This window comes from Bradysia coprophila, unplaced genomic scaffold, assembly GCF_014529535.1.
Source record: "Bradysia coprophila strain Holo2 unplaced genomic scaffold, BU_Bcop_v1 contig_348, whole genome shotgun sequence".
In the NCBI taxonomy this organism is placed as follows: Eukaryota; Metazoa; Arthropoda; class Insecta; order Diptera; family Sciaridae; genus Bradysia; species Bradysia coprophila.
Window position 1 is genome coordinate 144661 of NW_023503606.1, and position 142465 is coordinate 287125.

General features: G+C 36.8%; 9 protein-coding genes and 1 long non-coding RNA gene across 18 annotated transcripts; 5 read left to right on the forward strand and 5 right to left on the reverse strand.

Annotated features, from left to right (window-relative positions):
- Positions 1–10708: 10708 nt before the first annotated feature.
- Positions 10709–18573, reverse strand: LOC119079857 (chitin deacetylase 1). 2 transcript variants are annotated; one of them, XM_037187931.1, is made up of 5 exons: positions 18290–18573; positions 15856–15991; positions 13798–13910; positions 12047–12196; positions 10709–11980 (listed from the first exon to the last, which is right to left on the reverse strand). In XM_037187931.1, exons 1-5 carry the CDS (start codon positions 18339–18341, stop codon positions 10827–10829), a joined length of 1605 nt encoding a protein of 534 aa, XP_037043826.1. In that variant the 5' UTR covers positions 18342–18573; the 3' UTR covers positions 10709–10826. The 2 variants fall into 2 exon arrangements, with proteins under 2 accessions (XP_037043826.1, XP_037043825.1); XM_037187930.1 differs by lacking the exon at positions 13798–13910 and adding an exon at positions 15298–15428 and having other exon boundaries at positions 18290–18572.
- Positions 18574–24962: 6389 nt separating this feature from the next.
- On the forward strand, positions 24963–26109 carry LOC119079858. Its single transcript, XM_037187932.1, has 3 exons — positions 24963–25257; positions 25358–25742; positions 25815–26109. Exons 1-3 carry the CDS (start codon positions 25090–25092, stop codon positions 25916–25918), a joined length of 657 nt encoding a protein of 218 aa, XP_037043827.1. The 5' UTR covers positions 24963–25089; the 3' UTR covers positions 25919–26109.
- Positions 26110–35557: 9448 nt separating this feature from the next.
- On the reverse strand, positions 35558–51264 carry LOC119079859 (chitin deacetylase 1). Of its 2 annotated transcripts, XM_037187933.1 has the most exons (6): positions 51036–51257; positions 47564–47730; positions 46928–47177; positions 38710–39031; positions 38459–38497; positions 35558–36480 (listed from the first exon to the last, which is right to left on the reverse strand). In XM_037187933.1, exons 1-6 carry the CDS (start codon positions 51082–51084, stop codon positions 35652–35654), a joined length of 1656 nt encoding a protein of 551 aa, XP_037043828.1. In that variant the 5' UTR covers positions 51085–51257; the 3' UTR covers positions 35558–35651. The 2 variants fall into 2 exon arrangements, with proteins under 2 accessions (XP_037043828.1, XP_037043829.1); XM_037187934.1 differs by lacking the exon at positions 38459–38497 and having other exon boundaries at positions 51036–51264.
- Positions 51265–64277: 13013 nt separating this feature from the next.
- Positions 64278–75107, reverse strand: LOC119079860. Of its 2 annotated transcripts, XM_037187936.1 has the most exons (8): positions 74824–75101; positions 74315–74426; positions 71723–71887; positions 71487–71652; positions 71223–71421; positions 69412–69556; positions 69203–69333; positions 64278–65248 (listed from the first exon to the last, which is right to left on the reverse strand). In XM_037187936.1, exons 1-8 carry the CDS (start codon positions 74932–74934, stop codon positions 65135–65137), a joined length of 1143 nt encoding a protein of 380 aa, XP_037043831.1. In that variant the 5' UTR covers positions 74935–75101; the 3' UTR covers positions 64278–65134. The 2 variants fall into 2 exon arrangements, with proteins under 2 accessions (XP_037043831.1, XP_037043832.1); XM_037187937.1 differs by lacking the exon at positions 74315–74426 and having other exon boundaries at positions 74824–75107.
- A 2249-nt stretch (positions 75108–77356) lies between these two features.
- On the forward strand, positions 77357–88220 carry LOC119079869. Of its 5 annotated transcripts, none has more exons than XM_037187947.1 (4): positions 77357–80402; positions 80464–80914; positions 80976–81108; positions 85151–88220. In XM_037187947.1, the coding sequence occupies exons 1-4, from the start codon at positions 77715–77717 to the stop codon at positions 85284–85286; spliced, it is 3408 nt and encodes a 1135-aa protein (XP_037043842.1). In that variant the 5' UTR covers positions 77357–77714; the 3' UTR covers positions 85287–88220. The 5 variants fall into 5 exon arrangements, with proteins under 5 accessions (XP_037043842.1, XP_037043846.1, XP_037043843.1 ...); XM_037187951.1 differs by having other exon boundaries at positions 80976–81089; positions 85151–85293; XM_037187948.1 differs by lacking the exon at positions 85151–88220 and adding an exon at positions 81175–81387.
- Positions 88221–106791: 18571 nt separating this feature from the next.
- LOC119079861 (nucleoporin Ndc1) lies at positions 106792–108805 on the forward strand. The gene is made up of 2 exons (XM_037187938.1): positions 106792–106939; positions 107010–108805. The coding sequence occupies exon 2, from the start codon at positions 107028–107030 to the stop codon at positions 108729–108731; it is 1704 nt and encodes a 567-aa protein (XP_037043833.1). The 5' UTR covers positions 106792–106939; positions 107010–107027; the 3' UTR covers positions 108732–108805.
- A 1104-nt stretch (positions 108806–109909) lies between these two features.
- Positions 109910–114325, reverse strand: LOC119079862 (beta-1,3-glucan-binding protein). The gene is made up of 7 exons (XM_037187939.1): positions 114023–114325; positions 111567–111797; positions 111060–111510; positions 110822–110991; positions 110572–110759; positions 110304–110504; positions 109910–110243 (listed from the first exon to the last, which is right to left on the reverse strand). The coding sequence occupies exons 1-7, from the start codon at positions 114144–114146 to the stop codon at positions 110034–110036; spliced, it is 1575 nt and encodes a 524-aa protein (XP_037043834.1). The 5' UTR covers positions 114147–114325; the 3' UTR covers positions 109910–110033.
- Positions 114326–114867: 542 nt separating this feature from the next.
- Positions 114868–116476, forward strand: LOC119079864 (endonuclease III-like protein 1). Its single transcript, XM_037187942.1, has 5 exons — positions 114868–115084; positions 115152–115490; positions 115546–115782; positions 115859–115987; positions 116044–116476. Exons 1-5 carry the CDS (start codon positions 114980–114982, stop codon positions 116302–116304), a joined length of 1071 nt encoding a protein of 356 aa, XP_037043837.1. The 5' UTR covers positions 114868–114979; the 3' UTR covers positions 116305–116476.
- A 7122-nt stretch (positions 116477–123598) lies between these two features.
- Positions 123599–128686, reverse strand: LOC119079863 (26S proteasome non-ATPase regulatory subunit 11). The gene is made up of 4 exons (XM_037187941.1): positions 128023–128686; positions 124740–125009; positions 124463–124675; positions 123599–124396 (listed from the first exon to the last, which is right to left on the reverse strand). The coding sequence occupies exons 1-4, from the start codon at positions 128569–128571 to the stop codon at positions 124166–124168; spliced, it is 1263 nt and encodes a 420-aa protein (XP_037043836.1). The 5' UTR covers positions 128572–128686; the 3' UTR covers positions 123599–124165.
- A 1899-nt stretch (positions 128687–130585) lies between these two features.
- On the forward strand, positions 130586–133054 carry LOC119079865. Of its 2 annotated transcripts, XR_005088243.1 has the most exons (5): positions 130586–130783; positions 130858–131167; positions 131231–131407; positions 131465–131781; positions 131851–133054. It is a non-coding gene; the product is annotated as an uncharacterized LOC119079865 (long non-coding RNA). The 2 variants fall into 2 exon arrangements; XR_005088242.1 differs by having other exon boundaries at positions 130587–130783; positions 130858–131407; positions 131851–133053.
- The last annotated feature ends 9411 nt before the right edge of the window (positions 133055–142465 follow it).

The window sequence follows — 142465 nt, forward strand, 5'->3', positions numbered from 1 at the left end:
AGAAAAGTGGAATTCTACAGAATTTTTGTGTTAGTACACTTCAATCAAAATGGAAGCTCAACGAAAGTCGTGTCGCGGTAGGTTCATGGTGTCATGGATAGTAGAGGTCACTACCTACCCAACGACACCCATATCTTCCAGGTCTATCATTGTATTTTTTTAAAAACGCTCTCCAAAAGTTGGAAATTTTCCCCCCAAAAATAGCTACTGCATTACATACACGAAAAATTTCGAAATGTTTTAAAGGCCAGCATGTGCGGCGTCAACACCAATGACCATAATTTCAGATAAATGCGTTACGTATTGTCGGTGGTATGCAAAAAGACCATTTTTTCATAATTTCTGGCGTGAAAATATAATTACTTCGAGGATTTTTTTGTTTCAAATGACTCAGGAGGACCCCCTGATTCAATTGCTGTATACCCAACCCACCAAAAATCGCCGATGGCTTGTTTTCCTGTTTCATAAAACTTGTCCGAATTTTTTACTTTTACGTTGCAAACTCTACTGATTTCTTATTCATTTTTCATGGTACATATTCTATTCAGCTGTATAAGATAGAAAACATGATAGACATGTAAGTCCTAAGTCATGTGGTTTACCCACTTCGAGAAAATTTTATTACAAACAATCGAAAAGTACATCATTTTACATGGGAATTATAAGTTATAAATTTCGTTAAGCATTTCTTTTTTCGGTTGTGTTCCAAGAATGCTACGCACATTCCCTAGTTGAATGGCCAAAGAAATTCTTTCGTATAGAAACTTTTTGGCACGTATATCACCCGATTCTTTGATTACCAATTTCCCAACTTCATCAATAAAATATTTCGTTTCATCACACCATGGACCCAAAGTTTCGAAAGCTAATCCAACAAATAAGAAGTTTGACGCCTTGATTCTGGTATAATGATCGTGTTTTCGTTTACAAGCGAGCGCAGCAGCAGCACCGGCTTTTTTCGATGTAAGGTTTAGATAAGAAGGTGCCAAAGTGTCAACACATGTTACGTCCCACACTAAACGTTTTCCTTTAGACCAAGGGGCTAGAGGAACTCCATCTGGACGTTTGCCATCATCACGAGATAGAACAATTGGTTCGAGATCGCAATTACGTCTGGCTGATGTTAAAGCTCTTTTGAGTGTATGATTCATGTTCACATGTCTTGGGTAGGTACCCTTTGCGTTGGGGCAACTAAGTCCATGTGTACCGCTTCCATCCACAAACGAACCACAATCATTGCATTTGTAATTTTCGAAGCATTTTATTCCTACGCATGTTTGAAAGTCTTGATCGTCCATTACAGTACCGATGTTATTCGATGGAATTAAACAGCCCCGCTTCATCGAGGCTGTTTAGATGGAATGACTTGAAGCCAACCCCGTGACTCTGCCTGCTGCAATGCCTTGAAACGGGCTTCGTCCTTTGGAGAATGTAATTGTATTTCAGAAACAATTCGATCCAAATTGATGTAATCCCATGATTTTTGAATTGAAGGACAGTCTGGCATGATGTTGTTAATTGAATTCCAGTAATCATGAGATTCTTCGAGAAACCTTTGCAACCGATTTTTAGCCCCGTACGAAGTACTGGGGGCTTATAAGATTAATATGCCGTTTGTAACACGTCGAATTGGAAGCAGACAGTAAGGGCAAAGCATTTGGTTATGTTCATAGATGACGAATCCGCAATAAAAAAAATGTCCGTCCGTCCGTCCGTCTGTGACCCCTCTAGCTTGAGCAAATCACAACCTTTTTTCAAAATTCTTTTTTTCCCCGATTGGTATCGACAAAAGTAAGGTCAAGTTCGAAAATGGGCATGGTAGGGTCGGCCCTTCCAGAGCTAGGGCCCTATAAGTGTTTTTCAGTCTTTCGACGATATCTACCGAAATACGCACGCAATAGCTGCTTGTGATATATCAAATGAAAGGTATTGACGAGTAGAACAAAGTTGCTGAACATTGTTTTTGTGTAGGATGCAACGCGAGCTTGTTGGGAGGGCTCAAAGGTCGTTACTCGGCCCTAAGTGTTTTTTCCACATAAATCGAATAAATCTCATCCGATTTTGCTAGATTTTGTTTTATTTGAGAGATAATTGAATGCCGAATAGAATGATGGCAAAAAAGTTTCAAATTTGGGCCCTTGGACTAAGGCCGCTACTCGGCCCTAAGTGTTTTTTCCACATAAATCGAGTAAATCTCATCCGATTTTGCTAGATTTTGTTTTATTTGAGAGATAATTGAATGCCGAATAGAATGATGGCAAAAAAAGTTTCAAATTTGGGCCCTTGGACTAAGGCCGCTACTCGGCCCTAAGTGTTTTTTCCACATAAATCGAGTAAATCTCATCCGATTTTGCCAGATTTAGTTTTTTATGGAAGGTAATTGAATACCGAAAAGAACGTGACGAAAAAAGTTTCAAATTTGGGCCCTTGGACTAAGGCCGCTACTCGGCCCTAAGTGTTTTTTGCACATAAATCGAGTAAATCTCATCCGATTTTGCTAGATTTTGTTTTATTTGAGAGATAATTGAATGCCGAATAGAATGATGGCAAAAAAAGTTTCAAATTTGGGCTCTTGGACTAAGGCCGCTACTCGGCCCTAAGTGTTTTTTGCACATAAATCGAGTAAATCTCAACCGATTTTGCTAGTTTTTGTTTCATTTGAGAGATAATTGAATGCCGAATAGAATGATGGCAAAAAAAGTTTCAAATTTAGGCCCTTGGACTAAGGCCGCTACTCGGCCCTAAGTGTTTTTTCCACATCAATCGAGTAAATCTCATCCGATTTTGCTAGATTTTGTTTTATTTGAGAGATAATTGAATGCCGAATAGAATGATGGCAAAAAAAGTTTCAAATTTGGGCCCTTGGACTAAGGCCGCTACTCGGCCCTAAGTGTTTTTTCCACATAAATCGAGTAAATCTCATCCGATTTTGCCAGATTTAGTTTTTTATGGAAGGTAATTGAATACCGAAAAGAACGTGACGAAAAAAGTTTCAAATTTGGGCCCTTGGACTAAGGCCGCTACTCGGCCCTAAGTGTTTTTTGCACATAAATCGAGTAAATCTCATCCGATTTTGCTAGATTTTGTTTTATTTGAGAGATAATTGAATGCCGAATAGAATGATGGCAAAAAAGGTTTCAAATTTGGGCCCTTGGACTAAGGCCGCTACTCGGCCCTAAGTGTTCCACATAAATCGAGTAAATCTCATCCGATTTTGCCAGATTTAGTTTTTTATGGAAGGTAATTGAATACCGAAAAGAACGTGACGAAAAAAGTTTCAAATTTGGGCCCTTGGACTAAGGCCGCTACTCGGCCCTAAGTGTTTTTTGCACATAAATCGAGTAAATCTCATCCGATTTTGCTAGATTTTGTTTTATTTGAGACATAATTGAATGCCGAATAGAATGATGGCAAAAAAAGTTTCAAATTTGGGCCCTTCGACTAAGGCCGCTACTCGGCCCTAAGTGTTTTTTCCACATGAATCGAGTAAATCTCATCCGATTTTGCTAGATTTTGTTTTATTTAAGAGATAATTGAATACCGAAAAGAACGTGACGAAAAAAGTTTCAAATTTGGGCCCTTGGACTAAGGCCGCTACTCGGCCCTAAGTGTTTTTTGCACATAAATCGAGTAAATCTCATCCGATTTTGCTAGATTTAGTTTTTTATGGAAGGTAATTGAATACCGAAAAGAATGTGGAGAAAAAAGTTTCAAATTAGGTCCCTTGGACTAAGGCCGCTACTCGGCCCTAAGTGTTTTTTGCACATAAATCGAGTAAATCTCATTCGATTTTGCTAGTTTTTGTTTTATTTGAGAGATAATTGAATGCCGAATAGAATGATGGCGAAAAAAGTTTCAAATTTGGGCCCTTGGACTAGAGGTGTGCGCCGATCTTAAAATAGTCGGCGGCGGTGCGCCGACTGGTAAGGGATCGGCGGCGGCGCGCCGGGAGAAATTTATAGTCGGCGGCGGTGCGCCGATCGGCGCGCCGATAAATTTACAAAAAAATCTAAACTTTCGAAAATAATGCAAAAACATTTGAAAAAGCGTGCGCAATCCTTTTTCCGAACACTGAATTCTTACTATCTTGCGAATCTTGAAACCGGAAAGATTTTCCACTTTATAAATTCCTGAAGCATGTGATTTGCGCCATTTTCCACCGAAATTCCACATAAGGTCTTGAGTTTGCTACTTTACAATTACAGTAGTATTCACCCATTTTTGACTGATTCACTGAATTTTGTTCTCTTTCTTCTTCCTCTTATCTGCATCAACAGGCAATAAGAGAAACGTCGTCTGCCGTCTGCTGCGCTCCATTCCATTGCACAGGAAATAGAGTAACGTACCCAAGGGTTCACGTTAAGTGAGGATACAGAAAAGACAAATCCTGTTTCGACCTCGGGTATCGATGGCGGTCCCAGGCCAGCGTGATCTGACCATCCTCAGTTGTATCCATCGATACCCTTCCCAAGACAGCAGCAAACTTTTTCTTTGGACTAGTATTTAAAAATTTGCATAAAACACTTGCTATCTACTGATGGAAATAGCATACGTTATAGAAAGCTATTTCGAAGATAACTCTATTGTAGCATCAGAAACAAAATCACCGTCGTACAGTGCAAGTAAGAAGAGAAAAACCCAAAGTTCCAACAAATTTTTTTAAACAAAAAACTCCTTTCTACGCATATAGAAACATAGCAACATATAGAAACCTGACTTATAAATTAAGAAAGATAAACATTTGCTAAAACCTTGTACTCAGGCGCACACTTTTGTATAGATTTTGCAATTTAAGTTTATATTGCCGCCCATTAAAATGGCTGAAAGCACTAAACGTATAAAATTTCGGCGCGACGAAAATACAATCGGCGGTGGCGGCGGCGTGAGCTATTATTTTTCGGCGGCGGCGCGCTGAAAATTTAGCAAAAAATCGGCGGCGCGCCGGCGTAAAATCGGCGGTGCACACCTCTACCTTGGACTAAGGCCGCTACTCGGCCCTAAGTGTTTTTTGCACATAAATCGAGTAAATCTCATCCGATTTTGCTAGATTTAGTTTTTTATGGAAGGTAATTGAATACCGAAAAGAACGTGGCGAAAAAAGTTTCAAATTTGGGCCCTTGGACTAAGGCCGCTACTCGGCCCTAAGTGTTTTTTGCACATAAATCGAGTAAATCTCAACCGATTTTGCTAGTTTTTGTTTCATTTGAGAAATAATTGAATACCCAATAGAAAGTTGGCAAAAAATTTTGGGTTTCTAAAATAATATTGTAAATTGTTGGTTTTATTTGAGAGGTAATTCGTACGGGCTTTCGTAATTGCGCTATGCGCAATTTTAAAAATGAACACTTTCAGTAAATTTGACCATGCCCAACTTGACTTGCATTTTGGTAACAGACGCATTAGAGGGTTGTAGACGTATTAGGGTTCCGGGTGTATTACGGCTACGGACGTATTATGGTTACGGACGAAATAGGATTACGGGTCGTACGGGGCTAAGTCGCAGCAAACGCTCCGACTGTTCTGATGCCTTGTTTTTTGTAAAATTTCTTCGGTAAAATTCTCGTCGACATGTTAAAATTTTCTTGGTTAAATTTGATTACGTTTAGGTCACCAAAACCGTTATCAAGTTTTGGAAGTTTTATTTACACGACTAGCGTCACCGCTTCCTCTTTTCAGGTTTTTGTGGTATAAGACAAATGATTAAACAAGGCATCAGAACAGTCGGAGCGTTTGCTGCGACTTAGCCCCGTACGACCCGTAATCCTATTTCGTCCGTAACCATAATACGTCCGTAGCCGTAATACGCCCGGAACCCTAATACGTCTACAACCCTCTAATGCGTCTGTTACCAAAATGCAAGTCAAGTTGGGCATGATCAAATTTACTGAAAATGGTTCAACAATTGATTCAATTTACTTTCCTGAAACGAATTTCCTCTAAATAAGTCCTTTTTTCACTACTGTCGGAGATATACAACAAAAACTGTTTGGGCCATCCTAGCGCATACCATTATTTCGCGATTGTCTGCCTTGAAAATGGGGTTACTTCGTTATTTTTGTTGTTGCAGGAAGGTCTTCTGTGCAGGGATTACGGCATCATTTTTAGCCCCGTACGAAGTACTGGGGGCTTATAAGATTAATATGCCGTTTGTAACACGTCGAATTGGAAGCAGACAGTAAGGGCAAAGCATTTGGTTATGTTCATAGATGACGAATCCGCAATAAAACAAGGCATCAGAACAGTCGGAGCGTTTGCTGCGACTTAGCCCTGTACGACCTGTAATCCTATTTCGTCCGTAACCATAATACGAAGCCGTAATACGCCCGGACCCCTAATACGTCTACAACCCTCTAATGCGTCTGTTACCAAAATGCAAGTCAAGTTGGGCATGCTCAAATTTACTGAAAGTGTTCATTTTTAAAATTGCGCATAGCGCAATTACGAAAGCCCGTACGAAGTACCTTTCAAATAAAACCAACAATTTACGACATTATTTTAGAAACCCAAAATTTTTTGCCAACTTTCCATTGGGTATTCAATTACCTCTCAAATGAAACAAAAACTAGCAAAATCGGATGAGATTTACTCGATTTATGTGCAAAGAACATTTGGGGCCGAGTAGCGGCCTTAGTCCAAGGGCCCAAATTTGAAACTTTTTTCGCCATCATTCTATTCGGCATTCAATTATCTCTCAAATGAAACAAAAACTAGAAAAATCGGATGAGATTTACTCGATTTATGTGCAAAAAACACTTAGGGCCGAGTAGCGGCCTTAGTCCAAGAGAGCAAATTTGAAACTTTTTTCGCCACGTTCTTTTCAGTATTCAATTACCTTCCATAAAAAACTAAATCTAGCAAAATCGGATGAGATTTACTCGATTTATGTTCAAACAAGGCATCAGAACAGTCGGAGCGTTTGCTGCGACTTAGCCCCGTACAACCCGTAATCCTATTTCGTCCGCAACCATAATACGTCCGTAGCCCTAATAAGCCCGGAACCCTAATACGTCTACAACCCTCTAATCCGTCTGTTACCAAAATGCAAGTCAAGTTGGGCATTGTCAAATTTACTGAAAGTGTTCATTTTTAAAATTGCGCATAGCGCAATTACGAAAGCCCGTACGAAGTACCTTTTAAATAAAACCAACAATTTACGACATTATTTTAGAAACCCAAAATTTTTTGCCAACTTTCCATTGGGTATTCAATTACCTCTCAAATGAAACAAAAACTAGCAAAATCGGATGAGATTTACTCGATTTATGTGCAAAAAACACTTAGGGCCGAGTAGCGGCCTTAGTCCAAGGGCCCAAATTTGAAACTTTTTTCGCCATCATTCTATTCGGCATTCAATTATCTCTCAAATGAAACAAAAACTAGCAAAATCGGATGAGATTTATTCGATTTATGTGCAAAAACGACTTAGGGCCGAGTAGCGACCTTAGTCCAAGGGCCCGAATTTGAAACTTTTTTCCCCACGTTCTTTTCGGTATTCAATTACCTTTCATAAAAAACTAAATCTAGCAAAATCGGATGAGATTTACTCGATTTATGTGCAAAAAACACTTAGGGCCGAGTAACGACCTTTGAGCCATCCCAACAAGTCCACATTGCATCTTACCCAAAAACAGTGTTCAGCAACTTTGTTCTACTCGTCAATACCTTTCATTTGATATATCACAAGCAGGTATTGCGAGCGTATTTCGGTAGATATAGGCGAAAGACTGAAAAACACCTATAGGGCCCTAGCTCTGGAAGGGCCGGCCCTACCATGCCCATTTTCGAACTTGACCTTACTTTTGTCGATACCAATCGGGGAAAAAAAGAATTTTGAAAAAAGGTTGTGATTTACTCTAGCTAGAGGGGTCACGGACGGACGGACGGACGGACGGACGGACGGACGGACGGACGGACGGACATTTTTTTTATTGCGGATTTGTCATCTATGAACATAACCAAATGCTTTGCCCTTACTGGCTGCTTCCAATTCGACATGTTACAAACGGCATATTAATCTTATAAGCCCCCAGTACTTTGTACGGGGCTAAAAACACTTAGGGCCGATTAGCGGCCTTAGTCCAAGGGCCCAAATTTGAAACTTTTTTCGTCACGTTCTTTTCGGTATTCAATTACCTTCCATAAAAAAATAAATCTTGCAAAATCGGATGAGATTTACTCGATTTATGTGCAAAAAACACTTAGGGCCGAGTAACGACCTTTGGGCCCTCCCAACAAGCCCGCGTTGCATCTTACCCAAAAAAAATGTTCTACAACTTTGTTCTACTCGTCAATACCTTTCATTTGATATATCACAAGCAGCTATTGCGTGCGTATTTCGGTAGATATCGTCGAAAGACTGAGAAACACCTATAGGGCCCTAGCTCTGGAAGGGCCGACCCTACCATGTCCATTTTCGAACTTGACCTTACTTCTGTCGATACCAATCGGGGAAAAAAAGAATTTTGAAAAAAGGTTGTGATTTACTCAAGCTAGAGGGGTCACGGACAGACGGACAGACAGACATTTTTAGCCCCGTACGAAGTACTGGGGGCTTATAAGATTAATATGCCGTTTGTAACACGTCGAATTGGAAGCAGACAGTAAGGGCAAAGCATTTGGCTATGTTCATAGATGACGAATCCGCAATAAAAAAAATGTCCGTCCGTCCGTCCGTCCATCCGTCCGTCCGTCCGTCCGTCCGTCCGTCCGTCCGTCCGTGACCCCTCTAGCTTGAGTAAATCACAACCTTTTTTCAAAATTCTTTTTTTTCCCGATTGGTATCGACAAAAGTAAGGTCAAGTTCGAAAATGGGCATGGTAGGGTCGGCCCCTCCAGAGCTAGGGCCCTATAGGTGTTTTTCAGTCTTTCGACGATATCTACCGAAATACGCACGCAATAGCTGCTTGTGATATATCAAATGAAAGGTATTGACGAGTAGAACAAAGTTGCTGAACATTGTTTTTGGGTGAGATGCAACGTGGGCTTGTTGGGAGGGCTCAAAGGTCGTTACTCGGCCCTAAGTGTTTTTTGCACATAAATCGAGTAAATCTCATCCGATTTTGCTAGTTTTAGTTTTTTATGGAAGGTAATTGAATACCGAAAAGAACGTGACGAAAAAAGTTTCAAATTAGGTCCCTTGGACTAAGGCCGCTACTCGGCCCTAAGTGTTTTTTGCACATAAATCGAGTAAATCTCATTCGATTTTGCTAGTTTTTGTTTTATTTGAGAGATAATTGAATGCCGAATAGAATGATGGCGAAAAAAGTTTCAAATTTGGGCCCTTGGACTAAGGCCGCTACTCGGCCCTAAGTGTTTTTTGCACATAAATCGAGTAAATCTCATCCGATTTTGCTAGATTTAGTTTTTTATGGAAGGTAATTGAATACCGAAAAGAACGTGGCGAAAAAAGTTTCAAATTTGGGCCCTTGGACTAAGGCCGCTACTCGGCCCTAAGTGTTTTTTGCACATAAAACGAGTAAATCTCAACCGATTTTGCTAGTTTTTGTTTCATTTGAGAGATAATTGAATGCCGAATAGAATGATGGCGAAAAAAGTTTCAAATTTGGGCCCTTGGACTAAGGCCGCTACTCGGCCCTAAGTGTTTTTTGCACATAAATCGAGTAAATCTCATCCGATTTTGCTAGATTTAGTTTTTTATGGAAGGTAATTGAATACCGAAAAGAACGTGGCGAGAAAAGTTTCAAATTTGGGCTCTTGGACTATAAGGCCGCTACTCGGCCCTAAGTGTTTTTTGCACATAAATCGAGTAAATCTCATCCGATTTTGCTAGTTTTTGTTTCATTTGAGAGATAATTGAATGCCGAATAGAATGATGGCAAAAAAAGTTTCAAATTTGGGCCCTTGCACTAAGGCCGCTACTCGGCCCTAAGTGCTTTTTGCACATAAATCGAGTAAATCTCAACCGATTTTGCTAGTTTTTGTTTCATTTGAGAGGTAATTGAATACCCGATGGAAAGTTGGCAAAAAATTTTGGGTTTCTAAAACAATGTCGTAAATTGTTGGTTTTATTTGAAAGGTACTTCGTACGGGCTTTCGTAATTGCGCTATGCGCATTAGAGGGTTGTAGACGTATTACGGTTCCGGGCTTATTAGGGCTACGGACGTATTATGGTTGCGGACGAAATAGGATTACGGGTTGTACGGGGCTAAGTCGCAGCAAACGCTCCGACTGTTCTGATGCCTTGTTTTCCTCTATTCTATGTCAAATCTACAGATAAAGTACGATTTACTGAACCCCAGGACTCCGCCGATGTGGGCCGATTTAAAAACTAATTACGGTTGCAGAGTCCTGGGTTCATGTGCTTTTCGATGGAATTTTATTTGACTAAAATCCTTCTAGTCAAAAAAAAATTATTTTTCTGTTGACAGAGGCAATGACATCTTTTGAAAAATGGCGAACTGTTCTCTTTCCGGTAGAATTGAAATTGCTGCTTACCTTCAAAAAATCGCTGATGGCTTTATTTTAAGGCCGATGCTAGTGTCACGCGTGTGCGAATAGTCTATTATACACTAATCGCACGCGCGTGCCAGTAGTCACTTTGGGATTTTTATTTGCTCAAAGTTCTCTTATTTTACATTTTTTCGAACAATTTTTAATAGCTGTAGCGAATACTTACTGTCAGAGACAACTCCTTCACCAAGCTAAACTACGAGCGAATTCAATAGACAACAAAATAAAAGAAATCCATTTTTTTCATCCATCAATAAAATCTTCCATTCAATTTTATTGAGTCAATCGAGAACACGCTACACGCTGCTTAAAATTATTATCAACATAACAAAAAATTCAGACTCTTTGTGATAAATTATTTAACCGAAAATCCATCACCAGTTGGGTCGAGGATCCATGGATAGTTATTCGGGCATTCCATGCAAGTGAACAAACGCAAAGTTTCACCAGGCAATTCTCGAGTGGTCAACGGACACGCATTCGGTAACGAGCAATAGGCTTGTCCCTTAACATCACACTTTTCCTTCCATTCCTGGAAGTCTCTCAGCGAATTCAATTCGGTTGGATTTTGCATCCATTGGATGACTTGAAGCATTGTCACAAAGAAAACATCGTTGCGGCCCAACATCTCTTCGATGAATTTGATCAATTCTTCGCGGAATTCCTTCTTCGATTTCAACCAAGATGCATGGAAATGTAGACCCAATGGGGCACGGTTGGTATTGTAGTGACGGTTGAAATTGTGACGCAAAAGACGTCCGAATTGTTCTCCGGTTTGAATGTTCGAACATGAGTCAACCATGTGACAACCAGGTAGCGATTCATCGAAAGTTGGGTCATCACGACGATCCAATTCATTCATAACCATTTCCCAAACTGGATGACTTCTTGATGGACAGTTGTGAGCGTTGCCGTTGCACTTATGCGGCATTCGGAAGTAAAGTGTGTATGGCCAAATTGGAACTCGTCCCAACGAAGCTGTGATGGAGGCGTCATATACGAAAAATTGGTCAGCCATCATTTCGAATTGCTTGTTGCCACCGACTCTCAAGTAAGGAGCTCGTGTTCCGATAATTGAACCATCTGTGATATTAGCAAACCGTTCGATAATTAATCGTGCGCCGGCCATTTCAGCCAACCAATCGTCATATGTTCCATGAGTCCAGTAGTTCGGATCGTCTTTGTGTGTCAGGGAGAACGTAGAAATTTCGTGACCTTTGCGATTCAAGTCTTGAACGGCAGAGTAGTTGGTATATTTGTGCGAAACGAAGAATGTTCCTTTGATGGAGCAACCATTGGGATTTTGACGATTTCCGTTGAAAATATCTTCGTACAAGTCGATATTGTCGACGTTAACGGCTCCGTTGAAAGTGATCGTTATCATTTGCGGTACTTGAACCGGTTCAATGTTGCCGGGAATTCGGGTTCCATCGGCTGAACAGAAGCAATCGGGTAGAACACATTGAGTTTGATCGCATTCTGGTGCTCTGTTCGGATCCAAATCAACCGCTATTTGAAGGGAATGATAAAGATTAGTGAAGTCAACTGAAAATTCAATCGTTTGCTTTCACTTACTGCAAGCATTTTCATCTGATTCGTCTTTACAATCTGGTTTTCCATTGCAGAACAATTCCTTGTCAACACATTCGCCATTACCGCAGGATAGTTTTCCTTCCGGACATACTGGTTCATCTGTCTTCAATATGGGAAGTACCTTTCGGGGTTCTTTTGAGTTAGAAATAAGAGAGAAATTAATGACGAGCTTGGTTTTGGAAATTTGTTGTGTTGCGCAAAAGGTTTATGTGTTTTCTTGGTTAATAGTCTTCGGTGGTATTGTGTGTCAGTAATTTTTTTTATGTGCAAGGGTTGTGGTAATCAGATCAGTCGTGATAATGTACAGAATATGTGGGAGGGGATGAATGAAACTTCTTACAGTAACTACCAAATAATGCCATTCAACCAAATCATTTTATCATCAATCAGGGCATATCTTTGGGAATTTTAATTCGGAAAGCTCCGAAAAATTCGAAAACTCCGAAAAATTTGGTAAAATCGAAAAAGTCGGAAAGCTTAGAGAAATTCGGAAAACACCGAATAATTCGAAAAAAGTTTAAAAAAAAATCGCTAAAATTTTGAATTCTTTTTTCGAATTTTAGGAATTTTTCGTAACTTTTTCCGAATTTTTCGGAATTGTCCGAACTTTTCCGAATTAAAATTCCCAAAAAAACGCTGTCATCAACACTACATAGTCCATAACCAAATAATTTTCTTTGTGTTTAGTCTGAGTGATTAAAAGTAAATTTTTTTAATTTATTTCAACAACAAAACGAAGCGAAAAAATTTCTTTCTCATCCATATTGTGCAACGAAATATTTGGTGAATAAATTTGGTGATTTACAATTTTAACATCATTCAACGCTCGTTGACCATCACATCATCAATTGAGTGCTTAATATATAACATTCACCAGATATTTATGTGCATCATATGCAAATTAAAAAGCCAAAACAAATACGAATAAAAAAATGTGTTAAATTTCCAAATCATATTTTTACGTTAAAAATGGAATTTGGTTGAGTTGTTTGCTTTGTAAAAACGAAAATCGTGTGTTTCTGGTGGATATTAACAATATTTACAAAAGACTTCCAGCAACCAAAGATTTTAAAATTATTTTTTAATCGAAAAGACTTGAACTTAAAGCAAATATACATTTTAACATCATATCACTGATTGTGTATACACCTTTCCTTTCTTATTGTGCCTTATTGGTTAGCAGAGCTCTTTTTTTGTAAGAGAAAATTTTTAATGAGCGACAACGAAAGAGAATTAAGGGATCGTCATCTGCTAGCGACAGCGATAGCAAAAATAATCGATGAACTCTGAGTAATACCGTCATATATACAGTAAAATGTATGGAACAACAAATGAAGTAATAAATTTTGTATCGACATGTTTGAAAAATTTTAGATCAAAAGAAGTAAAAGATTCAATCGGCTTGCCGTCTTTCAACGAGTAAAATTATGGTCCATTTTTGGATTAATGAATGGTAAGCTTTGTATGAAAACAAATCGATTCTTTTACGTAAACCGCGAATAAGAAATCGATGAAACCCAGCTTCATTGATGGACATAAATAACAATTGAAAAAAGAGCTCTGCAATTCCCGTTTAACCAACAATTTAACTTAAATTTCGTATAATCCCAAACCAACTTAGCGACGGCCAATAATTTACATCACTTAAATTTCTTGATAGAATTTTTGTGTTTAAAAAAAAATTTAATCTCAAAATTTAATTTAATTTTGTTCTGTTGTGGTTTGAGACTTACTTTCCTTCTTATCGCAATTTGTTACTTTAGCCTTCCAATCACAAGTTTGTTTTTCAACGTCGAATGATAAACCGGAAGGGCAAGTAATTTGTTTAAGTCCAGCTCTGGTACACCTACAATGGGGGCAACAGGAGAAAAAGACTTAGAAATTTTAGGTTTTCATAGATCGGACACCAATAAGATAATTCCATTTTCGTATTATATGCTTCCGTTGATGTCAGAATAACGCTATAAATCGGCAACAACAACAACCATCAACAACAACCAACAACAACAAAAAACTGGAAGTTCCAAAGCACCTAGCATAGCCATAGAATATTTGAAGTGTCAAAATACCCCTCTATTAGGGGTAAACCATTATGGTTCGTAAAGTTCGAAAGTATGGTAATTTCGTAAACTTTTGACATTCCTCCCATATATTTCATGTCAAACGTCTACGAAACCGCCATGCTCGCGAACTTTACGAACCATAATGGCTTACACCTATTGTGATTAATACCATTAATGGTACCAATGATACCAGTGGTATTAATAAGACTAGCATTTTGACACACCAACTATTCAATTACTATGCTAGGTGCGTTGGTAGTTCGTTATTAAATACATCGTCGCAATTCGGAAATTATTTCGTTTTCATTTTCATCCCAGATGGTACCAATTTACCAAACTCAATTTAATATTATCACAAACGACCTGTTCATGGGGGTATTTTCGTTTTAGTTAATTCTTGTACCAAAGTCCTCGGTATATTAAAATTGTAAGTCACTACCAATTGCGTTCGTCGTTATTTTAATATTATATTAACATGGCTACAGCAACAATCATGAAAATTTGGCTTTGTTTTGATCAAAATTTTCTGTTGATGATATAACTCGGATAGTACGGTTTTGACCTCATTATTCATCGAGTAAAACTTAAAAGAACAAAAACAAAACAATTTTCATAAGGCTATCGCCATGTACATCTGTTAGTTTTCAACTCATGAATTACAAGACTTTGAAAGAATACAAAAAAATATGTTTAGCATACACATTAAGTTGCATGCAAGACAAATAAATTAAAAAATTAAATGTTCGAGGTCACTATACTTAATTAACAAACACGTAATGAAGAGATGGATATAGTTGAATGAAATCATAAAAGTTAATTGAGTGCTTTGGCATATTAATTGAAAAAGAATAGATTTTTATTGATAAATGAAAAGGTGTTCCGAGAGCGATGACCACTCCGGAACCACACATTAAATAAGAGAGAACAAAAAAAAATGGAAAATCGAAAACTCTGATGATCGTAAAAATTTTGAATCGAATAGAGCGAAAGTTTGCGAAAGAGTGACGGACGTAAGACAGTCGAATTGATGGATGAATAAAAAAATTAGGAAAGAAAAAAAAATTGCTAATGAAAGACGAAGAACGATAGAAAATCACACATAAAAGTTATGCCCCCAAACTAAAAAGAAATGGAAGGCGGAATATCTCATTGAGTGTCCATTAAACTTACTCTCTAATTGTTTACAATTTTTAACGTTTGTTCTCCAATCGCATGTCTGACGTTCAACATCAAACGCAAGACCGGTAGGGCAGCGCACCGATGCAAGTCTAGTTATACCATTTTCTCCAGCATTATCACACCTATATTTACAATCGAAAATATTTTAAATCTCTCAACGTTTAAAGATCGATCGTTACCAACAATTTAAAGAGCATTTTTACATAGAAAGTTACATTTTATAGTAGATTATGGAACTAGGGAGCGAAGATGAGTGTTCCTCTGAAAGCCGAACGCAATGGATTGCAATCGAACGTGTTAGAAAAACATTTACTCCCTAGTTACATACACTATTTTGTCAGCTAACAGGAATTAAACATTCCGCTAACACAGCGGTAGATACGGAGCACTTTACTTCCTGTCAGATAACAAATCAGGAGAGAGAGCGAGAGAAAGAAAAAAAAAACTAGAAGAAAATGGTTAAATGACTTGGAAAAGTAGTTGAGCATCGATCTAGCATCATCATTTTGCCAAATCTCACACGTGCGTTTCCATGCACCGTCAATTTACCTGACTACATCACGACAGTCGCCATCGGTCGTTAATCGGAAATACTCGTCACCAGGTCGGTCCTGGCACAATTCTTCGGTACTTTGGGCATCACCATCTTCATCATCTTGTCGTTTTACTCGTGTCGCAGCGTTTGCTAAAAAAATGAATGGAAAAATTATTGCCCAACGGTTTAAACATTTCACTGGTTAATAGTAGGGTTACATTGGATGCTGTGGAAGTAATTCATTACGCGAGGTACCAATTTGGTGATGATAAAAGCAAACTCCCAAGCGTGTTTTTGAGCAATAAGGTTCGGTAACTGCCTTTTCGACAAGTGTAGATTATATCCGAGTAGAAGCCGACTGTGAGGTATACAACTCCACTTGTCAAAAACAGTTACCGAAGCGAGATGCTCGAAAATAAACGAGAGAGATTGCGAGTATCACAAACACATCGTCAACGTGCTTTTCGCCTAACTGACTTAATAACAATACAAACGATGCAAAAAAGACATATAGAACACTCAGTGCAACGGGAGAACGGGAGATGTCGTTAGTAGATACTGTCACAGCGGCAAACCAATGATTGTGGACAAATCTGATTGACAGAATCATAGTCTTGCGGCTGATATTCGAACCATCGAACCGGCAACTCAATAATTGAATGCAAGTCCTCGATCAACACAGTGTGCACAATGCACATGGGAAAATGAAAAAAATGAATAGAAGATAGTCCGCATGTAATGGATCATTTTTGCAGGAGGCAAATTGCTGTGTAATGGCCAACTTTCGAATTGTGCAGGTGGTAAAATATTATATCAAAAAAGCAAACAAAAATTTTCTCCAATTTAATGAGACTCTTAATGTCTTATTGTTTTCCGAATTCGAAACTCAACGAAACAAAAACAACTTGAACGGTTCGTGTGCAGTTTGTGTGCTTGTTGATACTTTTTCTTCTGTGACACTCCACGTCTTCGGGTCGATAAACTTCTTGAAACATTTCGTACGGTTAATCGAACATAAAAATCGTGCTCACAATACGAAAGCACTTTAAATGCCATTTCCTAAATTTGTAAAAATAAACAACCAACGAACACGTTGTTTTCAATATAATATGCAAATATGTTCGTTTTGCATCATTAGCAATCGACTGTTATAACGCCACAGGTATACAATGAGATTAAATCCCTACAGAGACACATTTTGCCTTCTTTCGCCATATCATAATAAATACAGTCGGACTAAGAGGTTCGAGACGCATTAAAATATTCCACAACATTACAAAACTTGAACATATATGTCTCGATATATAATGTTGCATGCGTTACATGTTCACAAACATATATAATATTACAGTATAACACAGTATGTTATGCGAAATGATGTCCGAAATCCTGGTTTATCAGTTCGCATTCGTAATATCTGTATATAAGTAGTAAAAATGATGGTTTGACTTTAAGGTAATTTAATTGACTCGGTATAATGTTATGTAAAAAGCCATTCGGTATGAAGCAAGAAAACAAGTTTCGTTTTCCTCGCGGTCAGACTGAAGTAATAATTTTCTCTTTTACAAAAAGGTGACAACTTTTTCTTTCATTTTTGTGGTAATAATAAAACCGAAACCAGTTTGCATCCAATAACGCGAATTATTAAAAGGTAGCGCCGAGTAAGATATACAAATGAAGACGAGAAAAAAATACCCGCACACTCTGTGTGTGGACATGAGTTGGATGAGGTTGAGGTATGTTTCGTTCACATAAGCTTACACATATCCATTTATTTCAAATTATTCATCATCATTATTCAATACAAAAATTAATATTTAATTCGGTAAACATGACTGGTTACTGGTTTATCTAAATAGAAGAAAGAAAAATCTGTATGTAAGCCTTACGAACAGAAAAAAAATCAGTTTGGATCAATCAAGTCTCGTGTGTGCTGCTGGTGTATGAGTATCTTAAGATACGAAATCTGTTATATGTTAATAGGACAATCATAAATTAATATTTCTGTTAGAAGGTCTCCCTCCTCATTATAACCATAACATGATATTCGATACACCGTTCGATGGTTTTTTTTAATATATGCAAGAGAGATACATGTGTGAAGACATTTAGTGTGTGGTATATCCATATCCACATTGTCTCGACTCTATAACATTGTTCAGAAACCAGACGAGCTTTGGACGAGAAAGACGTGCGAGGAATTTGATGTTCGTTCGATTGAATTTTTCTTTTGAAGATAGGGAGAAAAAGAACCTAATTGCGCTTGACCTTTACCCATAGTCACTGTTTAACCGAATTTTTTTCTTTTTTGTTAAATTGTCACTCAAAAAATCAATTATTTTTTTTGGAATCACATCACTGCTTTGAGTCAATCAATTCTGATAAAATTTTCCATGGAAAAATTTATTTGAAAAACGATTTTTTTGTGGGGGGTTGATGAACACTTACCGATAATCACACATAGCGCAACAATTCCAATAATTTGGAATGAACGCGCCATTATTATTTTAATGGCTATTCACAGAATTTATAGTTTAACCTCTAAAATTAACTCTAATAAATTAAAACAAAAAAAAAATAAATAATTTTTTCGACAATTCTTTAGATTTGTAACATTTAAATGAGAATTTGTTTTTTTTTTATTTCTTTCGTTCTTCGTTTCTATACACACACAGTACCCAGCACACCTGGTATATGTGTTTAATGAGGCAGCTTCGCGACTACTAGGTGTTGTTTGGCGATCTTAGGGTCTATTTATCAAGACTTTCACTTCAGTGGGGGCCGTTGGATTTGTGTGATTAAATTTTTTTAAGTGGGATATTAAAGGAGCTCCGAATGGGAGTCTTACAACGACATAATTATTATCGAGAAAATGCTTTACGTTGTATTATATACAGCAGATATATGTGTAGACGAAATGCTGATGATATTATCGCCTTGCCCGATACATCGATACAATTTGTTCGGTTTCGATGGAGATTTTTTTTCATTCGTTCGTTTAATGCTAAATTTTAAATGAAATTTTTTTCGGAATCGTGCAGTAAAAATCCGATATTTCCAGCACAGCTTTGTTGTGTTTGATCGATAAAAATTGCAAATCATATTTTCTCTACCGACGTGTAATTGTTATTAATGATTATTTGCAATTAGCCGAAATGATGAACTCTATCAGTTTCAATGGATCTGATTTTGAATTTTATTTTTACAAAAAAAAAAAAAATTCTCTCGAAAGATCAATGGGTGCATTGATTGATCGATTCGTTGATCGATATCCGGAATCTCATTTAACTGTTGATTAATCGCAATTGCTCAATTTTATCATTACAAGGTGTTGTGTACATAACTTATGTATATTGCGAAAGATAGCCTTAAAAGTGTTACATTAGATAGACCCATTCAAGTAATATTATTTATATTCCAAATGCATGTTAAGAGTAATGAAGCAACTCGTAGCAAATACTTTATAATATCTCAAACAATTGAAGTAATAGATTTCTAAGTTGAAGCTACATTGTTTGTATATATGAGGTTAAGTACTTATAGGGATTGGGATTAAATTACGTTCACTTGGCATCTCGTTATTCTCTGGAAGCATCTGAATTCTCAAGTAGAGTCGGCAACTTTGAAATTAGTGACGCATTTCGTTTCAGCTGTTTTTTAGGTGATCCACTCATGCAAACAAATGTGTTTTTACGTCTTTAAACGGTTTTACCATTACCACGCACGCGAATGCATGTACATTGTTCTCTCGTAAGTATTAGCACATTTGTTTGTATGAACAGCTGAAACAAAATGCGTCACTCATTTGAGGCTTTGAAAATCGCAGACCTAATGAACATCTGAAGGAGTCGGATTCGGAAACGAATAATCATCTGTTATCGACAAAAACGACTAAAAGTAAACGATAACCTACGGGTGATGTGCTATTATAAAGTAAAATAAATGTTAACCAAATGAAGTACAAGATGTCGATCAAAATGGAATGATAATTTGAAGAACAGATTTAATGATTAAACTGCAATGCGCTTGTCGTTAGTAAAAGGTTAAAACTCCTAAGCAGAGAATATCGATAATCTCATTTGAATTACAGAAAAACCTAAAACAGCAATCAACATTCTTTGATTAGTAGTTCTAACCTTTAACAAACGACAAGCGGATCGCATTTTAACGATCAAATCTGTTCTTCAAATTATCCATTTTGTTCGACATCTTGTACTTCATTTTTTTAACATTTATTTTACTTTGCTCATCATCAGTTGGTTATCGTTTACTTTTGTCGTTGTGATGATTATCCGTTTCAGAATCCTAATGTACAAGGTCTCGGAATCCTAAGGTACCAAGTTATCAGTCCTAACGAGCCATAGAAATCATATAAATTTGATAAAGTCAATGTAAGGCTGTAAATTAAAGAAAATATAAAATAGAAAATCGTGATGTTAACCATGATAGTGTGATTCCGCAGATCATTTAAAATGAGGGTGTGCGAGGTGCCCTAATTGTCGGTATCAGCAACGCATAATTGATCGTGTCAATACCCTCTCTAGCAAACAAACTACATTTATTAAGGTCCTGAAACTCTGCTACTTGTTTGCGATTCGAGGGTCTGTTCACTTTAAACCTTATGAAGAAGGAGAGTTTCTCAAAATAAATTTACACCCTAATTCGATTTTTTAAGAGAGTTTGTTTGCTAGAGAGAGTGTATTTTCGGCTCTGGGATAAGGATAAAGTAGGTGAGACACAGGGTCTAAGCACCTTCGCCTCTAGTTGTGCATTCTACGGGTTTTTCTAAGATCTAAGTCACTAGAGAGATAAAAGTGGAGATCTCATACCCTACGAGTCGGAATTCGTCTGCGTCAACCCGAAATATTCATTTTTCGTACGAGTATCACACTACCTTTGAAGATGCAAATGAGCTCGTAATTGGAACCCCAAACTTTGACAAGCTTTGATCTATTTTAGAGGAAAGCTTTCGAATGGTATGTAATGAGGTTTCTAGTCAATGTGTGCCGTTTCAATTTAAAAAAAACTTTTTTTTTCTACAAAATTTCATTGATTATCCCCATTCCGTAAAGGAAAAGATTGCAAAATATTAATTTTGTTATACATACACATCGGCGTGTCTACAATACCTCTGAAACAGAAAAAAAATGAAATAAAATTTTTAACATTTAAAATCCACATATTTACATAAACATCACAACATATAAATATAGATTTCAAGTTGTATGCGCTGGTTGAACTTCACTGAAAGTGAATAAAAACGAACAACAGCAGCAATAACAACAACAATGAAACAACGACTAATCACTTGTTTTCGGTAGGGAGGGGTAATTTTGTTTGAGGAGAAAATGTGTGTCATTTCAATTTAAAGGTACGACCTGCACGTACGTCGGCACTTCATTCGCTTTTATTAAATGAAAAATATCCGGATAACTTTTAATTTCATAGTTTTATAAGCCGGTATGGGTATGATGATGGGATGATACAGATAATCAAATCAGAATTTGTCGACGTTGAGACTTTTTGTTTCTTTAAATATCAAGGCCACTGCCTTTAATTATTCAGAAGAAGAAGAAGAAGAATCATATTCCAAGAAAGGAAGACGAAAAAAAAAACGCGACGGCTCGTTGAGTAGTGCTAATCAATTAAATTTGTCTAATTTGCATTTTTTCGGTAAACAGATTTATTTATGGTATTACCCTGTCGAATCTTTCCGATTTGAATCTGATTCCTATTCAATCTGAGCAATATATACCAATACCAGCCATTTTACTGTTGCAAAAAAAAGATTACCGAACAGGTATCACTATTCCATTCGTACCTAAAAATTACGCTACACTCATGGCGCCACCACCACATAATATTGTTTCAAAAATTCGTCTGAATGCAAGAAATCAATGTCAGTCCATTGAGTATTTAAACATTTTATTACCTAAAAAACAAGTGATCATATAATAATGGCCGAGCACATAATAGTTAATAATAAATGAAATTTTTAGAAATTGCGAAAGAAATGCGAATCACAATATTGTTGTTGAAGATAAGAATAACTTTTCCTTGACATTTTATTTCATGTGAGATCATTGCAACATTTTTGGTCGGACAATTGAAATGTGTGGCTCTTTTCTAATGGAAAATTTAATTATAAACTTCAATGTTGCGATGAATTCATATTCGATTGATCAGACGATAATAATGAATGCACAACTTTTATGTGCAAAAAAAAAGTTCTGATATCATAGCCGAAGAACTAAACCTTGTACAAAAGCCTCATCATTATGTTGCTTGGACCAAGACCAAAGTTTACAGCCTGGACAAGGACTACAAAATCTGTTATTGATAATGACGACCAAAATTTGATTTGATTGGTTTAGCAAAGCACCTAGCAAGGTAATAGAGGTTTTTGGTGTCAAATAGAGTAGTCTTTAGTATTACTTGCCATTAACTACATATTAAACAGGAGTCGCCGAGTAGTGCCGTATCAGACCATCCGTACTACAAATTGATGCCTGAAAAGGCAATTTGTCAACCCGCCAGTGTGCGAGTCCGTTTCTTTCCAAAATTGCAACCACTCCACAAATCGTTTGAGAAATGAGTTTTGGAAGCTCTCTTGACGATTTCTGTGATCTGTAAAATCTTGACGACTTATTCCTTTTTCTGGAGTACGGTTGTTCACAATGCTGAACCATGTTTGGATGACTTGTAAAAATTCCTCAATGTCGGTGTAACCTTGAATCTCCAAAGCCGCGACAGTTGTAGGGTGGATCAAATTTACCACTAATGGAAGCGCTTGACGATCGAAACGGGATGGATTCAGAGATCTGCTATTTAATTTCGGCAAAACGGTTATTTTTAAATGTTCGAATAATAAACATCTCGCAAATCTTTGAAAGTGGCTTGCTGGATTAAAGAGAAGTTGTCGACTAATTTAGTCGGGAAACAGACAAAATTTTTATAATTTATTTACATTCTTTACACAAAATAGAACAATTCCCCGTTTACAGAATTTCTTTTACGATAATTCAAATACATTTAAAAAGCATTTTAATAATTTGGCACGACTTTCTTCTGAATATTTTTCAATATTTGAAAAGACTGTCAGGAGACTGTCATGAGGCTGTAATTTTTTTAGAACAGTGTAGAACTTTCGTTTACAATAACAAAGGCACATCGAAGCCATGTTATAACATTGCCGATTGTTGTATAAATTTGATGTGAGTTTTGTGGATTTTCATTTCAACTTTAAAAATATAAAATTGTGTTTCGTTCATATGTTGTAGAAGATTTTTTTTTTTTTTCAAAATAAATTATAAAAAGTCGCTCTTTCCCGACTAATTTGTATAGAAAAAACTTTTGTTTTCATCTTTCTTGTTTATTAAATTGTTACGAAAGTTTTTTTTAGGATGTTAGATTACTTATTAATATAAATTCCAGTGATTAGATTTTCATTAGAGGAACATTCGTGCCTATTTTTCAAAAATATCTTGTCTCTCATCCCATTTTTTAGAGTCTAAAAATCTTAAAAAACAAAAATGACATTTGAAACTGTCAAAATTACTTTATTTTCTTCTATTACCTTGTTAGGTTCTTTGGTCTAGCCTTTTTACGGCCAATAACAAGTACAGTCTGGACCATCGGCTTGAGAGCGCTGAATTGTTGGGTAAATTTGTGCGCAAAAACAAGGTCTACTGAAAAGATGGCATATTTCTTGTCTACCTCTTGAATAAATTAAACTCGTGTGAATTACGGCCCTCCCTTCGCTCTGGCCGCAAAGTTCCCCCTCGCTTAAATATTCGCTTTTACCATTTATCATCTAGTAAAACTAGGTAACGTCAGATTTTTCGTCCATAAATGCCGAACCATAACGCTAACCCTAAATCCTGACAATTAAGGCAAATGTCAAACGATAAAGGCAAATGCAAAAATAATTAAATTTCGACTAGACGGGTTCTGATCAAACAAAATGCCAGTGTGTAGCGCGTGATCTCAGGACTCCGGAAAACTAATTAGTTTTTGAATCGGACTTCTATATGCCGAGCGATAAGACTTTAAAATCATGTCGTGATCAATGTGTAAAATTTTAACTTTTTCAAAGTCTTATCTCTCAGGAGATGTTGGTCCGATTGGAAAACTAATGGCTTTGTCGGAATCCTGAGATCATGCACTACACATTTTGTTTGATCAGAATCCATCGAGTCGAAATTTAATTATTTTTGCATTTGCCTTTATTGTTTGACATTTGCCTTTATGGTCAGGATTTAGGGTTAGCGTTATGGTTCGGCATTTATGGACGAAAAATCTGACGTTACATAACTATAAAGAATACAATTTTTATGAAGTCGCTCGAGAAAACGTTATTTGGAGAACGTCAGGGCAGCAGCTTCGAACATTTTTCGGAATTTGATGGGTCGTGTGATCGTTTGGGGTGTCAATAGATAGTACGTGAAGTAAGCTCCAGGTTAGAGCTTCCTGCTACTTGCTTCCCCAGGCAAAATTTCAGTTTTTCCGAGGAAAATCACTTGTTGCGGTGGCTGGGTGGGCCGGACATCGGCGTTTGTTGGTCAACAATATTCCCCTAATCGACCTTCATAAACATACACAATTTACATCTCGCATGTTAGAGCTATTGATAAAAAACGATTTTTGCGACAACTCCGGAGAAAATTTTTCTAAGGGCCATGTCAGCCCAACAAAAATTTCTCGAGAAAAAAGTTGTTCCACGAAATTCTCATAATGTAATGATGTAACGATGATTCGTTGAAGCTATTCGTTTGAATCGCCGTCGGCTTGAATCCAGACTGTTCGAAGCTTTTGCGAATTGACTCTTAATATATTAATGTACTAAATTTGATAAGTTTTTATGAATACAGCTGAAATAATTAACTGGAATCAGTTATGCTTCTGAAGTTTAAAATAGAAAATGAAAAATAATAAATTGACCACAAATTTAGAAAAGTGTCAGTACAGGTACCTGACCCGCCCATAAGGTGGGACCAAGTGTGCATGATGTGGGCGCAATCCTTGTTGGCGCCACAAGAAAATTTTGATCAACTCGAAAGTTAACACAGTTTCAGAAGCTTGGACAGCCCTTTCCCTTTTATTACTTATTGTCATTCGTTGACATTTTGACTGGCTGACACAAAGAGCACATTTTGTCTTTCGTTAGAACTTAAGTTATTCCAAAAGTGAGACGAAATATTTCGAAAATCGGAGAAAAGGTGACCTGTGACATAATTGGATGTACAAAAATGAATCCAAAGCAAGACGTTGTGACAATCCAAGAGCGCAAAATGCGATCGATCAGCCCGCAAACATCACCATTACATCTTTCGTTGAATACTTCGAACACTTCGAATACGTCAAATAAGTCGAATAATGCTTTGAAGGAGTTGATAGAACGGAAGGCTAAAATTACCGTAAGTCGTACAATTTCAATTACGCTGTTAAAGTCGTACTGCCTTTCTATGCACCCGATAAAACTATGAGCTGTGAGACCCATGACATGATATTTTTTAGGAACAATTGAATGTTTTGGAACAACGGATTTATAAATATGAAGAAAATTGCTTGGTGAGTGCACCATTTACTAACATAATTCATGGCTGGGATCGAGATATAGAAAGAAATTTCCAAACCGGTCAGTTGACAGTCAATGAAGCTGACCGGTTGTTTTCAAAGTCATCGGTGACATCACCCGCAGCTGTTAACAATCGATTTGCCGATATGCTGGAATCATACGTCGAACCTGAAGTTATCGTTGACGACGATGTAAGAGTTGGTCGTTATGATGTGCCGCGGATTGCTTCGAATGAAAATTTCAAAGTTGACCACAACGTTTGTAAGTCGACGAATCGAAAATTCATTGAAATCGAAGATTCAAAAGCAATTATTGACGTAGTCGGTGGGTGTTCACAATAAAAATGAAGACGAAGCGAATTGAATTCTAAAAAAAATTGTTCTCATTTTTATGCAGATGGACCGAAAACTCCACAGACAGAACTGTTAAAACGCGCGACGGTGGTTCTGGAAACGAACTTTAGTCTGCCGGAAAATTTCCATTTCAAAGCGATTCGTTGAGACGTGCACAATTGTGCACATAATCTAACGAATGACAAGTATAAGACTCTTGCTCAATTCCATAATGACGACATAAATGAACTAAATTTTTGACCTAAAGCCTGACGCATGTCCAATCAGACTAAATACTTAAAATTACTGCGATGTATTGCAGCTTGAAAGATCTAAGACAAATAAAATGAAATCAATTTGATCATTGTTTGAATCAATTAAGTTCCATCCCCACAGGAATTTAAACCATTTGTATCTGTCGGTTATCGGCTCTCTGTCGTAGTGCGTGTAAATATAAGTAAACATTGAAGATCGAACCTTCTCTTGAAATTTGCAATTATGGGCAAAGACTCTGTGTTCACAGTGTGTACTTAACACCGTTCACGTCCTAACAACCATTTTTCTGTGCGATCCGTATAGTGCTTCGAATTGCGATTACAGTTCAAAAATGTAAATTTATGCATCTAGTGGCGTCCAACGGGGTACTCACTTGAAAATAGTCCCAAGAGAATCACTTGAAGTCGGTGACCTCTCGGTATTGTCTCTATTTGCTTTCTACTTTCCGGAAGGGTAGGTCCGAGGCTGGAACGAAGAAAATAATTTGTTTCTTGTTGGGGAATAGTTTTTAAGAGGACAGTAATTTGTAAATCAAAGGGAAGAAAATATGAAATTTCAGCAAGAGCGAAAGTTTCCTCGCTTCGCTCTGGCCGCAATTCGCTCAAGGTGGAATTTTCTATTTGATTTACCTCATTTTCTCCGCTCAATAGGCCATGAGAAAATTGCGTTTTGTTGACGATTGGTCGAATGATATTTCTAATGGGAAGATTTTTGGTACAATTCCACCTTCCAAGAACTTGGCAGAATTATTTTATTTATAGATAATGTAAAATACTGTTAAATAAAAAAATACCCCTCACGACAAAAGATACAATAGAACTTTACATGCTACATGCGTCAAAAACCGTACTTTTCATGTATTTATAGCCCTACTTTCGACGCTCTGAGCATGTAAAATACATCACATAACTCGGGATAAAAATGAAAAGTCTCGTTTTCGTGTGTTTATTGACCTCGACTTTGACTCGGATCAAAAAAATTCACACGAAAACTCTACTTTTCATCTTTTTATCACTAGTCATGTAAATAACTATTACATGCCTTTGGTTTCCCTAGGGTCGGTAGTGGGGTAGCGCCTCAAAACTTCAGAAGATCCTGAAGTTAGTTAGAAACATAAAGAAAAATAAAAAGCGCCTGTAGGTAGATACCAACTCACCTAACATGAATTTGAGCTACACATTTTTAACGTACTTTAATTACTATGCCCTAAAACTTAGGTGGGTCAGGTCCTTTGACTGCTTCTTTATATTCATAAAATAATACTATTTATAACAGGTTAAAAACGCTGCATTGAGTTGAAAATGACTGTAAAAATAAACAATGAAATTTAAGGCATCGGTTGGTAACACTACAGGAAGTAAACAAACTTCTAAAAATAATATGAATTTTTGACTCTTCGTAAAACTCGAACGAACTTGATCTGAGAAATCTTATTCCTCACCGATTAAAACTACAATTTCCAAAATCGGCTCAGATTCACTCAAAGCCAAAATTTCTTGACACAAAACGATGGTCTCGCTTTTTCCAGAAAGGACGCCGATACGATGTTATCATCGAAAATAAAATACGAAATGGCACAAATGTAGACTATAAATTCAGCCAAGTAGTGACTCTTAACTCGACTACCGAATCACGCTTCGTAGTATGCAAATACTCTATGAGAAGAGTTAGATGCTGATTGATATCTCGCCTAAATGCAGGCTAGATATATGCACATAAACTTGTCGTATTTAGGTTACGTCATACGAGTAATTCAGTGTGTACATTGTTACAGTCACCAAATTATCAAGCTTGAGTTAACTTAAGGAAGTTACCAATGCAATATAATCGCAACAAATAAAACAGGTTTTCTGTTGTTTTCTTCTAGTAATTATGTGTGTAAAAACAAATGAAGTAAAAGATTTTGCTAAAATTTGAAAACAGTAGAAGTAGCAGATTTAATGATTCTATCTTGCAACGATTGCGGTTTGTAAAAGCTCATCGTAATAAAACGTTGTTAAAAATTTAACTTTCTCTCGGGTGGAGGATAAAGTGTACGAAATAAAGGAAAGACGTGCTCTTCCTCATTAAAATAGATTATGTTGCAAATCTACACTAACAAAAAAGAGTTGAAAATTTACATGTAGCGGGTAGCTGCGCCTCCAGGTAATCCCCAGGTGAAATTTCAAACTCATTTTTGGCAGTATAAATTTTAGCATTGTGAATTTCTACAGCTTGGGAAATATTTCAAATATCAAAGTAGTTTCAAACACAAACCAAGAATTTTTCGACCCAGGTCTGTTCGAATTATAGAGTTACACTCATAATTGGGAAGTGGACAAATGTATAGTATACATTTGTCCACTTCCCAATTATGAGTGTAAATCTATTGTATACTATATGGTTCGAATAATATTCAACTTCGAACGGGTTTTCGCAGAAACACCAAACACTAAACCCTTGATTGCTATCACTTAAGACCTTAAATAATGAATGACTTCGCCAAAAAGTCTAGACAAATCCAAAATCTCCAAAATATTCACATCTGAAAATACAAATTCCGGAAAGTAATGAAGTCATGCAACAGGTAATACCATTAAGCGCTGCAAATTAACCATTTTCGATCAACGTCGTTGATATTCATCTCGAATATTCGTAATGATTGTACTTAAAAGTCATCTGCAATGTTGCGAACATATAAATTGCTCGTTGATATCAACTTAAAGTGTGTATTGATTCATGGAAAGCTCTCTTTAAGGCGCAGCATGGCCAAATGAAATTAACCGCATGCGGTCAAAAACACAACATTCCAACTCGCACATTTAATTTAATTATTTTTTCTCTTTTATTTCTACGAAGAAATACAAAAACAAACTCGCGCCAACATTCATTGCATCGAAAACCGAGAGTGCATCAAGGATTATATAAATAATGAAGAAGAAGAAGAAGAAAAAAGTGGCGCAATAATGACCTTTGCCATTCTTCTTCAAAAATAAAAATAGGTGAGGTGCTGGTGAGTGTACCACACAGACGATGAAGGTGTTTTCGGTTTAGGAAGAGGAGTGAATGTGTGGTGCGATTGGTGTGTGCCTTTTTTTTAAAGTGTGTCTCTTTATTTTTCTCTTTACCAAATATTTCACTCATGTAATATTCAAATTGAATAAATAAATTTATTTGTAAAGCAAAATATTTGAATAAAACATTCGATCGATTGAAGAAAAAAAGTTTATTTTTTGTGGAAAATAATATAGAAATAGAGGCGAATCATATTTTAATAAGTTCTATTCGAAGGTTAACAGCATATCATGTTGTAAATCACTGACTGGTGTGTACTCGTTAGTACACAAAACCATAAAATATGCACCGTTCCCCTCAGAGCATATTATCCGAGATATAATGTACACAAAATGCGGTGTGTGTGCATTTATTATTGTATTTATTGTTGGACTGATGAATATTGTGCTTCCTGCATAATATGTGTCCAACTTGAAACCAGAGGCATGTTAATAGGTTGTTCAGTCGCAGCCAACGTAAATTAAATAAATTTTAAAAAGAAATGTTTTTTTTTTATTTCTCTTCATTCCATTCAATTTTACTTGTTTATAAATAAGTATAAGTAATATGCGCCTTTGAATATTAATCATTTCACAAAAAGCTGAGATATAGATAAATATATATGATCGTCGTCGTCGTCCATATATAATAATAATATGGATACATGCGCATGTATATATTCTCTGTCTCCAATAAACCTTGGTTAAGTTAGATGATTGACTTTCTAAAAGGTGTGAGTATAAAGTAAAAATATCAGATTCACAAATCTGAAAAACACCTATGCATATAATGTACATAGAGTCTAAAAAATCAATAATTTTTTTTTGATAAATTTATTTCAAATGAAGAGACGAAAGAGAAGAAGAAGAAAAAACCACGCCGTTTACATTTCGGTTAGATATATCTTTTTGTTAACCGTCATTTTTATGCATGATTTGACATTTGACATTGTGTCATGATGGCATTATGACACTATAAAAATGATTTCGATACGGACGTCTGTCTATATTATAAGGAGAAGGCTCTCCAGCACACGCTTACATATAAATATTGCAATATATTTGATTTGATTTAACATCCAATAAGGTTATCGTTATCATTTCAATCAAACCAAATTTTTTTTACAGATTTACATACATCACACGTCAGGGCCTATTATTGGTAAAATCATCTACAAAATTCACTGAAATTCCATACTGAAATTCCATTTACCGAATTCACTGAAATTTACTCAAATTTACCAAATTTACGCTCAGTAAATTCAGTAACCGTTCGGTAAATTTGACGGTAACTTTTGGTAGATTTTAGTAAATTCGATGACATATGTTCGTTTATACATGGGACAGTGCCTTTTTATTGGTAAATTTACCAAAAATTACCGAAATCTACTGAAATTTACCAAAAGTTACTGAATTTACTCAAATTTACCGAGAATTTACCGAACGGTTACTGAATTTACTGAACGTAAATTTGAGTAAATTTCTGTAACTTTTGTTAAATTTCACCAAATTCGGTAATGGAATTTACCAATAATTACCGACAGTTACTCAAATTCATCAAGAATTTATTGAAAGTTTCCTGAATTTACTAGATTTACCGAATTTATGTTCAGTTAATTCACTAAATGTTCGGTAAATTCTTGGTAAATTTGGGTAATTTTAAGTATATTTCAGTAACTTTTGGTAAATTTACCAATGAATAGGCCCTGTCATGAACGTATGCCAAATCGTCATTTACAATTTTCCTCCACTTTTTATACGTTGCCAAAAAAAATGGCAAATTTTTATTTAAACTCAACCAATTAATGTGTGACACGATTAAAATATGCTACAAAGCGATGAAGATAAAAATTAATCTTATTCGTTCGTATTGTTAAAACGTTTGACGCGTATAAATTTGAATTGGTTTTCCATCGATTTAATTACGCTTGCATTGTTGAATGTAGAAATGAATTTCATTGAAAGCCTACACGTATAATGGATGGAATTATAACGAGGGGAAAATAACTGGAGTAAATTGAGGGACATGCCCAATTTCCACGTTGATCGAATCCGATTGTTTGTGGACCAGGTTGATTAAATTGAGAAGGATTGAACATGGAAATGGGAAATAAACAAGGCAATGTCAAGATAATTGATTTATGATCCTAATTTAATTGAAAATTGAATGTGAGGTATATTGAAGGTGTAGATGCGTGTCCTTTCGAACTACCAACTACCTGTTCTACCCGGACTCTGTAAATGAATTTTAACTTCATAGGATTAACGATGCGAATATTGTAATTATTCTCAAGGATGGGCGGTTCACTTTCAATTCTAATTGGAGATTGTCTGTTTCGCATTTTATACTTTCGTCATTAATAAATAGCGGAAGCAAGAAGTTATAAATAAACATATCAGTTGAGTGGTTATGTACGCATATGGTTTCAGTTGCATAGGGCAAAAACTTTGTTGTTGATAATGTGTCGTCAATCGGGAAGTGACAAAATCAACTCACATTCCAATTATACTTGACGAAAACAAAAGTTCTAAAATTAGCATGAACGGTTCGTTTATTGATTCATTTACAACACAACCATATAATTGCCAAACATTTGTCGAATTTCTTTTTTTTCCTGATTTTCATGATTTTTACCATGAATTCGAATTAGTACATTTTGGTGTGACACAATGAAATATATAATTTTATCGTTTTTATTTTGCAAAGACCGGTTAGACGAATGCAACGCAACCAGTTCCAAGTGTGCGGATATTTTTACGAATAGGATATTAGATCACTACTGTATTTTTAGTGGATTTTAGCAAACTAGGCGATTTAAATATTTCCGATCGTAAGCAGAATGACGTGCGCTTTCAAAAATTGGGCTATTGAACTTTGGGCACCTAGCTATGGGTTGGGGTCTGGAACAATGGTTGATATTGTATCGAGTCTGCAAGCATATGATTAGAAAAGCCATTACGAATCTATTACTTGATTTAATCGAAGCATTTTCGACAGATTGAAATTGAATCTTTTACTTCAAATGTTTTCGACACACAGATTTCTATATATAAGAAGACCCGGCTGAAAATGAAAGTTCAATAGTTTGAAAACATAGTACTAAAAGAGAATAGAGACCGCGGGACCACCTTGTTTTTACCGGGAGAAGTTAGATTTAGCTTAATATTTATGTTTGCATTCGCACTCGATAACAGATGTACTTAAAAAGGTTTCCTTTTATAATCGATGGTACATTTTTTGGTAAATGAATCGACTGAAAGTTTCACTAACAGAACTGAAATCAAATCATTACAGGAAAATATTGGCATGTTCGATAATTCATTCAATTGATAAAATATCGATTATTTCGTAGAATCGATTATTGATATTTTCAAAAAATTTATAGCGATAATTCGATAAATATTTACTGAAAATTCGATTGTTAGGCGATATTTACCGATTATCGATAAAACAGTCGATTGATATTGTATCGATCATTTCAAGATATTTCGCTGTGAACAAAGTGATTATAGATAATTATACGACAAAACTAGAACTCATTCAAGCAGTTAACTTGCAGGTACAAGTAATAGTTATTTACATGCTACATGCGTCGAAAACCATACTTTTCATGTTTCAAGCACTTCTTTCGAAGCCCAGTTGCTGACTAAAATCCATTACATAACTCTGGATAAAAATGAAAAGTATCGGTTTAGTGTGTTTGTTGATCTCGGATTCGCCTGGGATCCACAAAATTCACACGAAAACTCTACTTTTCATCTTTTTATCTCTAGTTATGTAAAATACTATTGTACCTAGGCAACTTAAGCTTTTTCCTGATGCATTTAATAACTGATAAATTTTTGAACAATTCAAAAATATTGCAAGAAATAAGTATGAGGCTGAGGCCATTGATGAGGTCGTTTTGAAATCGTGCTAAATTAATATCCAACATTTTGTGTCTTGACTCGATTTGATTTGAAATGGCATTGAAGTCAAATATCCATTGTTTGATACATCTACCGTTAACAGCTGGCGTCGTGATAACATACATTTGAGTCAGGTTTCAAGTGGATTCCATACGTTGACTAAAGAAAAGTGAAAAGGAAAATATTTCTAAGCTATTTTCATCCGGATTAAGACCAACGTATGAGTTTTTACCGTCAGTCTAAAGTTCATCTATACTCATTAACAACGACGGGAATCAGCCATGAGTTCTGTCAAATATTGCGAAATGTATGTCGATACAGTGAAGTATAACATCACTGCAGAGTAAAATAAACCAGGCAGGAGCGGTTCATTGTTTAAACGTCAAATAAGTGACTTATACCTTGTATGAAAATGAACTCAAATGGACACTGATATAAATTGAAAAATTTTATTCGCAAAATATATAGGGCTACTAGATTATTCAGGTACCTAGTCAAATCAGCGCTCAGCGGTCCCTTATACAGTAAATTGCGTGTTAAAAAAATTGAAGTACAAGATTTGAAATCAACAGATTAAAAATACTTTGATCGATGGAAGTAATAGACCTACACAAAATATCTTGTTGTGAGAGTAAAACCATTTGCAACTCTTTTTCCCTTGCAACTGCTTCTTCGCGTGCATCCATTTTTTCGCGTGCAACTTTTTTTCAAGAAATACATGCACTGCATACTATTCTCTGCTTTACTATAAATCTATATTCGTAGCAAGCAATTGAGTTTCTGTTCATTTTGTGAAGTCAAAGAAATGAGGTTTTCCACCTACTACGAAGTAGGAGGAAAGCAACATTTTCAAGACCAATGATCGCTCGGTTTAGGACAATTTCGAACTGAACATGTAATTTTGATTTAGTTTAATTCATTTCCATCGCTTCAGCCTGTTTGAAGACCAAAAACAAGTTGAAACCCTATAGTCAGTTCCGCGGATAAATTCTGTTGCAAGCCAGTAGGACTGTCCAAACATTGACCATATTTTGAGTCATAAGTCCAAAACGGGTGGCGGCTCATACCGATGATTATACTCTTTATGAAGGTCTGTCAAAGGCCTATATTCCTACAAATTTTCAACTTTTAGAAACATGTCTATCTTGTGCTATCACAAAAAAACTGTTTTCACCACCCCTTGACATGCTATCACTTTTCACGTGTTCACCCCGAAAATGGGAAACTAACCGAAAAAGTAAAAGATCCCTTTAGAATTGAAAGACGATTCAAACGAGCTATAGCTTGCCTGGATCGCCGAACCATTATTTTCAAATTGGTTCAAGTTTTGGCGATATCACTCTTAAACGTTACTGCGGCCATTTCCTTTGTTAAATTCTCATTTTCCGGAAAGTTACCAGCCTTAGCCTTATACCTCGTTAAAATTGATTTCTTGTCCATCAAAGCTAAATAAATTTCTGCAACATTTTCCGATGTGTAACCATACACTAATCGACTGTGTACTTGATATTCAAATCATTTCTCCACTGTTTGTCCATTCATGCTACTTACCACCTCAACATATTAATTGAAAAATAATACTTCCGGTTTTGGGTCTGTCTGATATAAGAGTTGAGTTCATTATTATGATTACAAACTAAATAAACAAAAACAAAGTCGTGAAAAGGTTGATGTTGAATTATTTTTTGTAAAAAGTTTTTTTTTATTTATTTTAATTCAATTTTATAATACGTACACAATAGCTACAAGTTTTCTATATATCTCAGACTTATCGTCAATCATTCAATAATAATAATAATAATATCTGAGTCAGTAGTTGTATATAACGTGTCAAATAGCTGGATCGATTAAAATATCAGACACACTCACAAAAAAGTGTTTGTTTGTTTGTGGATCATAATTCGTATTCATTTAATATTTTGGGAGTTTTAAATGTTTGATATTTTTATTTAATTTGATTTATTTATTTACGAATTATATTCTCGTACACAATGAAATAATAAAAATGAAGAAGAAGAAGAAGAAGAAGAAGAAGAAGGAAAAGAAACAACAAACGCCAAACTAAATAGAAATGTAAAAAATTATAAATGTAAATTAGAAAGTCATTGAAATAATAATTTTTCAAATTTAATGATTTATTCGGAATGTATGTTATGAGTGTACTCAAAATAATAATTTAATAAAAAATGGTTTTGATGGATCTAGAGTACCCGAATTTTTACTATTAAACAAAAATCATTTATAACAACACAATTCACCAATTACGTGATCGGATTTCAATTTGATTTTTTTTTTGTTTTATTGTTTTATAAATCCGATCAACTCGTTGTTGGAAAAATGTTTCGACTAAAACTACCACAGCGCTACATCCGTTCGTTTCGTGAAAAAAGATTAACAAAGAAGAGAAAATTATATTTATTTAATTCGATCAGAAAAAGTGAGTTTTTACTAGGTTAACGTTTTAAATAAATACAGAAAATTAATTGCCTTTTTGTTTAAAATAAAGAACGAAATTAAAAACACGGCTGTCGTCATATCCCACGATCATTTTTATTTTTATTGTTACTCCATCGACTCCTTCAAAATTTTCATAATTTTTGATATTTTCTCTCTCTCTCTTTCTTTAAAAATTGTTTTTTTTTTCCTTTTTTTGTTAACAAAATAATTTACTAAAAACGTATGACTTAGAAGAAACCATCACCAGTAGGATCGTTCAACCATGGATAATTGTTTGGACATCTGACGCATGTCTGCAAATTGATTGTTTCGCCGGGAACCTCTTTCGATGTCAGCTTGCATGAGTGTGGTACCCAACAGGCCTGAACACCTTCGACCGAACACTTCTCTCTCCATGGTTCGAAGTTCTTCACTTCGGCGACCGTTCGTGGATTCTGGATCCACTGGATCACCTGGGTCATCGTCACGAAATACACGTCATTGTGGTTGGCCAGAACCTCGTCGATCCAGTACAGGAAGGCGTCCAAGAATTCGGGATTGTTTTTCAACCAGGCCGCATGGAAGTACAGTCCCAATGGGGCACGATTCTGGTCGTAATGGCGATCGAAATTGTGGTTCAGGAAATTGTAGAATTGATCGCCGGACAGAATGTTTGAGCATGAGTCGACCATAGCGCATCCCGGTAGATATTCATCGTTGGTGGGATCTTCTCTGCGATCTAATTCGTTCATTACCATTTCCCAGACGGCATGCGATCGGGTTGGACAACTTTGGAGATTGCCGTGGCAACGGTGTGGCATCTTGAAGTACATGGTGTATGGCCATAGTGGAGGATTGGACAGTGGTGCCGTTATGGTTGAATCGTACAAGAATGCCTGTTCTTCCATCATTGTGAATTGGTTGTTACCGCCCACACGCAAATATGGAGCACGAACGCCGACAACGGAATTGTCGGTAATGTTGGCATACTTTTCGGCAATGATTCTCATACCAGCCATTTCCTTGGCCCAATCGTCAACGGTAGCGTTCGACCAGAAACGTTCTTCGTCGTTGTGGCTAAATGACGGGAAAAAAGAAATTTTTGTTCAACATTTTGTGTGCGGTTCGGGGTATTCTTTTCATTTCAAAAATATAATTTAACACTTGGAAGATGCTGAAATGAAACATTATCATTGAATCAATTGACATTTGAATCGCTGCTGTGTATCCAGAAAATTATTTACAAAAAGTGAGTTCATAGATACAGTCAGCAATCTAAGATTACGTTAAAGTAAATTCGATTGTTAGTAACTACCTCCAGCTTACTAATGAAATTTTAAAAGTTCTTAAAATACAGTGGCTACAAACAAAGTTAATTTTATTTTCATTCTCAATTCAATTCCTCATGTGCTGACACCGTTTACCCCATTGTTATGTATAAGCATAGTCATTGCCAAAAAATGGTGCAGGAAGGTATCGCTAATTCCTTCACGACTTTCATCGACTAAGTGTCAAAATACGTGGAATGCTCAATCACCTATAGAGTTCTTAACTATCGAGAAGGCGTAATTTGTGGAACTTACTCTCTACAAAACATCTTTCTGGTAAATTAACTACAACAGGACGGGCAGATAAATTATTTTAGAGCCGGCTAGTCATCTGTTATTAAGAACAACAACGAAGACAAGTTCGGAATTTGTTCTTCTTAGATAGGAACATTGATGTGAAAAGCAATGAATAAAAAGAGTTTGTGCCAAACGAAAGGCGCCACTAGAACAGACAAAGTAATAGATTTACTGTTACGATCTCGTTGTTTGTAAACAGACTCATAAAACAATCCAGTTAATTATCTCCGGTTTTACCATTTTTAACTACATGGAATGAAAGATAAGTCTGGTGGAACACTAAGTCCTAGTTTGATCAAACGAAGTAATAGATTACTCATCTCTTGTTTCTTCATCTTACGGTAGACTGAATGGAAGAAAAGACTGTGATAACATGAAGCCATAGTTTAAACAAACGACGTAATAGATTTGCTGTTGAGATCTTGTCGTTTGTAAACGAACTCATCCAAAAATCCTGTTAATTATCTCCGGTTTTTCATCTTTTACTAGGTACTTGGTTTAAACAGACTAAGTAATAGATTTACTGTTACAATCTTGTCATTTGTAGACAGACTCAATCAAAAATCCAGTTAATTATCTTCGATTTTTCATCTTTCATTAGACGGAATCGAATGTAGAGCTGGGTGGAGTAAAAGTACTTCGGGCTGAAGCCCTCGGATACTTTTACATCGACTTTTACTCATCTGGATACGAGATATCAAATTACTTCACTGGTATAGTAATGTACTATAATCATATCCGCTTTTTCATCTTACAGATGGGATTAAAGAATGGACTGTGATAACATTAAGTCCTACTTTGAACAAACGAAGTAGTAGATTTACTGTTACGATCTTGTCGTTTGTAAACGTTCTCATCCAAAAATCCAATTAATTATCTCCGGTTTTTCATCTTTCAGGAGAAGGAATAAGACTGGGATAATACTAAGCTCTAGTTTAAACAGACGAAGTAATAGATTTACTGTTACGATCTTGTCGTTTGTAAAGAGACTCATCCAAAAATCCAGTTAATTATATCCGATTTTTCAGCTATCAGTAGACGTGATAGAAGAATAGGACTGGCGGAGAGCGAATCTAATTTAAAGAAAGCGAATAGTCGACATAGAAAAGGAAACAGTAACAACAGAAGCATACGAATATGAAACATGAAACCTTGTATCGAAACATTCGAAAGTATGAAATCATAATTTCAAGCACTGCAGTTAATAAAAAGGAAAAAAAAGACTGGTCGCATCCTACATTCAAAGAAACGGAATAGAATAGCAAACAGATTCTTTGAAACTCGAAAATAATGTTAGTGAAAATTGCAACGATATGTACACAACTCAAAATTGAGTGGTAAAAACAACAACAAAAAAACTTATGCTTCAGCATCGAAACCAAGTTTTAAACAATAAATTTTCTCTTTTAAGAATTTCTCGTTCAACATACGCATGGTTTCTATTTTCCCTCCAGCTTTGTTGTCCTTTACTTGTCGACAGGAAAAATAAACAAAATAAACAAAATGTAAGTTTCATTGAAACAAACGAACGTATAAGAATAATACTAAACTACGAGAAAACTTCATTCAAAGCACGTCGGGCTGTTCGCTCAATTTTGTTAACAATATAATCCAAAAAAAATAGGAAAACTAAATTAGGCATGCAGCTTCCACAACAATATCAAAAATTTTCGTTACTCACGTGATTGAATGTACAGCGATTTCATGTCCCTTGCGATGGGTCTCCTGCACCGCCGAATAGTTGGTATATTTGTGCGACACAAAGTATGTTGCTTTGATATCACAACCGTTTGGATTCTTACGTTTTCCATTGAAGATTTCCTTGTACAATTCAATGTTGTTGTTGTTGATGGCATCGTCGAAGGTGATTGTGATCATCATTGGCACATCCTTCGGTGGCAAGTCACCGGGAATGGTTGTACCATCTTCCGAACAGAAACAATCCGGTAGTACACAGACAGCTGGATCACATGGTGGGGCTCGGTTGGGATCATTGTCGATGTCTGTGGGGAAAAGACGAGATAAACGTTAGTTAACTAGTCAGGATCGATACATCATATAAATGGGATAGGAGAATGCACCGGCGACACGAGATTTTTGAAATGTTGCGATAAGTCGAATTAACGTATATGTGGAACAGCTTGACTATGACAAGGCCCGTTACTCCACAACTCTCAATAATAAACAAAAAATGGTGAGCATGGTAGTACTTGCTACTTTCGAGGAATCGCTTTTTGCGGAACATTTGTTGCTGAGGATTTATAGTTTCAGGTTCGATTATCAGCAATTTTATTTACTAGACATAAATCTACCGATAATTAACTGAAAATACACCGACAATTAACCGAAAATGTAGTGACAATTTACGGAAAATGTACCGACAATTAACCGAAAATGTATCGACATTTTACCGAAAATGTACCGACAATTTACCAAAAATTCACGGTAAAACATCTTCGGTAAATTCAGTAAGTTTTCGGTAAATTTCGGTAATTGCAGTAAATAAAACTCCCAATAGTATGACCTGTACACTGTACAGCACTCTCTGTTACTCCCAGCTCACGAGTTGTGCCTATCGATGATCTGAGGGTTGTCTTCCTTTTATATAGACAAATTTAGGTCAAAACTATTGAAGTAATGAGATGCTTGCACTTTTACAATGGTTTATTAATGCCATTCAAAATTATCAACAGACCAGATAATGATTAATTGTCCATCTCTTCGAACAAAAGAAATTCGATGTTAACACCTACTGTTCGAAAATACATTGACTAACGGAAGTACAGGAATAACATGTCGAAAGTTTAAATTAAAGAAATTTCACAGACCAATTTTACACCTATTGTCGTTTCAATGTAAATTATTATCTAGGACCGGCACTTGTACATTTTTGACAAATAACACCAGAGACACGACTGCATTATAATTGGACTTTTCAAAACATATACAAAATGTGTACGCTGATGGATGAATGATGAAAAGAAACAACATTTACAACAAAATATTTAAATTTAACTGAAAAAGTGGATAATTAATTAATGAAAAGTAAAAGTAAGTGAGTTAAGTACATAAGTCATAATATAATAATTCAACTGTGGACTGTGTGGATGGATACATATATATTGTGCACACAATTAAAACAAATCGATTTAAGCTTCTACAAACTTTTTCGACTCTTTTTTCCAACCGCTGCTGTTGTTGTTTTGTGTAGGTATTAACACTGGGTAACGTAATGATAATAAGACGACAAAACAAAAAAATTATGAACAGAAGAACTGGTTTTTAGAGAAAACTCTTACTTTTATCCGGCATAATACACACAATACGAAAATATCAACGAAAATGTCGGGGTCATAATTGCCTTTTTTCGACACAATGTAAAACCAATTTTTTTCTGAATGATTTACTTGTTTGTTGCATATACTTAATACCCATAGGTAATGATACCATTAAACTTTCTCAACATTGTGCATACGATCGAAAATCGACAACGTCCTTTGCAACAAAAAAAAGTCGGATTGCAATTTTATTCATTTCACACTGCAATGACACACACACAGACCGTGTGCACGTACAGACGTCGCATGTTATGTGTTATTATCATACATTGATTGCAAATAATGACCATTGAAAATCAGGTCGACACGAGCAGGTAATCATGTTGCATAACGAGAGATAGAGAGAGTGAGAGAGAGAGAGAGATAGAAGCAAATTATGTGTGACATTTCTATGCAAATTTCATTTAGACCCTAATCTAAACGATGTGTTAATAAATAATAATGCAAGGTGCTCGCAATATGTGCGATATAATATTTTGAATGTTCAATGAGAGCGTGTTGTGACACAATTTTTTGCTTTGTGTAATAACAGAGTTACGCATTGGGTATTTCCATTTTGTTGTCCTTTTCAATTAGTTTTTGAATTACGACCTACTTTTGAATATGTGGGGAACGGATAGTTATCTATGAGGCACAGAAGCACATACAATGGACAATTATGAGTTACTCATCTGTTATCGACACCAACTGAAGACACTAGCAACGAACTCTAGACATTGATGACTTATATCGAAAATTGTATGTTAAAGCAAAATGAAGTAATAGATTTTAAACGTCGTAAGTAACAGATTTTATAATTGTACTGAGGAAGATAATAAGCTTCTGATGGTACCAAGGGCTTAAAGATTATATTTAGCGTAATATCGAGGTAATTAGGGAAATTTTATGGAAATTAGTGAAATCAAAGGGCAGGTTGACTTAAAAGAAATTGAAAATTAAACAAAAGTAACTCTAATAAAATTAGACAAAGAAATACGGTAAGTTCAACATTAGGATTACAGGGCAAATTTTTCAGATTTTAATTCCGTAAAACTCATATAAAATCTTTCAAAAAGTTCTAAACTTAATCATTCAAAAACTTCGGAATATTACAGTTGGTTCGTTCTAAAAAACACATTTGACAGGTTTTAAAATCAGTCAATGATATTTTGGAGCAAAACTTGAATACTCCTCAGTGAATTCAAATTTCGAGGCACTTAATAACTGGGAGCATCGATGACTTTTAAAACTCTGATAGATCTAAAATTTTGTTTTCTAAACATGAGCATGAGTAAGGTGCATGCTCTCACCCGTACGAGTACAGAGAAAGAGAGAAGGAACTAAGTTTGCTATCTTTTTTGAACACATCGAAACGACCACCTGAAGCATAAAAGCGTAATCTAAATGTTGAATCTAACTGTAATCGAACCGAAATTGCACCCATATTTCGAGAAACATTCGAACGAAATCTGTAATGTCAGCATCATCATCACCGTTCAATTTCCACACAATAAGAATATATTTTCCATTAAAAACAAATACCAAATGAAAGGACGTCTGTGTGCACACAGCAATTTGTTTTCAAAACGAAAAGGTTCCGCAATGTGTAATATACTGCCGTACCCCATGTAAATATCGGCAACCAACGAAAAAACAGAGAAAAAAAAAACCATTGCAATAGGTCAAAATAATTAAATGTTTCTCTTATACAATATTGTATAAAATATGTACAAAAAAAACACCCGGTACTCCATTTTAACGAAGTTAATAATTATTGCATTAATACACTTTTACACCGAGAGTCATTTTTCGTATAAATGTTTCGTACACATCATATTAGTTAACCATATAAAACTGGTAAAATGGATTGGGCTGCGCCGGGTCGGCCGTGTCTGAGAAACGTATGGCTCCATCAAGTTTTATACTCGTTTGTGTATTTTATACATTTAGATATTTATATGAAGAAATCGAGGAGATAAATCCATTTATCTATACTTGTACTTTTATTATAATTTTTTCTTTTTTTTTAAATAAACAAACTCGCATTCCATCGTAGAGAGAGAGTGAAATTATATAGTGTCGTTGTTAAAGGTGTGCAAAAATATTGTTACATTAAAATGCTTTATTTGTTGTTGTTGTCGTTATGTATCAACTGTTACACTTACTATAAATATAAAATCAGTTATGTACCACGTATAAATATGGAAATAAAAATATTTAATTGATACACTTCTTATACCGAGTCCACGGTGACGGTGGTATACGTGGTTCATAAGCGAATAATGTTCACAAAGATTTATTGTGATAATTCAATTAATTGAGCGAGATATATATTAAAGTACAAGAAAATGTATGTGCGGTAAATGTACTGCGTTTGAGCAAAATATGACAGAATGAATGGGACTAAAAGTTAATTAATTGACCGGAACAGGTAATTTGCATACGGTCAGGAAGTCATTTGCACACGCTTCGTACCACCTACACATAAACATGCGTCCGTTGTATTCTCTTATAGCTTTTATAACAATTGAACACTACAGAAAATATTAGCAGTCATTGACATGGGAAATAGCCCTAGGATGCGTTTCTATGCATTTTCATGTAAACTTTGTATTGCGTTTCGTGACTCAGAAACCATTTTTTTGTCAATTGTGATGTTCTAGTAGGGCTAAATGTGAAGCAGGGATACGAAAAACTGAAAAAATGTTCAAACGGATGCGAAAGAGGACCTATGGACCAGCACTCGGCGAATTCGGTACCATTCGATCGGTAATTATCCCTGCTACACGATAAACAATTAGAATTGAAAAAATCCGGTACTCCCCCATACAATCCTATACGAAAAACTGAAAAAATGTTCAAACGGATTCGGAAGTGGACCTATGAACCTAAGGACAGGTGGACAAATGAATCCCACTTTTACTCCTGATTTAGGCAGAGTAAGTCTTTGATAGAATGAAGAGCTAGCTAAGTGAGAATCACTAAAACATCAACGTTTCACCGATTCGGCTTAGATTCACATAATTCGATGTGTAGGGTCAGAAAACGAAATAAAAGAATTGGTGAGTCGGTCCGGTTTCATCGATTCAGTTCAAAGTTTGCCAGAAGTTTAATACTTTTTTGTCCATAGCTAATCGGTTATTTATGTCGTTGGCTCCTGGTGGTAACATATGTTTCAGTCTTAAGGCCAGCTTATGGTCCGATATATCGCACATATGTCAGGACGCATAACCTGGCCTTAAAGGCTTCCTCTTTGCGGTCTAAAGTTCAGCACGTGCTTATTCAAACAAACTTTAAAAATACTGCAGACAGATTGCCTCAAAGCTTTGTACGGTCAATATATAGTGTAGACTTTCCTAAATCTATATTAATCAATATTTGAGCTGTCCATTTGATGTTCGTTGAATGGGTACGTCCCTTTGTTTGAGCTTGATTATGGTTTTAATTACAGGAAGATGGAGACGTTAACAATTGACATACAGATTCATTAGCCGCTGTGGGATGGCTGTTTGAAGACTAACACTCCACCGCAATAGATTTCGAGTAGAATTCTATTACATTTCCAGAAGGAAATGCTGTTTTAGAGTTCAAATGTAATAGATTTTCGTATAATTCTATTACATTTCTAGTACATAAAATGACTGATGTCAGTGCTCTATTTCGTCGTGAACCAACTACACTGCTATAACATTTCATGGATATTTCACCAGAGTGAAGTTATATCACCTGAAAATAGAGCTTACATGATGGAAGTCCTGAATAAAAATTATGGCGCCTCTACAGACCAATGGAGATTTCCTAGTGCATTTCGTCATAAAATGACTAAGGTCACTTTTTTAGGGAACCAACTTCACTGCAATGACATTTCGAAGATATTTACCAGAGTGAAGTTTTTGCACCAAAAAATTGAAATAGAACAAAGAATGAAGTTCTGAAATAGTGGCGTTGTACAGGCCAACCGAGGTTTTAATAGATTACTTCGCCTTTTCTGGTCTTCTAGAACCAACAATAACCTAGACTTTAGATATGTCAGATATGTCTTGGATATTAGCGCATTTCGTAACGGCTAGTCATCTGTTATCGACAGCAATGACAATAATAACCAATGAACTACAGCTAACGTAGTCTTATATCTCAAATAGCAAGCATAGTAAAACTACTGAAGTAATAGATCTGTTGCAAAGACTAAGTGATAAAATAATCAAATGAAGTAAAAGATTTAATGATAAATTAGACAGAGCCTATCGAGATAAACTTCGCTGAAATTTGAAGAAACTTAGTGAAACTATTTAGATGGAATTTCTCTAAATTTCACCAATTTTTGATACGGTCGTCAGACTGTTTTGATAAATTGTTGGCATTTTACCAGAGTTTACCTTTGGTTGAATTTTCTTTTATCTGAATCTTACTGAAGTTAACAAATAAAACTTAGCGAAATTGAAATTGGTAAAACTTAACGAAATCAGAGAGGTGTTTTTGCTGAAATAGGGTCTGTAAGACCTTAGTTTTGTCGTTTGTAACAAGTTAGAAACGTGAATAAATTAAAAGAAATTCAAGAAAATAATTTCATAAAAATTGTTCTTGACCGATAGACCCAGAATATAGTTTATGTCGGGTATGTGCGCTAATGGAATTCGAACATAAAATTGTAATAACGATTTTTATGATGGCAATATACCATTCGTTACATTATATACAAATTATTTCTCTGTAATACACTAACGTCGTCAGCTCAGTCCTTGATTATTTTATAGTCTAATTAAGATTGGTTGCAATCATCGAAGTAGAAATTAAATTGTACAAATTAAAATGTGCAGTCGATCATTATTAGCCGCATAGTGTTGGCCATTAAGTTGTCTTGAGACGAGATTACAATTTGTTTTCATTGAAATTGATTTCCAAATCTGAATGGCAAAAAAGTAAAAAATTTCTACTTTTTTTTCTCACTCTCAAAGTGACTGAAACTTGCTAACCAACAGAAATGATTTTATGATAAAATCACACTCACCAGGTTAGAAATTTATTTTTCAAATAAATAATTTCCAATCGCATTGAAATCTATTTTGCCTCGAATTTATGAGCATGAGTGTTCAAATACTTAATATGAAATGCAAAAATATTATTAACAGCCAGACACAACCATGTTATTTACTTTTGGAACAAAAAAAAACTTTCCTTTGTTTTAAAAAGTGATCGCATTCAGAGATTAAATATTTGTTATATAATTTGTAACACAAACCTCAATTGTTACATGAAATTGATTTGCAGATTGTGTGGTACTGTGTTGGCTTCAATAACACCAAATTAAAAATAAATTTTTGAATTGAAACATAACGAGAGAGAAAAAAAAGCTCACACCACGATCGATAGAGAAACATTTGAAATCAAAAAAAAAATTGAATGGCAAAAAGTCGATGAAATTGAAATATTCAAATATTCATCGAAACACTAATAACTGGATCATCAACTTTTTCGGTTAAGGTCTAATTTCGCAAGTTCAGTGGATTCGAGACCAAGCGAGCCATACACAAAAAAAAGTGGTTTGGATTGATGAACCAAATCAGAGGCCATTAAAAACCGTTTCTGCATTTCCTAACACAATTTTTACCCAAAAAAATTCAATTTTATATCGAAACACACTTTGACACACAAGCCGAAATCAAATTAATTAATTTCCTAACCTTCAACTGATTCTTTGAAATATTTTAATCTTTTTTTTTCTTCAATTTTATTATTGGCTTTTTAAACTAGTTTCGTTTGACAAAAAGTCTCGAAAAACTACGGTTTTTACATAACTTTGCCATAGTTATTATAATTCATAAACCTGACGAATCATTTTATAGATACGACATTATGGTATGTGTATACCGAGCGATAAATATGGAGCCATAATATCGAATGTATGTGCTTCATGTATGTGCTAATTTGAAAAACTTGTTAAATGCTACCTCTTGGATAATCTTCGTTTAATATGACATTTAAGATGTTAATGTTGAATGTGGTATGTTTGCATAACATTCGTTTAATGGTAAAATAATTTATTGTGTCAGAGATTTTTCAGAAGCCACATTTAAATGTGAAAGAAGTACGTACAACGTATAGGGTACACCCGATGTTATTTCGTTGAATAAATGTCTCGGGTTCGATAAAACGAGTTTTCAGGTTTCAGGTTGACTGTATCAATTGGGAGTGTTTCTCAACGAAATCATCTCGACTTCAATGTTCTTCCGCATTTTATTTTTACATCTACTACTTCACCACCCTGTGCACTCAATAATAATCGAAGGTTTAACCGCAGTTGGATGTAAATAAATTTAAAATGCAAACGAACTGAAACTGTGTCTGCAATTTGTTTCTAAAATCGAATCGGTTAAACCTACTCTCGGATCCAACTAGTCATCGCATTGTTAATGAAAGTAAAATGTTAATTCATTCCGAAATAAATCACATTTTACTCATTCAAACATTGTAAACCATAGTGGTTTTGGTGAAAAACATAATGTTGCATCAGACACACATGTTTTTCTCAGTTTAATATATTAACCAAATAACCAAAAAAATGTTTTTTTTTCTAACACTCACCACAACTATTTTCATCTGATCCATCGGTACAATCCTTTTCACCGTTGCAGAACAGACCGCGTTCAATGCAATTACCATCACCGCAAGCCAAAAATCCGTCCTGACAAAGTGGCTCGTCGGTGTACAGCAATGGCTTCACCTTGCGTTCTTTGTTCTTGAGTTTGCAATTTTTTACAGCATCTTTCCAATCACAAGTCTGTTTTTCAATGTCGAAAAATAGACCGGCTGGACAGCGAATAGCTTGAAGACCCTGAAAGAGAATTCCGAAAAAAAATGTTTTTTTTTTTATTGTCGAAAGTATAATCGATACAATAAACGTGTCGTGCATACGTTGCGGAAATGGTACACGCATGTAAATTGTAAGAAAAAACTGCATTTAAGAGATTTAAGATTCAGAATTTTTAATTCGTTGCGCAAAACAAGTTACGTATACAACTGCACCGAACAGATATAATAAAATAAAAGACTCTAAGTAAAAGAAACTGGTTCGAATGGCCATAAATTTGCATCAATTTAATGTAATTTGACGGAGGAATTTTTTGTTTTGCCACACTGGTGCCGGTCAAGACCGATCATTTCAATTCGCATTACAATGAGACATGCAAATAATTGGAGAAAAAACCAACAATTACTCACCGATGATGTGCACTGGATGACATCACGGCAATTGTCTCCTTCTCCGGCAACTAATCGAAACCATTCACCGGCATCTTTATCTTTGCATAGTTCTTGTTCAAACGATTCTTCCTTTTTGGACGATGTGTCGTCAGTGGCTGATTGTCGCTTCACTCTGATACCATGAGCTGGAAAAATGGAAAGAAAATTAGAAAAATCGAAGAGAAAAACAAGTTTATTTTAATAAGCCCATTCTGCCAATTCTACTCAGTTATAGAGTTAATTTGTGGAAACAAAAGAGAAAAATCGTTAGGTATACATGGACGATGCTTCTACCTTTCTTAGAGCTAATTTTAAAGTTACTCTAGCTACACTTAGCGACGTGAAAGAGACCTAATTCCTATTTTTCTTTTTTTATACTATCAAACTTGAGAAAAGAACAAAAGAATATTTTGGATTAGGACTAAATCTGTCTAGTTTGACAGAAGAACAAAAGAAAAATGCAGAACAAAGGAAAATTTTGGATTGGGACTTCTACTGTCAACTTTGACAGAAGAACAAAAGAAAAATTTGGATTAGGACTTCTTCTGTGAACTTTGACAAAAGAAACAATTGGATTAGGACTTCTTCGCGTCGCTATGTGTAGCTACAGTTACAATTTAAAAACTAAATCGCTGACATTCAAATGCACCGACCAAGTGTATAGAAATGATGATGACCGGTCGAAACTACATTAAAACGAAATTTCTTTCTCACTTTTCAAATGTAGTGACGCTAGTACGAAATTATGACAATATCCGAAACATCAAAAAGATTCCGCACCACGATTTTACATTAGCATAACTCTTTTCGCAAAGGCAAATTATATCCGACAATCATCATAAATCCGAATAAGTTTTTTTTCACTCGGTTATATCGATTAAGTATACCACTTTTTGAATTATATTTTTCCTTTCAATAAATAAATAAATGTTTTCTTAAAAACATTAAATGAATAAGAAAAAAAAAATAAAAGCAGACCGCCGCCACTCATGGTGACATTGAATCCGACACCTTATATGATTAATTCAAATGCCTTATCTCAATTGTTATGGTTGTTATACAATAACATTACTTAGACGGAGAGCTTTTATGATATATTTATGCCGAGAGACATTAAATTATTAAGATAAAAATGGATCCACATCACTTTGTTGTCTTTCTTCCTTCTATTAGCTCGTCTTTCTTCTTCTCCATTTCTTTTTTTTCTTTTTATTGATAAAACTATACCACACACACTCTCTCGTAACGTATTTATTTAAAGACTTTGATTAGAAAAATATAAAAATTTAGTTTTTTAAATCAAAAAAGTATTTAAAAAAATTGAAAAGATTATTTCTAACAAATAATTTTTTAATGTAAAAGCCGATTGATATCTTCGAGCTTTATTCGCGGAGTCTTTGAAGTCTTTGAGTGCGATATTGGGGACTTGGATGGCTTTTTTTTCTTCTCTCGAAATAATTAAGGCATTGAATGCAGATGTATATTATCATAATGTTGATCGCAGAAAATTGTTTCTTTTTTTTAAACAGAAATTATTCGATTTTGAATTGAATTGATTTATTAAAAAATCATATTGAGCTTACGACACTAATTTAGGAAATGATCTGTCTATAGAGTTGGAAAACGGACATGATTAACGGATATACTACATGCGAAACGGTTGTATCAACTAACAAGACCTCGTTCACTCATTACTGCAACGTCTTTATGAGGTTCGTATTGTGATAGAACCAGCGATCATTAAAGAGTAGAGTAAGCATAATGTCATCTGTTATCAACAGGTGCGACAAAAATAAGGAATAAGCTTGAGTTACAGTCAAAGGCAGTCAATTTTCAGCATAAATTTGCTTCAGCTGTTTTTCAGCTGATCCACACATATAATCAAAACTGGTTTTCCTTGTTCATACGGTTGAAGCTGCTAAACGCATGCGCATGATAGTGGTAAAACCGTATAAAGACGTATAAACGGTTGTGATTGTTTGTATGGATCAGCTGAAAAACAGCTGAAGCTAATTTATGCTGAAAATTGACTGCCTTTGACTGTAGTGAGGTCCTATATTGCAAAATTATTGTTAAAACTAATGAAGTAAAAGATTTCGTGTAACAAAAGATGTAATAGATTCAGGATGTACTGTGATGGTGACGACTTGAAATGATAAGGAGTGATATTCATCATACATTAGTTGTTTTTAACATAAGTTCTAACATTTTAAGTAGACGCTTCTATCGCTTTATTAACAAAACGAAAATACTCGACAATTTGATTTCAAGAAGATCGAAGATACTTTTTCTATATATGGATAAATGGATGGACGGTCTAACACATGATCAAAATAATAACATCCACAATGTGCTCCAAATTGACACATTATTAGTATGCACTGCGAATGCATACCGATTAGTGGCTAATAACATCTGCGATTTGTGAATAAATTTTGAAAGTGAAGAGTGTTTCGTTGTACGCATTATGTACAAAGCCTGCGAGTAATAAGGAAATACTTTCTTCAAATCAAATCACCAATTTTCTACACACAATCATTACTGGCCAATATTGGTAACAAAATCGTTTTACAATAAATGAAATTTGCCAGCCCGAGCAATAAAACAATATTTTGTTTGTGCAATGTTATGGAATCTTTCTTCGTTTTTTCCTGCAAAACCAGTTGTTTGGTCGCCTTTTTCTCTTTGCAATATTGTGCATTTCTTATCGTGCTGTTATTCGTATGCCAGTTTGTAACAACGTAACGCGTTTTCGTATACAATATATCAAGACTTTAAGTTGAATAAGGTGCATTAAACGGTTACACACACCCTTGAATATAAAAGAGGTTGGGTGAATTGATTTACTACGATTGTCAAGCATTAAATTACGATTTTTACAACGCAGACTATTTCCAGTCGGTAATTTGAAATTAAAAACAAATTTCGTTTAAATATCCAGTCATCAGTACTTGAGTCTCATCAAAACATTATATTGAGTTCTAAATTGTACGTTTTTGAATAAATTACCATAAAATATTCTTTTGGCTGAATTTTCATCAACATTTCGGTTTCAAGATTGAAAAGATCCATAAAAAAATCCATAAAAATATTTGATTTAAATCTTGCTTCATTCAAAAACCAGTTGAATTGGGTGTTATGCAATGCAATTGATATTGTATTTTACATATATTTAAAAAAAAAAAAAACTACATACACCCGATCGTACACCTATAATCATATTATTACGACGTATGATGGAATATAATGTGTACGCATTAATCAGGCAAAAGTCAGAAATAATTTTTTTTGAGGTGCAGTATATACCAAAAAAAATGGGTTTTGTATTACACTTGGTCTTAATATTAATATTCTCTTTCACAAACACATCACATAAATATTTAAACAAAAATTTTTAAATGAAATGCTAAAAGTAAAAAAAAAAATATTTAAATTTATAGTTTTCACTCACCAGAAACAACGAATACCAGAATGGTACAAACGAAAAATAATTTCGCCATTATTTTTCTGCCAGTCAATTACTTTTATTGTTTAACTGATATTTTTTCGGGGACTTAACTTAATTGAATGTATCGACAAAAAAGTAAATAAAAACATAAACGAAAAAAAATATTTTTTTTGTTTTTCGCACGTACGGCGTCGGATGTGAACCGACTTGAAATAAACGTAAGAGAGTGTATGAGGAATGCAAGCTTTTATATGGACATGTTTTTAATTGAGAAATCCAGTGGGGATGCGTAAAGGTGGGAATCGATTCTCCGTTATGCACGAAGGTGACAAAAAATCTTTTATGTCTGTGATAATTTTCCATTATTATGGGATGATTGATATTTCTTCTTTTTTTTCTTCTTTCGTTTAACAATTTAACAAATCAGCTATTCTTGATGACATTCTGCGTCTTGCAAGAGCTCGACATTAACGAACTAATTTTTTTAATTAATTTAAATTTGATTCGAAATTTTTGATGTTTTAATTTAATTATGATGATGACTTTATGGGTGTTGCAGACAGTTGAGATTTATTAAGTGTGATGGAGGTTTTTTTCTAAAGTTATTTTTAGATATAAGTTCAATGAGGAACGGAATTCAGAGTTTTTTGTTCTTCTCAAATCGTTCTCTATTCAGTTAAAACAACTGAAATTTGCTCATCAAAAAGCACGATGGAAGACAAGGCACACAGACACAGAACATATGTCACCTGCGTATTACCAAATGACACATTACATTGTGACACAAATAGTCATCAACAGGGATGAAAGACTTCATATTAAGAATTGAAAAAGATGACACGAATTCAGTTTTTCTCATCATCACCATACACTAGTAGCTGACATAGATGAGAAAATCGGAAGTTTCCGACCGACATCAATTTTTCTATTATTCCAATTCGAGACCATCCCGTTGTCATCAAATATATAAATTTTGCCATTTAAGCTAACAATTTTTTCTCTTGTAAGAATTCCGAGCATTTTTCATCTTTTTTTCATCCTGGTGGATAACATTTCTCAGATGAAATGATGTCAACAATTTTAGATTTTCCATTTCGGACGTTGAAAAGATGTTGATCAGTACGACAAAATTATGTAAAAAAAATTTTTATTGAGAGGGGATGTCTCACATTTTTTGTTTCTCTTTGTCATCCTGAAGACAAGAGAGATGAAACATTTACCCCGGGATGACAAAAAATGCAACCACTGGAAAAGGATGACTTTTTCGGCTCGAATTAAAATTTATTTATTCGTTAATACAATCGTTAATATGTTATGGATAACGATGACAAGAACGGGATGTCTCAGTGGTAACGTACTAGCCTTCCACCAAAATGAGTTCCGGCCTCGATTCCCGTGTCAGACAATTCCACATTGAATTTTGGTAGCATTACCAACGGTAAAGTTGACTCATGCTTCATAGTTTGGGAAGTTCATATGTCTAGCCTACATTTAGGCGAAATATCAATTAATTCCCAACTTTCTTCAGAAAGTATTTGCACACTTAAAGGCGTGATTCGAAAGTCACGTTAAGACGGTGTCATGGGTCAGACATCTTACCAAGCAGCCAGGCAATGCTTGGAGTAAATTTTGAATTGTGGAAATTTGTGAGAACACTTTTATTTTGTCGATATTAAATTTGTGGTAATAAGAAAAGTAAGGATTTTATGCCAATTTGTATGGAAGAACACTAAGTTTGTTTGCAGAACATTTGTAAAATTTCTCACACATGGCCGGTTGTCCAGACTGTACTTGTTATTGGCAGTAAAAGGCGGTTAATGAGGTTAAAATTAATGAAATACAAGATTTTTCATCAATCTAATGAAGTAAAAGATTCAAAAACGTCTATGGTACTTGCATTCCATACCAAAGGCTTTACTAGTAAGAGTTTACAAATCAATTCGTTCAGGTATATCTTGTATGTTTCTCTATCAAAAATTACTTTGTAATTTTTGTCTAGAGTTGAACGCTGGAGGGCTCGTTTATTTTTGGCGCAACGGTAATATCAACCACATTTTTCAATTTTATATCCGTCTAACATTCATCAGTAGAAAAGGCAAATTTTAAATAGTCATGCTGGTAGTCTGGGAAATATGTGTTACTCATTTATGTTCACGGTTTCGTGAGTTTCGTGTTTAGTGTGGTCGTGCAGGGTAAAGTCACCAGCGTATTTCCAGGTTCTGTTCAAAATGCACAAAGTGTGACACAATGCGATAACTAAACGAAAATTCGTTTTTTATAATTTCAAAATTGTTTCTCGTTCCGATTACCGAAATTAGTTTCTTCGGCTGTATTGGAAATAAATAGCACTATAGCTACTCCCAGTCCAGATGACTATCAGATAGTATCATCTGTTATCGACAGCACGCCAATTTTGATCTTTTATAACAACGCTTATGTTCAAAAAAAGTAAAAGATTTTGCTGTAGAACCTCTTGAAGATGCTTTACGACTGTGAAAGGTTGATGAGTAAAAATAAAATCGATTCTCAATGAAACCAAAATTTTGTAAAATTTCTGGTTCAATTCATCATTTGTTTCTGATACGACTCATCACGTTTCATCACATTTAGACATTAACTTTACGGCTCCAACTTGTTTGGGAATGTGTACAGAGGATGTTCCGGGAAAGCTAAAGTCTATTTCAAGCGATGAGAATGAAAATTAGAGCAATTATAAATTTTTCTCGGACCTTCGTCCATTTGCATGAAAAGTTTAATTTTGATCAATAACACACTTCCTATATTTGATTTCTCAATTACCAAACAATTGCGACAAAAAAGACTGCTCACAATAAGGGCGCAGCCAGTAAAAAATCGATCTTTTCATAAGAAAAATTACAATAAATAAAAATCATCAATCTTCTTCTTCCCCAATGTTCCCAAAATGCAAGCGGCATTTCCACGTTGTATTGCGATTGAAATTCTTTGTAAAAGATAGTCTTTTGATTTAGCTTCACCAGTTGCTTTTTTCATTAAAGAACCCAATTTGTCTATGAATTTCTTCGTTTCTGGGCCCATACAACCTAGAGTCTCGAAAGCGAGTGGCGTTAGTAAATAATTTTGTTTCAAAGAAATATAATGGTTATGCTTATGTCTCTCAGCTTTGTCTGCGATTGTGCGAGCTTTCTTTGAAGAATCATTAATATACGAAGCAGCCATAGTATCCCTTACAGTCACATCCCACAAGAGTGATTTACCATGACTCCACGGTATTAACGTCATGCCGTCTGGTCTTTTACCATCATCTCTTGAAACACCTGGGGGCTGTACAATATTTGGAACACCTGCACTAGAGAATGCATGAGAAAAAATGTTATTCACACTATCGTGTCTAGCTAATTTTCCTTCTGCGCATTTAGCACAGGATAGACCATGTACACTTTTCTACCATTTTATCGCAAATACATTTGTGTTCCTCACATAATTGAGAACCTACTCGAAGACCAACAGCAATTCTAGCAGAGTTGTTATCCAATAACAATCCCAATTGACTCGATGGGATCACTTGCAGCCACTTTGAAGATTCTTTAGTTGATGACGGATGACGCAAGTAACCGGGCACGAGTCTTAAGATCACCATTTTCAACCAACTCATCGAATTGATGTTTGATCTTCGGAAGATCCCAATTCCTTTGTTCTTTTTTAAGCGTATCGGTTTCTGGAACAAAATTACGTGGAATTTCATCGATTAATTGTAAAATCTGATCATTAATTATTTTTAAGTTAAACTTTTGGAGTATGACATCACACAATTCTGATGATGAATAAACAGATGACAGATAGGCCGGTATTGCCAAATCCTCAACTCTCCTAATACCTATACCACCATAAGACAAAGGGAGAGATGCCTGATCCCATGACAAACCTTCCAATCTCGCATTCGTAATAGCCTCCAATATCGACCGAAACATCTCATCAACAGATCTAAGATGATCGGGCAACAAGTAGGCTCTAGAAGTACGCATCAAGCAACTGAATCTACAACCACTCAACGACTTCCTAAAAATACACAAAGCAGGATGGACATCCATCAGTTTAAGTCGGTCACACATCAACTTAACTGATTCGGTCTTAGAAGAAAACATCCTCTCTAAACCTGCCTCAAATATTGGTGAACCTAGCACTTCTAAGGAAGACTCATCAACCTTCTTAATACCTGGTAACAAAGCTGATATCTCATCATACATATGAGCTTCTTCATCAGGAGTCGCATTGATAAAGAAAACTTCACATTTCTTCGTATTCAGGCGCAGTCCTGAAACGTCATAAAACGATAGTACTTTCTGAATAATTCATCACCTATAGTACCATCGTCTAAATACCAGCCATTAAACCGAGACAAAAGGGAATGCGTCATTCGCATTATACTTATACAGAAACCTGTAGGACCCAACGGGTCTCCCTGCTGATAGCCTCTCTGAGACAACAAGGGGTCATCAGCGAAATACAGATTCGAAACAAGCCGATATACTTGCTGTAGCAAGGGAAACAACTCCGGGCAAATATCTTTAACCTCTCCTAACATAAACTTCCTAAAAAGCATATTAAATGCATTCTCAAAGTCAAACTTAACAAGAGCCATCGGCTTATCATGCTTAGTCTTACAAAATTCACGCACAGCGTGAACTAAAGCTTCAGCTCCCCCTTTAATCCCAAATCCAAACTGAAAAGGTTTCAGTTTACTCACTAACTGTTGCCTAATCTTATAATTCGAAATCTTCCCTGCAATACGTCTCCAAACTAAGCCCACAGCAATTGGTCTTACATCGTTCTCTCCTTTATTAAGAGCAGTTAACGATGCACCAAAGAAAACCTTTAAAACATCCTTTTGTACTCGACCTGATCTAATAATATCTATCAACGAAGACACGGCTTTAAGCAATTCATTAGCTGAATCACCACAAGTAAAAGATGTGAAATCTTTCAAGTGCCTTGGTCTCAAGCCCCCTAACCCTCCTGAAGAACTCAAAGGGTAACTCCTAATAGCCTTAATTACATCTCCTACCTCAGTCGGTGATATCTCGAAGTCTATTTTCACCTCTTCGAAAGAACCACCTTCATCTACTGGGTGTTTAGTCTGAAGCTTAGCAGCAGTCTCAACAGTCTGCGGAGCCACTGACTCATTTGAGCACAAAACTCTCAATGCACCCCTAATATCTCCCTCACTCACTTTCCTAGTCGCAGTCTTAACCACCGCACTGTCCTTGTCAACAACCTTAAATCTAAAAGGCATCCCCTTAGTTTCTAAAACTTTAGACAGAGCCTGGTTAACATCAGTACACTCTGCAAAAGCAACTAAATTCTTCCTGATAACATTTATGACATCATTCCCTTTAGACTTACTACTAAGAACGATATATGGAAAAGCCATCAGCTTCATCCAAGAATCAAGGTCGTTCTTTCTAACTAAATCCTTAATAACACGTGTGAGCTCGTGACAAGTTACAATCCTAACCGATTTCTGTATCACACGAGTCAACGGCACTGACAATCTACACTGATTGAGCAACAAGCCAAACTCACTTAAAACATCTGAAACATTAATCTCAACAGAAGGATGAAGCACTTCATCCTTATCTTTCGAAGACACGTTGCTATAAACAGTAGCACGCTCATGTACCCTCATATGGATTTTAAGTCCACGACTATTTTTCGCTAAAAAGCCACACATCTCACACGAAACCCTATCATCTATACTATCTCCAAATAAGAGACTCGATGGAAGTGTAACGTTCTCTTTTCTGCACTTTCTTTTAGGGCCTCGTCTAGCTAAACCTTCCTCATTGCTCGCTACTAAGTTCGCTAATTTCTGACGAGGAAACTGTTTTCGCAAAAATAGTCGCGGCAACAAACTTAAATGGTTTATTGAAGTAGAAAGAAATCTGTAAATCCTTAATTTAATTAACGTTTTAAACGTAAGCGATCCAAGCATGAGTTCAACCACTCTGTACATGTAAAACATTAAAGCGATATCTCACAGTGTATTACTATAGCCTCCTATTGAGATTACTTGTCGAAAGTGTTAATGCTTTCTAAAGTTAATTTTTATAGAAAAATGTACGTTAAAGCTCATGATGTAAAAGATTATCTCTTAAAATCCATCTCTTAAAAATGCTTTGATCGAAAGAAGTAACAGACTCAAACACTTACAGATGGAAAATAGTTCTTCATCTTAACTACCGAAAAGGACTGTGACCTTCATTAGATGTTTGTAGAAAAGTTTGAGAATTTTCTTTAAATTGGTTCTATCGTTTGGTCTCTTAAATCCGAATTCTAGACAAAAGTTGGTATTCCAATGAACCGCTGCTGTGTGATTTCTTGTTTTGTTTATATTATCCTTGCAATCAATCCAGATTAAAGTCGTCGATTAAAATTCTTCCCAAACAATTGCCATAAATACATAATTTACTGATCTCCATTCAATGTGTGAACATCAATGAATTTGTCAGAATATTGTAAAATGAAAGTCAGCATTAAAGCTGGCACGATGACAAAAAACGCATAACCACATGTGAAAGACGTAAAAAAAAATGTGAATTAATAAAATAATAAATGAGAAACTTACGATTCTCTCCTAGCCATTCCAAAGACGAAAAAAAAGTTTAAAAATAAATATTTTTCGCACAATAAGATTATAAAACTTGCAAATACCAGTAGTTTTTAATCTTCTTAGCAAAATAAACAATGCAAACAAAGTCACAAAAAAAAATTTTGTCCTCTATTTGACACCGCAAAGGCTTTAAACTCTCGGAAACATCAAAGAAATGCTTTTTTATTTATGGTATTTTTCTCTTTACAATTTTAAATATTAAAATTTGGATCGATGATGCCTCGCTATATTTTATTCGAATCATAATTATTTTAGTGTATTGGTCATTTAACGATTTAGTTATTAATACGAGGAGATGAGTTATATACCTCGGTCAAACTATGACACAGAATTTTTTACCCGCACGATAGCAACTAATGGTTTACAATACTGGAGATATCGAATATTACGTCCTTGTTTGGTACTTTAAATTTTCTTTTGTTTCTTTTATAGCACGAGCCAAAGGCGAGTGCCGCAACCACACAAGGCAACATTCAAAGTTCCAACCAATCACTTAACTTTTTAAGAGGTTTAAGGTTAAGAGGCTAAGATTGACTCTGGAAAATGAGTTTACATGCTTGCGGGTCGAAAATCATTCTTTTCGTCGAATTTCATGAACTTTCGAAGTCCACAGCATATTTTAACTGTCGATAACAGATAAATCAAGATAAGTAAAAACTCCTTAGATAGATAAGCTCGGAGATTATCGTTCGAGACTGATAAAATCCATTACAAAACTCGGGATAAAAAATTGAAAAGTACAGTTTTCGTGCGTTTATTGACCTCGGCTTCGCCTCGGATCAACAACATTCACACAAAAAATCAATTTTTCAATTTTCTATCCCATGTCATGTAAATAACTATTAACTCTCATGTCAATTAAGTAATGACTCAATTCTGGGGAAGGCAGAGAGTAAGATAAATTGTTTCCAGAAGAATCTGACTTCAAATATCTAAATAGCTGCAATATCTAAATGAATAATCCTGTAGAAACGGTTTGTCACATGCTATCAATGGCCTCTGCCAGGGGCCAGGCCAGTTGTCTCTTACACAACGAAAGGTATGATCATAATATTGAAGTGATAGATTTTGTATTTGTACCGAACATTTGGCGATACTTTACACAAATGAAGTAACAGATTGAATAGCTCTCGTTGAAAATGCCGCCCGCCTGATAAAATAAAATCTTTCTCTTCAATTCACAATTACAAAGTAAACTGAACGTAAGATAATGTCTATCGACTGGCGACTGGGATGAGCCCAAAATTGATATAGAAAATATGAAGAGCTCTCCATAATTTCAAAAAACAAATTCTTTTGTCGGTTTGTCGGAACTATTTCTAATCAAAACCAATCTTAACACCTCATACACCACACAAGTAGGAATCTAAGATAATAAATATGTTTGTTTGAGGTATAGCGCCAATTTCTTTCAGTACGTGTCTAGTGTAGGATGTTCCAAAAAAAAGTCGCATTTTTTTCACATCTTAATCTCATTTTCATGTTAATGGTTGCAGAATGATCCAATGCAAACACGATAATAGAGTGAGATTTTTGGTATTTAATCTCATTAAATGATCTTTGACGCCTATCGTATTCAATCACGTTCCGGTAATAGTTCTGAACTGAATACACCATTCGCTTTATAAATAGTTCCACTGTTCCGCGAGTGTAATACAAAACTTTAATACCTTTCAGACTGGTCATTTACTATCGACAAACGATGGAAAAAATAAACTAGAAGATTTTTCGTCAAAAACATTGTTTTAAATCTAGCGGAGTTCGACTAAAACAAAACAAAAAAAATGTCATCTGTTCTCGACAGCAATGACGAAACTAAGAAATTTGCAAGTTATTTGGCCGTTTATAGCAAAATACATGTCAAAAACAATGAAGTAAAAGATTTTCTTTTAACCTGTCGATATACTGAAAGAGTTAAGAGACTCGCGAATTATTGTGTTATATGTCAAAGCCATCTATATATTACATCGATGGTCAAAGCTTAGACGAATTATAATTCGTCTAAGGGTCAAAGCTTAAACTATTTATAGCTAGTCATTTTTTAAGGTTTTTCTTTTTTACAAATATACCTAAAACTGATGCGCGTTTCTCATTATATTTGGTTTTAATTTTTCGTCTACACGATCATCTTCAATACATTTGAAATGCCACCACGTTTTAAAAAAAATCATACAATGAATGGATGAATGGAGGCTACGTCTGAAAGTACCTTAAAACCTGAAGATGGACTATTGAATAGTTGCGCAAGTTACTTGTGAAAAATGGCTTCACCTAGTGCAAATTTATAGACGTTGGACATATGTTTGACACTGCAATGTCGTAATGTTGTTGAGGAACAAATGGGGTTTTATTGGGTCTGGGACTCACTGAGTTGTGAGTAGTTGGAAAATAGTGTCAATCTCGGCGAACTTCCAAAGGTTTCACTACCTCGACAAAGACACTAAAAGACTAAGGAACTATCTTCAGTCATTGGTACCAGCCTCAGCTTTCCAATCATACCAAAAATATGACACTCTGTCATTCTTCTTGAAAGATTCTGCACGGAGTAAAAATCTGATTCACCGGAGCGTGAGCAAGGTTCTTTTGGAGTGAGCTCATATCCGGCCGTAGAGGGAACGTGGAGTATTTTGTCAATATATCGAGTGAATTTTGACCGATTTTTTTTTGTTTGAAAGTTATTAACAAATGTGAAACGTCATTACTATTTCCGGTCTCCTAACAAAATGGCTCCCGGCGGCAAAATTGGATTTTAGGTTATAAAGTTTTTAAAGTCTTTACGCGTGCGAATCATATGCAAAACATTGTTTCGAATGTATCGTGTTGGTAATTATGCAAGTAAAGGTTGTAGAAAAATTAGAGTTAGTAACGCTAAACAGCTCGAAAACTAAATTTCCCCAACTGTATCTCGAGAAGCACCTTCATCTCTATCTCGCACATCTTCTTTAAAGATAACCATGACCTTCGTTCATGTGCCTATTCTTCTCATAAGTTAATTCAGCTGGTCAGATTCGCAAACAAAAGTGGTTTCTATGTTAAAAAAATTTTAAGATTTTTTTATTGAACTGAAATTGGAGGTACAAAACTCCAAATGCCTAACTTCTCGAATCATTGTCCATCGATCAACTGCCATGTTCAAATATCTCAATCGATCGAAGTTTACAACATCAAAACGTGCGCGTACAGTCTTTATAAGTTCATCGTTTATCATATGTGGTAACAGCTCCAATGACAAGAATTTTAAATTGGCCTTTTCTGCAAGCGACTCGCTACGGTTCGGATCCATTCAAAATCAAACCCGCATAAAAAAGAGTGATTTCTGCGGTCATTGGCCATACGATAGTCAGATGCAATTTCTTGAGATTTGGATAGGCAGTTATTAGTTTTGTCAGCCAGGGCTGGTAGATTGCGCCAATGCGCCATCGATTTCAATTTTTAATTCTTTTAGCGTTGGATTGAAATAGTCTTTGGACCAGTGAAACTTCATCGAACACCGACAGAAAGCTGAAGATTTCCATCAGCAGCTCGACTGGTAGTTGATCCAATTTCATGTTTTTACTTTAAAAAATTTCACTCCAGCTTCACAATAATGTTAAGAAGGTTTTCGCACTCTAGTTTCGCTTCCTCATCGAGCAGTACGTGTACGTTTTTGACAAAATGTATAAATTACACTGACGTTACTGCAGGCGTGAGTATGATAACAATACAAATATTTAGAACACACGTCGGCGACGTCGGCTTATGTCAAACTATGATGAATTTTATGATGTTATGACAGTCCAGTGAATATTTTGACAGGTCTTCCATATGCTTTATACATTGGTATACCTGTCAAAATATTTAAACGAATATTTGCTGTACGCAACCTAAATCCAAAACCAAAAATCGTAACCAAAAACTAGCAGCAAAATGGTAGAAGTATTTTTGTAACACGTCTTTGTGGATCAGAAAATTTATGCTGCAAGATGGGAATCTCGTTGTTCCCAAGATATAACAAAAAAAAAGTGATATTTTTGGGCGACGGGAAGGGTTTTCGAGTGTGGTGCCTCGTATACGGGTAAAGGAACACTGTTTCACGCAAAGAACGATAGTTTATAGCCATACCTATCAGAAAAAAAAAGTTTTCGAAAATTGGTTTAGTTTAGCCGTAGATATTGCCTAAGAAGTGGCCTGAGATCTGGCTGCTCGCCCGTAGAATGACTGACTGATGACTATTTTCTTGGCAAATAAAAAACGAAAAAAATACAAAAATTTTCTATTTTCTTCATTTTATGAATAGAAATCAAATTTTGAAGTAAAATTTAAAATATGCGAAAATTTGACTAATTTTTGGGGCCAACGGTTTTTCGAGTGAAACTGATGAAATTTGGACACTGGAACTTTCTTTATGAAAAGAAAGATAAAATGAAAAGTAATTGACTCTATCAATCAGGGAAAAAAGATTTATGACAATCGGTTCAGTTAATCGTGAGATATAGATCTCGCAGTGAGCGTCATTCGGGCTTCGGATGTAGAATGATGGGTTATACATTTCGCAAATATATCCAGTTAAATGCTAAGTATCAGCACTTTGTTTCACTTTGTTGCGCCGATTATATGGGTTATGCGAACCGCTCACAAATATGTCGAGGACTGTCAACAGATTTTTATTCTTCCTCAAAATTCACAATCTGGATACAGCCAACCGAAATTCATTCCGCTCAATGGTGCGCTCATTGCAACTACCGCCACAATTCATGTCGTTTTACAATGTGAATGCGTTGGCCACCTGACCATGGACTTCGATGTGATTGAATTGAATCACTTGAACTGAATTATATTTTCTATGTTATCAGTTAGCTCCACAGCCGTTGATAAATAATTATATTAAAATTTAAAAATAGTATATTACTACTAGGTCCCACCTGTTGGGTGGGTCAGATCCCTTGACTGCCTAAAACTGAGCTTCTTAAAAGATTTTTAGACCCGTACGAAGTACTGGGGTCTTATAGGTTTACGCATACGTTTGTAACACGTCGAATTGGATTCCCTGAGTAAGGGGAAACCTATTGTGGTTGTCTAGAGATGCCAAATCCGGGAAAAAAAAAATGTCCGTCTGTCTGTCTGTCCGTCTGTCCGTCTGTCTATCCGTCTGTCTGTCTGCACGATAACTTGAGTAAAACGTATCCGACTTTGAAAATTCTTTTTTTTACCCGTTTGGTAATGTCAAAAGACAGGCTAAGTTCGAAGATGAGTGATTTTGGATCGACCCCTCCCGAGCTGTGGCCCAATAAGTGCTTTACGGTTTTTCAAAGATATCTCCAGACATTTAAACGTTAAACTTGTAAGTGATACGTCAAATAAAAGGTATTTACAATACCGATCGACAAAAAAAAAGTTTATGTAAATCGGATGACCGACTCGTGAGTTAGACCCCTTGGTGTGGAACAGGCACAGCGCGGCAAGCAGTTTTTGCTTGTAGGTCGGCCACATTTGAACATATTTCGTCTGTTTTAGCTTTATTAGATAGGTATTGACCGTACCAATCAGGGAATTTTTTTTTATGAAATTATGTTCTCCGGAGCGTGAGCTAGGTCTCTTGGAGTGAGCTCTTATCTGGCTACTCGGAAGTACAGTGAACGTGGTGTATTTTGACAATATCTCGAGTAAATTTTGACTGAATTTCATGAATTTTTTTTTGTTTGAAAGGTATTAACGAATGTAAAGCGTCGGTACTATTTCCGGTCTCCTAAATGGCTGCCGGCGGCCATATTGGATTTTAGTAAAACGATATAAAGTGGGAAAATTTGTACTTAGATAGTTTCTGTTAACATGGAAATAATTTGTTATGTGTGTGGGGTTTCAGGGATTCCATATATGGATATCTATATATACCTATATACAGCTATATTGAGCTATATACAGGCATATAGAGCTATATAATAGCATATATTCCTCTGTGAAATGTTTATTTATAGTGAAATATAGGTAAATAAAGCGGTATATAGCTGTTTAAATAGGAATTTATGAAATTTTGCTTCGTACGGGGCTGTCTATATTGCCTCCGGCAATTTATTTGTATATGATAACAAGGCAAAGAGTGGATAATGTAAGTGATTTTAAAGGCTTTTGACACGAATAGGTGTTTCGTACGGGTCGGCGTTAGCTATGTTTTATTGGTTGATTAAAAAGAACTACACTAGAACGGTCTAAATTTCTCATTAATAATTCAATTCGGTTTAGTATTACTGAAAATTTTCGTGAAGTTACAAAACTATATTAATTTTTGATTCACAACTTTATTTTCTGTTACTAGACTGATTTTATGCTCATATTAGACTGTTATTGTCTATAAAATGATGAATTAAACTCGTGTGAATTAAACTCGCTTCGCTCTGGCCGCAAACTTCACACTCGTTAATTTTTTGGGGTTTCCAAGCGGAATCGTCTGACATTGGAACCATTTTGACGAAAGGCTAACACGTAACCACTGAGCCATCCTGTCCATAAATTATACCAAAATTGTCTGCACACGCCGACGTTCGGTTAATTATTACGCTAGGCCTGATGACAATGAATTGTTATTTTAACGACAAAAAAAATCTTTTCTTTTTTCTTGCTTTTATTTCTCCATTATTTTATGTATACAGTTTGTTAAATTGATTCTTTTTAACGTCTTAAATATTCAACTTACATAGCCAATATTTTTGTTTGTTGTTTTTATGTTCAGAGTTATTGTAACGGTTAATTTAAATTTTCAATTTAAAAAGTTATTTATTTTTAAAAAAGTTTTCTTCAAAAAGTTTTTAAAAATTAAATTCAAAGATCATATCAAAACATTTTCAAAATGTAAAGAACGGAAAAGAAACATTTTATTCAGAATGTTTAAAATCTAGAAATAACAAAAATGGATTTTTTTCAAGTCAAGTCATTGATCAACAATTTATTGAAAACGGATACATTCCGTTGGGATACATTCTGCCACTTCAAAGCAAAAAAATTACTTTTTTTTCTCTTCGTATAAAATAATTGGAATTTTTCTTCTTCAAAAAATAAAACCAAAAAAAATGAATAAAAAACGAACGTTCAAAAATAGGAAATAAAATTTACGTTAAACTTGAACTCAATGGTGTATGTTGTTATATAATGTTATACTTCAGTTGATTATTTGTCATAATTTTTCTCCTATCTTTGCTCCAACGAATAGCTAGATTTGACTTTAAACGTTACCAATGATTACAATAAAAAAAAAGAAAAATGATAGAAAACACATTTAGGCATCTAGGAATTCATCCCGAATTTGAAAATAATGTGAAAATTATCGAGCTTTTGTTTTCAATTTAGCTTGAAACGAAGTAATTAAAATTACGATTAAACTGGAAAATATAATTAGAAAAATTAATAAAAATTTGTTATACAAAAACTGAGGTTCATGTCGTCAAAATATTGTTTGTTGGTTGTTGTTGTTGTTGTTATTTCAAATCTGTGTACTGAAGCGTGGCCGAGGTAGATCACCGAACACACCCTCGCCATGAACGCTTTTAGCGATTGCTTTAATACTAGCTGCAATGTCAACATTTTCGTCGGAGTACTGAAACATACAGATTCAAACAAATCGTTTTTTTTAGATACAAAATAACCATTTCTGACACCGAGTGAGAAAAATTTCTGCCTTTTCTAGGCACTAGATTGTCATTCGTCGTGAAAGGTAGGGTATTTCTCAAATACAGGTGGTTCTCTAACTTTTGTAAATCCCTGGTATATCTCCAACACAAATTTTTCGCTATTCTTTGGGGATGTATAAAGGCAGTGTATGCCTGCCGGAATTTTGTTACATAGTCCACACCATTCGGTAATAGTAGATTACGTCCGTGGGTCCCAATTTTTATTTTGACGAGTGGGAAAATTATAGCCCGACCCGAAGAAGAGGGCGGTATTCGCACTAGTCGAAATTAAAACTTGGACTCACGTACGCACTGTGCTTTACGTGAACAGGCAATGTAAATGTTTATTACATATGAGCGAAGCGCCATTTTCATTGCCGTATCACGTAAAGTTATTTTATCACATCAGCGCCCAGCAAATGTTGATTTTGTTGTGTATGATCCCACCTTGGGCAGCAAGCCCTTCGTCGCTTATTTCTAGCATCGCTTAGGAAAAATGTTGTTCCTAACTTATGCTTCCATCACCTCGCTCGTAAAGTAAAATAGCATACTGCACACGGGAAATATTTTGATATCATGTATCACGATGAGTAAAGTACATCGGGCTGAAGCCCTCGGATCCTTTTACTCATCTGGATACTAGATATCAAATTACTTGGTACAGAAATCTACTATTACAACGTGACAGTTGTTACAGCTGATGTAACAAGTGTTGTAACAACAGTGAGTGTCATGGTTTCAACTGTACCGAACCCAAATGTGGTAAAATGTGTTACATTTTTGGTTAGATAATTGAGTCAAATGCACTTGTTTCAACATGTGCGCTTGTATTATATCCTCAGGTGAAGTTATTCACTCGTTCCGCCTGCGGTTTCACTCGATCCGCTCGCGCACACATTCAAACTTGTGCAATCATAACTCACTTATGTACTTGACCAAGCATGTAACAGACTATTATGAGACCCTCGTTGATGAAAAACCTTTACTTTGGCGAGTTTTTCGTTGGAAAGGATCTCAATTAATGAAGTAAACAAGGGGTGTAGATTATGTAACAAACTGAAGAGTAACGGAAAATTTTAGTTTAGAGAAAGACATCAATGTCAGACCGTCTGTAACAATGCAGATCGTGTGCCTACAAGAGCATTTATCACCTAGTTACATGTAACGTTTTTCTCAAGAAAAATTTATTTTTCGTCACTGAGTCCAGGATTGCAAACTTTGGGGAGGTCTCACAGATGCAGATACGCGAGTGACACACACAAAATTTTCGTAGAAGATGGATTCTCAAATTTGACAATTTCATAGTAGGTGAATTCTGTTTTGTGTCCCCGCGTTTCGGATAAAATGACGGTCTACGTGACCCCCCCCCCAACAGTCTATAGCCTTGACTGAGTCGACATAACACGGAATAAAAGTGGTGGAAAGTAGTGTTTTCGCGTGAATTTCGTAGATCCAAGGCGAAGCCGAGGGTAATAAACACACGAAAACGCGATTTTTCCGAGTTATGTAATGGATTTTACATGCTGAGGGCGTCGAAAGAAGCGCTTGAAATATGAAAAGTACTGTGTTCGATTCATGTATCATGTAAAACAATTTTAAATACTTTTGTTTACCCCAGGGTCGAAAGTACCCTGGGGGAGGATGGCGTACCGGTCGAAGCCATTAAGTTAGGTGGCAACACGATGTTGGAAACGATACCGGCTTTGTTCAATAAATGTCTGGAATTGGAAAAAGTACTGAAAGCTTGGGAAAACGCTGTAGTAATCACTTTGCTGCACAAAAAAGGAGACATAACGAAGCTGGAAAATTATCGTCCAATCAGCCGACTATCAACTCTCTACAAGCTGTTCATGAAAATCATCGCAAAGAGAAATACAAAGAAGCTGGACCTTTAGCAACCAGTCGAACAATCTGGGCTTAGATCTGAGTTCAGCACAGGTGATTTTGCAGGTGATGAGAAATGCAACAAATACAAGATTCCCATAATCTTGATATTCATAGACTATGAGAAAGCGTTTGATTCGGTCGAAACGTGGTCAATATGGGAGTAATTGGACGAATGCAGAGTGGACTCGAGGTGTATGAAAATGCTACGTCGTGCATAAAGTTACATGAGAACACGGCTAAGTTCAAAATCGGAAGAGGTGTAAGACAAGGAGATGCCATCTCACCGAAATTATTTACCTAAATTCTAGAAAGTGTTTTTAAAAAATTGGATTGGAGTCGGATGGGAATTAACACCAAGCACAAGTCATGTTACAACAGTTGAAGAAAGAATCGAGCAAAGTCGGTCGCAAAATGAACTTATCGAAGACAAACATCATGACAAACATCGATGATGACAGTGACATCAAAATTCCGTCATCGAAAGAGTCGACAACTATGTGTATCTTGGCTTCAAGTTGAAACTAGGTCTAGACAATCAGACAGCAGAGATCAAAAAAAGGATTGGTCTTGGATGGACAGCGTTCGGAAAACTGAAGATGGTTTTTAAAAGCAAAATGAAAAACAGTCTGAAAAGAAAAGTGTTTGATTGGTGTGTCCTACCGGTGTTGACGTACGTACCCGAGAACAAGCTCAGAGTAGCACAAAGACCAATGGAACGGAGTATGCTTGGGATTTCGCTTAGAGATAAAATGACGAATCAGTGGATTCGGCAACAAACGAAAGTCGTAGACGTGATGGAAAGGATAGCATCTCTGAAGTGGAATTGGGCAGGGCACATTGCGAGAATGGCAGACGAACGTTGGCAAAAGTGGAGACCTACATCCAGCAGTGGATATAAACGGGCTGATTAAGAAGAAGAAGGATCGAAAGTGGCTTATTACAGTCGTAGAGATAAAAAGTAAATTGACTTTTAAGTTCAAGAGCATGCAAATCCATTACCCCAAATCGGAATAAATTCGAAATGTCGTTTTGGTATGTTTATTGACCTCGGCTTCGCCTCGGATCAACCGAACACACTACAGGGTCTACTTTTACTCGATTTGTCTCTAGTTCATGTAAATGACTGTTGTTTTTTGAGGAACTCCTGTAGAATCCAACGAAATTAAAGTCCAAATATTTCCGTATCATCGAAGCGAAAAGAAAAATTATTTGCATCATGGATCAGTGGTGTACGAAACTACACCGTCGCTGAAATGGCTCCAGTTAATTAAAACCACTCACAGTACAATGTGAATACAGCGAAATGGTCGACATATTAAAACACATAAATCAAGTGGTTCATTAAGCTCTCCGGGCCGTGTGTGTATACGAATGTTATAAACAATTTATAAATAGTACATCGGCCAGTTATACACGTTCGACGATATATATTCGAGTTTATATAGAGCAAAATGTCCAATTAATGTAGCCGAAATGCGCCATTAATTGATAATGAAAATATATTAGCAAAGTTGGTTTTCGAAATTTGGAAAGTTTTATACAACACAAACACACAACGTCGTCTTTCAGCGTAACATGTGCAATAAATGGGACAAATAATTGTGTTGCATTGGAACGGTGCGAGGTACCATTGTTTCTGGAGCAGTTTTTCGTAACGAAAGATGGAAAGTTGTACGGTGTGTTAAATGGACTTTTGAATTTTCGAATGAATGCACCGGTACACTGACCATTGAACAATTTAGTTTACGTTAAAAGCCTTTCTCAACCGAACAATCTTATCGAATTTCAAGTTTTGTCCGTGTGACTTATTTCTGAAACTTTATTTCAGCTTAATCGTTTGTACAAATCATCAACCGCCTGAAGAAGCTGCAAAAGTAGTTGACACCTCGTAAAAGGGAAACTTTTGTTACAACAACTTTTGCACCTACTTCAAAAGGCTCAAATCATCATCAAACATTACCCCAAAGCCGAATCTCCTCCGTCTTCACACTCACCTCATCATAATCTGCTTGAACAACATCCCTATTGGTAGCAATTACTGGCATTGATACGGGAAGACTCTGTGCAATATTTAGGCTTTTCGGCCGGCCAGCGTATCTTTGGTGACTGGTGTCGACATCGGAATCTGAACGGACATCAATTTTGATTTGTTTAAAAAAACCACCAAATCATTTGACCACGAAATTCCATTGCACCAACTTACCATCCGTATCTGATTCTTCTACGTCCGACATAACATTGGTGTACTGATTGGATCGTGTAGTTGGTATTCCATCCATTTCAAAGAAGAAAATTGAATCGTCCGTAGCCTTTGACGTCGGCTGTGCGGAAGCAGTTCTTGCTGATCCCTGAAATTAGTTGTACCAAAAAATTAAACTTTCTCTCTCTGTGGAATACGTGTATGTCAGACAGGGACAGAAATAAGATTGGTTAAAATTAGAGGTGTTTTTGACGACATCTGTTATCGACAACGGTGACATGATAAGAAACGACGATGTCTCGTTGGTGTTCTCTTATCTATACCAACGTTAACATAAACTAATGAAGTAATAGATTTGGTGGAAGTTTAGATCGAACGAAGTCATAGATTCGAAAGGTGCCTTAGGCTTGCCGTCTGTGTAAAATGTAAACCTCTGCAAGAAGGTTCGTTGCCGCTAGATGCTGTTCTTGTTTTTGTTGTCTTATACTGGAACTTTTATTTTTAAGTTGCATCGTTGGCTGGATTTCAATTGAGAATGGCTTCAGCTATACAACGGTATGTAAGTCAGATGTTCTAAGAACAGAATTTTGTGATTTTGAAATTTCTTCGAGAGACTCTTTCCACCAGGCTCACAACTATAACGCGATTGTAGCTCTTCACAGTTGGTGTTCAGCGTGTAAAGTACAAAGAAACAGATGCTTGTTTCGTGGTGACTTCATTCTTCAAAAAGCCTATTATACCACCAACTGGTTGGTATTTTCCATCCGACGAAGAACTTTAAAAGGCTGTTGATCTGTTGATAGGTCTAGCTGGCTTCGAGTAGCCAATATGTTTTCATAAAATTACAGTGAGGTGGGGAAAAACATGAAAAGTATGAAAATGAGCAGGTTTGTTTGCTTTCTCGTCAATACCTTTCATTTGGCATATCGCACACGATTTTTGAGCGAAAACACCCAGAGATTTGGTTGAAAAACTATAGTGAAAAACAGGCAAGCAAAACAAGGCAGGGAACTTGACGCCAAACTTCTGTCGCTGTTTTGAAGCACTTCCCGTTGAGTCGCGACAACGTTTTTACGCTAGAAAGTTAGGTGGGCACGCATAACAGAGGTAAACCACGGAAAACTCGATAATTTTTGTTATGTTGGGACTCAAAATAGCCGGCGTATTTGCCTGTTTCCCGCTGGTTTCCGATATCAAATAAAAGGTGTTGACGAGACGAATCTGAATATCTAAATTTTAGGAAAGTCGGGTTGGTCGATCAGTAGTTATAGGCGAGAGAGCGAGCAAATACAGTATGTTGTGCCTGTTCTTCACTAGTTTTTCCATCTCTGGATGTTTTCGCTCAAAAATGGTGTACGATGTGTCAAATGAAAGGTGAAAGGTATTGACGAGACGAGACAAAAAAATTATTTTTTTTCTTTTCCCGCACCTCCCAGGGAGGTGTATCGAGTGAAGGATCAAGTAGTGATCAAGCATTGAAAATGTTCGGAAGTCATAAAAATAAGGAGTATAGTGTGGTTGCATCGATTTTGATGTTAGGAAACACGTCGATAAAAAGATTTAAATCACCAGCGGCATTCAGTACCCTTTTGTGGTTGGGTTTTCGTGTTGGAGGCAGTTCTTAAATATAACAACGACGATGGAATGCAGAGACATTCCTTGAAAAACATTTACGCTCATCGGCTAGCCTACATTTACCTCGGAACTTTGAAACAACACCGTACACACTACTAGAGAACTTCAATACATTTCTAACAGCAAGCATGCACGGCATAGCCATAAATTAGTCGATTTGCGGCATACAAAACACTTACATTTTTCGTAGCCGAAGAAAACGTCTGCTGTTTATCGATTACGAGTCGCGGTTGATGCTTAAAATTTGGACTGTTACCAATGCTCATCGGAGTCGAATCTGGTGTCGGTGGTGGGGTGTCAAAACTAGTCAATTTGGATCCAGCCAATTGCTCAGCAACATTGGAGTTTGTGGATTGTTCAGGTACTGTTTTTATAATTCTGCAGGCAGAGTAGAGCGATTAGTCAGTTAAAAATTTGTCGAGTCGCCGAATGGACATGTTTACCTAACGAGAGCATTATATTCTTGTTCTGCCTTTTCGCGAAAAAGATTCAACAAATGAAATTGTTCCCGGTTAAATTTGGTGATCCTATCGTTAGTCTCATTAATCTCTTGTTGAATGGCATCTCGGAAATGTTGCGTCAAATTTTTTATTCGCATGGAGTCATTATCTGAACAGAGAAAAAAAAGAAAGGATTTTAATATGCGGTCGCACGTCACGATTGACTGTGTGTATCATACCTTTGTTGGCTTCATCTAATTTGGTTGAAGACATGTCCTGATTGATAAGCACACCAAATAAATTTGAATATTTGACGCTCGTTTTTAGAATGTTTGTATCTTCTTCGTTGGTCAACAATAAAGGGTTTATGAGGTATAAGTTTTTGTCATTAATGGCATGCGTAGCTGTAACGAAAAATAGAAATAAATTCCATGAAACAGCTGCTGTATTGCTTAGGTTCTATCGAGATACGAAGAGAGGGTGCCCGAGGTACAAGCATTATTAAAGTGGACCCGTTCTCTTGCTCATGAATAATCAGTTTTAGTTATAGCCTTTAGCTGTCTTTATCTTTCAAAGACTCATTGAAAGTATTCACCTATTTTTGGCAAAGGCATTCTTCTTTACGATGAAGCCATGATAGCTCATTGCTGTGCAAATGTATCCTACACTTTTTTACATTTGCACAAAAATGAGGTATCATCGGTGCTATTATAGCTTCATGGTAACGAAAAATGATTTAAAGAATTTCTCGACCAAAAATTTTTCGCTAACTCCTATGCTGCCGTGTTAAACACCACCGCATTTGATTTTGAAGAGCTTCCGAGAGGTTTAAGCTTTGTTTGTATTCAACTTTTCCAATGAAATCCAACAGAAGCTCAAATTTATTGAAAGCTCTACAAAGCTCTCCAAGCTACGCGATACGGTGTTTTGGCTTAACACGGCAGTATGGGTCTAAAACTCTGCTTTACGTTTTAAAGTACAGTCACGAGATTGTGAGATTGTCTACAATCGAGTATACAGTCAGAGGCAGTGAAATTTCAGCACGAATTTGCTACAGCTGTTTTTCAGCCGTATAAACAACAATAAACAGTTTTGATTGCATGTGTATGTGGATCAGCTGAAAAACAGCTCAATCAAATTTATGCTGAAATTTCACTGCCTCTGACTATTGCGTTCTCTCATTCTACGTATGCTTTCATATGCTAGAATAAATTTGACGGATTGTTTTTATTCTAGTCGAATTCGCTATGATGATCAGTAAGATGATCATCTGTTGTCGACAACAACGACCAATAATACTGCTCAGTAATCTCTTATATTCGCTAACATCACAACTAGTGAAGGAAGTAAAAGATTTTTCATTTCTTGGGACTTGGGACAAAATTTAAAAAAAAATCTCCTTTGCATGGAAAGTTGTATACGTATTTGATGTGGACGGTAGATCTCACTTTGTTCGGGCTACAATTTGTGAAATTGCCTAAAATCAATACTTCAAACAAAATAAGTACTAGATTTAATGGATAGGTTGAGATATGCCTGCCGCTAAAATCAACTAAGGCGGCATTTCACCCAATCAATGAGCCGCACTTTATGCATTACATTAACGATTAACGGCAGCAATTAAGAACAAACCATTAAGTCACAACCGGCATAAATCAATTCTTTATCGGCGACCGTCCTAATTAAACTCGCAACCCGATCACAGCCGGTAATAATCACTTCGATATTAGGTTTCTCTTGATATTCCCTAACTCAACCGCGATATTTTTGCACTCGACACCATCGTAAGGATAGATTTTGACGAACATAATCGGATCTACTGATGATCCAAAAACTCACTTCCTTCCTTCCAAATACCAAAATTATAACATTTAAGAAAAGACACGAAAAATAAATAAACAAAAAACCGTTCGAATTCCGTTCTGTTTATCATCGGAGGTATGTATATATTACTCTATATGACGACAAAAACAAAATATAAAAACTTTCCACTAATATCAAAATCATCAAAATGGTAAACGTGAGTCGTAATGTCGATAACAAAAAGCAAATTACTCAGCGTGTTAGAACCGCATGCGGTAATTATAACTGTCTTCTCTAAACATTTCGGCTCGAACAGACATTCGTCTGTTAATTCACGCAATGTGTGTGAATCTTATTTTGTCGTTCTTGTTGTCTCCAATTGAATCGGGGGAGAGTTATGAGCATGGAAATTGTGTCATGTCCAATCGACTGTTTACGTTTAAATATATGTTCCTTATCTTCAGCACATGAAACAGTCACACTGTAAGACACTTGGTGTGGGACTTAGACCTGGTATATTTCGAAGTTGTTTACCAACGAGAACTCGTAAATGTGTAAGCGATTTTTTCCGCTTATCAAAACAGTACTGTTAATCATAGATTTTGATTACATTTGCTTTAGATAATCGTTGCTGGTCAGCGAATTTTTTTCTTGAACCGAAATTTAAATTTTAAATTAACTCCGAAAACGACGGTCGAAACTCAACACTAATTTTAGGTTTCATTGTCACGTAGAGAGAGAGAGAGACCATTTTACCAAGCAAAAAAATTATGGTTCTAAAGGGCAGTGCCGAAATGGCTCAAAAAAGCCCTTCGGTCTTTTGTATGAAGAAATTTTTGAAAAGGCACCTTCGTTGCCGTTTGTCTATACAAAAATTAAAAGGTCCTTCGGGAATCGCCCGAACGCCCATAGGGCCAGGCCGACACTGCGTAAAGGGCTATACGTACTCGTATATATAAATATAACACCGCTGGCTGGCTAGCTGAAAAATAATATTTTCGCTTGTTTTATAGTCGATGATAACTTACATGTATCACAGTTTATGCAATGATGTAGGACCCAATTATCGGCAGTACGAATTTTTTGGATCAAATCCAATTGCTGGAAATTCGCACCAGTAGCCAAATATGGTCCAATGGCCTGTAACATTTTGCATATTATTTAATTGGATTGCGAGCTTCAGCAAAATTGTTAAGCAATTTTCCAGCAAGCAAACATTATAAAACATTCGTCCAACCAACAGAGTCTTTTTTTTTTCTTTGTTCTCCACAAATGGCTTAAACTCGCTCTGGTTCTCAAATCAGTATACTACACTACACACCAGACCGGCAAGGCACACACTTGATGTTAATTAATTTAAACATCCGAGTTCTCGATTCGCACACAACCAAAACAAAACGAACCAAAATTACAATATTCACAGTCGAGCACACTCATATTCAAACCAACAAAAAATTTAATTATGCAAACATTTGAACCGAAACATGAACATTTTTCGAGTAAACAAAATTTTATTTTGTGTATTTTCGTAACTTACCTTCTTGAAAAACTGCGAGTGGTCATTTTCGGATTTCCAGTCGCCAGCATATTCCGACGGTATATTTGTCACGTTTATTGCGACATTTAAACACTTACAAACCATAAACATTATTCGAATATTATAAGGAAATTAGGAATTAATTAGAAAATTTTCAACAAAAAGCAAATTCTATTTTTTTTGTCAACAATTTCTCTTCTCCGACGATTTTTTTCTTTTTGTTCATACGGAGTTCACGGTGTTATATTTAGTTTCTTCTTCACTATTGCTATACCTGTCCCACAGTTTGCTGTCAAACAACAACACCATCTTGCCAAAACAACACTTACTATAGTATTGTGTAACACGACGTTGAGCGGCTAAAAAATGTTATCTGAACAAGTTTCATGTTAATCATCGAAGTTGTTGTGCACAAACTTATTTGACGTTCAAAGCTAATCGAACAATATCTGTAAGTTAACGCTATCAATCAATCACGTCCCCTCTGTTGAATGGATGAGTATTTTCAATGAAAGTAATTTTCAATGAATTGAATGGAATCACTGGAAGACATAAAAGGTTTGCCAATTTGTTGAGAATTATTCCTCATCAGTATCGCGAACTAACAATCTATATTTCTGTTGTGTTATGAATTCTTTCTAAGTTTGGGCAAATTCTAGGAAGACTTTAATCAAAAATGGGAAGTTACTGAGTTACTGAGGAGTTCTTCCCGTTCTTCCTAATATTTATGAATGGTTGTCTCTTGATGAAGCTACATTTACTTTCATATCGCTTATAAGTCGCTAGATATAATCATGCAAAAAGTTATGACTGACTCAACGTTTGGTGTTTCTTATTTTGTTCTCCTGATATGGCAATTTTATGTTTTATATACATAATTACTAAAATTGCTCTCCAATCGAGACTGTGAAACCATATCGCTATTAGAGAGCCTAAACTTCAAATATAATTTTTTAAACTACCAAAACGATATTGCGCGTGCGCAATAAATTCAAATTAAATAGATGTTCAATCAATTGCATTGTAAGAGTAAGTCTGTTCCAAAAGGTTATTTGAGCTGTCAAAACGTCATCCGTAGAGCCATAATCGAAAAATCATGGTGAACAAACCTATGGGACAAATGACGGAAATTTAACTTTGCGGAATCAATTGGTCTGATCGATCCTACGGTGAAATCGAATTTTGACGGGCCAAAAATAACCGATAAGAAAACATCTTTCGTTAAAACTGAAAATTGAGGTTGTGTTGACTTCTCTTTGGATGACGATTGACATTCAACGACCTTGATACGGGCCTAAAAGAAGAGGAGATACAGCTCTAGAAGCGAAACATTTATCAATGACATTTGGAGCATATCTTTACAATGACAACCGTGATCTGTTGCTTACTACACCCACCAATAATCAATGAATATCAACTACCCAGGTGTGGTCTAAAAAGTTTTATTATATACATCAAACGGTAAAAACGTATCCTCAACGATTTTGCGAACAATTTGTCAACAAAAATTTTTTGGTTATGGCTCTATGGATGACAATTCGACAGCTCAAATAACCTTAGAATGGCCTTATTCACCTGTCACCTCGGAAGCTATAGCTATTAAAAAAAAGGTTTCTAAACTTGGAAAAAGTTCGCACAGAGCAAGCACAAAGTACGCTGGTACCGTAAAAATTGAATGCCGATACCACCTATCGATACCAGCTTCTCAAAGAAACACCAAATATCCTAAAATTACGTAACATTTCAGCACGAACTTAAATTATATGATGTTAGTCCAGTGAAAGTTGTTTTTTTTAATAAAAAATATTTTCCTATTCATCTCGTATTTTGTGCCGCACAAAATACGACATCATCGGTCAGTCGATACCGAAAATAAATTCAGATAGAAGAAATATCTCCTACTGGTCCTACTGGTCTGTGCCGCACAAAATTCGAGATCATCGGGATTTCGATGCAGAAGTTAATTTCTCATAGAAGAAATAAAAAGTACGAGATGACCAGCAAAAGGTATTTCTTCTATGGGAAACTAACTTCTGCATCGAGCGGCCGATGATGTCGTATTTTGTGCGGCATATATCCTAATTTTAGAATATTTGGTATTTCTTTGAGAAGGTGGTATCGAGAGACAATTCTTACGGTACCAGCGTATTTTGTGATCTGTGCGAACTTCTGTCACACGTACTCATTTACATATTATTTTGACAAAAATAATGAATGCGTTTTTTTACAATTTACTTAAATTTTCACGAATTTTCATGAAAAACTTTTTTTTTTGCAAATTTGAGAAAATCGTGAAAATTCTGGAAAATTTGAGAAAATATTTTCGCGAATATAGGCCCTGGATTTGAAGAATCGGTCATACCTGGTATGTAAATTCATTGCCAATAATAGTGAGAAAGTAATATCGCTTGATTATCATGTTGTCGCAAAGAGTTAGCTTGCGAGCCACCGCTGTTGAAGTTCAACAGTTGAACCATTTCCCATTAAATCCAAAAGTCTGGCAACACTGGGCGACATGTTGGATAATAAATGTTGAAGTTTGTAACATTGTCAATCTGTCATTCAGCCTTTTGTTATTTTATATGGCGTGAAAATAGTTTGTTAGTCATAATAACATCAAAAAATAAATAGAAAAATCGCTCAACAACCGTGAACCTATGATTCGAACGATATTTGATCCGCCTAAATCGTAAACTGTCACACGGGCACTACGCTCTCGGTTAAATTAGGCTTAAGAATTACTGTGCCCCAAATACAATGTACATACATAGACGACGATTTGAACTTGAATTTCGCATATTTTTTGGATGACATCACAGTGCTAAATATTTTAACTTTATATGACCACCTTCCATTCCAACAGTAAATAATCACATCATCGATGCAATAACATGGAACTTCCGAATATAGAAACTTGCAATCGCAGGAAAGCTCCGCTGTTGGACTTAACAACCGAAGTCATTGACAATGGTGACGAAAAATCGGATATTGATCCGGAGAATGTGAAAAAAATCAGTTGTGATGCTACACCCGTTAATGATGAGATCATAGACGGTAATAACATGGATTTAATTAGGGTAGTTGAAGCGGCAGCAATACACCAGAGTGATACGTTAAATTGTGATAAGCGCGAGCAAATGGATTGTGGTGAACAGTCAACAAACGAATCGTCCAAAGCATTCGCTTTCACGATAGATTTTAGTGAAGGCAAACCTGTAGATAGCAAAAAGTTCAACAACATTGTGGAACGATTTCAGAAACGACATCGCCGGGGTGTGTCACTCGATAAAATTGACAGTCCCACGCAACCAGTTGCTAGCAAGGCAAAACCTCCGCTGAAAAAAACGGAACAGAAGAGCTTAGAAACCGAGAAGGGAGTGAAACTCCGTGATAAGAGTCAATTAAGTGTCGGAAGAGAATCGGAAATGCGGCACAGCTGGAGTCCTCGTACCAGTTTATCGGCCAGTTCGAAGGGAGACGATACAATTGCCAAATTTGTACCGAAGTCTGCCACCTTGCAGTTAGCATTGAAAGACGTTGGAGCCAAGGAAAAGTTCAAAATTTTCGATATGACTCCGACGGACGAAGTGATTGATGATTTTGTGTGTCCACAACCGCCACTGGAATTCGATAAAGGCAATTCGGATAATGAATCGGTTAGCGAGGCAGGAACCTATACGCTCGACGGTGATAATTACACGGAAGAACAGAAAGCCATGATGAACATTGACAAGCTGCCAAAGTTGTCGACAATCGTTTGCCAGGAGCAGACCGCAACAGTTATTCAATCGATATCGCACAATTCCCCAATCAAATCGAAGCCTAAACACCAAGACCTTGAGGTGATCGATTTGGAAACCGAAGCCGTTCACATCAACCGAAACAGCGTTGTGCAAACATCTTCCGCACTCGACGGAAAACGGGACAAGCCGAAAACGTCGTACTTGGAGAAATTGAAATCAAAAGTCCGGACCATCGGAGACCGAGCATTTCACAAAAATAAATCGCCCGACAAGGTCGTCCCTTCCGATTTGGACATCGGTAATTTTACCAGTGTCACGGCTAGTGGAGTGTTCAGTAAAAAGTCGTCTTTGGATAGTGCACTGCCACCCCGGATGGCGCGGAAAAACAGTTTGACAAAATCTCACATTGACAGTTCGGAGTACATACAGCGAGCGGGTCAAGTAAGCGAAAAGCTTCTGAATTCGTACACCGATTACGAAAAGGCCCGACATCATGAATATCAGCTGAATATCTTCTCGCAAGACTGTAGCACAGATATCGAGAAAGAAAACGGACTCGGAATCAAAGCAGCCGAAACGAAGGAGGATTGGATACAGGAGTGGGCGAAAAATGCTCGTCGCAATGCCCAGCATTTGAATGCATCCCGTAACGAGCGAGCACAATCCGAAGCTTACGCCAAACAAAACTATCAGTCCGATGAGTTCGGTGACAACCTTGAACGCAACTATTCGCCGAAATCTCATAAAAACCGATTCAACCGCTACAACGACGTAGACTCGAACTACAAAATGTACCGGCCCAGTTCACCGAAATTCTCTCCGAAATATCTCAGTCGTAACGACGAATCGCCAAACTACGATGACTCTGAGTTCATCGAGCCTACGCCAGCGCCTATGACCCGATCATTTTCGGAACGAAAGGATAACTACAACATTCAACCGTTCGCTCGGCCACCAATCAGTCCAACCAAAATTCCATCACCAATGCATTCGATGACCCGACCGAGAAGTTCAAGCGTTAGTCGCAGTGTGCACAGCAGCATCACAGATCTGGACCGAAGTGACACGGAAATGTATCTGCAGAAAACGGCTGCGGCAATTTCAACACTTCAAAACATTCATCGGAATTCACCTCAAAGTCCACTCAGTCCATCTCGACCGAAACTTCCATCCAATTTCACGTCATCGCCGTCGATCCGACGAAATCAACAACGAAAAGCAGTTCCTCCTACAGCCAACGATATCCTGTACGGTTCGTCTCAGTCATTGCACAAACGTAATCTGTCCCTGGATGGCAGCGAGTATAAGCCAAAGTATCAATTACGCGATCGGATGTCCAGCAGTTACAATGACGAAGGATTGAACACAATTTTAAATTTGAAACAAAACCACACCAGACACAATTCCTACGAAGACAAAACCAATCAACGCACTATCGATCAAACATTCGCTCCGCAAATAGCCATGCGCAACCACATTTCGTCGACAACAAACAAACAACAAGTGGTGGCAACCAAGGCTGACACATCAGCACGAACACCAACCAGCCAAATCAAGCGTTCTAGCTCATTTTCGACGAAACAGTTGGTACGACCGTCTTCGGGTGTGAAGACGCTAACACCGAAACTGGCACCAAAGACATCAATTTCTAGTCTTCAAAAATCGGCGAGCAGCAACAGTTTCAAGAACATGGCATCTAAGTACGAGGACAATTTGAACAATGAATTTTACTTGAACGACGAAGACGACTTGGATCCGAACATTTATTCTTCCGATTCGGAGCTGAGTGATATGGACAATGAGAAGGAGCTGATAACGAACACTCGGTACAACAAGGTAAGATCTTAAGCTCGTCAAATGCTTCAGCAAAACCCATTCTAAAATCCCGTTCTCACAGGCTTTCCTGATCCGATTGGAGCAAAACAAACAGAAAGCATCGGCCGTACAGAAACAGGGCTCGTTGGCATGCCCAAATACACCCGAAATGCCGAGACGCGGTGATATACGTGCGAGAACGTCATTGCGTGATCGACAGTCCATGCCCCGTGATTCTAGTATTAGTCGAATGAAACAGGAAATACCAGCGTTGAGTGCCACCAAGAAAGCACTAACGACTAAGGATAAAGAACCCGGCAAGAAGGTCGTGCCGAAGTATTTGGACATTTCTAAGTACAAACCGAGTCAGGGCAACACCTTTCTCAAACGGGACGAATCGAAGAGTACGCTGGTCAACAAGGAAATCAAACGCAGTGCGAGTGCGTTCCTAAACAAATCGGATGTGGGCCGGTCGAGCATACGAAGTGTAAAGTCTGCAGTGTCGACAACGAATAAACAGGCGGCTATACAAAGTGAGTTGTTGATCGAATGTGTCTGCTTGTCGCTGATACTCATGGTCTTCCCAATTTCTAGATGCCAAAGAGATCGAATTGGCGATGTGGCGTAAACGGGCGAGCTATGATCCAATGAAAGCGGCAGCTGAGGGAAAGAAGAAACAGGAGCTCGCTAGACGAAGTTCCCAGCAAAGTAAATATTGTGATAACAGGTGTGAAAGCTTTGCATTTTCTATGTTTGTTTTTATTCGACTTTAAATTGTGAATTCACGACAGAGACTCGTGTCTTTAAATAGATTTTCTTAGTTTTCTGTGACTAGTGTGATGGCTAGTCGTTACAATGTCTGAGCCATTAGGAACACTAGCATTGGATCGTTTAAGATTCTTCTGTGCTAAAGCGAAGAAACCTTCGTTGGCGGTGGGTGTTTTTGAATTTAGACTTAACTAATGATGCCGAACTGTAAATACAATCACCACAAAATGTTATCGTTCCACAGACGATATGGAAACATTTGAATATAAAAGGCAAGGAAGAAAGGGATTCACATTTTTGTTTCGTTTTTCGTTTTTTTGTTTCATTTTCCTTTTGTGTCATCGTTTGTCCAATTCATCATTCAGTTGTAGTTTCAGCACATTAAGTTGCTTCGCATATTCTTCACCTACTACAGTCCTTGCTGCAATTTTAAATTCTCCACTTTATGGATACATTTTCGGAGGTCTACAACTTCGGAACACTGAAATTTCATTACACTTCAGTAGAATCTACAGCACGTTCACAATTTCCGAAGATTTTCTGTGTTTTGCATAAAAATGTCCCTAGTCACTTGGGTGGGTCAGGTCCATTGACTGATTTTTTTTCAAATGGATTTCAAATGGACTCGAGAGCCGGCGGTTTTTAGCCGGCAGAAAACGGCGGCTAACGGCTAAAAGTGCAGCCGCCACCGCCATCGATTTTCGTCGGCTAAGACGACTAGCCGCCGTTAGCCGCCGCCGGTGCTTAGGGTCGATGAATTAAATCGTCGATAAATTCTTGTAAATTTAACATGATATTTTTGCAACTTGTATTAATAATTACTGGTAAAAAACAATTTTTTTACAAAAACAGTTCTTATAAAACTGCTACATTTCCTTAAGAGTCACTTTGAGAAATCTTCGACCAATTGAAATCCAAGGGGTCTCCGAATACAGTTTATTTGGTATGGATGGATTCGTTGGACTCTGCTGAGCCATTTGTAGAAACAATTGTTTTCAAACACTTTCACCATAGGTGTGGACCTTTGATAAAAATGCACTGCACCGAATGGGGCAAAAGTGTATTTAGGCAATATTCTCTTTACAACTAATCGGATAAATGTGAAATTGTGGTCAAATACTAGCCTCAACAAGGTACACATTTAGAAGTATCAATATGTTCGGAAACGTTCTGCAGCGTGGCTCCAGCAGTACTTTTAACTCGAAAAAGTGACGATTTTCGAAGAGGTCTGGAGGACGGCGCGATCCTGATACCTGCAAAGTAATGGTATGGGATGTCATCACTAGGTACCGAGATTAGAACCCTATAAAAATCGCCATGGTTAAGTGGTCGCGCCGGCAACAGCACAACTTTTTCAAGAAAAGAGCACAAAAATGACACCCCCGTGAAAATTTGGCCACTCTAGCTCATCCGTATTAAAACTTTTGTTAGACAAATTTTGTCTGATATTGTTCCCTGAACGCTAACCTTTCGATTGACACCTCATATGATATGATCCGACCGCGATAAGTGTGTTCTGTAGTCACGTTTTAGCAGTAAAGTCGACCTACGACGAAGCTGGAAAAACTTAAATTTATAATCGGCAAAAAAATTATGTTAAATTGATTAGCAGGCCTGAAAGTGTTTGGAAAAAAAATTCTTCTACAAATGACTCAGCAGAGTCCAACGAATCCATTCATACCAAAAAAAAAACTGTATTCGGAGATCCCTTGGATTTCAATTCGTCGAAGATTTCGCAAAGTGACTCTTAATGATTCAGTTTTTCAATAGACGTCACTCTACTCGCAAATCTGGAGCCATCGAAAAACGATAAATCATACTACAGCCGCCGCCAGCCGACATTTTTACCGGCGGCTAGGCCCGGACGTCACCGTCCATTTTAGAACGGCTTAGCCGAGTTAGCCGCCGCCGCCGGCGATTTTTTTTTTCGGCTCTCGAGTCTGGTACTACGTTTTACTCGCGATAACAGTTCAACGAATCGAATGATTCCGTAACCCCTTGTCCCAAAATGTCTGATTTTGTTCGATGTTTTCGCGACATCACTCTAAAAAAAGCTCGCTTCGCTCAAGTCACAAACTTCACACTCGTTAATGGTGAAGTTATCGTGTTATCGATAAAAGAGAAAGAAAAAACGTCTTTCGGAAGTTTCTTACAGATCGTTCGACTTTATCGAATTTTCTTTTAGGCCGCTAGGTGACCGACGAAAGATTGAGAAGATGTTGTTCCACACTTATGTTGAAGAGTTTTTTATCGAATCAGATTCCAGAACTTGCCTTTAACAAGGAAGAAATTATTCATAATTGCCATGTCGCTACTCCAATGTGAAAATCTGATTGATCTATGAACCCAACATCAGTACTTAATCCTTCGATCTTCAGAAAATCAATTGAGAACTTCGGTAATTTTTCGGTGAATAGCCGGTTAAAGCATTTAAATTAACTCACTACAAGACACAAGAGTGAAGAGTCATCAGCTTAGTAATACATTTCGGTATGTTTCGGTATGTCAAAATTACTGCATAATTTACCTAGAATTTTTTTTAGTCAATTTTTAAGCACATTTCGCCAATAAACCTCATCGGATTTCAACCAATGCGATAGAATATATCACACCTATGAAACCAAAGATATCACTAATCTGATGACAATTGTGCCAGTGCGTTAATTTACATGCACTAGTCTACAGTTGCTATTTACCCAAGTCGGTAAATGCAATTTCGACAGAGAATTTATCGTTACGGACATTCCAAGTAATTATGTGGTAAGACCCCGACTTTCAGTCAAGTGAATAAGCAGATGGTACAGGCAAGGCTACCCGCAAACAACTAGAGATTATACCTAATTTAAACATATATGTTTGTATCGTCAAAAAAACCCGCATAAAATGCGGAAATCTGATTAATCAGCAATTTTCCCGCTCTCTAAAATACTTCTATAGACTTTCCAGCACAATTTTACAATGCTTGTCATTATTACCAGTTTTTCCTTGCAAAAACGAAGAGATATGACCCATATGTGTACTCCGTATTTACGCGTGACATACATATTAATTACTGACTTGATTTCGTCTTCTCCTCTCATTTCATGCATTAAAAACCCTTTCCTGATACGCATTTACATTTATGTTAATATTCGGTGGTAACCGTGAATACGTTATTGAAACCACATACATTATCCTCAAGCTCAAGCCCTTATACAAGCAGCAAACGTGTCATGTTCAAATCACTAAATCTACTACTTCTGTGGTTCATACCATTTCTTAAAGTTTGATACCTCGATCATGTACTTCATTAGTTTCAACATACAGTCAAAGACAGTCAATTTTCAGCATAAATTTGCTTCAGCTGTTTTTCAGCAATCACAACCGCTTATACGTCTTTATACGGTTTTACCACTTATCATGCGCGTGCGTGTAGCAGCTTCAACCGTATGAACAAGGAAAAGCAGTTTTGATTGTATGTGTGGATCAGCTGAAAAACAGCTGAAGCAAATTTATGCTGAAAATTGACTGCCTTTGACTGTACATTTCGCTATATTTAAAAGAGCAGTGATTGTAACTCTTTGCATATTTTGGTCGTCGGTGTCGGTAACAGATGACTAGTAATTTAAAAAAAAAGAACCCTCAGTGGGGAGAACTCTTGCTAAAAACATCTATCAACTCAATCCACCAATTCCGGATTCCTCAAAAACATGAACTGTTCTTGTAGAATAAAGGACATCAAATTAATTTCAGGTCATTGTTAGGATATCAATCATTATTCACGTAAATAGCGCCTGTAATATTTCCATTTTATGATGGCATTACTTTTCGTACCGCTATGTACATTGAAAGCAAATTGCTTTTTGTGTGGCAAATTATGTGTGCATTTTGCTTATCTATACATAAAGAGATGTCTACACGCTTCAATCCAAAAAGATCTAAATTTTTAAAATGTTCTTTAAAACTTTACAGCCAACGAAATTCACTAATCAAAAAATCGATTTTGCCATTTTCTTTTCCAGTTCTGTAGTCTTGCGATCACAATCTTTTCACAGTGGCGTAGGTCAATTAAATCAACGTACTAATCACAGCGATGATATCAATCGTTGGACACTAATATCAACCGAATCGAGTGAAGATGAATTTTTGGAAAATTAGTAGAATGGATGCGAAGTTAAGTATAACAAAAATGATTGGAAGAGATTGGTTAATTCTAATATAAATTATACAAAGCGGTGCATAATTTAACTATTAAAAATGTACAGGAATATGAATAATCATCAGAAATTTGCAAGAAAATTTTTCATTTTTTATCTTTTATTTTCTTGATTTACAAATAAACTATCCGAACGTGTCGTTTGTGAGATTAATTTAATATTTTGTGGCTAAGCTAAAAAAAATCGTGTACATAGTTCCCGAATGTGTACGACGGGTGTGTATACATATTGCCGCTGAATCCATTACATTGTGTAAAATAATACTCTCCCGACTTTAAATTGAAAAAACGAACAATTTAAATAAAAAAATTCCCCCGAACGAAATCTAATTTTGTTTCGATAAATTATTCGAATGGAAATATTCATTTTTTGTATTAAAAAAATTTCTTTATTTCTAAGATTATTCTAAGACGTGCAATACTAAGAAAACGAAACCGTAAAGCAACAAACATAAAATCAAAAAGTAAGGAAAACTGAAGCTCTAAGTAAATTTTCTGTTTTTAATAGAAATCTCTCTGATTGCGACGATTTTTCTTTTATTGTTACAATTGTTACATTTTTCGAATTGAAGACATCAAGGAGGCATCATATCAAGTAGACTTTTAACGGACATTTTTATGATGAAAAATTCTAACAGATTTGTAGCTACAGTCAGAGGCAGTGCAATTTCAGCATGACTTTGCTTCAGCTGTTGTTCAGCTGATCCACACAAATAATCAAAACTGCTTATACGTCTTTATATGGTTTGCCACTATCACGCGAGTAGCAGCTTCAGTCGTATCAAACAAGCACAAACAGTTTTGATTGTAAGTGTCGATCAGCTGAAAAACAGCTGAAGCAAATTCATGCTGAAATTTCACTGCATCTGTCTGTAACATTTTGTTTGCAATTTAGTTGCAGATTTTCCTCGAATTTCCTTGATTAAAAAAAAATTGGAATGAAGGCCCTTAAGATGTGGGGAATTGTTACATCTAAATAGCTCATGATCCTAGACAAATCTATTCCTTACCGTGATAAATATGCAAGTAAAAATATAGAACATCCGTGTGCGGGACGAAAATCGTTCATTTGATCAAATTTATGGAACATTACACAGTCTTAGCATGTAGACTGTAGTTAGGACTAATTATACCAGATATAATTGCTTCTAGCACATCGGAGAAAAAAACGTATCGTTTTGGTGTGATTATTGACATTAGTTCCGCTATGACTGGACTAAAGAAGTCTGCTCATCTCAATTTTAAAAATCTTCAAAACTTTTATTGGCATTTAGTTGCCAACTTATATGCAACTCAGTGATAAATGCCTTTGAGGCACTAGGTGGTAGATTGTCACTCGCCACGAGGCTGCAAGCGAAGAGTGACAATACATATCGCATGCGTAAAAAAGCGTTTGTTGTGTTAGTGTCAAGCGATGTATGAAAATTCGTGTATTTATAGCGCGCGAATATTCGCAACGCTCGTCAATATAATTACTGCTTTACTCGGTTGCATAAATAACTGTTTCTTAATAAGGACAACGACGGTTTTGCATTTCGTCTCTGAGTTGAGAAATTCACTATTACGGAGCTACCGTACAGCGCTTAAAAACCTTAGAGAGAGTAAATTGTGAGAGAATTTCATTAATTTTCTCTCACCAATCCGCTTCTCTAAGATTTTTATGCGTTGTGTGGTAGAGAGCCTGTAATCGTAATCGTGAAAATGTTTTTACGAAATTTCCCGGCTTTTCGCGTTCTCGAATGTTCACGAATTTTCGAGCTTTTAGAGATTCTTCAAAATTGTAAAAAATTCGCAAAAATCGTGAAAAATTTGTGAGCATCGGGAAACCCCACGAAAATTCATGATAATTCACTTAAACGTTTTCACGATTACAGTCACTCATTACATAACTAGAGAAACAATTTAAATCGGAGCTTTTGAGCTTTTCCGAGATGAAACTGACGTCAATATAAATATTAATTAGAGAGTGTTTAATCGATGAAAAATATGCATGTTTTTGGCTGTGAAACCAGTAAAAGTAACTATTATATTATGCTGCGGTGCAGCGTTCGACATTTCTATCTCGTAAGCAAGCAGATAATCCGAGGGGAAACCACTATTTTGTGATTAACATGATTAATCAGTTAATATGTTAATAAGAAACATAAGTTTTGTGAATCCAAACGTTTAATTGGTGATTAACATTGATTAACCGCTATATTTCACGTTTATTTGTAGTTTTGCGACGATTCCCCCGGTCAAATGCTGGTAAATCACCAATTCATCATCATGTTAATCACTGGTTAATCATGTTAATCACATCAATGAAAAAGAGTTGTTTCCCCCTCGAGATAATCTGAGCTTTTGAGTAGTCGTAGACTCTCTGGTTTCATGAACAAATTTCATTCAAAAATCAAAATTCTCTCCTTCTTTCCTCTTCGTCCTTCCTCCTGTTTGATTAAAAAGAAGATGACAGCAACGATAAACGACTATCGTTTGAATATCATTCTAGAAAATCGAATTGAAGTTGTTAGCAAATTCAGAGTGAGTAGATTTGACATATATGGTTTGTTATATTAATTTTGAAAGAAATTTTCCGTTCAACCAAAAAAGTTCCATCGCGAACTTACAAATATTATGTGCAAATTGAAGTATTGTCGTTAATAAATCAAAATCGTTTTTTTTTATACTTTTGAGATCATTTATTTATTTACATTTTAGGATTAGTTCAACATTTCGTCATCAGAAATAAAATTTAAAAAATGTATTAAGGATGACCATGTCCATTTTTCAAATCTTTTAATTAAATTTTACAGAAATCTATTCAGTTAAGACAACAGTGAAATCGTCCCGCGAGTCCTATGTTTATGTTACAGAAACGAAAATTGATAGAAAGAGAAAACTATTTTTCGATTCGTAAGTCAAAAATCAATTTATTTATTACCTATGAACGTTTTGTTAAAATATTTTTAGGTTCACGAACTATTAATTAAAAGTAAACTAAAAGAATTATAAATGTAATTTATATATTTAAACAAAATAAATAATTTAGCAAATGATTGTCACTTTGATGAAGCTGACAAAATGACGTTATCCATTTGTTTTTTGTATGTAGAAGAAGAAATGTCCAATTTTTCATATTAATAATTCTCAGTTAAATAAATAAAATGGGGCTATTGCAAATAACAAAAAAATTGTTTGTCTTTTAGTAAATGTATAATTCTCTGGACTAAACCACACTCCGAACGAATGAACCAAAAAAATGAATACTCCTGTTCCATCGAAATGGTATTGCAGTTTTTAGACCCGTACGAAGTACTGGGGTCTTATGCGTTTACGCATACGTCCGTAACACGTCGAATTGGACTCCCTGAGTAAGGGAAACCTATTGTGGTTGTCTAGAGATGTCAAATCAGTGAAAAAAAAATGTCCGTCTGTCCGTCTGCACGATAACTTGAGTAAAACGCATCCGATTTTGAAAATTCTTTTTTTTTCCCGTTTGGTAATGTCAAAAGACAGGCTAAGTTCGAAGATGAGTGATTTTGGATCGACCCCTCCCGAGCTGTGGCCCAATAAGTGCTTTACGGTTTTTCGAAGATATCTCCGGACATTCAAACGTTACACTTGTAACTGATACGTGAAATAAAAGGTATTTACAATACCGATCGACAAAAAAAAAGTTTATGTAAATCGGATGACCGACTCGTGAGTTGGACCCCTTGGTGTGAAACAGGCACAGGGCGGCAAGCAGTTTTTGCTTGTAGGTCGGCCACATTTCAACATATTTCGTCTGTTTTAGCTTTATTAGATAGGTATTGACCGTACCAATCAGGGAAAAAAAAGTTTTTGAAAATATGTTCTCCGGAGCGTGAGCTTTGGAGTGAGCTCTTATCTGGCTACTCGGCCGTACAGTGAACGTGGAGTATTTTGTCAATATCTCGAGTAAATTTTGACCGAATTTCATGAATTTTTTTTTGTTTGAAAGGTATTAACGAATGTAAAGCGTCGGTAAAATTTCCGGTCTCCTAACAAAATGGTTGCCGGTGGCCATATTGGATTTTAATAAAAGTGATATATCTTGGGAAAAATTGTACTTAGAGAGTTTCTGTTAACGTGGAAATAATTAGTTATGTGTGTGGGGTGTTTCAGGCATTCCATTTATGGACATCTATATATATCTATATTCACCTATATTGAGCTATATACAGGCATATAGAGCTATATAATAGCATATTCATCTGTGAAATGTTTATTTATAGGAAAATATAGTTAATTATGGCGGTATATAGCTGTTTAAATAGGAATTTATGAAAGTTGACTTCGTACGGGGCTGTCTATATTGCCTCCGGCAATTTATTTGTATATGCTAACAAGGCAAAGAAGAAAGATAATGTAAGTGATTTTAAAGGGCGAATAGCTTTTCAGTAGAGAATGAAGTAAAAGAAATGAAGAGTTTCACAGTTTTTTATAAATAAACCATTTATTTATCATTCCATTATCTCTGCGTGGAACACAATGTATAACAAACATTCATAAATCAAGTGGGTTAAGCACAATAGGGTAAATTGAGTAAATTGAAATTAAATAAATAAATAAATAAATTCTCGTCTAAATATTAGGCTTAAGCATGTGTAAACATAAATAATTTTTTTTTTAATTCGGATAACCATTCGTCCAAAATAAATTAAATTAAGAAAACATGGTCCAAGTCATGAATTAAATTCAATAGAAAAAGTTATAAAGCCAAAAAAACAAAAGATATCACAGAAAATCGGCTGAGAAACCATCTGCAGAAAAATATCACAGATCAATTAACAAACACAAAAGGCGATATCACGTCATAAACAACGCTCTCCTGCATCACTTTTAACTTAACTTTAGTGCGAAATGTCTTAAAGGAAGTCGAATGCCGCGTCACACTGTCAACACGGTTAAACTCGTCGATTGCTAGCATCAGAGCCACATTCGGTGCATCAAAGTCAGTAGCCGTTGCCGAATAAACGTTGAAGTTATGGATCATAGAATCACGTCTGGTTGACCTTCCGTGCACATTTGCGTTTGTATGAAATCGAAAATTGTGCTTCGTCCGAGAATTCACTAACTTGTAGACCAAACAAATCCGTTCTACCTTAGCTAATTCGGTAACAGGCATAATCGAAGTGCTGTAGATGTAGGTCGTAGAAGTATTCCTGTCCAAGCGGAACGCAGCTTTAATGCAGCGATTTTGCAGCGTTTGTAGTTCCTTCATCTTATACTGGGCACATTCCCCATATATTGGTAGCATGTAAAGGAGATGGCTCTGAACATATGAGGCGTACAGTTGCCGACGACTCTTTACAGGAATATATTTTCCTTTTCGCCACATCAATGCAATGAAAGGCGTAATTTGTTTTTTAACGTGATCAACATGTTTGTGGAAGGTGAGACCGTCATCAACGACTAATCCGAGGTATTTATACTCAGATACACGATGTATCGTCGATCCATTGATTGTGACATTTACTTCCGGAATATTTCTTGCACGGCCAAACAACATGTAGCATGTTTTGGATGCATTAATTGACAACAGATTTCTGCACAGCCAATCGTGGAGCAAATCCGCATCGTGTTGCATCGCAAATTGCAAAGCTTCGGGTGTATCAGCAGCGTATATTAGGGCCGCATCGTCAGCATACAGCACCATCTGTCCAATGAGGTCAAGTCCCAGGAGATCATTTATGTAAATTATGAATTCCAACGGACCCAATTTCGAACCTTGAGGAACGCCAATGTTAACATTTCTGAATCTGCTGGAGCATTCACCGAGTGTAGTTGCGGTTTCACGATTCAGAAGGTGGTGCTGTAAGAGTTTCGTTGCACTATCGGACAGACCCAGTCTTAAATTTACGAACCAAGCGATTCGTGTCCACCGTGTCGAAAGCCTTCCTCAAATCTATATACATTGCTGCGACAAATTTCCTCTTAAGATTCGACTTGACGAAATCGACAAATTGCAAGGCAGCGCTTTGACACGATGAATTCTTAAGAAAACCGAACTGATTTCCAACAAACAGGCTCAGACTTTCGAAGTACGAATACAATTGTCGCAAGAGCAGCTCTTCGAAGACTCTTGATAATGATGGCAATATTGTCAGTCCTCGAAAATTGTCAATGTCATAGCTTCCAGTCTTATGAATCAGCTTAAGTCTACCTTTAAGTAACTCATCTGGAAATTCAGCAGTATCGATCATTGCATTGAAACAGGTTGCAATCATGAGTCAAATCTTGTAGATTTTTTGTTCGGCAAGCTGCTTATGGCATCTGCTACAATTTCAGCATTTACATGTTGAAATGACCAGTTGTTATTCGCGTGCTCCGGATAAAGATTGTCAATATCGTTGACATTATATCCATGAATCGCAATTATAGATGCAGCTAGGTTTTCACCAACAGTGCCGAAGTGAAGGCTTTTGATACGAATAGGTGTTTCATACGGGTCGGCGTTAGCTATGTTTTTTTTAAATTTTACCACAAAGACTAAATGTATCGCCAAACCTGTGTGGATTTCCCAACCAAGCTTCTGAACAACGATTTTGAAGTAAGCCTGAGTGAACATTAGTATCAGGATTAATTTCCTTTTTGTTACAATGATGCCAATAATTCACTCAAAGAATTAATGATCTTACACCATGAAATGCACTTCATGATAAATTACGCCAAAAAGTTTATTTGGGCCGATCCAGGCGTTCATCGCTACATATGTTAAGGTACATCGGTTGTCCAGTAAAAACATGCTAAAGTTTTACCTAAAGGTGCTAAGAATTTTGTAAATTTTTGTCAAGAAGTGTGCACGCAAAAAAAAAGTCGTACGGATAAAACGTACATTTCGACGATGAGACCAATGGTTGAGTTATCAGTACAATGTACGAATAAAACGTATATTGGAAATTTCGCTTTTTTTTAATTTTTCTAGAAATAATGTTACTATATTTCGTCCTTTGCCCACTTTACAGATGTGAGATCGATTACTTTATATAAAACAAAGTGCTGGGTTTCTCAAACGCGAATGAAAAAAAAAAAACATTGTCACTGGCGTGAATTGAACTGGGGACCTCTCGATCTTGAGTCAGTGACTTTCGCACTGAGCTAACTAGTTGTTGAGTTACGAACAGTTTACTTTGAAGAGTTCTTTTGTTTGTCATTTCCTTTTAAACATAGTAGAAAAAGGATGTAGTTTAGACGCAGTAAACTGATCTCATCATAAGAATGCAATTTTGGTGGGTTTCGTTTGTTTCTTTCGTTTTATTTGTTCCACGCGTGTTCCACCACATAGAAGTAGCGTTTGCCTTTACGCTTCTTCAATTCCACACGTTTGTGAGTGAAACGGCACTCTTTACGCTTCTTTTGTTGACAACATGTGGAACGCTGTGGAACAATTAAAATTGTAGAATGCTAACCAATTGCAAACTTTAATTGAGTTGAGTTTAGCAACATTCAGGCAAATATTTTCTGATGATTAAACATTAAATTTCAGGCTCCCAAAAGAAGTCGAGTTTTCAAACTTTAAAAAATAATTGTTATTGATAATTTATGAAATTTTCGTTACATGTTCCTTTAAAAATATAATGTACAGTTCATCTAGAACACATGATCATAGGATTCTCGGTAGATTTGTACATTTTATTATGCAATCGTAGCTATAGATCTGTTCCAAGGCCATACGAATTGTCAAATTTTATCCATAGACAACAGAACCTAAACAATTGCTCATGAAAAATGAGCTGTCACTATATATACGGGGCCTTAAAATTTCAGCGAAAAGCCAAGGTTATGTCGTCTATGGATGAAATCGTCGTGGTTCGGGTTGTCAAAGTTCGCGTTTACAGTTATTTGGAACAAACCTATTGAGCTAGAAAATCTGAGTACTTTTAAGCCAATATAATGACTGGTGAGACCGAATCCAAATATGTATTCTTGTTCTGAAATTTTCGAGTAAGTTAGAGTTGTTAAGGTCGGATGTTGTTGCAGTAATTATATTTTTTTAGGCTCCAAGAGATTGAAGGTTTTAATCAAAAATAGATCCGATTTTTTAGCCGCAACGCATCCATTTGTCAAGTCGGAATTCAATCATCACTTTTTTTAGATGTCGGATTTGGGCTTGTTGATTGGCAATGGCAACTCTGAATCCGATCAGAAACTTGTGAAAGTATAATGGTCTCATCAAAGGCCAGAGTTCAAAATTAAATACGCGTGATAAAATTAAATAATAGAATTCCATTTCGTACGCATTATAAGAACCTCTTTTTCTTGGATGAACTCTCATGGTTCTATTGGCAAGAAATTGATTCTCCGCGGTAATATTAAAATGAACGTTAAAATCGCGTTACATCTTTACGTCGAATTTTTTTAAAACATTGGTCGTTTCAAAGCAATCCAACAGCTTAGAAACCAAACGAGCAATACGACAATACAATACAACAATTAATTGAAATGAATATTTAAATCGAATTGTTCTTTTAAATAATTTGTGAAACAATTCAGATATAACTTTTGACATCAACACCAAACATAATATTATTGTACGTCTTACATGTACACCATCCTACGTCTTAAACGTAAATCATGCTACGGCTAAAACGTACATTTCGACGATGAGACCAATGGTTGAGTTATCAGTACATTTAACGTATTATCTGTACATTTTTCGTTTTATGCGTACATCACTACGTCTAGTACGTCGAATGTACGTCTAAAATGTAGATTTTGTACGTCTTGAACGTACATCCGAAATTTCCTTTTTTTGCGTGTGGAAAAGAATGAAGGTTGAAGCAAAGTTTAAGTCACAGCACTAAGGGAAGCTTTACGAAAATATCTGAAAATTGGTTCTAGTGGTAAGCATTTAGTGCGAATAGGTACGTACTCTGCTTGTTATAATTAGGTCACAGACAGTCTAAATTTTTCACTCAAACTTAGCTCCGGTTTAAGAAATATTCTTGTCTACACATTCTTATTTCATGGAAAAGGAGCTCCACATACCTACCACGTTCATCTACAGTACACTTCAACTTGTCACTCGAAGAAATTCTAATAAATTGCGACAATAATACAATTTTGATCTTCAAATGTGTTTTTTGTGTCCTTTCCCGCAGCTCCCTAGGATCAGTATCAAAGAGGGAAAAGAGGGAATTTTTCAATGTTTTGGATGCGTTTCAGATTCATAGAAATTGACAGAATTTCCCCAAAATAGTCAATTTCTTATTCACTTTTTCACTTATTTCACTTATTCACTGCTACAAATTTAGAGTGGACTAATTGCAAACCCAATAAGAACCTACCTGCTCCGAAACGGCCCAGAACGAGCAAACAATCACATGAATCTAAGTCTGACGCCACCGCCAGATGATCTTACGATGCCAGAATCGACCGATGGAGAAATATCTTCTAGGCAACCGCGAGTCGTACTGCATAGATGCAGAATGTTGGAGAAATTGCAAAGAAGAAATTTCGGTCCGGAAAAAACCGAATTTAATCATGTGTTGGTTAACACTGTCTCAGATCGAACCAAGGAATCGTTCGGAATCGTTGGACGGAATTGAAAAGAGAGAATAAACGTGAAGATGAAGGTCAATGTACGTTTAATGAATTGTAAATTACTGGTGGTGTTGATGTGTACTTTGGATTTTTCTTGTTTCCCTGTTGTTGTTTCGGTTTCCCCAAACCGTAGAACGCATATGATTTCAGAACTATCGACAGTGTGTTGTTCCCGTATAAATTTCACTATATATTCAAGACGTTCTGTCGGTGAATTTATTTGTGACTGATGGGTGGAATTCCCAACACATTTGTATGGGGGGACGAGCCTTTTTGCCTAAATTTTTATCGAATAGCTATGGTCACGCCGCACCCCTTGCATCCAACGGCACGCTTGTATATTCAAGACGTTCTGTGCATAAAAATATGAAATCTGTAGGGACGAACTAAATTCCTTCTCGTTTCATTTCATAAAAGTGTGAATATCCTAGTAACGAACAAAGCGTATTTATTATTTTTCGTACATCAGCTCCATCAGACTTACTTCGGCGCCCATCAAACCACCAAACCAAACCACCAGTAGCACATCCTTCGGTCTCCCTTTGACGAAACCGGCGTTAGCAACAATTTTCCGTGCAGGCACCCATCACTTTTCCGTCAGTCCGCGTGACTTTTCTTCTTTTTTCCTTTAGATCGATGCTATCTTTCCCAAAACGATGCGTTACCTTTGTGCCTTGCCTTGATAATGAATCCGCCACACAAACCACCTGATCTGATCGTCGATGTCGTACGATGCTTGTAGAGTTCCATGTACGCTTCATAATCACTATGGTAACTTTTACTGTTTTTAGCCCCGTACGAAGTACAAAGGGGCTTATAGGATTACGATGACGTATGTAATTGATGGAATTCGAACAATTCGAAGCAGACGGTAAGGGCAAAGTGTTTGCCTATGTTCATAGATGACGAATCCGCAATAAAAATTTTGTCTGTCCGTCTGTCCGTCACGTCAATATCTTGAGTAAATCAAATCCCATTTCAAAATTTTTTTTTTCCCTGAAAGGTAGTTGAATTAGTGAGGCTAAGTTCGAAGATGGACGATTTTGGGTCGACCCCTCCCGAGCTGGGGCCCCATAAGTGCTTTAACGTTTTCCAAAGATTTCTATGGGCATTTAAAGGCTACACTTGTAAGTGATACATCAAATGAAAGGTATTTACAATACCGATCGACGAAAAAGAAGTTTATGGAAATTGGATGACCGACTCGTGAGTTAGACCCCTTGGTGTGAACTAGGTACAGGGCGGCAAGCCGTTTTTGATTGTAGGTTGGCCAAAGTTGAACGGATTTTGTTGGATTTTGTTTTATTAGATAGGTATTGACCGTACCAATCAGGAAAAAATTTTTTTACGAAATTCGGTTTACCGGAGCGGGAGCTAGGTCTCTTGGAGTGAGCTTATATGTGGCTGCTCGGCCGTACAGTGAAGGTGGTGTTTTTAGCCCCATACGAAGTACAAAGGGGCTTATAGAATTACGATGCCGTGTGTAATTGATGGAATTCGAAGCAGACGGTAAGGGCAAAGTGTTTGCCTATGTTCATAGATGACGAATCCGCAATAAAAATTTTGTCTGTCTGTCCGTCACGTCGATATCTTGAGTAAATCAAATCCGATTTCAAAATTTTTTCCTGAAAGATAGTCGAAATAGTGAGGCTAAGTTCGAAGATGGGCATATTCGGGTCGGCCCTTCGTGAGTTAGGGCCACCTAAGTGATTTAAGGTCTTTTGGTGATATTTATGGCAAAATAAACGATGGAAATGTAAATGACACGGCAAATGATAGGTATTGTCAATACCAATCCAGGAAAAAAAAGTGTTTTAAAATCGGGTGAGTGGACCGTGAGTTAGAGCCTTAGAAGTGAAAAGCTAATAGGGCCCTATGTGTATTTTACATAGAACTCGAGTAAATTTAATCCGTTTTTCGTAATTTTTGTTTCATTTGGAAGGTAATCTAACGCCGAATAGAAAGTTGTTGAAAAAAAAATTAAATTTGGGTCCTTGGACTAAGGCAACTACTAGGGCCCTATGTGTATTTTACATAGAACTCGAGTAAATTTCATTCATTTTTCGTAATTTTTGTGTCATTTGAACGATAATCGAACACCGAATAGAATGTTGTTGAAAAAAAATTAAATTTGGGTCCTTGGACTAAGGCCGCTACTAGGGCCCTATGTGTATTTTACATATAACTCGAGCAAATTTCATCCGTTATTCGTAATTTTTGTTTCATTTGGAAGGTAATCAAAAGCCGAATAGAATGTAGTTGAAAAAAAAATTAAATTTGGATCCTCGGACTGAGGCCGATACTAGGCCCTATGTGTATTTATACTCAATAAGTTAAAATTTTAGGGCTATTTGAAATTTTTGTTTTATTTGAAAGGAACGTCGTACGGGGCTTCGTAATTGCGCTATCCGCAATTTCTAAGATGTACACATTACATAATAATTTTACTTTAACTACATTAACCGGCGCAATAGGCTTACGGTCAAAGTAGGGTGACAGATGCACTAGGGTCACGTACGCAATAGATTTACGGGTTTTTAAAAAATTTGAAAAATTTAGAAAAATTTAAAAAATACTAAATTTAGGAAAAAAAAATTGAGGCGAGCAGATCTTACCAAAAGCAAACAAATTTGTTCTACCATACACACACTCACACACAGACACACACTCAAAGGTGTTCTTATATGGGGCCTATATGGGAACTTCGAGGAGCCCTAGCTCCGAAACGAGGCCGGTTTCCCCAAAAAATTTTTCTGAAATGTCTTAGAATGACTACTAGAATCTACTCCCAAAATTTCAACAAAATCTAAAGAAGACTTTGGAAGATAGTAAACACGGACGGACGGACGGACTAACAAAGTAACGTAGGATTTTTTCATTTCGTTTAAAGTAGAGGTGTGCGCCGGTCAACTTTTGTTCGGCGGCGGCTGTAAACATTTTTCAGAGTATCGGCGGCGGCGTGAATCGACTGAAGTTTTTTTTTCGGCGGCTCGCTTCGGCGAAATAGAATTTTTAACCACCGGCGCATTTCGGCGCAAAAATCGGCGCTATATGGCGAATTGTTACTACTTTTCGGAAAAGTTTTTTCGCTGCACTCTAGATTTATAATATTGCATTTGAAGACCTTTGCTAAGAACGTGTGATAGCTCGTTGAACTCGTACGGACGCCTTTTTTAGCCCCGTACGAAGTACTGGGGGCTTATAAGATTAATATGCCGTTTGCAACACGTCGAATTGGAAGCAGACAGTAAGGGCAAAGCATTTGGTTATGTTCATAGATGACGAATCCGCAATAAAAAAAAATGTCCGTCCGTCCGTCCATCCGTCCGTCCGTCCATCCGTCCGTCCGTCCATCCGTCCGTCCGTCCGTCCGTCCGTCCGTCCGTCCGTCCGTCCGTCCGTGACCCCTCTAGCTTGAGTAAATCACAACCTTTTTTCAAAATTCTTTTTTTCCCCGATTGGTATCGACAAAAGTAAGGTCAAGTTCGAAAATGGGCATGGTAGGGTCGGCCCCTCCAGAGCTAGGGCCCTATAGGTGTTTTTCAGTCTTTCGACGATATCTACCGAAATACGCACGCAATAGCTACTTGTGATATATCAAATGAAAGGTATTGACGAGTAGAACAAAGTTGCTGAACATTGTTTTTGGGTAAGATGCAACGTGGGCTTGTTGGGAGGGCTCAAAGGTCGTTACTCGGCCCTAAGTGTTTTTCGCACATAAATCGAGTAAATCTCATCCGATTTTGCTAGATTTAGTTTTTTATGGAAGGTAATTGAATACCGAAAAGAACGTGGCAAAAAAAGTTTCAAATTTGGGCCCTTGGACTAAGGCCGCTACTCGGCCCTAAGTGTTTTTTGCACATAAATCGAGTAAATCTCATCCGATTCTGCTAGTTTTTGTTTCATTTGAGAGATAATTGAATGCCGAATAGAATGATGGCGAAAAAAGTTTCAAATTTGGGCCCTTGGACTAAGGCCGCTACTCGGCCCTAAGTGTTTTTTGCACATAAATCGAGTAAATTTCATCCGATTTTGCTAGATTTAGTTTTTTATGGAAGGTAATAGAATACCGAAAAGAACGTGGCGAAAAAAGTTTCAAATTTGGGCCCTTGGACTAAGGCCGCTACTCGGCCCTAAGTGTTTTTTGCACATAAATCGAGTAAATCTCATCCGATTTTGCTAGTTTTTGTTTCATTTGAGAGATAACTGAATGCCGAATAGAATGATTGCAAAAAAAGTTTAAAATTTGGATCCTTGCACTAAGGCCGCTACTCGGCCCTAAGTGCTCTTTGCACATAAATCGAGTAAATCTCGACCGATTTTGCTAGTTTTTGTTTCATTTGAGAGGTAATTGAATACCCAATGGAAAGTTGGCAAAAAATTTTGGGTTTCTAAAATAATGTCGTAAATTGTTGGTTTTATTTGAAAGGTACTTCGTACGGGCTTTCGTAATTGCGCTATGCGCAATTTTAAAAATTAACAGTTTCAGTAAATTTGACAATGCCCAACTTGACTTGCATTTTGGTAACAGACGCATTAGAGGGTTGTAGACGTATTAGGGTTCCGGGCTTATTAGAGCTTATTAGAGACGTATTATGGTTGCGGACGAAATAGGATTACGGGTTGTACGGGGCTAAGTCGCAGCAAACGCTCCGACTGTTCTGATGCCTTGTTTTTTAAATAAATGGAGTTAATTGAATCAAAGAGAATATTGTAAAAATTTTACGAGTGTCACGAGTCGTGACATTTTATTCACTATTGAAAGTTTTGTGAATGGGAAATCGAGGGATTTTTTTTCTCGGTCTACCAATAAATTTCTCATTTTACAAATATTTTTTAACCCTTTACCATTATAGAGTCGAAATTGGTACCAAAAACTAATAAAGTTCATTTATTACCGTGTCACCATGTGAAGGTATATTACGTCAGGGTGGACTACTTTTTTTACGCAAAAGTATAAGAGACATCTATCGCACATTTTTATTTTGTGAAAAAGTCCTCGTTCCACATTCAAAAAACAAACTTCGCATCTACTCTGATGTAACAAAAAGGCAATCAAACAGAATAATAGACAGCTCAGATGAGTGGGAAGTTTACGGCCAGAGCGAAGCGAGTCATATTTATCTATGATTTGAGGTTGATTGAAAATATTGAAAATTTAAAAGAAAATTGAAAACTCAAAAAGTGGTCAAAAATCATTCCACGCTCGATGGTTTCCAAGAAAAATCTTTCTGTCAAATTTTACTGTCATCTGCGTGGAGTCATTAATATAGTAAATATGTATTAAATGTGACAAGTTTTTATAAATACGTCAAAAATACATTTAGAAAAGTGTCAGTCAAGGGTCCTGACCCGCCCAACAGGTGGGACCTAGTCAGGAAGTAATTTATTTCAAAATGAAATTGAATTTTTTAACTTTTATGCAAATTGAAATTTTTTATAAGCAAAAAACCACTATTCTGCTCAAAATTCGCTTTTTATACTGAACGGAACGACGGAAAGTATGGCGCGTTCTATTACATTTTGACAGATTTTAACAAAAACTACTACTGTGTCCCATACCTTATCATGCTTATCATACTGAACTTCTTTTCTTTTCTTTTTTGTATCTAATGCTCTTTCTTTATTTTCGAAATGATTTTTGACAAAGTTCAAGCCGAGAAAAAAAAATTGCAATTATTGTCTTCCGCGTACGGACCAATATAGTTTTGAGAACAGTTCTTCTTCGTCCGGGTAAGTTTGCTTGAGATTTTCAATTTCAGCCTTCAGTCCATTACAGGTTAATATGTGTTCTGACGTCTGTTCTTCAATTTGACAAAGTGGACAAGTTGGAGAAGGTATTAATTTCATTCTGTTTAAATGTTTGTAAAGAAGGTCGTGTCCCGTTATTTTCCGAAAGTTCGCAACGTACGTTGGTCTATCTTTTGATTTCACAGTTTTATTGTTGATATTAGCCCACATTTTTCCATCTGATAATTCATTATTGTGAAGCGTGATTGCATTTTTTACGTTCTGTTTGATCATTGTTTCTGATTCATTGAATTTCTTGTTGCGTATTTTTGATTGTTTTTAGACGAAGTACTGGGGTCTTATAGGTTTACGCATACGTTTGTAACACGTCGAATTGGACTCCCTGAGTAAGGGGAAACCTATTGTATCCCATATATGGACATCTATACATAACTATATTGACCTATATTGAGCAATATACAGGCATGTAGGGCTATATAATAGCATATTCATCTGTGGAATGTTTATGTATAGTGAAATATAGGTAAATATAGCGGTATATAGCTGAATAAATAGGAATTTATGAAATTTGACTTCAGGGCTGTCTATATTGCCTCCGGCAATTCATTTGTTGATGATAACAAGGCAAAGAGTTGATAATGCAGGTGATTTTAAAGCGCGAATAGCATTTCAGTAGAGAAGAAAATGAAGTAAGAGAATAAAGAGTTTCACAATAAAGGCTTTTGATACGAATAGGTGTTTCGTACGGGTCGGCGTTAGCTATGTTTTATACGTAAATTTGCGAACGTTTTCCGGTAAATTCATTTCATATTTTTGATATAGTGAACCTATTTTATTCACAAATGAATATTTCGATTTCAGTCGTTGTTCAGTGGTCTTGAAATTATTCCATAAGCTGTTCGGGGTTCTAATAATTCTTTAGTATGCTTTCAGGGCTGCCTCTTCTCTTGAAAATTGTATTGTTTTTATATCGGTAAACATTTCCATTGAAGTGATCGGTGTAAATTTGACTCCACCGCAAATTGGTCTCAATGCTTTGTTTTGAATTAATTCTAGTTTATTGTTGACTGAATTACTGGCTGTGATCAACAGTTCTGCTCCGTACGTAAGAAGTGGGTGGATGTACATTTTATACGTCAACAGTAATGTGTCTTTCGATGCTCCCCATGTTGTTCCGGTCAATCTTTTCAATAGTTTGAGTTTGCTTTCAGCCTTATTGGTAATTTCTTCTACGTGGTTTCTGAATGTTAATCTCTGGTCTAAAATGATACCAAGGTAACATTGATTCAAGATTTCTTCAACTGTCGTATGATTGAAACTTAGATACGGTTTGAATGGAATGTCGCACATACTAAATATTTGGTACTTGGTTTTTTCTGTGATCACTTCCATTTGATTTTCGATTGTCCATTCATATAACACATTTAGTGCACAATTCATTATGTTTTCCATGATTTTCATATCATCACCCAGAACCATAATTGCTAGATCGTCTGCGTATAAGATAATTTCGATGCCAGGTATTATTCGTATGTAACACAGGTCATTGAGAAAGATGTTGAACAGAGTCGTGCTTCGTGCTTGAAACGGCGCCTTGTGGTACGCCTCTTTTTACTTGTTTGTACGACGTCGTGTAATCATTATAACGAACCGATATGAATCTTTGGGTGGGTGGGGTAGATAGATAGGGTGGCGCTTGAATGCATATGCGTCAGGCGTGCAACTATCTACCTATCAAGTGCTCTTTTTAAGTCCTCGTCTTGCCCCCGGGCAATGACTCTCTTAGGAGAGTTAGCTAAATTTAAGAGTGCGAATGAAGTTTAACGAGGACGTAGCAGTAGATGAGATAGGATTAGATAGATCAATCTTAAGGATGAATGAATCGTGAGCTGGAAGCCGGAAGAATTGGGGTTAAGGGACTAACGTTGAGGCGAAACAACACGATCAGGAAGCCCAAGGATAGAACAATCCCAGAATTCTTATTAGCTACTAGGTTAAGCTTTTGAAGAACGTCCTTGAAAAGACGCCAATAACCTTTTGCTCAGATAGGTTCAAAAGAATGGGCAAAGCTTTATGGAAAAGAATGTTCAAAAAGAGTAACACTACCCCGTCGGGCACTGTGTACTTTGATAGGCACTGTGGTCCCGGAACGTGCAGAAATGTGTGGGTCAGAGCTCGGGGATTACCGGGGGCGAGCAAAGTAAAGCTTTCATACTCACCAACCCGCAGTAGCAAGCGTGGTGTTTTAATGCTAAAAACCTTCAAACGAAGCCACAACGAATTATACATTGCCACATATAATGCCAGAACATTGTCGTCAAGACAAAAAATGCAAGAAATGGAAGAAGAGCTAGAAAAGATAAAATGGGATGTTGTGGGAGTGAGCGAAGTGAGAAAACCTGCAGAGGAATGCCTGAAATTACAATCAGGGCATACATTCTTCTACCGAGTGACAGTCAGATGCTGATGCACGGTGTCGGATTGTTCATAAACAAGCGGTGGTCGGATCGCATAACTCACACGAAAAGCATATCCGACCGAGTGATATACGTAAGCCTGAAGATAAATAACAGATACAGTGTCAAATTAATTCAGGTTTACGCACCCACGTCCACCCATGATGACGAAGAAGTAGAAAGATTCTATGAAGATGTCGAGAAAGCTCTGGACGAAAACCCATCACATTACCAATATCTATTCGGTGATTTCAATGCGAAGCTGGCAAAACGAGAAGAAGACTCCGAAGTTTCTATTGGTAGTTTTAGCAACGACCAAAGAAATGAGCGTGGAAATACTTTACTCAACTTCCTACAGCAACACAATTTGTACGCAATGAATTCAATTTTTTCAGGAAAGCCTCAACGGAAATGGACTTGGGCTAGTGCAGATGGTGTAACGAAAAATGAGATCGATTACATCATAACTGGCTGTAAGTCAACCGTTAAGAACGTTACGGTCCTAAACAATTTCTCAACAGGTAGTGATCACCGAATGGTTCGTGCAAGAGTCACGTTAAATACCAGATTTCAAAGATCACAACTAGTTCAAAAAAGTGAAAGGATTGACGTACAACGGCTTTACACACAAAATGAAGAATTTGCTACGAAAATGACTGCCGAATTAGATAACGTCAACAATCAATGTGAAACATTGGACGAATTGAATACCAAAATCGTCGATACAATAATGGGTTTCATGAAATCCAAATGCAAATCCGTCCAAGGGAAAGAATCAAAACTCAGCAGAGAAACGTTAGACCTGATCGCAAGCAGAGCAGAGTTGGTACAAAACGGAGGACGAGATTCGGTGGAATACCGGAACTTGTCTAAAAGTATCAACAAAGCAAGGAGATCAGATGAAAGAAAATATAATGTCCAATTGGCTCAAAACATAATTGAAGCTAACTGCAATATGAAAGTCCTACGGAGAAAAATGACAAACGCCAAAAAAGAAATCTTCAAATTACGAGACAAAACAGGAACGATCCAAACGGATCGAAATGCGATATTAAACATTGCAACAGAATTTTATGAGAATTTGTTTTCTTCAGCAAGACAGAGTCCAACGGAAGAAACCGAAGATAGACCAATAATAAGAAACGTGGGATCGGAGGATATGCCCAACATAACTGTTGATGAAGTCAAGACCGCAGTAGCCGAGATGAAAAACAAAAAGTCTCCCGGAGAAGATGGTGTTCCAGTGGAAGCAATTAAACTGGGTGGAGACTCCTTATTAAAGGCAATCACGGCTTTGTTTAATCAATGTCTCCAATGGGAAGAAGTACCAGAAGCCTGGGAAAATGCGGTAATTACATTGCTGCATAAAAAAGGAGACATAACAAAGCTGGAAAATTACCGGCCCATAAGCCTATTGTCAACACTCTACAAGTTGTTTATGAAAATCATTACGAAGAGGAACACTAACAAGTTCGACTTCTACCAACCTGTTGAACAAGCTGCTTTCAGATCTGGTTTCAGCACAAACGACCATTTGCAGGTGATGAGAACGCTTATTGAGAAGCGTCGTGAATACAACATCGACACAGTCTTGCCATTCATAGACTTCGAAAAAGCTTTCGATTCAGTGGAAACATGGTCGATATTGGACGCATTAGACGAATGTAGAGTAGACTCAAGGTACTCCAACACAATTCGATATGTGAACAAAAATCTACTTCATGTATAAAACTTCATAAGAGCACGGAGAAATTTAGAATCGGCCGAGGTGTAAGGCAGGGTGACACCATTTTACCGAAATTATTCACGGCGATTCTGCAGAGTGTTTTTAGGAAGTTAAACTGGAGTAAAATGGGAATAAAGATAAATGGAGAGTACCTGAGCAATCTCCCCTTTGCTGATGACATTGTTAGGTGTTAAGGAATCTCGCGCCGCGTCATTCACAATAATTCACAAAGTGTCATATTCCTTATACGAAATGTGTCAAAATGTGAATTATTGTGAATGACGCGGCGCGAGATTCCTAGCAACCCATTGTTACCGATAGCAGCGAATCTAGGTCAGGCTCAGCTTATGCTACAACAGTTAAGTGAAGAGGCAAGCAAAGTTGGCCTCAAGATGAACTTATCGAAAACAAAAGTCATGACCAACATCGGGGGCGATAGAGAAATCAAAATTGGTGACACTGTCATTGAACGATTCGACAGCTACGTATATCTAGGACATAAACTGAAGTTAGGTCTGGACAACCAGACTGCAGAAATAAGACGTAGGATTGGTCTTGCATGGGCAGCGTTCGGAAAACTCAGACTCATTTTCAAAAGCAAAATGAATAATAGTCTGAAACGCAAAGTTTTCGACACTTGTGTCCTTCCAGTGCTCACTTATGGAGCGGAAACGTTAACTTTAACAAAAGCATCTGAAGATAAATTGAGAGTGACACAAAGAGCCATGGAACGGAGTATGCTTGGAATAACACTCAGAGACAGAATGACAAATCAATGGATTCGACAACAAACCAGGGTCGTTGATGTCATGGAAAGAATAGCATCGCTGAAATGGAGCTGGGCGGGACATATTGCAAGAAGGACAGACGAACTTTGGACCAAAAAGATCATGAACTGGCGACCATATAAAAGACGAGCTATAGGTAGACCACCAGAGAGATGGACAAACGGAATTAAGAATATTGCAGGTACAAACTGGCAGCAAATGGCAATGGATCGTACGAAATGGAAAGAAGTTGAAGAGGCATACATCCAGCAGTGGATAGAAACAGGCTGAAAAAGAAGAAGAAGATATGAATCTTTGGCACAAAAAATCGCAAATGGAATGAGTTATTGATCCGGAGATTTTCATTTCGATCAGCTTTTGAATGAGGATGTCCCTAGAAACGAGGTCGTATGCAGCTCTCAAATCGACGAACGTGATAAGAGTTGTTAATTTCGCATTGAAACCGTCTTGTATTCGTTGACATAGAAATGCAGCTTGATCTATTGACGATTTATGTGGTTGAAGTTCTTTATTTAACCGATTCATTATCATTTTCTCATAAAGTTTGCAGATAATGGATGTTAATGCACTTCAAGCAAAAGTGATCATAGTGGTCAGCTGCAAGAAGTAGTCTATTTTACATGTAAATATTTTTCAGTGTTTTACAGTTGTGTCACTGTCACTGTCACGTTTCAGTACGTTCAGTACCCTATTTAGAGTACCACTCATGCTTGAAGTGTGTTGGTTGCTCACATTTTCTGGTGTAAGATCCTGGGAATTAGAAATTCAAGTCAAGCGAATAAGAAATGTGATACATAGATGGCGTTGCAATCGGATATCTGCAACTTTATTGTAAACCATTCGATTAATTAACAATTCTTCGTCTAATTGGCGAACTATTCCTGTAAATCCTTCACGTAAACAGAACAAAATTTGTGTGTAGTTTCAAATTGTTACTGGGGAATGGTTGCTAGGAATCTCGCGCCGCGTCATTCACAATAATTCACATTTTGACACATTTTGTATAAGGAAGATGTCACTTTGTGAGTTATTGTGAATGACGCGGCGCGAGATTCCCTAACACCTGGGGAATGCATAGAAATCGGGAGTTCGGTATCAGAAGTTGTAGTACATTTCCGAGCCAACCCGAAAATTATACTAGATCTTGACTTTGGAATCCGTTGGAATTTTGATGTCGGCTTTTTTGACGTTTCGTTATGTCAAACGATTTAACCCAACTTTTTGTAGCGGTTAGTTAGCCATTTGAACATTTAAAATTACCTTTCGATAATTGGTTGCTCTCCCGAAAAAACTCAGACGCAACGCATATTACATTGGCATAAGATGTACGTTTGGCAATACATGTCTTGAATCAGTGCAAAACCATTCTAATTAACTCAAAATTGTTCTTTTAAGCTCGCAAATGAAGTTAAAATGTCAAAGGAACAAGTCTGCCGAAGAATTTGTAACATTCGATTCGTCGAAGCTATGCTGTACAGTGCCGCTTTGCAGCTGTTGCTTCTGACTATATTCCTCGTTCTAATGAAATTCAGCATATTTCACCCGTTCAGCTGGATCACTGACACACTATCGGTTTTGCTGTCATTCCGGACGATTTTATGGTTCGTTCCACTGTTGGCCGTTGTACTGTTGTATGGAATATGCCTGGGAAATCAATATCTACAGAAGCCACAGTACTATCCGACTAGAGCGCTGTGGATCTATCAAACAACTTTACCGAATTGTGCATTTTTCGCCGTCCACATTATCTTCTGCATTGTCACGGCCTGGATGCATTCGAATTATTCGATTGTCAGCCGGGACAACCAGGTGAATTGTATGCCGAATCGGAACTGTGTTCACGAGACGTCGTTGATGTCGATCGTTTATGGTATATACGTGAGCTCGTACTACTTCTTCGTCAAAGGACCTATTGACACCACCTACTCCATCATTCAACAAAACGTTTACATGAAAACCAGATCAAGTCTGGTTTCGCTATTGGGCAAAAGCGTTTTGCAGTCGATCGGACCATTGTTCACATACTTGTTGCTGTATGTCGTTCTGCGCGGCTCAATCAAATATTACATTGCCGCCACATTCAATATGGACTTCTACGACGCATCGATATTCAATTTGACGCAAATCTTTTATCTGTGGATTTTGAGCGCACATCTGCTGTGCAACATGATGGCAATCACAACTCTGTTCAAAATATGCGTCGAAAAGTATACTCAGTTTCCCATTGTGGACAGTCCACTACAAACGGATGGCTCAACACTGACACTGAACGATGCACTTTCATCGGACATAGCTTGCATTCGAAAATTGGCCAGCTACGATTTATTCACTTTGGCCAATTCAAGCGATGCTACCAGACGAATGGAAATTTTCGCCCTATCGATGCCTGGTGGCCATCCATACAATTGGACAACATTGAGTGCAACATGCCTTCAACAGATGGACTCGTATCACGACCTACTATCCAAATCAATCGAACAAATAGTTCAAGATAACAAAACGAACATAAATATGAACAATCGACTGGGCCGACCAGTGCCGATCAGTGTCACCGTTGCCGATAAAGTTCGATTCCGTCAATATAATTCAAACTATGGAATTCGTAACATGTCCACGACTGGAGTCTATACCACTGATACGCCGGCCACCGAGCAAATCAACGACATCATGGGGAAAATAAAATCGCGTTATGCTGCCCTGAAAGCGTACATCATGAACCTTCCCGGCATCTACTACTTCTTCGGCGAGAAGTTTTCGTCGAAAATTGATTTTCATCTGCATGACGCCGAAACTGTTGCTTGGGTGTGCCAGGGACTGTCTTGTCTTGCCGCCCAATCGTTGAAGGAAGACAAATACGGCGTTGTGCACAATAGTCTGGTGAAAATTATGACGTCGCTGTTGAAGTTGAGAAAGTCGGCGGATAAAATCTTCGACACAAGGTTGGACATCCAATCGTCGCAATTGAAGTGTGTGCATTTGAGGAATACGCTGGGCCGTTGCCTGTTTCAGCTGTGCTCGACGTTCGAAGAATATCTGACGGATCTGATCACCGATCCCAACGAATTACAACAATTTATTTCCATTACTCGAAATCCAGAAATATTGAGTTTTAGCTAAAGACACTGCGTGGTACACCAGATGATGAGCATTTTGTTAAACGAATTTTCCGAAAGTAAATTATTATAAACAAACGTTGAGCGGGTTTGCTATTCTCATTCGTCGATGATTACTGTTCCAGCTTTGCCGCAGTTTAGCGAAGATAAAGGAGGTGAGTGAAATTCGATTAGCTTTGAACATTATGTTTGATTTCCATTTGGGTTACTACACAAGGCGATCTAGCTCGTAAGTTTATGTTTCGAAGGATGTGCCGTACAACCTAAGGAGAAAAAGCTCTAACGTATACCTCAGTGAGCTTCTTACATCATTAAACTACAATGTTGGTGACAGAATGAAGGTACTGATGCCACAAAAGGAATAAAATTTCAAAAAGCAAATTTTTATCGAAACGACTGTCGTACCTCACAAGCTATAAGAACTTGAACTTGCTCGGCACGACAGACCTTTCCATAAAAAATTTGTTTTTAGTGTGGCACCAGTTTCATTCATCCAGTTGGATTTTCAACGATGTCAGTTGTCAGTTGATGTCAAAAAAAATTCTTCGAAAACCGGAGACATACACTTTCCTTACAGAAATTTCTCGAGGTACACGAACGTACATGGTTGTATGGGGTGTCATTAGAAAGGTAATTTTATGTTGTTTCAAGGCAAAAGGGTCTTATGGGGATTTGGAAGCATCTACGACGAAATATGAGAAGTTGTTGTGATTAAGTGCTTTTTCATCGTAGAACTCCGTAAAACTCTATTTGCCCTGAAACAACATGAAAGTACCTTTCTAATGACACCACACACGACCATGTACGTTTCGTGTACCTCGAGAAATTTCTGCAAGAAGCATGCATGTTTCCACTTTTTGATCAGCAAACAAGTTTCGAAGATTTTTTTTTAATCAACAGACAACCAGAGCCAGTCAGGAAGAAGGGGAAAGTTCGAAGAATTTTTTTCATCGATCGAAAGGTGTTCCAGTTTTGCAGGGGCGGATCCATCTATGAGTGGTAGTCGCAACCGCCCGGGTCAGAAGGTTAAATTTTATGACTTTTGTATATAAAAATTGCAATTTATCAAAAACCGCCCGGGTCAGAGCTATTTTGAGTTTAAAACAGCCCGGGTCACAAATTTTTCTGGATCCGCCCCGGCAGTTTTGATCAATCAAATTACTCTTCTATCGAAAGGGCGCCTCCTTTAGCTCAATGATTTTTTATTCCTAAAATACTTTGCTGTCAATCAGATTTTACAATTCAATCGACACCTAAAGTTCAGTCAATTGCATCGTCAGTCAATCAATCAGAAAAAAATCCAAGCTCAAATCGACCACACTTTAACATAGTCCACTTGCAGTCCACTGTTCTGTCGGTTCCACGTACTGTTCCATTGTTCAACGTCATTCCAAAAATTCAGTTCCGCCTTTGGACTTGTATTCGTCCACGGTTTTACAAAATTGCCGTAACCATTCCGCGATGCGTCGGGAAAGTCGGAAATACCTCCAACGCCGACACCAATCGACAGAAAAAACTAAGAGAGGCAAGTGCAACATTAACATCAAATCGATATTCTGACATGCGAGTGAGTTACTTCTTTGTCGAACGGTGCCATAAATTCCCCGGCATACAACTGTGCCGAAACAGACACATTGTTCGTTCTTGCCAGATCCCTGAAACCTCCTTCGATTGTTCCGTAAGTCGCGCCATCAACATAAAGTTCGAGAGATTTATTTGTCCATCGCAACTCATATGTGTGAAAGTCGTCTCCGAAATGATGCTCATTGAAAGTGCTCTGAGTATGAGACAAAAGTTATTCAAATGACTTGTGTGTCACATCACCATGCCATCACCGTACATACCCTCATCCAAAGATCTCGGAATTTTTCACGACTCACTAACACAGCTCCACCCGACAATTTACGACCATCGATCGGTTCATCGTTTTTCGTTTTGAGATTTTCATTTCCGCGAATGAATGCCACTCGTAACTGTCCAGAGTTGAAGCGCGATGTACCGTAATCGTTTCCTATCGGCTCCAAGCTCAGTTCTAAGATAAATACAACGGAAAATTAGTTTTGTGAAGGAGTACGAAGACCAATCAGTGTTTACGTGGATGCAACCAGTCTCCTTTCGGTAATTTAGCTCGTATCTCCACTCGTCCATATTTGAACGTAAACGTTTGTTTTGTCTTGATTTTACACGACACCACTGGTGGAAGGATTGTGAAATGTTGTGCTGTTCTCACACACTCGGCTCGTGTGTCGACTACCGCCGTACACCTATCAAAGAAATAAATTTGTCAAAATGCAACAGTCGCTCTCAATAAGTCATTTGATGTCCAACACACCTGTCTGCAAAGTCAAGCGTTCCCGACCTTATCGAATCGGTTGTGAATCCAGGAATATCGCACAGAATCTTCGGGAAAATGTTAAAATAGCCGTCTCTCACATAGCAAATGTCCGGTAAATTCTGATACGATACAAATTCGGCGTCCTCAGTGTCCAGGGGCATTTTGACTCCATTCTTCCATGACTTAGAGAGACCAGTGCCAGAAAAGTGTTCCTCGAATATTATTTCATTCCGGCATACCGGCTTTCCTCTAACAGTTGTTATAGACGGTTGACAATCCAAGCCATCATCACCATTGTCCGGGCGAACGGTTGGTATGGTAGTACTCCGTGTCGTTTGCCATGATGAGGTGGTGCCTCTAGTCATAGGCGTCGGAGTTGTTCTTGTTGTGCGTTGTGTAGTTCGTGTGGTTGGTCTTGTAGTTGTGGTTCTAGATGTGGTTGTACGTCCTGTTAGGAACATTATTAGAATTCTTTGCATAGCAGATTAATGTTTCAAAGCATACTGAATGTGAACCGGAACTCCTGGTCATCTAAGACATATCCCAAACTTTCGTGTTGCACATAGACCCAAAAATACAGGATGTCGCCTTCCATTACTTGTCTGTTTCTATTTTCATAGGCCCAAACGCCATTTTTGGCTCTTAACACGTCCTGCCGAAGGTCACCTTCTTCGTTTCCAAAAAATCTTTTATTTATGTTCCCGTGAAATCCAAACATCGTAATACCGGGCTCATCTTTGAACAGAAGCCATTAAAAGAAATCAGAAATCATTAAAATGTGTCGACAGGAAATGCTTTACGTTTTGCGTTCTTTTATTTAACAAAAATTGTGGATCCCCTCTTGCTCAACAACATCAATAAATTTCTTTGCTCATTGGGTCTGTGTGCTGATGACTAATTTCGCAAATTTTGTGTAAACAATAAAATACGAATAGCTTTTGATGATACGAATCTACGAATGTATTCTTGATGAATCAATAAGAATATGTTGTGACGATAAGACCGGTACGGTAACCCTGCTGCAAGACAAGATATGAGTGATTCATTCAATTTATGTGTCGGATTCATTTCGTTATCATTTCGAAAAGAAACTGGTTGTAAGAAAAGAGATTTTCGGATCTTTGAGAAGAACAGTTATAGTGATGCTGCACATCAATGCAAATAGTTTGTAGCGATGTTGAACACTTTCCTTCATACAACAACACAGTAATCGATGGTAATTCGTATGATAGATCCTTTAAGGAGTTACAGATCCAACTAACACTAACCTTCAGGTCCTTAGGGGCCATTCAAAAATTACGCACGCGGTGGACGGTTAATTTTTGACCCCCGCACGCGTTTTTCATATAAAAATGTCTGATTTCTGACCCTTCCCCCTCCCCCCTTAGGTGAGTGCGTAATTTGTGAATGGCCCCTTAACCTTTTTCACTATCCTTTTCCGTTTTTGGATGGGTTTTCACAATAATTCTATAACCAATACGATGCCTTCCTAATCTTTGGTCACGGCAGAGTAAAGTAAACCAGGCAGGAGAATGGAGAAGAGGACGGAAATACATTCAAAGGAGGGACGTAAATCACGTTACAATCGTTTACGTATTCGTTCCTTGTATCGTCAAATCGACTGCTCTTGCCTGGTTTCCTTATCATAAACAAATTTATACCGATTTTAATATGCGATAGCTCTTTTGAACGGGCTCGAATAGTTCTAGAAAATAGGAAGAAATTTGACCATTTTAATTGAGCTGCAGCGCTGCAAAAAACGCTACAGAAAATGACAAATTTGGACGAAAATTTTCATCTTTCATCTTTCAATTTCAACAGATTGGGGTTCTTTGGAAAGGCTCGTCGAGACTAGGAATTAGGATAAAATACTAGGAAGTTTGAGATCACTGAATGGAAGAATTTGTAAACAAACGCTAAAAATGGGAAATATGTCAAAAATATCCTAAAAAGTCATGTCCAAGTCTTCAGATTTTTGTAAACGATGGCTCGTTAGAAAGACCTCGTCAGGTATTGTGAAACTGGATAAAGCTTGAAGTTACAGCGCTAAGTGAAGCGTTCGAAGATGTCTGAAAATCCGTTCTATCGTGATTAATTTAGTGCAGACAGTGACGTGCTTAGCTCGTTTCAATTATGTCAGTCCAAGTCTACATAAGACATTCGAATATTGCTCACAGCACTACTCCTAGCATGAACATTGAATTGACAAGTGTCAAATTTGGAGGTTTTAGTAATATGTTTTAACTCACACAACGAAAACAAGTCATCTATCTTTACAAAATCTCAGAATATTTTCTATGTTCGTGCTAGAAGCAGTGCTGTTTTCTGGTATAAGAAGAGTCTTTTAATACTACACATTCTTTTCGGTAAAAGAGGAGCACCACTACAAAAAATACCTTTCATCTTCATCTCCACTGGAGATTCTTCAGTGCACTTCAAGCGGAAGGAATTATTATGAATTGAAAAACGATTGTTTTGGAACCATTCCCGCAGCTCCCTGTTCATCTGTTATCAACATTTAGCTACTTTAAAAATAATCAACGAGATCTTGCATGTGATAGCAAATGACGTCTTAACATCAACGAAGTAAAAGATTTCGTATCAATCTGTTGAAAATACTTTAGAACAAAGGAAGTAACAGACTCCGTATGTAGCCATACTAATTTCACGCCTGTTGTTTGTAAAGATTCTCTACGCAAGTCGACATAAAGTAAGCACATTCTCATCACATTATTTGATGCGGTAACTAGTTTAAAGACATTGTCTCCGATAAACAAACGACCAATTCGACATTTTTTCATAACTGGTTCCCACTAATGCATCCATTTATAAATACGTAAGGTCAGACTGTTTACTGATAACACAATCAACACATCAACATTATACACACAGGAACTGCAGCTTTTAAGATTATCTCAACAAAACAAGCTGAAAATATATTTCCGTTTTCGCACACCAACCTGGAATAGATATCCGAAATCCTCTCTGCAGAACTTCCACATATGGTGGAGGAATCTCGTAAGCCAGATGAGTGTGAGCCAAAGTAAACAAAATGAGAACCAGTCCATAGAATGTAGTCGTCATATTTTTACACGCGCTGTTTGTATTACAATTTTTCTAAGATTTATACTCTGATATCACTTATCATCACTGATCACTGCTAGATGAGCGAAAGATGAATTGCCTGAACGAAGCAATAGTAAACAAAAATATTTGCCAAGTTTCAACTTTGATGTGCACAACTTGAAATCAATTCATCGACTAAGTGTTGTGAGAGAAAAATATTTATGAATTCAAATTCGATGTTAAAATGTTATAAAATAACCAGTTTTCGATTTTACTCATTTTACTGCAACGAGTCATTCTGCGAAAGACTTATAACTCATTGCAATAATATAGACTGTTAACTTGTGCATGTTCACTGATGTTAACATTCATCCTCTACCATCGTCTGTCATACAGATAAAGGTCTATAAGTTCACAATCGAATGTACGATACGATACAGTCAATTTGTTTGCACATGACTATGACTAGGTATGAACATCATTAAGAATTTGTTTTGAAGAAATTATCTCAATGTCTTAATTGCTGAGACGATCGATACGTCCTTGAACCTTAATTTCACGATGGAAAAATACAAGCACAACAGTTCTAGTTCATGTGCAACCATGATAATAGAGCTGGTATCATGGTTACCGCTGAGATTTTATGTTGACTTAGACATTTTTGAGATTTGCCGCCATATGAAAATGGAGCAGATGAATGACCTTTGTGTGTGCGAAAATTATCAATAAAAGCGACACGACACCGGCGACACACAGGACCATAGTGTTTGTTTACGTTGTTTATCAACGTGAGAGTTCTGAGATTCAAGTGCGCCGAAACGAATATTAAATATTAAAAACCGCCGGCGTAAATGTTGAAGAGGCTGTTCAGCACAATGAGTAAACGAAAACCGAATTTAGCCAAGCTGAAACCAAAATCAATTGATGATACTTCAGTAGCATCAGGTATCAGTAAGGTAAGATTCGTTTGTTTACCAATCAATTCGTCGTTTGTTTGTGCATATACACCTCTCATGTCTATAGACTGTGGCAACGAATTCAATCAACACTTTGCAATACTTTGCATACTCGCCGAAGAAAACTCGAAGTAAAATTAAAATCGAGTTTGAGCGGTCATCAACCGTTAAAGCTGAAGTTGTTGGTGCGACTGATGCTAAGAAATCAAAGACCGCCATTAAAACGGAAACTGTTGATACCGACGCTCTGAAGACCGAGGTGAAGCCAAAATCAGAAATCAAATCCGAATCAGCTGTTGATGTCCCGAAAAACGATGAGCCTGAAAGTGATGGAGAAAACAAGAAACCGAAATGGGAACCGAAGAACTGGCGAGAAACGTTGGAGAACATCAAAAAGATGAGAAAGGTAACAGAGACTCACCGCTCAACGCCTCTTCTAACATTACATACCTTTCACTCAGGGTCAAAATGCCCCAGTTGATACCATGGGCTGCCACAAGTGTCACGATGACACTGCCGATGAGAAGACACAACGTTATCACATCCTTATCGCCCTAATGTTATCCAGTCAAACAAAGGATCAAACTAATTTTGCGGCAATGCAGCGCCTCCGTGAGCATGGTTTGACTCCGGAAACAATTGTTTCATCGGATGTTAGCGTTTTGGAGAAACTGATCAATCCGGTGTCGTTTTACAAGGTTTTTATTCAACAGTTCAGTCACTGGACAGTTCATTGTGTTGAGTCTAACGACTGACTTTTGAATCTTTTCGCAGACCAAAGCCAAAAATATTCAAAAAGCTTCCCAGATCCTCATCGATGAATATTCCTCGGACATTCCAAATACTCTTGACGGTCTACTGAAGCTGCCAGGTGTAGGTCCCAAAATGGCTCACATCTGCATGGTAAATGTTGTCCCGGATTCAGCGAGCTCTGAATTTTAAAATATTTTCTTCCACAGAACACTGCTTGGAATATTGTCACCGGGATAGGAGTCGATGTGCATGTGCATCGCATTTCAAATCGATTAAAATGGGTTCCCAAGCCAACAAAAGAACCGGAGAAAACTCGAGTTGAACTGGAAAAGTGGTTGCCGTTTGAATACTGGACGGAGGTCAATTGTCAATTGGTTGGATTCGGTCAGACTATTTGCACTCCGACGAATCCGAAATGCTCGGAATGCCTCAATACGGAATGTCCATCGAGGAATGTGAAAAAATGATCTTCTGTTCGTTTTTCCTTGTTTCCTTGTTCCATCGTTGATGTTGAAATATGTGTCCAGTATACTCACCACATCTTTAATTTCATTTTCGAGTCGTTGTTGGGAATCTGTTTCTTTGAGAGCGTTAAATTACTGTAAATTATTAGGAGATTAAATCCAATAAACGTTGCATGCCATTTTTCAATCTTTTTCATTTTTCACTCCAGGAGGCTTCGGGACTCTGATTCATCGACAAAAAGTTTATGAAATTCACCAGAGCGTGAGCTTGGACTGAATTTCATTAATCTTTTTTTTTAGAAGTATTACCGAATGTAAAGCGTCAGTACTATTATTGGTCTCCTAACAAAATGGCTGCCAGCGGCCATACTGAATTTGAGTAGAAATCATATAAATCGGTAAAAAAAATACAAAGTTGCTGATAAATGGGAAGTGATTGGTTATGTGTGTGGGGTGTTGCTATATAATGGACATGGTGACGTAGGTGCTATTTGCAGACGCCTGAAAAGAGTAAATTGCCTCTCACGTAAACTGGTCCTATCATAAGAATGCAATTTTGGTGGGTTTCGTTTGTTTCTTTCGTTTTATTTGTTCCACACGTATTCCACCACATAGAAGTAGCGTTTGCTTTTACCCTTCTTCAATTCCACACGTACGTGTGAGTGAAACGACACTCTTTACGCTTCTTTTGTTGACAATATGAGGAACGCTGTGGAACAATTAAAATCGTAGGTTACCATTGCCAATACCAATTGCAAACTTAAATTGAGTTGAGTTTAACAGTTTTTTAAAGGGATGAATTGCCCCGAACTATTCTTCATCTGGGAGTCGAACTCTACCGAAAACCGCTTTCATGCTCCGGACATACATATGTTTGGACACACGATGTTCCATGGCTCCTTTATTAAGTCTACATAATAGTATCAAAGTTGAAAAAGAACGACTTCCATGAACTTCTTTTACTCCGGAAAACTTGGTTTTAATCGAATTTTTATATTTTTTTGTTTTATTGTATTCTTTTAACCTTAACTTAAATATTAAAAGAAAAAATTCACGCAATCTGTTGATTAGGAGTAACAACAGAGTACCGACACTTTCTGAAACTCAAAAAAACATTTTTGGTCTTAAAATTTTCTTGGGACTAAGCTGAGTTGGATCAGCTGGGTCCAGAAGCACGACTTGACATTTTTCAAAAATCGATCGACCCTACTAGTCACAAGGGAATGCAATTCCGGTTTTAGTACCGGTACCAACACCGGAAACACTCAATACCGAATACCGGTTTTGACCAAAAAATACCAGCCATTCATACAAATATATTGAAAGAATATTTTGTGCCACCGAGAATTGAAATACGACTCTTTTCAACATTCATTTTAGTGTTGTAAAGTGACTTATTTCAGCACCCGTTTGATGTGATATTACAACACTCAAAGCAGTGTTGAAATGGAATTTGTATGAGTTGTTACAGCATTCTTTTGAGAAAATGCAAAGCAATGTGATCGATCAAATTTGAAGCGTGATTGTTTACAATGAAAATTATTTTTTTTTGTGCTCTTGTCTATTTCAATTCTCGGTTGGCACAAAGCATGATGTGTTACACGTATTGTAATGAGATTTTCAACAAAATCAACATTACAATACTTGTAACGCAACATACTATTTAATGATTCAAAAATTTGGACTGCTTTTATGGTCAGAATAACATCGAAATGAAGTAGCAGTTGCTGTCGTATTATTTGTGAATTCTGTTTTTTTGAAATATAAGTTTCTGTTTATGCAATGGCTAACGAAACTTGCTCTACAGTGTGGATTCACTTCAGTAGAACTACTGATAAAAACATTGTCATTTATTTGATTCGCATGAAATCAATTAAAACCAAAGCACCTTAGCAGGGTAATAGAGGTTTTACACGTCAAATAGAGTAGTTTTTTGATACCAATAATACCATTAGCAGCCTTAATGGTAATTTTGCAATGACATTATGAAAAAAGGTATAGAAATATTCGCATACTTCGATTAAAGTACTACTTTACTTTTTTCTATTACCCTGCTAGGTGCTTTGTTAAAACTCAGGGTGGGTCGACATCTGGCCTTCACGCACATCTTAAATGAAAGCTCAGAATCTTCTACGCCACCAACGAAAAAGAACATAGAACTAGATGCAGCGATCGATTTTTTTTTTGGACCAAAATATTTTAAAATGTGTTTGGAATCGATTGGCATTAACAGATTGTGTGAAAATATTTTTTTATATTTTATCATTTGGTTAATGTTAATCGATTCCAAACACATTTTAAAACATTTTGGTCCAAAAAAATATGAAAAACCACTTAAAACAGCAAAGATATCTCAATTTTAGTTTTCATTTCAATACAAAATCGCAAAATAAAAAAACAGACAGATCGTAACAAAGGAGAAAAAAGCTCTCTCTGACGTATAAATTTATACGACTAATGGCGTGGATTCGGAGAAGTTTCTGCTAAAAACGATTAGGCAAGAGTTGAACATATAAGAAAATGAAGGCACGGAACACGGACTACTTTTATCAAAAGCGTATAAATGTTTATTGCTGGTCAAGCCAACTAGTATAGAGTCGGAACTGGCGTTTTCTGCTTGATGCGCTTGATGCTATTTTGTAGCAAAATCCGTTCAAGAATGAACAACGAAACGTCAGGCGCGCCGACTTCTAGGTGGCAATGTGTGCCAAAGCATCCATCAGGAAAATCTGATGCGTGCAGAGCACCCATCAGAATTTGGTCTCACTTTGTCGCAGTCAATAGCAACAAATTTATTTAATGTGTGTTTCTTAGCAATTCATCCATTGATTGTAGAGAAAATGTACAACCGCCCAACCGACTTCACTAACATAGAACGGTCCATACGTTTTTTTCAATATTCTTTCGACTATCCTATCCCAGGAACACCGATATTTTCGGCATCATATAACCCAAGGGTGTGTCAAGAAAAATGAAGTTTGAAATTTCCATGCGCGTCGCTTCTTAGGTTTGTTTTGTTAGAAAATAAAATATAACCCATTTAGAGCGCTAATGATAAAAATGATTTAGGGTTCGCACACTGGCCCAATCCATATCAGGGTTCAAAGGGACAAACATCACGTCGACTTTCGGATTTCTGTCATTTCTTTTACCCATACGAGCCAGGAATTTTAAAGTAGAGGTACCTTTCTTTTTTCTTAGCAATTTACCAACAATTCTCGGGCTGGGAGGAGAAAATGTGTGAAAATAGCAATTTTTTTAGGAAACGGTCTTTAGCCCTATAGAAGGCAGCAGATAAAAGATATTGACCGTAGCTTTCAGGCGGAAAAAAAAAGAACGAAATCGGTTAGTCCAGCGCGATAGAAAAATCTGTGCACTTTGCACTGAATATTTTCAATTGTCAGGTAGTGCGATTTCTTTTCAAAGATTTTTTCAAATTTTTTTTAGACAGAAATTAAGAGGCGTCCTTCGCCGGAGGATAGGAAATGGCGTTGGTGCACCTCAGAGGGCTCTGCAAGAAATCCCAAGAAAAACCTGCTAGTCCTCGTACTGCGCGGTGCTTCGAAACTCACTGGTCTTTTAACTTTATGGTACGGACTCTACTTAAATTGATCGACTTAACAGTATCATGCTAAATGCTACTTAAGAATTATACTTTATACACGCACTGTATTACTTGTAAGTGTGGAAAAAAAACTCAAAATTTAAAAATGATTTTAATTCCAAATGATTTTCATACGAGTGGTTCGATCCGCCACAGTCAGGTTGAATTCACAGTCACTTCGTATCCGTTTACTTGACAGATATGTGATGTTTTGAAAACGGAGGCAACACGGGCGAGTGTGTATCCAACCGAAAAACCCAAAGTAGAGAATTTCTAGCTTGTAGGACTTACATCCTCTAATCCCAAAATATAAGAATCATCACCTAATGATCGCAAACACGAGGAATCAATGTCCCATGTACTTAAATATGTCAAATACAGGCTAAATTGTCAGGCTTCTGCGCTTCAAAAAATGATTATTCGACATCAGTGGACCTTCCTCTGTCGATCCCAACAAGAAAAAGTACAAAAATTTCGGTAAAGGGTCAAAACTTTGGTGGGCGCTGGCGCCACGGGGAGTGCTTCCGCGCCACAAAAAGTAGTTTATCGTCATAAGGGGACCTCCCCCTGTCGATCCCACGGCCGATCCCAGTTTGTACAAGGCTGTATACCCAAGTATACAGACTTGAGTTTGTCACCTGAACTGCAATTTTGCCTTTATGGACGGCCCATTTAACTTGTCAACAAGCCAGCCAAAACTCCAAATGTCAGTCACAGTAGCTATAACACCAACAGTTTAGTTTTGCACCACATCATCTAAGAAAATGAACATTGATAACTACAACCAGTTATGGCAGCATTTCGCTCCAGCTGGTTGTCACCGAGAAAAATCACCAAAATGTGAAAAAATAGTCGAAAAAAATTGAATTTTGGCTTTTTCAACTAAGATACAAACGATGTTACTAAATCCACAATATCGTAACATTGGTAATGTATGTGAGATTGGAAATAGAATAAAAAGTAATTCAATAAAAAAAACGATTGTTTCACTGCGCTCGAAAGCTTTTTAGACCCGTACGAAGTACTGGGGTCTTATAGGTTTACGCATACGTTTGTAACACGTCGAATTGGACTCCCTGAGTAAGGGAAAACCTATATTGTAGAGAAAATCGGTATCGCTCAATTTGTTCCAAAATCAATTTATTTTTGCCAAATTAATTTCGACATCAAATAGATGCCATCATCAGTGGCTGAAAACATTAATTTCATGAGGACCTAATCATAATACAACATATAGCAACACACATACCACGAATGTTTATATAATAAGTTTAGACACGCATTAAAAGTGTGCTTCGTCATATGCGACTCACTTTTTAATGCGTGTCTAAACTTATTATATAAACATTCGTGGTATGTGTGTTGCTATATGTTGTATTATGATTAGGTCCTCATGAAATTAATGTTTTCAGCCACTGATGATGGCATCTATTTGATGTCGAAATTAATTTGGCAAAAATAAATTGATTTTGGAACAAATTGAGCGATACCGATTTTCTCTACAAATATTTAAAATACGCTCATCGATTTACAATTATTCGAAAACCTATATTGGTTGTCAACAGATGCCAAATCAGCGGAAAAAAAATGTCGTACATCCGTCTGTCTGTGGAAGAAATGCCAAGAAATATCGCCAAAGTGTGGAAAGAGACATATGAAGAATTGAAAATTTGTCTTTATGGCGTTTCTTCACACTTTGGCGATTTTTCTTAGCGTGCCTTCACATTCTGACGATTTAAACAGCTATATACCGCTATATTTACCTATATTTTCCTATAAATAAACATTTCATAGATGAATATGCTATTATCTAGCTCTATATGCCTGTATATAGTTCAATATAGATATATATATAGATGTCCACATATGGAATGCCTGAAACACCCCACACACATAACCAATTACTTCTATGTTAACAGAAACTCTCTATGTACCATTTTTCCCAAGATATATCACTTTTAATAAAATCCAATATGGCCGCCGGCAGCCATTTTGTTAGGAGGTGGAATAGTACGGCTGCTTTACATTCGTTAGTACCTTTCAAACAAAAAAAACTCATGAAATTCGGTCAAAATTTACTCGAGATAATGACAAAATACTCCACATTCACTGTACGGCCGAGTAGCCGGATAAGAGCTGACTCCAAGAGACCTAGCTCACGCTCAGGTGAACCTAATTTCATAAACTTTTTTTTCACTGATTGGTACGGTCAATACCTATCTGTTAAAGCGAAATCGGTTCAAATGTGGCCAGCCTACAAGCAAAAACTGCTTGCCGCCCAGTACGTGGTTCACACCAAGGAACTCACGAGTCGGTCATCCGATTTCCATAAACTTTTTTTTTGTCGATTGGTATTGTAAATACCTTTTATTTGGCGTATCACTGACAAGTGTAGTGCTTAAATGTCTGGAGATATCGTCGAAAAACACTTAAGCACTTATTGGGCCCCAGCTCCGGAGAGGTCGATCCGAAATCACCCATCTTCGAACTTAGCCTGTCTTTTGACATTACCAAACGCCGTTTGGCAAACGGGGAAAAAAAATTCAAAATCGGATGCGTTTTACTCAAGTTAGAGAACCCACAGACAGACGGACAGACAACCACAATTAGGTTTCCCCTTTTTTTGTTGATTCACATCTAGTGCCTAAAAAAACCTTTATCCCTCGGTTGTATAAGTAACTATTACATGACTAGTGATAAAATGATGAAAAGTAGAGTTTTCGTGTGAATTTTGTTGATCCGAGAGCGTGACCGAAGTGAATAAACACACTAAAACGAGACTTTTCATCTTTTTATTCCGAGTTATGTTATGGATTTTACATGCTGAGAGCAATAGAAGCAATCTTAATGTCAAATTTCAGAACAGTTGCACGAAATCTTCAGCAATGTGACGTGAGTGGGAACGAAAAGTGATGTCAGTGTCAGTGGGAACGAAAAGTAAAAGACATGCTGAGAGAAAAAGTTGTGGTTTTGGCTCTCTATTTGGTGAGAGAAAGTGACGTTTTTGGTCCGCCTGAATGAAAAATTAAATTTCTTTGTCGAATGTCAGAATTTAGCCTATTTTTAAGCCGCAGCATGCAGCGTCTAATCAGTGATGAGCTCTACCTACTGTTTGTAATTTGTCTAGCACAATTAAGTTCCAAACAAAACATTTTTATATTTTATTTCGATTCCGAACTTTATTTGAAGTATTTCTGCATTATATCATGCATCGAAATTTTGCATAAATAATTTTTAATTCAGTAAAGTATCTAGAAAAATTAAGAAAATAAGCGAAGTCAGAAACCTTCTTCAACATGCGTGCATAGCGCGCCATCTTTTTATTCAGTCGAAATTGCGAAAATTTACATGTGAAAGAATCGGGATATTTAGCAAAGATATAAACAAAATGTCCTTCTTCATTTGGCAAATGACCCTTCTCCATCGGGTTGTACATGTTATGAACACAAAATCAGCTTTATAAAAAAAACTAAAAACATTTTTGTTATACTCTAGAATGATTTTTTGCTCATAATAACGCTCTAAATCGAAATAAAATCGTTGTTTAGAACTCAATTGTAATGTTGCGACTGAGAAATCACAAATATTTAGTTTACAGTGTCGTGAAAGAGATTCAGTTATTTTACCGTTGTATACGTATTGCCGTTGTTTTAACAGGCTGGGATGGAACAGTGAAATTGAAAACGATTGTCGGTTATCAATTTTATCGTTTAATTTGTTTGTTTGTTTTATTTATACAAAAGTAACATTCCGATTATCATTATACAAAAGAACAAAAAAACGTCTAAATCGCTGACCGAGAGAACATTGTTACTGAATTTGTAAACTCCTGTAATTTGCAATAAGTGTCAGAAAATGTCAGTTACGAAAGGGGTATGATAATGAGGAACGGTTAAGTAGACAACAATTTTAATTAGTTTTAGTCGTAATGTGTGTGTCTGTGTGTGTGAGAGAGAGAGAGAGTTAGGACAAAACTAAGTTTGATGCTAGAGTAAATTTCCAATTCCAATTCGTGTCTTTACAGCCAATTCATTCAACAACTCAATAAATTTTTGGTGAAATCTTTTTAGCCGAATGTTTTATTGATCCGTTTAAATTACTTGTAGATTAGAGAGTTGTTTTTCAAGTTTTTATCATTTTACTTCCAAAGAAAAAAAAAGAAAAAACAAAATCTCCTAAACGCTAAATGAATTAAATTTCGAAATATTTTATAAACACAAAACGAAAAATGGCCATCCCCATCACCACCACCATCTGAATCTACGACAATTTCTTTGCCTTTTGATAGAGTGTGTCGACCACTTTGCCCATACTGTGAATAGTTTCCAGTGCAGTTTCATAAGTCTTATCTACGGGAGTCTCTTCGAACACGATTAAAACACCTTCGCCCTGATCCAAAATGCCGCTGAACTTCTTATCTAAAATCATTTGAGACAATTTCTTTTCCACCTGGATCATCGGCAATTTAATTGATTGCGCAATGTGTGACACCTGGAAGGTAACAGAAAATCACAAAATGGTGAAAATGTCATCCACAAAACGACCAACAAAACTCACTTGAACGCGGGAATATGGTTCAATGATGCGGCATAAATTTTGCTCCAACATCGTGTCGTACAAGGTGCCCAAATGAGCCTTCACAATGACGTCCTCTTCCAATTCCTTACGATACTCCTTCAATGCCTGTTGAAAGTCGGCCAGCGAACGTTTATGCGAAGCTTGAGCAACTGCTTTCATGGCATCAATGTCCCGGCCGGAGTAAGTAATAGCCTACAGTTTTCAACGACACATCAATTACCATTTGCCCGCTCCAATTCAACCATTTGCCTCTTACCAATTTTCCGCTAACAATTTGATTAACATCATCGGCCAGACCGAGCATAATTTTGCACAACAACATGTACTTTAGTGCGGTCAATGCTTTGCCACTTTCGACGCTATCGTATCCCTCAAAGGCTTCGTAGAAGTAGGAGTAGGCGGTTTTGAAGTCTTTTTCGTCGGCGGCATGTAGAATTCCAGATTGTAAGTCCAATGCACCCTGCATCTTTGGAGCACAGTAAATGCCATTTGCGGTGGTACGAGCGGAAGTCAATGCAGCACGAGCCTATAGGTGTGGACAGATTGAACGAATATAAGTTACTGATTTACTGAACGAAATGGTTTAGGGCTGCAGTTCGATTGCATCATTTAACCTAGCTATAGCACTTAGGACCGAACAGTTGGAATCATGAATAGTGGAGGGTTGCATCTGTTCATCGGCTTTGTTTGACTTTCCTAACTCAACGATTGAAAATCTACTATTTATGAACACCGTGGTCTGGAAACATTTTTGACAATTCGCTTCTTTCTTCTTGAAGATCCTCAAGCGTCGAAATCGATCTGAAGCGAATCAACAATCAGGAATTTCTTACGTTTTCACTACCCATGCATGTTTGGTGTCGTCAAAGGCCAGTAGCAATCAGGGAAAACAGTTTTTTGGTCTTTCTGCAGCTTTTCGGTTGCAGAGGGACCAGGGCCTACTTTTTAGAAACTTTTAGAGAAAATCGAGAAAATCAAGAAACTTTGAGAAATTCAAGAAACTTCGAGAAATTCAAGAAACTTCGAGAAATATTTCTTGAATTTCTCAAAGTTTCTTGATTTTCTCGAATTAGAGAAATTTCAAGAAATTCCAGAAAATTCAAGAAATTCAAGAAACTTCAAGAAATTCAAGAAATTTCAAGAAACTAATTTCTCGAGTTTCTTGAAGTTTCTCGAATTTCTCGAATTCGAGAAATTTTAAGAAATTCGAGAAAATTAGAGAAATTCAAGAAATTAGTTTCCAAAAAGTAGGCCCTGAGAGGGACCGTTACAAGTTCGCTGAAGTAGCCAAATATTTTCCCTATTTTCTTCTGCTCATATGAAGGAGAATTTTAGACCCAATCCGACTCTATCTGCCCCGAAAGTACTCGCAATTACCTTTCTAACGACACCCCGCATAACTACGCAGCCTTCATGTACCTGGAAAGAACTCCGTAAGAAAATTGCATGTTTTCGGTCCTTGATGCCACTAGACACACTAAGAACGAGGATTTTTTTTTTTTGACAATAGCTTTGGCTTCTAGGGACCAAAACCTCTCAGAGCATACATAAAAAGGTCCGCTGGAAATGTCGTCAGATTTCGGTAGGTACATTTTCAAAAGAATCCCTCACGGTATCTCTACAGTCGACTTCATATGTGTATCCGAATGTACTTGGAACTCATCAGGATATCAGGGTCTTTGACTTTGATTGTAAGTCTTAATTACGTCTTAAATCGTGTCTACAAGCAGCACTATCTTTCCTTTGGTCTCCATTCCTCATTATATACATCAACAAAACCATTTACACGTATTACAATGAAGTAAAGTAAATTGGAGAGAAACAAATTCCAATTCTTATCGACGACAGTATTGCCGATAGACTTTTATCTCGTCTGGTAATGTGAATCTTAATCAAAACTTGTTTTCGATTCGAGACTGGAACTCAGATTTGAAAAGTTGAGTTGGTCGAATGCATGACATGAATCCGCAGTTTCTATTGCTTTGCGAAGCGGTGCATAAAACAGCTCAAAGTCTTGGGATATCGACTTAAACTTAAGGTCGAAAGCACACGAGCAATTTTGCGTTGATGGGATCGACAATCATGATGCGTTTTCTATTGTTTAGCCTGTGGTGAATATCGAATTAAAGTGGAAAACGCTGCATAATTGTCGATCCCGACGAAAAATTGCTAGTGTGCTTTCCGCCTAACTAAACTCAAGTTTTTACGTGCTTATTGTTCCGCACTTGTATTGGTCCCACATCGTTTTCTATACTTTCATCAAGAGAAACGTTAAGAGAGTAGTTGAATGGAAGAAATGTAAAGAGAGACACTGCTGTTATGTGATGGAATGAATGTGGACCGAAAAAAGGATGGAATCAAACAAAACCCACGAAAAGTAAAGGTTTATTTTGATCTGATTTTACTGACATTTACCGAAAACTTGCCGGTAATATGTTTTGGTAAATTTCTGTAAATTCAGTAAACGTTCGATGATAAATCGCTAACCTTCAGTATGATATTAAGTAAGTCGATTTCACAATATTAGGCCACCAATAATGGTCACTAAATCTTTAAGGCTTGATTTCCAATTACCAGTACTCCGTGTGAGAGGCAAAATTGAGTTTTTTCAATTTTTGCTTTGTTTACTTGACAGCTCGCTCTCTTACGGCTATCACACGGAATACTTTTTGTTGTTTTGAAACCTTACTTAAACATTGGTCAAAGTTTTAGCCTGTAACGAACATCTGTTATCAACAATAACAACAACAACAACAACGAAATGACGCAATGAGCTCTGGTTTATTGTTGCGTTGTTATAACTCATGAGGCAAAAAGATTTTGATTCAAAACATTATGCCGCTACGTCGAACACAAAAAGGCGGAGTGACAGATTTAATGACAATATCGTCGACAATAAAAGGTTAATTTCATCACACAACCATTCGATATTATACCCGTCATAATATGCATCGTAACAACGCACTTAAATCGATTGAATTTCGATGGCTCAAATTTGCATAATCAATTCAGAGAGTAATTGTCAGACGCATTTAAATCGTTTCGTATTGGGAAGAGAATTTCGTTTAAAAATCCCAAATGTTCTTGATGACTAAGCGCAAAGCGTCATCCGAATGGTTTGTTTGTCACAGAAAAACAAAATTTTTATTTCTCAATTTGCAGAATTTTGTTCGAAGCTCAAAAGAGACCGAACACAGTGACATTGTTGATGTCATTGGAAATATGTGTATGAATCGAGGTCGATTACATTCGTTAGAGTAATACACCAATAATCATGATGTCACATCGAACATTTGCAACAAAGAAACATTTGAGAGATGAACATCGACAGATACGTTCTTTGTTGCGAGAGTGTACCAATGGGTTAAGATATGGATCAAAAGTCAACTCATAACCTAACACTTTTAGAACATTATGACAAAGCCATATCCAATGTCCTTGTTCGTTTCTTTTCTATTTTTGTTATAATTGAATCACAGGTCGCACACTCACGTAAAACGTATGAAGGAAATTTGTTTTTGTTTTTAGTTTTCACTCACCTTTGGCAAATTGCTTAGAGCGTGATAAGTTTTACTTTCCAATAGCTGCACATCCACCAACAACATTTTGTCGTCCAATTTCTTTAGCTCCTTCAACAAAGTCGATCCTAATTGCAAAGCATCCGTATACATGCCAGTGTCGAAAAATAGAGCCACCAAACGTGCCTCCAACGACTGCCGCAAAAATGTTCGTTTTTCCTGTTTCGCCCATTCTATACACTCTTTACACAGTTGCACTTCAATGCCAGTGCCAGCCTCCAAATCCAAAAACAAATCGACTAGCGATCGCACAAGTTTTGCAGCCTTTGCTTTGCTGATTAAACTCAAAAACGGACGCGTAACTTTGATCAAATCGGCCAGCTCCTTTGCCTTTCCCTCTTGTTTGTAGAGTTCGCCCAGCTGAAGAATGCCTTGTTCTTTGATGCGAATCAAGTCGTCATTGTCGGCCACTTCTTGTTCGTTTACTATTTTATTTAGCAGCGAAATTCCTTCTTGAGGATTCACTAATGACTTTGCTTGGGCTGTTTCAAATAGTGTAGCACCAGCCATGATGATATTGCAAGAAATAAATGAGAAATTTTAAATTTTTTGCTCAGAAAAATATCTGTGATTCCGTTCTGTCACACGTTTCTAAAACAATATACGCCATGTCATGGTATTGCCAGCAGAACTATGCAATTTATGATGTGAAGTTGCTCACACATTGTCTGAATAGTACGTTTTGGTCAGTTAAAATGGAAATTGTACTAAAATCTTCAAACTGGGCAACCGCGTTTTTCGAATAATTTTGCTGAAAATCTTCAGTTCTGAAACAACAGATGTTTAGACACTGTAGTGTCACCCAACTATAAGTACATAAGAAGTGTGGAAGGAAGAATACTCTCTATCGGCTTAAGCTGCTTAATATGCACACGCAAAGAAAAATAAATTAAGTAACGAAGGCACCTGGCACCCAGACTAGAACGGTTCAGGGATGGATGCCATTTAATATTTAGGTAACCGTTCTTCAACCCACAAATACAATCCATTTAATATTAGATTTAAACATATTAGTTTGTTACGTCTCGACTATTAAACGAGTCAATGCATGCGTGGCATCATGCGTGTCATGTAGAAAAAGGATTTATGGAATGTACGAAATCTCTGACAATATACATATGCTGCGGTGGACTTTGTGGTTTGGCAATATGTGGAATCTAAGGAAAGGGAAACAGAGTTTCTAAGCTAATTTCGGTTTAAGGAAACCTCGGTTGGCCTGGCTTACAAAAAATAGAGCGTTGATATTAGTAATTTTATGACAAAAGTTCTAGAAATGTAATAGACTTTTACGAAAATCTATTATATTTGAGCTTTAGTTTCCAACACTATGTGACAAGTGGGTTGGCCTGTAGAGACGCCACATATTTTTCATAGTACTTCATTCTCTGCGGCTTATTTTCATGTGAACCAACTTAACATTTGTCATTACAGAACAGTCACCATATGAAGTTGGTTGTGAAGACTCTATTACATTTCTTCTTAGTTTCACATAAACATCCTATTGTACACCAGGACTAAAAATTAAGGTTTCCTATCACAGTGTGTAGTGTAGAAGCACTCGCAATTGTCGGATTATTTTTACTTTCCTTTCAAAAAGACTTACGCACGCATTTTCTGACCTTAGTATTTCTTTGTGCTACCGAGAATTGAAATACGACGGATTTCCATATCGATAACTAGATTGAAAAGTCGAAAATTTCAACACCAGTTTTATGGGATATTGCAACACTCAAAGCAGTGTTGTTATGGATTTTGTATGAGTTATTACAGCATTCGTTTTAGAAAATGCAAAGCGATGAGATCGATCAAATTTGAAAAGTGATTGTTTACAATGAAAATTATGATTTTTTGGGCATTTGTCTACTTCAATTCTCGGTTGGCACAAAGCATGATGTGTTACACGTATCGAAATATTGATTTTTTCAGTACACGACCCAATTTTCCTTACGGAAAACTTGGGTCTAGTGCTGCAAAAATCAACATTACAATACTTGTAACACAACATACTATTACACACTTGTCACGAAGAAGTCGAGGCTTGACGAGACTGATAGTGACAAGTGTGCACTCTATTTTATTACATAAGCGAAAACGAGACAACAACATAGAACTGAAGTGTAATTTTTGAATTATTCTTCTATTTAAGTAATTTTGACATCCGAATTTATTTTTCAATTCATCTGTTCATCGAATGATTAACTCAACTTTATAAAATTAACTTTTTTCGAAGATACTTTTCCCTATGTCGCTCTGAGAGACTTACTCAAATCTTTCACAGCCCTTACCAAATTTTATATTTTCCAGACAGAAAATTTTCTAATAAGACCGCGGAGCCACTCTGGAAGTACCAAATGGAAAACAAAAAACACCTTTTGTGGTCATATGGGTTAAAAAGTTGAGATCTGCTGATGATAGGGGTGCACCTATAAGTGAAACACCTGAACTACATTTGACACAAGCGACACAAGTGTTTAGACCACGGTAGTGACACTGCCTAACAAAAGAAATGGTGGAAATGGTTGTGAATCAGCGCCATGGGTTTCTCGTAGTGAATGTCTGTATTATTTTGGTTTTGACAACTCCGGTCACTTACTGTCATTTTTTATATTTGTTTTTGTTTACTACTTTTAAGTGTTCAAAATTCTTATAATGACCTTATTTACATAAAATGTTACAATTATACAATTGTTTTGGCTACCAAAACCAAGAACAAAACAAATTTGTAAGGATGGGAGGAATCACTGCACTTTTATTTCCCAGAATCTTCAAAAAATACCTTTCGTTTTTATCATTCAGGCCATGGCAATTACGAAGGTGTTGGTAAAGAGAGTTTTGACGGTCTTGACCAAGCATGGACACACTTGGCGGCTAGACTTAACGACATAGGGCTTCCAGAACATTCTCAGAACGGTGACAAAAGTGTTCGATCCATAAGTACAGAAAGAAGAAGAAAACGTCCGATCCAGAAAAGCGCGCAAGTTTTTTTCTATCAATTTTGTTCGTTTCAATAGTTTTGGATTAATCACAACAAATTGTTAGGTGCAGCTGCACAATCCAAAGATATTCATGGAGGAGTCCTCCAATGGAGGACAAGTCAGTGTTTCAGGTATAATTACATTTTGCTTCTATCAGTTGCACTAGCTTTTTTCTGGCTGGACGAATTCGTTAGATACAACTCAGGCATCTGAAGAAAGTGATAATTTACGTCGAAACGTTTTGATCTTGCTGGGTCAAATGTCACAAAAAGAAGACTTGATAATTGCGAATCAGGAAAACATTTTGGATTAGCTAGGTTACAATAGTTACGATCAAGAACGATTCAACCGAAGGTTTCAAAATCGATACGGTGAGAACTTACCATGGAATGTCATTAAAATCGGAAACTGAAAATTCTCAACAACAGAGAAAAACAGCAAATTGCTGCATCTGGACCGCCACCACGTCCGCCGAAAGAAATGTGGCCTACAGCTCCAGCTTCAGGCAATCATCATCATTTCGGGAACAGATTCTAGCCTCTTCACAATGTTCCATGCAAAGGATATTCTGCTTTCTGCAAGACCCAGAGTGGTAAGGAAGCAAACTGCACTGTCCCATACAGAGTAATCGACAATCCTGCCAAATTGCCTGCCACACGTGTTGTGAGAGTTTTCGTCTGGGGACCAGCTAGGCAATTTAAAGGATGGCCACGGAATGGTAGTCGGGTTAAAATATTTTCGAAAAGTAAGTCCATAACGATGGAACAAGTTTCGAAGGCTTCGTGATTTATAATTTTCCTCTTTACTTTTCAAGTTGTGCATTTTACTTGCGAGGAAATGGAGGAAATTAAATTGGATACGAATGTTGCACACTGGTCTGTAAACGTATTGAATTTATCACGGACTGAACGACATTTGGATCGAGCAGTGTTAATTACATTTTCGCAAAGCCTGGACATTGCAAAAAGTAAAAACTAACTTCGATTCTGATTTTATCAATACATTGTATACATTCAATCGCCCAATTTTAGATAGTTTGTTTAGATAGTTGAAGTGAATATAATTAGAGAACTATATTTGTACAGTCTTTTTCATTAAGAATTACTACTACTAAAAATTCTACAAGATCTACAATGATACATTTTGCTGATAAAATTAAGCATTTATTTCATTTGATACACAGTATTGAAATGTCGATTATCCATTGCCTGAAGACAGATAGGGCACTTATTATTTATTGATAATGTGCGCAATAGACACTGACGGCAAAATAAATGCCCACAAACGGTTGCCACTGGATCTGAGAATTTCGTTTCCAAACAAATCGGACACCCATTCCCCATGTATATGTACTGCAACTCAGCTATCGATTGAGCCCGTCCACAAGGACATTTTTTGCACTTCAGTATGTGGGGCCATATGCAGTTTTTACAGAAAACGTGTCCACAAACCGTTAGCTCCATTCTGCAGGCCGTTTGGCCACATATTGTGCACTTTTTGACTCCAGATTCTGATGAATTCATTTTTAAGATTACAATAAAATGAAATAAGATCAATGGAATTTATGAACATTTGAATTTCAAAGCACCCTGAGATAGAAAAAATCATACACCAGAAAGACATGAAACTAGTAGTGAACGCCAAGCATGAAATTCAAAATCTTTATTTTTATCTATTTATTTATTTATTAGAGTTAGAAAACTTAATTCTAAATTCAAGTAACCAACATCTCATATCCTCAAACATGCCAATAATAACCGGAACTAAATAAAATTACCATTTGATTCTTAAAATTTATTTGTAAGGAGTGGGAAAAAATACTGCTCACAAGACGAAGCCAGTAAAAACGATCTTTTCAAAAACATTTTCCATATAACGAAATTCATTCACCCTGTTTCTTCGTTGCTAAAATGCATACTGCATCGCGTCTTTGAATTGCAATTGTTGATAATTTCTGCAACAAATAGTCCGTGGAACGTGATTCACCACTCGTACAGAAGTAAATTTTAGCTTAGAAACTATCGTCAATTCTTTAATTAATAATCTATATCTTCATAAAAATCAATAATCTACTATTAACGTATTCATTTTCTATTAACAACAATAGATTGTAGATTCGCTGTGTGTAAGACTATGTGTAATATAAATAAAATTATACATAAAAATTTGTAAGAGGGAACGTTTGTACAGGAGTGTCTGTAATGGGGAACAATACGTATATGATTTTTATAGAAACAGTATTTGTAAATATTATATTTGACTTAGTGTAATCCACGGTATAATCAGTATTTTCTGCTGACACACAAACTTGGTATCCTTTTTGCTAAAAATTTTTCAAACCCTCTTGATTTTGTTAATCACTGCACTCTTTCTCGAACTTGGCCGTAAAAGGTGATGTTAACGCTGTAATAATATGTTTGCTGTCCGAGTAGATGTAAATTTCTTTTTCTTTGGCTCTCTCGGCAATCTTCACTGGGTACTTGAAGCACAGCAAATGTTTTCACTTAAAAAAAAAAAACTGCTGTTCGAAGTGAAACCAACAATTCTGCTATGCCCGATTCTGAAATTTGATGCACACAGTTCGTTTTTTGGCAGAAGAAAAGAGTAGAAGGAGAAGTGCTAGACAGGCAGCATATATAACAGCGTTTGCATGACTGTTGTAGCCGTAGTTTTCATGACGATTGTGGCGCAAATGCACACAAGCCTCTGTAAATTCAAATCACTTTCTTATAACCTGTATCGATCGATTCTAAATCTGGGGACCACACACTTACATTCATTTACATTAAACTGAGTGCCTAAGGTGCCGAACGTGCCAAAATATCACCCAGAATGGTCAATTTGGCATTGCAAAAGCATTACAGAATCTGATATTACAATCTAAAAACAAGTAGCCTTAGTTCGCTGCGTTCGTTAAATTCTTGAGGAATGGTTACATTTGAAGAAAATTTACTTTCTGCAACTTTGCGAAGTTCTCTGCGTTTTTGTCTCTCTAGGCTTCTTCTGAGTTACTTGTATTATTCGTCTGAAAGGTCTCACCGAAATTAAATCGAGAAAATGTAAGTATCCTTAACTTCTTCGCAACTATTTGGCGGTACGACCGTTAAAATTTGTGTATTCCGTGTAATCTGAGGACGAGCGGAGGAAACAAATTTTAGCTGGCAGACGAATACATCTAGCTAATTACAATGTTCTGACCTGGTTGTAAAAATGTGTTATTATATAGATGGTTTTGCGGTGCTACATGCCAGGGTGTACGAACAGGGGGAGATTCGGTTTCCACAAGTTTCCCAAAAACTACGAAATGTGTATGAAATGGCAGAATGTATCGAAGAGACGCAATTTAGATTCAAAAAAATTGGCGAATTCTCATTACCGCTTATGCGAAAAACATTTCAAGAATGAGGACTACCTCAAAGGCTATAACATTAACAGACGACTGAAGAAAAGCGCAGTTCCTACTCTTCTTGTACCAGAAGAATGCTCTGTCTACGAAGAGCATAGTTACATTAAGTTGTCAATTGCTCAGCAACAGGTAATAAATTATCCATACGTCCGTGCGATCTTAACATTAGACTTACCTATTTATTCGTTTCGTTATTTTCTAAAATTTATCTTTTGACTTTAAGTCCCCTCCTGGACTTTTAAGGTAATTGAGGTGGTGGACTTGGTCCACCACATTCCCAGTTCTAGAACTTCAAGTTTTCTAATTCACTTTTGAAATCGTAAATTTTTATTTTATTTGAGAGGTACTTCGTACGGGCTTTCGTAACTGCGCTATGTGCAATTTTAAAGATGAACACTTTCAGTAAAATTGCACATGCCGCACTTGGGCTACGTGTGCAATAATGTTAACTCTGCAATAGGGTTATGGAAGCATCATGATCAGAGACGCACTAAATAGGTTTCCGGGTCGCACGGAACTAACGTCGCAGCGTGTGCTACGTCTCCACTTGTTTCTTTAAATTTTGATAAATGACAAAAAAAATTATCGTTTCAAGGAACAGATCAATCTACAATTAGAAAACGAAGATCAAGAAATGATATTTGAACCATCGACTAATTCGCATTCACAACAATCTTCGTCATCTACAAATGGCCATCAATCTTTGTCAACTACAAATGACCAGCAATCTTCGCCAGCTGCAAATGATCACCAATCTTTGCCCGCTGCAAAAGATCAACAGTCTTTGCCCGCTGCAAATGATCAACCATCTTCGCCGAAGATCAAGCGAAAGAAGGTAACAAAATTTTATTGTTGTATGATCAGATCATCAAATACATTACTTTGTTATAGGAAGTGAATGTGCATCGTCAGCTTCGGTATAACAAGGCCAGAATTCAAGTTCTACAAAACAAATTGAAAGATACGAAAAACCTGACAAACGACAAAGTTATTAGGTACCTTTCGACAAAATTCACTAAGGAACAAATGACGTTCTTCACCATGCAACTAAGGAATTCTGGCCGTAAAAATCATGGTCAAAGCTATACAAAAGAAGAGAAGTGTATGCTGTTGGCCGCATATAAACACGGTCCGAAGTGTTACAGATTTCTCTCGCAATTGTTCTCGCTGCCTAGCAAAAGAACGTTAAATCGTCATTCGGCACTTTTGCAGCTAAAAACAGGCCTGAATCCGAAGTTATTTGAATTTTTAAAACTGAAGGCGACGCAGATGGACGATTTGGACAAATATTGTACAATAGGGTGGGACGAAATGGCCGTAACAACACATTTAAATCTTTGCGATGCAAATGATGCCATGGATGGCTTTGTGGATTTAGGGAATGTTCCAATTCCAGAGTTTGCAACACACGCTCTCGTATTCATGATAAGAGGAGTGACATTGGCGTACAAACAACCAGTTGCTTATTTTTTCACCGCTAACCTGAGCGCTATACAATTGTCTGAATTGATTGAACTGGTTACTTCCAAGGTTCTCAACGCAGGTATGATATTCATGATTTTTATATACTCTTTTCTTTCGTTTTTACTCTTTTGAATCATTGAATTCAATTTACTTCCGAAACGACTTTTGTCTCATAAAATATAAGGCTGTGTTTGAATATGATTATTAAATCTTTTTAAAAATCTAACGTATCACGCCTCATCAGTACATAATATTATAATATTATAATCTACAATCGAACGAAAATAGCCTACCGGCGATGTTAATAATCTACCGGCGATTGATTATAATCTACCGGCGAACGAAAATAACCTACCGGCGATGTTAATAATCTACCGGCGATTGATTATAATCTACCGGCGAACGAAAATAGCCTACAGGCGAACTTAATAATCTACCCGCGATTGATTATAATCTACCGGCGAACGAAAATAACCTACCGGCGATCTTAATAATCTATCGGCGATTGATTATAATCTACCGGCGAACGAAAATAACCTATCAGCGATCTTAATAATCTACCGGCGATTGATTATAATCTACCGGCGAACGAAAATAGCCTACCGGCGAACTTAATAATCTACCCGCGATTGATTATAATCTACCGGCGAACGAAAATAGCCTACCGGCGAACTTAATAATCAACCAGCGATTGATTATAATCTACCGGCGAACGAAAATAACCTATCGGCGATCTTATTAATCTACCGGCGATTGATTATAATCTACCGGCGATTGATTATAATCTACCGGCGAACAAAAATAGCCTACCGGCGATCTTAATAATCTATCGGCGATTGATTATAATCTACCGGCGAACGAAAATAGCCTACCGGCGATCTTAATAATCTATCGGCGATTGATTATAATCTACCGGCGAACGAAAATAGCCTACCGGCGATCTTAATAATCTATCGGCGATTGATTATAATCTACCGGCGAACGAAAATAGCCTACCGGCGAACTTAATAATCTATCGGCGATTGATTATAATCTACAGGCGAACGAAAATAGCCTACCGGCGAACTTAATAATCTACCAGCGATTGATTATAATCTACCGGCGAACGAAAATAGCCTACCGTCGATCTTAATAATCTATCGGCGATTGATTATAATCTACAGGCGAACAAAAATAGCCTACCGGCGATCTTAATAATCTATCGGCGATTGATTATAATCTACCGGCGAACGAAAATAGCCTACCGGCGATGTTAATAATCTACCGGCGATTAATTATATCTACCGGCGGACGAAAATAACCTACCGGCGATCTTAATAATCAACCAGCGATTGATTACAATCTACCGGCGAACGAAAATAGCCTACCGGCGATTTTAATAATCTACCGGCGATTGATTATAATCTACCGGCGAACGAAAATAACCTACCGGCGATTTTAATAATATACCGGCGATTGATTATAATCTACCGGCGAACGAAAATCGCCTACTGGCGATCTAAATAATCTACAGGCGAACAAAAATAGCCTACCGGCGATCTTAATAATCTACCGGCGATTGATTATAATCTACCGGCGAACGAAAATAGCCTACCGGCGATGTTAATAATCTACCGGCGATTGATTATAATCTACCGGCGAACGAAAATAACCTACCGGCGATCTTAATAATCTACCGGCGATTGATTATAATCTACCGGCAATTGATTATAATCTACCGGCAAACGAAAATAACCTACCGGCGATCTTAATAATCAACCAGCGATTGATTACAATCTACCGGCGAACGAAAATAGCCTACCGGCGATTTTAATAATCTACCGGCGATTGATTATAATCTACCGGCGAACGAAAATAACCTACCGGCGATTTTAATAATATACCGGCGATTGATTATAATCTACCGGCGAACGAAAATCGCCTACTGGCGATCTAAATAATCTACAGGCGAACAAAAATAGCCTACCGGCGATCTTAATAATCTACCGGCGATTGATTATAATCTACCGGCGAACGAAAATAGCCTACCGGCGATGTTAATAATCTACCGGCGATTGATTATAATCTACCGGCGAACGAAAATAACCTACCGGCGATCTTAATAATCTACCGGCGATTGATTATAATCTACCGGCAATTGATTATAATCTACCGGCAAACGAAAATAACCTACCGGTGATCTTAATAATCTACCCGCGATTGATTACAATCTAATATTTCGGTCGCACGTAACTTAATGAGGCTGCCACTCTGTTGGCATTACGTATTCTTGACCTAATATATATTTCTAAATGTACAATTTAGAACTTTTATTTGTCACTTGAATTCACAAATTGCGCACGCGCTAAATTTGAATTTTCAGACCCCTCTCCCCCTTGCTCGCCAAAAGGTCTGGAGAAAATTTCAACAATGTATGAAGAGTACGCTTTTATCAAACCCCATTAAGAGCGTGCGTAATTTATGAATGGCCCTTTACTATAAAAAATGTATTTATATCTTTGCTTATGCAGCATTCATTTTTGTTTTCAGGAATGAAAATAATTGGATCTGTCTGTGATCAAACGGGAACAAATGCATCAGCAGTGAATTTGCTTGCGTATCCGAATTTACGTAATGTTAAACAAAATGGTCAACTGTTATCGTATACTGTGCAAGGCAATATTATCATTCATTGCTTCGACCCGCCTCACATTCTCAAAGTTCTACGCAACAACCTTTATTCAAAGAATTTAAAGCACTTTGTATCTGATGTGTGGGACTATAACTCCTTGAACGAAACGGAAGAAATTCAAGTTGAAAGTGATGCCAATTATGCAAGCTGGGATGATATCAGAGACTTTTACAATATTAACATCAGCAGCACTACTCGTCTTCTTCGTAAAATTACACCAGAACACATTGATCCCAAAGCCCTCAAAATGAAGGTTTCTGTGGCAGCACAAATTTTTAGCAATACTTTCGGTAACCTTATGTTGTATTGCTCAAAACAAAAACAGTTGCCTAGAGATTTTGGTGGAACTGGACATATTCTAGTATTTTTCAACAACCTATTTGACAGTTTGAATGGCGCCGGAAAGGGAAGTGTTAATCCACTGCGCAGTGCGATTAATATGAAAAACAAAGAAAAACAATTCAGGTTCTGGGAATATGCCATTTCAACTCTTGAAAAAATGAATTTTGTTGATAAAAGCACGCTGAAATTCAACAACAATAGCTCTGTGCTGAAGAAGACAATTTCAACAGTCAAAGGTTACATGGAACTAACCAAGAAATGCTTGGCAATAGGTATATTGTTTTGTTCCGGCACAAAAATGTTTTTTCTAAGTAGTTTCTGAGCTGCTTTTGCATACCTCATCCCCATTCTTTCGTGACGTAGGTTTTACGAAATGTGTGCATGTAGGCTACAATTTCAGCGTACGCTCGGAGCCTCTTAACACATCAGTCGATGATAAAATTTCCAAATAATCGATACTGTATTAATCGACTGTTTTATCGATAAATATCGATTGATAATCGAATTATCAGTCACTATTTATCGATTTATCAGTCGATATTTACCGATTATCGGTCGATATTTACCGATTATCAGTACGATCGATAAAACATTCGATTGATATTGATTTTATGAAAATATCGATAATCGATTTTAAGGAAATAATCGATATTTTATCAATCGAATGAATACATACAGTTTTGCTCCTTAGTTTAGGTGAAAGAACGGCTCGTTTCTAGCATGCTCCAATCTTAATTTATATTAGTTTTATTAGTTTCGTTTTAGTAATTTGTATTTGTATTTATGTCACTTCACAAGTCTGAGGAAAGGGAGTTGAGTGGTGTAATTTTAGTGTGACAAGTAGAGGAGATTCAAAGATAACCAATTTAACGAAACGTATTTTACGAACAGCCCCTAATAAACATTTTCATTTTTATTAGGGATTAAGTCATGTCTCACTGAGACGAATGAACCAGGATGGATTGGAAAATTTTTTCGGTAACATAAAGTCAGCTTGTCACACTAAAAAACAGCCGATGGCCTTTCAATTCCGATCAGCTTTTACCAGTCTAATCGTGAACAATCTTACAGCCAAACATTCAATGCGATCAAATTGTCAAGATGATAAAGGTTTCGCTCTTTTACAAGACTTATATGACTTGTATGATATGGATTGCCAAGAAAATGTGGATGAAGCCGACCCCGATGAAAACACAATTGAGCTGGATGTTGACAATGAAGAAGAATCTGATTTGAACGTTCTTGAAGAAAATGCTTTCGTTTTTGAGTCTGCTAATGTGTGTAAAAATGTTTTGCTTTCAACCAAATGTGAGGCATGCAAAAATACTTTGGAAGCTTACTGTCCGCTCGCTCAGCATGGCATTTTTAAGCAATGCGAAATAACATCAGATACGGAAAATCAGATTTTTACTTATCCGACCTTACTATTCATGTCTAGCTTTAAGTTGTTATTTAAAAAATTCGAACTCTATTGCCGTTTATTTGCCAAGAAAAGTTTCTATCACGAAAACTGGGTGCATCTTTAAAAGGTAATGAACTCGTAGGACTGGGCTGTCCGGAACATTCCGAAGATGTTTCCGAAGAAATAAAAAAAACTACTGTTAAACTCAATCTGGATATGTTCAGAAAAGAAGTAAATGATATTTTGCGCAAAAAAACTCTACAAGTTGCTGAGAATAGCCATGCAATTTATCATAAAGCTTTTGATGCAGCTAAAAAAAAAGTATTGGCAAATATGGCCAAATGCCACAAGTGCCACCATAGTTAATTGTTTAATTGTAAAAAAAATCTTTGAATAAAATATTGTACATTTTGGAGAACTTTGTTGTTTCAATGTGCCTGTAATTAACTGCAACGTAACTAAAGCCTTCAACAGGCTCCTGACTTCGATGAACTAAAAAAAATCTACAAAGGGCGAGTAGGACTGCCATCTCACTTGAAATAATTTACCGACATTTTTATCTAATAATAAGGAGTTCGGAGATACCGAACGGATAAAATAGTTGATTCGCCTTTTACCTTCTAATTGATCAATGTAAAGTAGACACTGTTTATCGTTTCCTATAGTTAGTAACAATCGTTTACTTTACTAGTGAGGGAATGCGGCCTTTCGCTCACTAGTGAAAACCCTTTCCTTCGCTCGTAAAGTAAAACGTCATACAATACACGTGAAGGAATTTGTTATCTCGTATCACGATGAGCAAAAGTACCTCGGGCTGACGCCCTCGGATTCTTTTACTCATCTGGATACGAGATAATCAAATTCCTTAACTGGTATGGTAATGTACTATTGTTCTCAAATTCAATCATTCTAAAATCATGTAAAACCAAAGCAATCTCTTTGATTGTTGCCAAAAATCGCCCTTTTACTTTTCGTATCCGCTGTATTCGCTACATTATTCGTTGCAGCAATGGAACAAAATAACAAAAATAACGAAAACAAACCGTTCATTTTAAAAGTAGTAAGTACTTAGTACAACTTAGCATTTAGAATAATAAAAATTGAATTTGTTAACGTCAGGCTCGCACTACTACTTATTTTCCTTAATTTCCTTATTTTTGTCCTCGTTACCTTTATTAACTTTCCTTTTTGTCCTTATTTTTACCCGATCTCTATCAAACAAAAGAGATGAAGATTGCATAACCCGATTATTTAATATTTCTTCTTTTACTTCGGTTTCGGATGAAGTGTACATGAAATGGCAAAAGGTACAAGTTTCGAAAAGACGAAATCTAACAGCTATCAAAACAATACGGGTTATATACAATTTTTCATACAAACCTTAAAATGGACCTGACTGGTTGAACCTGATGTACCTGATGGCTGTCTTCAGGTTTCAGGTTAATTCAAGTCAGGTCAAAAATATTCAGATCTCTAAGCCTGACCTCTAATAGAGGTCCTCTATCGATGGAATATCAAATAAAACGTTTCAATTTAAGTTTTGTTGGAATAAATGTGCAATTCCGATGGATGTAGCTCGACATTGTAAGTTGACACTAAATTGAATATTTTTATATTCGCTTGTACGGGTTCCTGATCCGAGCTTTAGTTGCACTAAATGCAACTCGATTGCAATTTTTCCATGGGCTGGATAGAATGCAATAATCTGCCCATTCGGGATGTATAGATATAATATATATTTTACTATGATCGATATAGTAACTAAATTATGTTTAGCAGCTGAAATTTTGGGAGTGTAATACGAACGTCTCCTGCTTATTGGTGGTAGACCACAGAAAAAGGTCTACACCCAGCTACTTTTGAATTAATTAATTCAGTCAGACATTGCTTACAAATCCTTTACGTGAAAACAAACTAAAAAATGTTTTTCGTTTGGAGTCGATTTCAAATATTTGCTTTATTTACAATTTACATTGAATTTACAAATCCTACTTCTGACCCCAAAAATTCCTTATTTTCTCCTTCTTCTTATTTCTTGCTAAATTCTTTATTTCATGCTATTTTTGAGTGTGAGGTCTGGTTAACGTTATTAAGATAACTGAAGTCCCAATATTTGATAATTTTTTCAACCAGCAGGATCTTCT

Bases quoted from the DNA above. Each gene is read 5' to 3' on its own strand.
- LOC119079857 (XM_037187930.1), bottom strand. From the start codon at position 18,341: ATGGCGCGTTCATTCCAAATTATTGGAATTGTTGCGCTATGTGTGATT. The intron at 15,429-15,855 runs GTAAATTGACGG...TTGTAAATATAG, and splicing joins GACTGTCGTGATGTAGTCAG to GTGTGATAATGCTGGAGAAA. The intron at 11,981-12,046 runs GTAAGTGAAAGC...CCCTTCAAATAG, and splicing joins ATCAGATGAAAATGCTTGCA to CGGTTGATTTGGATCCGAAC.
- LOC119079858 (XM_037187932.1), top strand. From the start codon at position 25,090: ATGAATCCAAAGCAAGACGTTGTGACAATCCAAGAGCGCAAAATGCGA. The intron at 25,258-25,357 runs GTAAGTCGTACA...GATATTTTTTAG, and splicing joins AACGGAAGGCTAAAATTACC to GAACAATTGAATGTTTTGGA. The intron at 25,743-25,814 runs GTGGGTGTTCAC...ATTTTTATGCAG, and splicing joins AGCAATTATTGACGTAGTCG to ATGGACCGAAAACTCCACAG.
- LOC119079859 (XM_037187933.1), bottom strand. From the start codon at position 51,084: ATGGCGAAATTATTTTTCGTTTGTACCATTCTGGTATTCGTTGTTTCT. The intron at 47,178-47,563 runs GTGAGTAATTGT...ATTCTCTTTCAG, and splicing joins TCATCCAGTGCACATCATCG to GGTCTTCAAGCTATTCGCTG. The intron at 39,032-46,927 runs GTGAGTGTTAGA...TTTTCCCCACAG, and splicing joins ATCAGATGAAAATAGTTGTG to ACATCGACAATGATCCCAAC.
- LOC119079860 (XM_037187936.1), bottom strand. From the start codon at position 74,934: ATGTTTATGGTTTGTAAGTGTTTAAATGTCGCAATAAACGTGACAAAT. The intron at 74,427-74,823 runs GTAAGTTACGAA...AAAATGTTACAG, and splicing joins ACTCGCAGTTTTTCAAGAAG to GCCATTGGACCATATTTGGC. The intron at 71,888-74,314 runs GTAAGTTATCAT...TTTTCGTTACAG, and splicing joins TTGCATAAACTGTGATACAT to CTACGCATGCCATTAATGAC.
- LOC119079869 (XM_037187947.1), top strand. From the start codon at position 77,715: ATGGAACTTCCGAATATAGAAACTTGCAATCGCAGGAAAGCTCCGCTG. The intron at 80,403-80,463 runs GTAAGATCTTAA...CCGTTCTCACAG, and splicing joins CGAACACTCGGTACAACAAG to GCTTTCCTGATCCGATTGGA. The intron at 80,915-80,975 runs GTGAGTTGTTGA...CCCAATTTCTAG, and splicing joins TAAACAGGCGGCTATACAAA to ATGCCAAAGAGATCGAATTG.
- LOC119079861 (XM_037187938.1), top strand. From the start codon at position 107,028: ATGTCAAAGGAACAAGTCTGCCGAAGAATTTGTAACATTCGATTCGTC.
- LOC119079862 (XM_037187939.1), bottom strand. From the start codon at position 114,146: ATGACGACTACATTCTATGGACTGGTTCTCATTTTGTTTACTTTGGCT. The intron at 111,511-111,566 runs GTATGCTTTGAA...TGTTCCTAACAG, and splicing joins GGAGTTCCGGTTCACATTCA to GACGTACAACCACATCTAGA. The intron at 110,505-110,571 runs GTATGTACGGTG...TCTCATACTCAG, and splicing joins TCCGAGATCTTTGGATGAGG to AGCACTTTCAATGAGCATCA.
- LOC119079864 (XM_037187942.1), top strand. From the start codon at position 114,980: ATGTTGAAGAGGCTGTTCAGCACAATGAGTAAACGAAAACCGAATTTA. The intron at 115,085-115,151 runs GTAAGATTCGTT...TCATGTCTATAG, and splicing joins TAGCATCAGGTATCAGTAAG to ACTGTGGCAACGAATTCAAT. The intron at 115,988-116,043 runs GTAAATGTTGTC...TTTCTTCCACAG, and splicing joins AAATGGCTCACATCTGCATG to AACACTGCTTGGAATATTGT.
- LOC119079863 (XM_037187941.1), bottom strand. From the start codon at position 128,571: ATGGCTGGTGCTACACTATTTGAAACAGCCCAAGCAAAGTCATTAGTG. The intron at 124,676-124,739 runs GTAAGAGGCAAA...TGAAAACTGTAG, and splicing joins AAATTGTTAGCGGAAAATTG to GCTATTACTTACTCCGGCCG. The intron at 124,397-124,462 runs GTGAGTTTTGTT...GTTACCTTCCAG, and splicing joins AACCATATTCCCGCGTTCAA to GTGTCACACATTGCGCAATC.